Genomic DNA, 108874 nt, shown 5'->3' with positions numbered 1-108874 from the left:
TCCACATTTTCCACATCCACGTTTCGTAGAGACCTCCAGTTTTGACTCCTGGTCATTAAGTCTAGCCATAGATTTAAAAGGAGCCCTAAGCCACAGGATTTAAGTTAACATTCAAATTACTACGCTTTACATCCATCCTCCTCCAGACCTAAAATGTACACATATGGAGACACATTCTTTCTACATGTTAAAGAAAACAGCTGTGCCCAGTTTAGCTTTCATGCCCACCCAGTCTTTAGAAATCTTCTGCAACAAGCTGCTTTTTCCATCTGCCTTGTCCGTTCTTGTTTTTCTCCATGATGATTCTGTTTTCAGCGCAGCCAGATCACATCCACCTGCAGTCATGTTTCCGCCGTCCTTGTAGGACTTCAGAGCTGCCGGCTGAGCTTCTGTGCCTGCCTCTCCTTGGCATTAAAGGCATATTTTGTGTCCTGTAGCTGTTCTATAATCTCCTTGGCTTCCTTCATCTCCACCACGAGCTGGTTGTACTTCTCCACTAGCTCCTGGTTCTCTCTCCGGAGCTCCACCACCAGCTGGCTCAGCTCCTCGCTCTGCTTCCCGCAGTGAAGTTTCAGCTGCTCCATCTCTGAGAGCGTGTCCTCCATGCGCTTCACCAGGCTCTCCAGCTTGTCCTTAGACATCTTCTTTGGAGTGTTTAATTCACCTTTACAGAGTTTTCTTTGTTTTGTCTGAGGTTTGTCTCTTTTTTTCCTGCGTTGTTGAGTGTCTCCTCTTGTTTCTCGTCTAGAGCGATTACTGAAGTCTAATCCTCTATTCCTCACGTCTCACATGGAGCAGACATCTCTCCCTGCGCAGTAATCCCCTTAGCAGAGCTATCCTGGGAAATCTCTAACGCACATAGGTGTGACACACAGTCACAATGTCTCCAATCTATACAGAGGATGACAGTGATTCACTGTTACTCTCTAGTCTCATCCACTTGTCAGTAAATAAGCTTAAATGCCTACGGAGAAATGCGACGCCTAATTTAGCAAAACAGAAACAGAGGGTTCAAATTTCTTTCAATGGGAGTTTCTCATCACTGGGAAAAATCAAGTCTTATGGGTTAATCTTGTCTGGGAAAGAATGCCAAACAGTTTCAAGTGCATGGTGTAACGTAATCTGAACAGAGCAGGTGTCGGGAACCGATGCTAGAGAGGCCTCATGGCATTAACTCTGAAGTTGTTCACAAACCAAGCTACAGGTCTCACATGCCAGAATGAGGCCTCACCGAGGGCTTGTTAGGTAAGTCACAGTATGAGGCTAAACATTCTGGGTAAACTGCCATACTGTGTCACTATCCTGGCCACCGAGGCCAAACGGTCGCCATGGCGACAGCTAATGCATCCAGCGCTCCAGGCGACGTGCCAGCCGCACCCCGTCAGCCAGTTGGCATCGGGGGACGACGAGCGCGGGATGCCAGTCCCTCCGTGTGCCGAGGAATTTCCACAATGTTCCCACCGTCTGCGGAGATGCTGTGCATCAATTCCCTTGAGGACTTGCTTACTGGAAATCAGCGCGGATGAAGCATGAGACACAACAGCATTTTGTTCCAGTGTGAAAGAATTAAACCGGTCCAGGGGCACTGAGCTTGACCTATGACCTCTGAGTAGAAGGGCGCACATGAAAAGATAGTCTGTATAGTCTTATGACAATAAAAGTCACACAGCCTTATTTCACAGCAGTTAAATTGTCTCCAGGGGGTTAACTGTGCTCTCCTGCACCAGACACACCCATAGTATGATGGACAGTTTAACTCTGGCTGATAAGAAGCAAAAAAAAAAGCCAAAACACACACACACACACACAGTTACCACTTGGCATTAAAGACGCAACCAAAAAAATCAAAACCAAACTATTACCACTTTAAATGCTGTACTGTGGTCCACACTCGCTGCACAGTCTGATGACCAAACAAAAACGAGGCTATTTCAGTTTCATTATTTATTACAAAAGAACAAAATCTGAATTGAATAACCTTGCATAACACGCATGTGAAGGACAGAAAAAAAAGCCAGTCACCCAACATATTCTCTAAAAACCAAAGGGAAAAAAAACAGTCTTAAAACAAGTGTTATTATATTGTTCCCTCTTCATTTCTTTTGTCTTTAAGCATAAAACTCGAGTGCAACAACAAAGGAGCAATCAGTGCAGCTCATCTTTAGTCTACCACTCAGCATCATCTCATACATGAGGAAGCCACAGAGTCTGGGTTCATACACATCTCAGCGTTTCATGCCAGACCATTGTTTTCTTACCTTAATTTAGAATTTTTGGTTTGTTTTTAACTTTATGAAAATAGTTAATGTTTGATGACTAGAGATAATGCTTTCCAAAAATGTTCACAAATTCAAGTATCAAATTTAACTAGATCTACAACTCCCTCATTTACCAGGAAGTGTTTCTTACTTAATACCTGCACATGATAAGCTGTTTAAAGTTTGATTTGTTGTCACATTTTCCCAGATTTTCCCGATCTGTGTAGGAACCTGTTAACATTTACCCCCATGTTTCGAAAAGTACAAAGTTTCTCTTCTGCATATCTTGAAAAAAAATCACAACAACATCTGTGTGTAGATGAATCAATGTTTGATGTAGCATAGTTCAAGACAGCACCAGGCGAGCATCATGAGGGCAGCTATAGCCTAAAGGTTCAGAGTTTGTGACCAGATGATCACAGGTTACAATCCCTGGACAGGTTGGAAAAAAACAAACGTTCAATCTCGGTCAGGGAAGAGAATGAAAAGCACATTTCCGTCCCACAATGACAACAACAACAACATCTACTACTACTACTACTGAAATGCCCTTGAGCAAGGCACTGAACCTCCAACTGCTCCAGCAGAACTGCTCAGTGGCTGACAGCACATGGCTAACATGGCAGGCAAGTCTCAGGTGTTAGTGTGTGTGTGTGTGTGTGTGTGTGTGAACTCCCTCCCCGTCTGCAGGCTGTGAATTCAAATGTGATTAAAGGTAAAATTAAGGGCGGGAAAGATGGTGAAATCAGTCAGTGTCACAAAAACACTCATATCTTAAATTCTTCATATACATTTTCCACTTTTCCACATGCAAAAGATCCACATGTCCAAAACATCCTGTTTTGATGTGAATCAGTGTGAATCTTCCAGGGAGATAATCGCTCCAGCATCAGAGCTTTGGTTTCTGCGTCTGGTGGAAGTGGGGGGAAAAAAAGTTCTTAGCCATTCTTAACAGCGGTGAGGAAAGCACGCTCTGGTGACTGACAGCTCATACACGAGCAAACTACACATTTACCAATCTATAATCAATATCATCACAGAGTGTCCACTGGTTGGATGAAGGCTTTTTGAACCTTCAGTCAGGTTTGGGAGTGGTGGTAGCTCGCATGTCATGAAAACGGGCGTGTGACCGCAAAGGTGTTTGACTAAAGTCTTTGAGGGGAGATTCAATCAAACCATCTCCCTTAGCTCAACAGCTACCGACGAGGTGTCCATGAGCAAGGCACCTGCTGTAAAGCCCCAGTTGCAGAAGACTGTGGTTGTATGGGGCAGCTCCTAGATATGAATGTGTGCGGATGTGAAGCAGGGCGCTGCTGAAAAAGGAGCAGACGAGCTCTCGTGAAGCTTCCCTGGATGAATAAAGGTAAAATATTCTCACTAACTTCTTAGATTGTGCCTGAGACCGGTGATCGGCAAACAATTTGAAGATGAGGTCCCAAGTCGAGCAAGAAATGTCACCTCTTGGTTTAAAAGAGAAATAAAATATTTCAGAACAGCTGTTGTGGGGAATACCCTCTCTTGGCGCCAGAAAGAAAGGCAGAACAAAAACAACTTTTGTCCCATCATCATGAGTTCTTAGGAGGGGATGTGGGGGCGGGAGGGGCCCCTGCATTACCTTTTGTTCCCCGGCTGTGAAGGGACCGCTCTCGTGTTGTTGGCCAGAGAGCTATGTGGGTGAGGGTTATCAGGGCAGCGTCCTGCTAAATGTAGAACTGGTGTAGCGCTAGCTTGTCCATGAAGGGCCGTACCAAGTTGTCGGTGGCGAAGTAGAAGACCAGGCCGAAAAAAATGGAGATGGGCAGAGCGGGGAGCGCTTTCTTGAAGATGGCGAGGAGGAGCAGGGTCAGACACAGGCCCTGAGGGGGCAGAGACAGACAAAATAAAAAACAGAGGAAATAACACATTCGGCGATTGTGTACCAAACAAAATCAGCTCTGGAGGAGAAAAAAATGGCCTATTATACAATCAAGCGGTTCACATAAAGTGGGGTTAGATATTGTGCTGAGAGACAGAGATGAGGTTGTGGTGACTTCAGTCTGACACCAAAATAAGCAGCTGTGGTCACTCACGATGAGGATGGCTACAAAGCAGGCAAGTGTGGTGTTCCAGTCGCCGCTGGCTGCGGCCGAGGCCTTCCCCACCAGCATGCTGTAGAAGATGAAGTCGCCGAGCCCCAGCTTGACACCCCCTGAGAACACAGGGCGACACCGCATTCAGGGTGGAGTCAATTCAAACACAAGATTCCCTTCGGCCCCACACCCTCCAACCCTCATAGAAATCTTTTCTCGACTGTAATTACTGTACAAACAAGAGCTCCGACCCCATATTTACTGAAGCTTTAGGTTAGAAAGAGCGCAGGCCCCCAAATAGTACAGACATGAAACCTAGCAATTGCCATGAATAATCGCTTCCTAATCTGCTCTGACTAAAAACGGCCTGCAGCCTAACATGTAGTCGCATTCACATGCACACTCATTTCCAGAAAAGGGAGCACATAAAAACATTCCTAAAATGTTTTATGTGCTCAGAGAAGAGGGAACTGAAAGATGATGATTACACACTGAGGACGAGGCAGTCAGACAATCTGGGAATTCACGAGTTTGAATTACAGAGCTCGGCTTCATATTAGGTCTGGGAGGTAAATCGACAATGATACTAATCTAGTTTTACTCGTGCGTTTGATGGTGTAACATGATATTTATGATAACGGACAGTTAAGCAGGAATGAAACACGTTTCCATTTTCATTATGACGCTTAAAAATAATAAGAAATTAATTTTCTAACAAATTAAAGACAATGAATTAATTTGAATAATTAAGAAGGTGTTGTTAAAGGATATGATGTGGAGTAAAGTATTTAGTCCTGATTAAACACACACACATAAATATATATATATATGAATTTTTCGGAAAAACATGAATTCTTCATGGAATGTTGCTGCACAGGCCAGGACAGGCGCTGAGGCTTCACTGGCAACAATAACTTCAATGAATGACTAAAAAAAGACAGAAAAATTAAAAATACAAGCCTGTTGCTTCACTGCGTGTGTACAACCCCTGTTTTCAAGTATGTTTTTAAAAAATCCACATGGTTGAATACACAATGTGGTCCCTTAAAACACCAAACAACTTTGTTTGGATACAAATGTTGGCTAAAAGACAAGAATGTAAACCATTCTGCTGTCAGCACTAACTCTCTTCATCGTCATCTTCAACAGGAGGACGAGCAGAGGGCATTTCCTGGATCTCCCGCCTGGTCTCATCAGTGGACTGAAGAGGTCCCAGCTGGTGCTCCTGCTGACTGACCCAGGAAGGGGTGAAGCCTCCGTCGTCCTGTGACGGACTGGGGACGGCAGGAGGCGCCACGGCTGCAGACAAGCGATATCAGTCAGACTAAACAACAATCACACTGTGCAAAAGGTAACCACTGAGCCACGGGTTGGACCCTGCTCACATCATAAAGTCTTTAACAACACACTCACCTTCTTGAGTCTCTTGTTGAGGTGAAGCTGCTTCTGTGGAGTTTCTCTTTGGCCTGTCAGTGTCGGCCATGTTGACGAGCCACACCATTGTAGCTGGGGAAGAAGTGAGCGAGTTAAAATATAGAAAAGCTTCAAGGTGTGTGTTACAAGCAGAGTCGATGTGTAGTTTCAAGTTACTATGCTAAAAGTAACTGAAGTGTCAGTTGAAATGAAGAAGAGTTCCTTGAAATAATAAAGTCAAAGGAGTTTATCCAAGAACATTTTAGGGAAGTATTTGATTTACAAGCACTGAACGGAGTTTAAGAGTTGGCGTGTAAGCACTTTTAGTTTCTGTATTTTCTCTATGTTTAGCTTCCAGATGAATTTCATTGCCTCTATTGTTTAATTAAAATAAATCTGTCGTTAAATAATTTAGGTCCATAGACTGTGTCTATCTTACATGAATAGATAAGAGCTGGAAAGATGGGTTCATTCCTCTCCTGCGCCGTCTCCACCAGGATCCTCAGAGGCCCTTTGGGACAGAGCACTGCTAACAGATCTGTGAGAGGAGAGAAGACAGAGGCCAGACAAGTGATGTAAGCCACCAAACAAAGGACTCTTCCAGAGGCCAAAAAAACAGCAGCTCGACATGACATCTGTGATAACAAGAGGCCGGGACGTCAGTCAAAATACAGTTTCTGGCTCTGACTGAGTAGAGCAGTGGTCTACTTTCACTTGGTGCCTGCTGCCAGTTAAAGATTTCTGTGGAAAAATAAAAATGAAACAACAGGTCATATCATTTAGATGTCTTGATTATATTCTTTTGTTGGATTTTGTCAGACGCAGGAAAACGACCTGTTGACTGTGTCATCTTCATGACAGCTTCTGAAACTTTATGTTCATGTTGTACATTATGTTTCCTCACATTTCGTTAAAGCATTGGTGTAAAGGTTTTAGGTCTTCAGACATATCCTTCCTTTCAGCACACTAGTGATGACATCTGTCACTCCTTATTGCATATATACACTAGAGAGACAGATCCTTACATTAAATGAAAATATATATCAAAGCATAAAGTTTTATTCTGCAGTTTTACTTTGGTTCTAAAGTCATTGCTTTATATGATTTTTAAAAAGCTAAAAGTTGTAAAATGTTTTTCCTTTGGTGCATTTTTCCCCAATAAATAAATTCTGTACAGTGTTTTAGAAAGAAAGTAGGACTGCACAGTTTGAGTTTTCCCTTTCTCTTCGAACGCTAAGAGGAACCAGATGACTGAATACTGTGATGCACAAAAACATCTTCAAAGGTTGAGTAAAGGCTTTGTCTTTCTTTCTTAAAAGCACACAAAGGTCAAAGCAAAAAGGAAGAGGGGAGCAGAGGATTTACCATAGACTGATATGACAGCTAATATAAGCCAGGCGGTCCACTCTGGCAGGTACTTGATGAAAACCAGGGCCATGAGGGCGCTGATCATGATGAGGTAGGCCTGCTGAAGCCGCAGAGGTCCTTTCCAGTGAATACACATCATGCCCACCACTCCAAAGTTCCAAATTATTATTGCCAGGGTGAAGTAGTCCATGGCCACATTATAGGTCTTGAAAACCTCTCTGTTGGACAAAGCAGAGACATGATGGAAACACCTGGAAAGACTCCAAGACTGAGATGACTTGACATTTATGGGAATCTGTGGGAAGTTTGGATAATGAGATAAAATGTTCAGAGGTGTGGCTTACTTGAGGTAGATGTAGGAGAAGAAGAACAGCAGGAGGAGAGAGGAGAGGAAGAGCCAGCCTTGGATCACCTGTGAAGGCAAAGATCACTGTCATGGGATCTAACATATGAGACCGTTCCAACAAATCAATACTTGTAAATACTTGTTACCAGTGTTTGTGTTAAACGACCAGCCCCACCTGTCTGATTCTTTGGGTGTGTAACACATTTTGACCTCAGGATTTTACACTGTTTTTATGTAGCTGTGCTCATGAAGGAACAGCAGATAGATGCTGGTGGTGGATGATGAAATTTAAAGTAAATTTTGAAAGTAAAACGTGAGCTTTTTCTACTAAAGTCAAAAAGTCTACGGTGAAAAGGGTTTTTAAACCTAGTTTAAACAAAGAAAAAAAGTGTGAGACTGTACCTTGTAGCAGCGGTACTTGTATAACAGCACCAGCACCAAAGTCATAACGATGATCACAGTGATCATGATGGAGGCGTTCAGGATGGAGTTCAGGGCTCTCTGTGCTACTGTGTCTGTGTCTTCAGGGAACGGAGTGTAGATCCTGAAGGGAGACATTTAAAAGGACACGTTGCAATGACACATCTCAGTCAAACAGCAAAGAACAGAAAAAGTTCTTTATAAACACAACGATGAATTTATCAAGCTCATAATGATCTTGTACAATTAAAGTAATGTCTTGGTATTGAAATTATGGAGGAAAGATGCAGTTTACGTTGCATTACCTCCACCTAGAGGCACTGCAGCTGTATTGCATTTCACTCAAACACCAGAGCAGATGAGCTGTGAATCTGGCACAAGTCCCAAATTATTTCCCTATCTAGCACCATCCATCTGATAAGGGTCATAACACTTACAATCTCTGCCCGTCATTCTGGGTGTAGAAGCTGACGGACTTTATGGTTGCCACGACAACCACCATGCAGAGGGTGACGGGAACGAACAGCATGATGACGTGCTTGGCCCCGTATTTCAAGGTCAGCTCATCATCCTCGTCCTCCTCAGTCTCCACCACACGTGGAGGACGAGCAGCGGGAGGCTGTCCGTTCTGCTCTGGTCCACTCCCATTGCCACCGGCACTGCCTCCTCCTTCAGCTCCTGAGCTTCCCCTGGACCGCACTCTGGTCACCCCAGCCTCTTGTGGTTGCTGGGTGGGTTCAGGGGCCCCACTGGACTCCTGTTGGTCCTGTCGCTATGGGAGAACAATCACATTATTTTCTGTGTAAGCTCAGTGTCAGTATTTGTATGATACTGGCGTAGAGACAATTTAAAACTGGGTACACAAACAAAACAAAAATGTACTTGCAGATGTTTAAGCGATCATAAGAACAGTGTCAAACACAGCAGACTGGGTGTTGCAAAAACAACACCAGAGACTTCTCAGAATAAACAAGAGCATGCCTGCTGATCAAATCTTGCCTCTAGGCGTGGTCCAATACAGCCACATCAAGTGATAAACTACTGGGACGTCTGACTGGGCTAAGACATAATGTAAAACACAGTGCTAAAACTATGTGTGACAGTGCTCATTCCAACTCTGTGTACCTGATTCAGGCTTTGTCACTTGTCAGCTCTCTTTTTTTCTTCCCATGACTGCCTTCACACATTCACTGCAAGTTCCACTACTGAAAACAAACACCCTGCTTTGGGACCCATTCAGGAATATGGGCCTTGCAGGACAAATTTCCTCTCTATACATTCTATGTTTAAGGCTGTGTAAGCTTGAGAACCCGGACATTAGAAAAAATTGATTCCAGATTTTGCCACAGAAATTGAAACAGGACCATCATATAATTAAAATGCCTAGAAACATTACGGCAAACTCTTAAAGGGTCATTCGTGTATGCCTTTCAGAGCTAAACTTACACTACACCAGTTCCTCAAAGGATAACAACACTGATTCCCACCCACACCAAGGACTTGTTCCATCAGGAAAAATAAAGGAGAAATTCAAGGAGAGTTTGTGAACTAAAACTGTCAGGGCTGCCAGGCGGGTCCAGACATGCGGCAGCCCAGACATGAGGCAATTTCACCAGGTACACAGAAATGAAGACAGGAGCCATCTCCAGAGACTGATCTGAATAGTGAAAGCTGCCACAGCTTTTAAAACAGGCTGCAGTACATAATGACCTCACTGTGTGGTACGCCTCATTGTTTCTCAGTCCCTGGGAATAAGGCCAATGTTAGTACCAAGGACGCAAGAGATACAGACTACTCTGCTAAATTAGGCTTAACTTGACCACTTGTCGAGGGTAAGGATACTGCAATAGTAAATCAAAAAGTGTGTTAAATGCCCTTTATAGCCATATTGACCTCACCTCATAATGGTCTGAATGACCTCTTGACCAGAATATGCCATTCAGGACAGAAATGTAGACCCCAAAGACCGAAAAATATTGAAGTAGCGTACATGCACAACTGTTATGGGCTAAACAGAAAATTTGACGAGGCTGAGGATTGCTAAGCGGATTGTGACAGCAGGGGGGACTTGGATCGCTTGAATACTCTCTGGAGGCAACACCTCTATTTACAGTAACAGCAAAATGCAGAGAGCAAAGACAGCGTACTCACAATCATATTCCTTATGTTTCTACTTTAATCATTAAAATTCTAACAGCTTTCCTTATCAGAACAAAACTATGCATAATCATCATTTATTATATGAAAGACCAAATAAAACCAAAGTTATCAGAGTGAAACTCGCCCACGGGGTGTGGCGTCACAGGCTGTCTGAGAAACAGATGACTCTTTCATCACTGACGTGACACTGAAACACTCTATCAGCAGCGGCTAAAATGTTGGCTAATCATTACCCAACGTATTAACACAGGCAGATTTGGTGTTAGAGCAACTGTGACACATTCTTTTATACTCACCATATTGTTTTCAATATCCTCTGCATTGTTCGCCATTGTTGGCTCGGCAGACACTTGTCCTCACATGCAAACCAAATTCTTTTACCCTGATGAAAGAAAATTGGAGACAAAATTAAGTTTATGGCACCAGAAATAGATACCATTAAGCTGCATCAGTGGAAACAAATCGAATCAAGGGCGTAAACATAGAGGGTGTCATATTTTGTACAGGTTGTAAAACCCCGTGAGGCAAATCTGAGATCTGAAACTGATTTAACAGTGATTTCACACACACACACACACACACACAGAGAGAGAGAGAGAGAGAGAGAGAGAGAATATTATTCTTTTCCATTGTAGGAGCCATGTCATTATAATAAGAAATACTGATGTAAAAGAGCATTTTGACACAATAAAGGATGAGTTCACAGTCTATCGTAATTCCCAAGGATCCACTGATTTTTAAAAGAGTTAAATATCAGTGGTCAGGCCCCTGGAAAGGGTCATAGGATATATCTGGGTGACCGTGATATGATTAAAGAGGAAGGAAAGAAAGAAACAAAAAGTCCTGTTTTTCAGCTCGGTTTTTTAGGCCTCTCTGCTGTTATTTGTGAATTACTGGATAATTTAACCCCTCTGGGCCTTAAACAACTATTTAAATGAAACTATTTGAGAGGTTTAGAGAAGAAATGTCTCCCATAGATATCTGAGATTCGACTGAGCTTCCAGCTACACAGTGTTTTATTTAGGTACGTATTGTCTTTTATATGCTTATTTTATTCTGTTTTAGTATAAATGTCCATCTGCAATGTATCTAGTAACTACAGCTAACATGTAAAAGTGGTGCAGTAAAATGTACATGTCCCTCTGAAATGCAGTGGGGTAGAAGCAGAAAATGGAAAAACTCAAGTAAATAATCGGTACTTTCCACCACTTCATATGAGTGTTGTAGCAAGCTAGAACATGAACCTAGCATTGATAAAACATGATAGCAACTATGCTGATTGATTACCGATCAATGCGGTAGATGTAGACATCATTCGGTGGACATTAGTTTGACAAACGGTGATCAAAAATAAGATTTTTAACCATTAACAGCAAACTACTGGGGGAATGTAACGTTCATGTTACTGATTAAACGCCGGGAAATCATATTTATATTATCTGTTGAACTGTTGAAGGTTAGACATGACTTGTTGATAACGATGTTTGGTCATTGTTTAAAAGCTAAGTTAATAATTTAACTGTGATTATTACTCATAGAGGAAATTTTATCATTAGCGAGCTGCTAAAACGGCTAGTTAGCCAATAATGTCATAACGGCAGTGCAAGGCAGCGGCCGCGCTAGGTGGCTAACGCTACTCAACTTGCATAGCTCAAACAAAATCTTTTGTTCCTGAATAGCCGTCTTCAAAGAACGAAGCTTACCTACAAAGAACAGTGGATAACGTTCTTAATTTTGTGTTTCGAAGCAGGTTTAAAACCCGGGCGCGTTCCTCTCTTTGTTGTTCCTGTCTTCACACAGAACATCCGGCCGCTGGTGTAAACTAACGGCGCCTACTTCCTCCTGCTCTCACGGGTTGGGTGGCGTTCAAGATCAAAACGTCGTTTGTTTTTTAATTGTTATTTCGTTAACGTTAAAATAACAACGTTGATCCAGATATATCATGATCTTATTTATATGATTCCACCGACTCAGTGTTAGTTTTTAAAATAACAACAGACTGAAGTTAGCAACAGAAATCATAATTAGTAGAAACTTAAAAAGCCATGCGCCGTTCATGTCCTTTCAATCAAACCATAATTATGAGCAGCCGTGTGGGAAAAGTCGTTCACATCAGCCTCCGACTTGTAATTCTGAGCCGTGAATTTATGATGCCACTTGGGGAAAAGAATTACAGGCATATAAAATAAAAACTGTTGACACTATTGCCGTAAACGCACCACCGCTGTCAATTACACGAAAGTGAAATCTAATATTGACATTAATACAATTAATTTTATTCTATACACTGTTAGTGACAAACTGCTACAAATACATAAAAATAACACAGCATAAGTAGCTAATTTAGGTTAGCGCTAGGGTTAACCACCTAATAAATGCGTTAAGAATGGCTGTTTTCCCCATTCTGCCGGTATTTCCTGAATGCAGCGCCAGTGGTCAGTTCTTCTTCCTGCGACAAAGGTCAAGCTGGTAAGAAGAAGCAAGCACCCAAGAAAATCGACCGAAACCGACTAAAAAGCGACTTAAATCATGGTTAGTGCGCTGCGATCTAATGTTAACAGAACAGATTGTTTTGTGTGCGATCGTGTTAAGTCAAATTAGTGTGTCCGTTTTACCTCAGCAGAACAGGTGTTTGATAAAGACACAATCTCAGCTAACGTTAGCATGAGTGTGGGGGACGTTTGGCAGGGGAACAGCTGCAACAAAACCGCCACTCTGTTGCACAAATAAAGCCCAGATTTACTGCTTTAAAAAAAATAAAAAAGTACTTAGGTACAATTAAAAGCTCTGCATTCAAAACTTTACTTAAACAAACGTGCAAAGTATTAACCGGAAAATGTACTTACAGTGTAAGAACTAAAAATACTCGGTGCAGAAAAATGGCTAATGTGAGTTCCACACTAGTTTATCCTACATTATTATTATCAGTCTATTAATATTAAAACAATATTTAACCTAACTTTGTTGTTAGTTGCTGCATGGATCTACTGATTGTGTTCTTAATCCGTTCGATTTCACTACATGATATATTGATTATCACACCTGGGGCAGATTTATTTGGCCAAACCAGATTATTGTTTCAACAGGACATAGACGTTAATAGTTTAACCACAGTCTAACAACCTTTGTGTGGTTTTCCAGTCCCACACCATCCTGCTGGTGCAGCCCACCAAGAGGCCAGAGGGGAGGACGTACGCTGATTATGAATCTGTGAACGAGTGTATGGAAGGTAAGAAATATAATCGTAACTACAGATTGTTACGTTTGGGATCTAAATAGTGCTTGTTTTGGAATGAGCAGTTTTCTCTAATTTAATGTATATGATTTATAGTGAGAAACGTGATATACTGTACTTTCTGTCTCCTACACAGGTGTGTGCAAAATGTACGAGGAGCATTTAAAGAGAATGAACCCCAACAGTCCGTCGATAACATACGACATCAGCCAGCTGTTTGACTTCATCGATGACCTGGCTGACCTCAGCTGTTTGGTGTAAGTTTGACAAGGAAATCTGTCTCTAAATATATCTTGGAACATGCTGTCAAACACATTGATGGTATTATTGATCTTTAAAATGCTGGGTATCAAGGCTGCAATTCTGAATCTGAAGTGACTGTAATTCTAAAGCACTTAGATACAACTTAGACTCAGATTTACTGAAATAATGCTTACTAATTTGGAAATACTTGCATTTGCACACTGACAAACACACAGTGAGTATTCAGTCAGTATTCACAGTAACTACTTTTTCCTGCTCGTGGTGGAGGTTGACATGTGCGTCCCACACGCACAGTGAATATCCAGTGCATCGGGGCCAAAGGAAAAAAAAAACTTCATATAGTTTCTGGTTCTGCCTCAGGTATCGTGTCGACACACAGTCGTACCAGCCGTACAACAAGGACTGGATCAAAGAGAAGATCTACGTGCTGCTTCGCCGTCAGGCCCAGCAGGCAGCAAAGTGAAGCCTCTGAGGAGATGCATGGATGGGTGGAGAGGGAGGGTGGGGTTGGGGGTGAGGCGGGGTCAATGTTATTTTTACTATCTGTAACTTGTGTTCAAAAAGTTTGAGCTAACTTGTTTTGAGAAGTTTTTAAAAAGTTTTTTTTTCTTCATGGAGAGGAGGTGTATTTTGTATTTTAATGTTATGACTTATTAATAAAAACGTTCCTTTAAATAATAAATCCTGTCTTTTTTTCTTTCTGTCCCTACTTTTTCCCTCTTCCATTGTCTTTTTTTTTGGCTCCTTTCTCCGTTTGCTTTTTCCTTTACTCACAGTTTCCTCATTTCTTTTTAGATTTTGTATTTTTCCTACTGCTGATTTTTTTTTTCTCTCCTGCTTGAGCAGTTTCTTGTTGGACTGTACAAAAGTGCTTTCAATTATTAGAACTGACTTTGTAGTACTGCAAACGGTAACTTACCCCCACTGTCCCCTCTATTTGTCCTGTCTCTTTTGACCTTTTTTTCCTTCTTTCGGTCATTCTTGCCTTTCTTCTGTTTTATGTCTCTGTCTGAGGATGTCAGTTTGCTTTGCTGTATGAGCAGATGGCAATTTCCTCCTTTTTCACTCACTGCAGCAACAAATAGGAGCAAAAAAATATTGAAGGGTATTTACAATTTCCTGGACTTTCAAAGTAGAGGAGCCCTGTGGGAATAAGATTGTAAAAACAGAACATTTCCATCTTTCATTGCTTTTTGTCTGTCTTATCTCCTCTTCCTTTTGTCCTTCCTTACAGCCTCAACTTTTCTCTTTTCTTGCTATTGTTTTTTTTTTTTTTTTTCCTGTCTCTTTCTTTCTCTTGGACAGCATTCAGTTGGAAGTAGAGAAATGCAGTTTTACAGTAGTGTACATAGTTTTTCATCAGCCTGGGATAAATATTTAGTTTCCTGGACTTGACTGAAAATAGATGTTTCATAGGATTAAGATTAAAACAACATGTTTTTCTTCTTTTTGGTTCTGTCTGTGAAATCTTTTCTACTTTTGCTCTTTATTTTTCATTATTTTACTCCTTGTATATTTGTTTTCCCCATTTTTTTCCTTCTTCCTCTCTTTCTCCCTTTTGACCAGTTTGACTAAAAAAATGTTAAGGATGGCTGGTTTCTTTGAGCAGAGCATGTGGATATCATACATTTCAGAAATGTGGACATTTCCTCCTTTTTCCCTCAAACGCGTCTCGGAGTATTGATTTTTCATTAAACTGATGCTTGAATAAAAGAATAAAAAAAAGAAAATACAGCAGATGAAAAACATCTGTAACCAGGATGGAGCAGCTCTGCACTGAGGCGCGGGGACGTTTCATGCGTCTGCCGCCTGACGGGGCGCGGGAGGCGGACAGTCTCCTCTCCTGCAGTCGCGCTGCTGAAGCTGAATCCTCGCCTCCTCCTCTCAGTTGTATTTTTTTTTTCTCCACCTTTGTGTTGTGATCGGCTCTCCCAGTCTGTCTGTTTCTCACACCCACCCCGGTACCCCCCCTCTTCACCCCTCCTTCTCCTCCCCACCTCCATCCCACCCTACCCTACCCCATCCACCACCCCCTCCACCACCCCCTCTCCTCCTTTTAGCATCTGAAAAGACCACTGAGTGAGAATCGATGGCGCAGAGGCCCGCTTGACAGGACAATAAACCACAAAGAAGGGGTGAGTTTTTTTTTCCTCCTCTTGGTTGTTTTTTTTGAATTGCGGAATTACTCTAATGGCACAACGATAAGGGAATCGCTCGGGGCTGGCTGTGTGGAAATGATATTTAACACAAGGCATCTTTTGTTACCGCGATATGATTTACAGCAGGCGTCAGCTGCCGTGGTCCCACTCAGGGAAAAAATAAATAAAATTAAGAAAAAAGAAATCAGTAAAATACCACAAGGTACAACCGGCGGCTCCGCATCCTGCATCGTTTGGGACATTAATTTCACATGAACACACATTCACCTTACGTAACCTATAAATGCATCACCGTATCCCGGTCCTGTTATTGCAAGAGAATAGCATGCACTTGCAGCTGCAGATTTAGATGAGGGTCGTTTGCCTGGATTTCATTGGGCGATGCGGTACCTTGAGGGTGTTAATGCGGTTGTCGTGTTGTAAACAAAAATATGTCAGCGGGATCGAAGAGGGAGGTTTGTCTTGCTTTTTCTAAGGGACCTCCTCGGGAAATTGAGAGCAAGGCAGCGGGTAATGTTCTAATAAGGCTTGCGATGTGCCGAGCTTTTCCACATTGCTTCTGGTTTTTCTTTTTTCAGCCATGAGGAGAGGACAAGTCACATCCAAGGCGCAGGGGGAGCCGTCTATTTACAGCTGAGGCGCTCAGATCTGCCTCTCACGTCTGTGATAGCCACAACAATAGCTTCCATTTTCCTCATCAGCCCCAGGCATAATCAATACAAGTCAAAAAATATGATGCTATTATTGGTACAGATTTGGTCCGGTCAGCCCAGATGTCTGCAACCAAATCACAGCAGCACTGCCCGCAGCTGAGGAGAAACTGATGAATCATATATTGATCTTATGTCTTACTGGTGAGATGAGAATGTGTTTTGGCTTGTGGTAACCTCAAGTGACCTGACGGCATGTGGTGGTCTGTTTGTGTGTGTCCCTTTCTTCACCTCACATCCAGCCTCTCCACCGGCTTCCCGCACCGTGAGGACGCAGCGATGCCCCAGCAGAGGGAGGATCTGTCTCCGTCCCGCCGTCTCGGCCTGGCTTCCCCCCGCCTCCAGACACCGAAGCCCGGCCACGACTTCCCATGAGGCCACCACCAGAACTCAGCTTGACCGCTCTGTATGGGGCCTCTCACATATGAAGTAGGTTTATATGATGCTCTCTCCCCCCGTCTGGACTCATGGAAACCTCGGGATGCTTGATGTTTTTGGATGGCAGTGGGATTCCCAACCTGGAATCAAGAGAGACAGCAGACAGTTGTGTTACCCAAAATAATCATTATCAAAAATTCTTCTTCTTTTGCAATGAAGGGTCCTTTCATCTCCTCATGCCTCTAAAAATCCTTTAAAAGAAAATATCTGAGGGGAAAAATTCGGCCACAAACAGTAAAATATATACACACCCATGCTAAACCAAATACAAAAAGGTTTATAAACTGAAAGCAACAGGTTATCAGTGGAAGTTTCTATGGACCAGAATAATGTGGTCTGATTTTCCTGGATTGAACTCATGCAGCAGCTGTTTGAATGAGCTGGGTGTGGTTTTAGCAGGAAGACCCCAAAACATGGAGCTGCAGTAGTCCAGCCTCCTCACGTCAGAGGCATGTATAAGTTAATGAGAGTCAAAGTGGGACAGAAAGCTTCTTATTTTTTTTTAGATATTTCTTAAAGCGTGAGTAGGAACCTCAGTGATGCCGTAGATATGATTCTTAAAGCTGACTGTGCCATCCTTGATAACTCCTAGGTAAAAAGTTACCTAGAGATGAACTGATAAGTTTCTTTTCCCACACTGATTCATCATCCTCATTTAATCCCAGTAATATAAATATTGTTCACATGAATGCATTTGTCCTCCTCTTCCCCTCAGTTGACATGGAGGATGAAGATGGGACTTGTCTACTTGATGTTTTGTGGTGAGTTTGTCTGATTCTTCCAGGGACACAGCAGGAAAAAACATAAACCTAAAAGATAATCACAAAAAGCACCAATAAAATACACTGAAGGGGTTTGTTGTTTACATAATTTAGTTTCTTAAAATGTCATTTTGTTATCTTCTTCAAAGTCTTGTTGTTGCACCAAACATTAACCAAGATGTAACTGGGTTGTATTGTGATTATAATCTCCATCTCTTCCTCTTTGAAGTGACCCCCAAGCCCTGAACGACTTCCTTCATGGGACCAATGAGGTAACAAAAGTAGTTTTAAATAGACAAAGATTCAAAGTTAAAAAAAAAAAAAAAAAATCAATAGCGCAAATGATAAATTTGAGATGGAATTATTTCTTGGCACACGGTCTTGCGAGAAGCAAGTGTGGAGGAGGCCTGACAGTGTGAAAGAGAGTCATAATCTAATACTGCATACATGTGGTACGACTGTGCGAGCCCAACCCAAAATCGACTGATTTTATCCCACCAGCTGCAGACTGAAGACCTGCTCATTAACTCCTCCTCTGGGGAGCCCTCCCTCTTCACAGATGCCCCGGTGAGTGTCTGGATCCACAGCCAGCAGCGTCACAACAACTAGCATTTTCCCCAGGAGAATGATTTTTTTTTTCTCTCCTCCTGTGCCTGAAAGCGCTTCCTTCTAACTCGTGCTAATCACACAATTCTCCCCTCCTTTTCACTCTGCTTCCTCTCTCTTGTCATCTGCACCTCTCTTTCTATCTCCCACTGTTCCTTCCTCCAGAGCCCCGTGTCTCTGCTGGGAGACGGCAGGGATTCCCCAGACACGCCTCCACCTGGGTGTGTGGATCTGTCCTTCTTGGAGGAGGCCCTCCTGTCATCGCCAGAGGGCGGAGAAGACCCACAGGTGGTGCAGGGCGGGCCACCTGTGGAGGATGGATGTGAGGCAAAGAAGGGAGAAGTGCAGGAAGCGGAGGAGGCGGAGGTGGCATGTGATATCCTCCAGCAGAGCCTGCAGGAGGCTGAGATCACTGAGCAGACCATGGCACTGGAGGCAGGTCTGGCCCAGCCCGGGGACAATCTGTCCCTGTACTCACCTGCTCCTCTCCTCTCTCCTCCCACCATACCATTCATACCCAAGTCTGTGACCTTGCCCGTCACCCCAGCATTGCCCAGAGACACCCAGGCAGCAGTGGAGCCTCCCCAGCCCTCCCTCCTGGCTGTTGGGCCTGGCTGCCCTTCACTAAAACCCGCTGCCCCACCTCAGCTGATGGGGCTCCTGCCTGGAAATGTGTTCCCTGCTCCTTCTCCAGAGACCTCCTTCTCTCTGAGTCCTGCCCAGGGCTCCAGTATGATCATCCACAAGGCTGTTCCCAGTGTGACCACTCGTCCTCTTATCACTCCAACCCTGAGGGCAGCAGCAGCAGCTCCAGGAATCGTCCTGCAGAGGGCCCCTCTCCCCATCCAGCCCAAGCTCCCCATCAGCATTCAACCCAGACTGGTTCAAATTAGCCCCAAGCCTTCAGGGCAGAAACCCACTCCAAGTCTTACATTTGTCCCTGGGACAGCCTCACCAAACATTTTACTGTCCCAACCTCCAGGCCAGAAGCCCACAGCTCCACCACCACAGCCCACCCAGCAGCTCCCCAAACCAGTCAGCCTGCAGCTAGTCAACCAGGGCGGCTCCTTTGTGCTCCAACCTCAGGGACTCTTCCAAGGCCAAAACCAGTTCCTTCTTCCAGGCCAGTCCCCTGTTACAATCTCGCAGCCTGCCAATGCAGCTCGATCACTGCTGACTCCCAGTCACCAAGGCCCGTCGGTCCACAGCGTGACTACGTCCACCGGGCAGCTCGTGGACGGCTCTCAGATCCTAACTGTTCCCCAAAGACAGCTGAACTTCAGCCCTGTCTTCACCACTCCCACTGGGCAGCTAGCTCTCCGCCAGGCCACTGTGCTTTCAGGACCCTTGCATCTACAGACAGCACCCCCTACTGTCTTCCAGATGCCAGCACAGCTGGCTGGAACCTACACTCCAGGAGGGCAGGGGCACCGTGCCACCCTGGTCCACAGTCCTGCTCTTGGAAACCACATTACCTTGATCAACAGTTCAGGGGTGCTTCCCCCAGATCTCACTTCCATCTCGATCCTCAACGGCCCCTCTGTGGTTCAGGGGCTGCCTTTCGCTGCGCAGGCCCCGGCTCCTCAGGCAGGAGTGACAGAGGGACAGTTGAGCCTCCAGCAGGCGTCTGTGGTGCTGCTGCCTGAGAGAGCTGTTCAAGAAGAGAGGACCAGTTCAGAGGAGACTTTCCACCAACTACCACAGGTGAGCGGCCTCCTCTGCAGGGTCAGGACCTGCGGAGGGAGGTTATAAAGAGATTATAAAATCTCCCATAACTAATGTAGTGAGTGAGGTACCTGACAAATCAAGACACTGCATCACATTTATGTCCAGTGGCTGTAAATTAACTACTGCTCATTGACTTTGCTCATAATGACCTATTACAGCCAGAGATATTAAGAGCCCATCTCTCTCACCTGATCCAATTCTATCTCACGCTGATGGTTTCTCCTTCTGTAGCCCTACGGACACGTGCTCAGACACGTCTCGGTGCAGCCCACCTCTGCAGGACTGCAGGCCTCCTCTCCTCCCGTAGTTACCGTCCTGCAGCCGCCTCCTGAACCACCCCTGGCCCCGGAACCAGCTGTAGAGATGCCCAAACTTTTGATGCCCCCAGCAGACATGACCCAAGTAGTGGAAGAGGTGGCCCACTCGATGAGTCAGAACCAGGCGTTTATGCAACATCTGCAACAGGTCAGAGAGTCAGGTTGATTTTTACATAGAGATTTAGATTATGTGCTTTGTGTGATTGTAATTCACAGGTTTACAATAGTATTATTAACAGGGCTGGGTGATAATTCAGTGCTTTTGCTAACTGACTATCAGTGGAATTATAATTTTGTTTTGTCTTTAAGATCAATCCAACCCCACCTGTTAATTTTCTCTTCAACTCTACCACAGCAAGCACTTAGCTCTCCCATCGCATCTGAACTGCTGGTTGGAGCGCTGCCAGTGGTGCCAATGGAGTCTCTTGCCTCCCCCGTGGCCAGTGAGAGAGAGACCCAGCCTCAGACTCATGCAGACCCCGGTCAGGACGTCCACACTGGGATGTCTGACCAGTGCGTTGAGGCTTCTCCGCTTCACTCAGACCACGAGGACACGTCGCTGCTCTGCAACTCCCCTCTGATTCAGGACACCGGGAGAACAGCTCCGGCAACTTTCTCCCCTCCGGCTGGACCTCAGACTACACTGCCCGGACCTGAGAGTTCAGTCCCCCAGACCACAGCTCCCCAGCCCCTCATCGAGCCCCAAGTCCAGTACCAGGTCCCTCATCAGCTCCAGGTCTCCCAGGCCTTATTTGCCCAGAACCAGGTGCAGATCCAGTCATCTGTTAACCAGCCTCTGCCCCAGGTCCAGGTCCAGGTCCAGCCGTCTGTTTCCCAGCCTCTGCCCCAGGTCCAGGTCCAGCCGTCTGTTTCCCAGCCTCAGTCCTCGACCCATACTTCAGTCCACAGCAGCCCCTCCTCTCTGATTGTCAGTGTCTCGGTGCCTCAGCAGCAGCCTGATCCCACAGCTGCTAGTCTCTCCAAAGGAGGAGACGACTCCGCTGTCCAACAGCACACACAAACCAGTGAGTTTCCTCTGCTGCTTAATAAATCCAACTGTTACAGGGAGACAGCGTCAGAAGATTTTCTATGTGACTCTGACCATTATCACTTTCTCCTCCCTCATCATTGCTGTTCCCCTTCACCGTCGCTGTAATCACTGCCATCATTATCATGATCTTTAATCCAATCATCATCGTCATCACGACCTCTCTCGTCTTTGTCACTGTGTCCTTTATCAGAGCCAACAGCTGCCTTGGCCGTGGAGAGTAAAACGTTTACTCTCGATGTCCATCCACCCTCTCCTGCAGCCCAGGGTGTCCAGGTTCACGGGGCCCCAGCTCCCAGGGAGTGTGACTCCATCCAGACGAACCAGCAGACAGGCACCAAGGTGGGAAATTCACTTCTCGTCTAGTTAATTTAAGGAACACTTTACTTTTTGATTATTTGTAATTCTTTATTTGATAAATTAACGACTTAGCAAATATTCACATTTTAGAAGATGAAGCCTGTTTTTACTAAAAAGAAAAAAGTTACTAATGAATTTTCAGTTACTGATTAATTCTCTCTAATTACTTATATTATTTTGTCTCACACAGTAAAATTTCTGTAATGATTCAAAATAATTTCTTTTCTGGGTTCAGCTGAATCGGCTCCAGTCTCGAAACAGAGGCAGCAGCCTTCAAAAATGATGATTTGTTAAACGCAGCAAATTTATTATTAACGACTTCAAAATGCACCCCTGTCTCCGTCCTTTGATCTGATCCAAAATGTTATGTGTCTGCCAGCTGGCAGGTCCTCCGGAGCAGCAGAGAGAGGAGAGGCTCACACCAGCAATGCGCAGGCACAGGTAAGAGACTCAGAGCACTGACTCTGGTCCTGCTCTGCACCGATGAAAGTCACCATGAGACTGATAACCTCACTCAGATTTAGAGAGAAATATCAATTCTCAGACTAACTGTAACTGTTTTTTGAATGGATGTTGTGCATGTGGAATAATAGAAAATTGTCTGAAATTGAAACCTAAAATAAACCGATTAATCAAGATGCATCGGAGGTGACGGCAAAAAGAATCAATGGCAGTTTTATTTTTGTTGTATGCACAGTAAGAAAGGTGTGCCATCCTATTAAATGTGCATTTGGAGACACATCTCGTACGGATTTAAGTACTAACTGGTTACTGTTGCATTGCATCAGCAATCGGTAAAGAAACAATAAATCAGAAAACTGTTCGTATCAAATGACCATGTTATCGTACCAGACTGTTGTGAACAGCAGCTCGAGGCTGACGCGGCGTTTCCACTGCGTTCTTCAGGTTCCAGCAGCAGCTTTGCTTGGACCACGGAGCCGTCCAGCGCCCGTTTACCGGCCCGGCCTTTTCCACGCTGAAGGACGCTGTTCGACGCCTGCTGCCGTACCACACCTGTGCTGGTCACCTGCCAACTCAGAATGACTTCAGTTTAGGTTGGTGAGCTTTGGCTGATGAAAATGAACCATCTGCTGTAGACATTAAAACAATGCGACAGCAGCTGCTAACTTAAGTCTTTAGCTGGCAAAAAGGAAACACATGCAGAACAGCAGACTAACATAAATTGTGTGCTATGAATAAACCTGTTAACCTGAGTGAGACAGGAGAACTGGTGCCAAAGTGTTTATCTAATATATGATGGATAGTGTTGCATACCCAGGGTGGAGAAGAGGAACTGGAGACACAACACAACTAGAACAAATTAAAAGAAAGGACAAATTAGTGGATGAATCAACAAAACATTCATGGTATTCATTTGACTTTTTACAATAATAACATGGAGAAAATATGCTCCTCAAAGGTGGAGGGTGACAGGGTAAAGTGGCTGTGCCAAAATAAATGAAATCAAAAACGTTTTTTAGCGTTTCCAAGTTGTGTTTCAGAGGTTTTTTTCCCCCCACATTATCAACAATAAGATCCTGTGGACTTGTCAATACAAATAAGGAAATTAGCTTCAGGGTTATAGACATTACACAAAGCTTATCTTAGAATATACAACTCTATACTGATACCGAATGATGTTTCTCTTTCCACAGTGGACCAGGAGTTTGACACTGTGTCCGGTTTCCTGCTGAAACGCACCAAGGACATGGTCAACAAATACAGGCAGCTACTGGTTAGAGAGGCCCAGGTGAGACACAGTCCACTGCTCTCTTCCTCTTCACCTGTATTTATACATCTAAACCAAGTCTGGATATTAATTCACTTTCAGTTCAGAGAGTTGATTCTCTACATTATATCTAACAACAACATCATCAGATTAGTGAGTTATTACTGATAGCTTATCATTAAATTGCCAAACATCATTACCAGATAACTGTAGTTAACAAGCGACCTGTGAGGCCAGACAGCTTTTCTTTTTATAAGCCTCGCTTTGTGTGTAAATGGGCAGTGAGAACCTAAATGAACCAGATACAAACATTCAGCACAGTCGTCTGCTCAGTGCAGGTTTGGAACAGTCAGATGAAACTGTTTGTTTGATGGGAAATGAATTGGTTTCCACAGCAGGAGAGTCCATCAGCGGAGATGGTGATGCTGGAGCGTCTCTTCCTTCAGGCCGAGCGATACGCTTTAGCAGAGGACAGACGGAGGGCCCGGAGAGACCCAGGTCAGTGTCCCGGCAGGAGATAACAACCCTCATTACCACCTGCTGTATTATATGGAGGCTGTGTGTGTGTGTGTTTAACTATATTGTCTATTTTGCCAAGAAAGATGCTGTTTCAAACCCCAGGACTGAGACAGAAAATCCGTACGGGGGAAAACTGAATTAGTGACACTCTCTCTCTCTCTTTTTTTTTTAACAAACTAATTTAGCGGAGTCTCAGAGCACGGCACTTAACCTCCATATTTGCTCCAGAGCAGCTCCCAGGTGTGAATGTGTAATTAAGCTGTGTAAATGTGGAGCGAGGTCGTGCTGAGAAGGACTCAGCGTGATGACAAAAAAATTACATGTGAGGGGTTAAGAGCAAATTAAAGCAGGGTTGTTGTGTTAATTAAAAAGTTGGAAAAGGGGAAGGAAGCTCTTGAAAACTGTTAAATGTCAGACCTGGCTGCTGGTGGACCCCGGGACTTATGAATGAATAATAATCCAAAAATAGAACAGAGCCTCTTATTATACAGATCTCAAGTGATATATGATGCTCTCCAAAACAAAAGCATGAAGCCGAAATGTATTAATTATATTTTGCTTGCAGAGACGGTGCACATTAATAAACACTTTGGCTGTTTTTCCATCCATAATCCACACTAATAATGTTTATAAGAATAAATGCATGTGGATTAATGTTGGAAAAATCGCAGGATCTAACATCAAACACCTAAAAGAACGTGACGGGACTGAGTTAACAAACTGAGGAAACAAAAGTTTGATAAATACAGTCGTGAGCTGTGTTGATAATTAAGTGTTGATAATTATTAAGTTGAGGGAAGAAATCTCAGAGACCAGCATCTAAAATTGTGGCCAACTGAATCCAAAACTACCTGCATGGCTGGATAAAGTGGTTTGGGTACTTTGATAATCTGAATGAACTGATCTGAGTCTGACCTGAGACCAGGATGAGTGACACTGGTAAATCATATCCACTTCCCTTTGTTCCAGAGTCATTCATGATCTCCTTGGCCACATCAGCGTCTTCCCCTCATGGTGCCCACTCCTCTGGCCCCTCTCACCTCTACTCCTCCGGCAGCCCCTCCTCTCCACCAGCTTGGACCAGACTGTCCGACCGGCCTCCAGGACTGAAGACGTACCGCTCCAGCTCCCGCGGGGGTCTCAGGCTCACCATCAAGCAGGAGTCCGGCTCCCGTAAGGTGGTCCACAACTCGGCCTGTGACCCCGGACTCAAGAGGGACCACACGGGGCAGCTGACCAATGGCGGTGGAGCCGGGAACGAACGCCACTCTCAGGCACCCAACGGAGCACCCCAGCGTCCTCAGCGTGAAGAGGAGATCTCCAACGGAGCTCTGCCTGGAAACACTGCAGAGGAAGTCCCACAGACAGCAGCACCCAATTCCAAAATAAAAGCCCCAAACCCTCTTTCTATGCCAGAGCCACAGGCCGCTTGCTTCGAGTTGCCTCCCAGAGATGTCAGTGCCCCAAAACTGAAGTGTTACAGGCTGGATGCGTCGCCTCAGCCGGAGCCGCGTTTCAGCCCACCGCCTCCAGCCCTCCAAGAGGACAACATGCTCAGTGAACATCTACAGAGTGCCATTGACAGCATCCTGGAGCTCCAGCGCCTGCAGGGCCCCTCAGCAGCCCCAACCAGGGCCACGTCAGGCCCTTCACTGGACCAGGCTGTCACCAGCATCCTGGAGGGACACCTGTGAGGTAACCTGCCCTGACAGACATCCACACAGATACAGAAACACCTGTGTGAGGTGGGATGAAACAAAGGAAGGTGTACCTGACTTCTTATCTGTTCCCAGAACAAAAAGAGATTTTGTTTCTGGGTCTCAGATTTTACTTTAAAGGAACTGATTGTTTGAAAGAAGAGGGAGGAGGGGAAAAAAATTAAGAGGCACTATAAAGAGATGCATACCAGACAACAGCACTATCTATGGTCCGATAGATGTTAGATACTTCATTTCGATGTACGTTTGTGGAAAAAAAATCTATTTGAATAGGAGCTATATTGTTTCAGTGGTAGTTAAGTCATTCAGAGGTTTACGACACTGGTGTAACCTTCATCAGCATATAGTATATAAGTAATAGTGAGGATAACGAAAACGTGGAGTAGACTGAGATTATTCAATAGTTTTTTATAAGATTTCTTTCAAAAAAATGTGAAGTTTCTTTTGCATAGTGCCAAGCTTCCAGGGTATTTATTTTGATAATCTGTGCCAATTGTGTTTTCAGATGAGTTGCATTGAGAAAGGCAGCAACTGTGTGTGTGTGACGAGTGTTTGTGCGTGTGTGTGTGTGTTTTCATTTGGAAATAATTTGCGTGGATCTAAAGAGAGAGTGTGAAAACATTGCATCCTGCGGCGGGACGCTACATAAAAAATCCTGCAGGCTCCATCATCTCGGCTTAACGAATGAAACTCCAAAGAATTTGTGACTTGCTACATCCTGAATACACCAGCAAACGTCCATGTTGTGTCTCTTCCCACAAACTGGAGTCTGTCTTTGTTATAGCAGAAAGAACCCGAGGGGGCACAAAAAAAAAAATTAGGCAGAGTCATGCTTTTTTTTTTTTGGCTTTTTTTTGGACCCTTGTTGTCGCTCATGCTGGAGTCTGACTGTGAAATAGTTTTCTGTCTGTTTTCAGAGACGAGAATGGTCTCCCATACTGTATGTATTAACATGCAAGCAATAATGAGTTAGGGTTGTTAGGAGCAGTGGTGGTGCAGTTAGGAGGAAGAGGAGGAAGAGGAGGAGGGAGATCTTTGCCTGTTTTGCTTATAGTTGTCATTGGATTTTAAAAAAAAAAGCAAAACAAATTTTGTTTTTTATGAATGAAAGATTCTTATTTTGTCATCCAAGCCCGTGTAGTTTAGAAATTGTGTTTCTAACATGTTTCAAGGGCTTGAGGGTCACTTAACGGCATAAATGACCATGAAAAACGTCCAGTTTAAGAGAGAAAAACACCAAAACTGCAGTTGTTTTTCCACGACAGACACTGTACAGAAACTTGAGCCTCTCTGCATCATCAAGCAGCCTTTGACCAAAAACTAGAAGAATCACCCACTTCACATTTTCACATTTCGAAGTTGACGTCTCTTTATTTATTAAATTACTGGTCTGTAGCCCGCTGTACTAAGCCGAAGATTTATTTTCACGCAGCCATTTTGGAGCAATATGTAATTTTTGCAGCATCTTATGTTAATGTGACAATCTTATCGGTCTGAGTGAAAATGTGAATTCTGTTTGTAAGAAATTCGTAAGAGAGAGTTGAGGTCACTTGCCCCAGCTGGACGACTCTCCCTCATGAAATGTGTGCAAAATATTCTTTGTAGATGGATTTTACCTTGAAGGTCGAAATGTAAAATCTGCAAAATGTCAAAAAATTTTGTGATATAAATTGAAAATGAGCTTCAAAACTTTAGCTTTGGGAGATACCGTACGGGGTCAAAGTTTCACTTGCGAATTGGAAATGTTATGAAAATGCCTTTAATTCAGCGTACCTTTAAGGAAATGGAATCTGCAAAGAAAACATAATTAATGTGAAGTTTAAAATACTGTAACATCTGGTGTTCTGAAATGTGAAAGAAACCTGTCCCTACAAAAAGAAGACGAAGAAAAAAAAACAAGAAAAAGAGAGTTGGGGCTGAATCAAACAGGACTTCTCATTTCTTAAATTGCAGTCATTTCTTTTCTATGTAAAATTGTCTTTTGTTGGAATGAACAAAAGGAGTTATAATATGCAGTAATTTAGTGTTGAAACTCTCTGCAGTAGTTCGGGTAGACACACACCAGAGGATTTATAAAGGAATGGTTTGTTTTTTTGGGAAATTCAGTGATGCCTTCTTGCTGAGAGAAGATTGATATCACTCACGTCTGTGATTGGACACAGGGGGAAGCAGCTAGCCTCGCTCTGTCCAGAGGTCACAGAATCCTCCTACCAGCTCCTCTAAAGCTCACTGATTAAAACGTTTTAAAAACCTGATTGTAAAAATAACATGTTGAAGCACATTTCTGGATAATGTGAGAGGGGTAAGAGTCTTGGGAAATATATCCTGACGTACACAGGAGCATGTGTACGTCAGCATGTGACCCAAACGTTCACTGAAGCTATAGCTTCATATTTACAGTACAGACATTAGAGTGGTTTCAGTCTTCTCATCTCTCTCAGTAACAAACGACGTTTTTGTCCATTCCTCTAACAGATTTCGTCCCAAAATAAAAATCTTAGAATTTAAAAACGGATTAAATCTTCAGGTGTGTTTCCACCCTCGCAGAGGTTTCGCTGTAATGCAGTAAAGATGTCAGAGTGTCTTTCGAAACACAGGATTGCACTCCTTGTCACCGCTAAACTTCTTAAAAGGGGAATTCCACCAAAATTTACTTATGTTTTTATTTTTTTAAGAAGCACTTCAAAAAAAAAATTGCCAAACTTTCTTCTCTTTAACAGTTAAAGGACACTCAAAATGAAAGAAAAATAAATTCTCAAGTCAACTTTGATGGAATCCCCTTCAGCGAAGCAGCCTCATGTGCCATTGTTATTGTTGCATTATGTCTGCAGTGTCAAACACTGACCGTTAGAAATATGCTTAGTTTTGTCAGCGTTTTTAGGACAAAGGGATTACATCTGCATGTTGAGCCATTTTGTTATTTATTTGTAAATGTGTTTTAATTTTTCTGACTGAACTGTGAAACCAGGGGAGCTCATAACTCTTACACTAATTCAACTTCAGATACAAAACATTTGACTGACAGATTGTTCTGATGCCAAAATCAAGAGGCCTTAATTCAGCAAAACTAGATTGTAAAAAAAAATGTCATTCCTGACAAAAAAAAAATCCAACTAAAGACTCCTTTGACCTGAAAGTCATGAGTGATTCATATATGAAATGTTAAGAAAACCGCTTTTGTACTCATTTTTACAGACTATTTATTAAACTGTGATTTTGTAAGAAATAAAAAAAAAAAAAAAAAAAAAAAGTGAATGTGGCCGTGTCGTTTTTTTTAAAGGGCTGTATGTGAAGATGTGGTCACCAGGAAAAACAAGTCACAGAGGATTAATACAAACATGACTTTTATTTATTCTTTAACATTCATAATTTAGGAAAAGCAAAACAGCTTCAGGGCTTTACATCCAGGAAAATACGAAGAAAGACAAAGCAGCTGTTTCCATAATAACTTACAGTTTCATATATTGCAAATAAATTCATCACTCTCAGACAAAAAAATCTGCCTTGCAAAGGGGGGGTGGTTTTAAGGTAATTTTCTTAAATCACATCAACGTTGGCACTTTTTCCTCACTGTGCATTTTGGATTCTGTAAAACGACGTCGTAGTGAAACTGCTGTAAACTGAAACGAGGTCATGTCCTGAGGCTGTGACGAGTCTCCGGTCAGGTTTGGGGATTAAGAGGCACATTAAAACATGAGCCATGGAGATGTCCCAACCATCGGGAGAATCAGCAGCAGGACATGGACATCATGAGTTTAAATGATCAACTAAACGAGCCAACGTTTCTCTGTCTGCTAGCGCTCGTCTCCTCCTGCAAAAAAAAAAAACCTAAACACCGGGATGGAACACATTCAGGCTTAAAGGCACCTCGAGACCAAACTCATCTTTTAAAAAAGCAAAATGGCCAAAGATGAAATTTGATCTCAAGCTGCTTCTGGGAAACTCATCCTTCATCTATTGGCTTAAAACAGACAACAGACTGAAACAGAAGCAGGGTGGAGCCAGATAATTTAAGGTCATATTAAAATGACCCTCTCTCTACAAAGCAAATCATTTATTCTCTCTAACAGAGGTAATAAGCTGCTAACCTGCAGGGGGGATGTGGGGGGTTAATTCAATTTAAGGGGCAAGTAAGAGCAGGCTGCAGCTTTTTCTAAAAATCTGTTCATAAATTTCAATATCTTAACCATTTTCATAAATAATTATTCATTTCCCATAGTAAAAAAAAAAAAGTGTCCATACGCAGTTACATCATGTCCACCATAGTGTTGCAAAGTGTTCTTCTGGTTCAGTGCTGGCGTTCCTCTCCACAGGGAGAGTCTCTGCTGAAGTCCACTCAGGGTCCACATGGCAGCCGAGCAGCGTCCCACTGGCACAAAAGAGTGAAACGTCGTCCACCGTCCATCACAGATCGAGCGCGTTCACTCACACACTCATCACGAACGGGAACTCGACAGCCGCCACATGCTGGTAGCGTTTTGGTCCGGGGTGGTTGATCAGTGCATTCGTCTGCTCGCTACAAAGCTTGGCTTGTAAAATTGACAGTGTGGCTGCGGAAGTTTCAATTTCACCTGGCACTCTGAGCAGCAGGTGAGTCTGTGGCTGCTTTGTGGAGGCTGACGGTCAGTTGAGCTTGATGGGCAGGTCCTCTCCGTACTTGCGGAGGAACTTGCTGTGGTTGTGGTCGACGGACCAGAGAGGAGGGAGGTGACGAGGCTGCATGGTGGTGAGGAAGTGCTGCCTCCAGCGGCGCTCCAGGTCCATCAGGCCCCGCAGGCCCTTCTCAGCGTGAGCTCGCACCACCTTCAGGCCGTGAGGCACGTACGCCTCGTTGAATATCCTTCAGGGGAGAGAGGGGCGGTAAGAGGATGAGTGCAGAGTCTGTATCATGCACTCACTGTCTGGAAGACACACTGATACAGCTCTGTTAAGAATGGAGAGAATATCAGCGTAACTACGGTCTTCCACAGAGAGCGCTGAATTATGGGATGTTTTGCTGCCACAGAGGAAATAAAATCATGACGACTGAAAATGAGTTCAAAGCCAAAAATGGTTTGAGTGTCCGACAGGAGAGAGTGTGACTGTGACTTTGAATGTAAATAGTAAACAACAGTAAACAACTGACTGGAGTCCAGTGCAAAACGTTAACCATACCAATGGTTAGAAAAACTAAACCCCAAATGTTTACAGTAGTAAAAGCAGCGATCAGCGAACCTTTACTGATGTGAGCCATTCATTTTGTTTCCTTACACGGAGGCGGACTGATGTTTGTCCCGTGTTTATTATCAGTTTTATTGTTTGGCTGAAGTGAAGTCAGTTAGTGCAGTTACCAGGACTTCAGGGTCTGTGGTAGATGCTGTGCGCAGAACTTCTTTTTCCCCCAGTATAAACAGTTTTAGTATTTTCATCATGATTGAAGTTAGCTGCAGCACTCAGGGACATTTCAAATTTTAGTTTTACACCCATCTATGTTTTGCACCACTGTAGTTTTAAGTCATACTGCAGTGCTGACATGGTTCTAAATACTTAAAAACCATGGCTAACATAAAGTGGGAAACACAGCTAAACTAGATTTTGTTTGGGACCAAAATAAATGAAATTAATTTTGTTAGACTGTGAATCACACAGCCAGAGTCTGAACTCACCTCGTCTCCAAACCGGCAGCCTGCTGCAGCACCTCGTTCGTCAGCTCCTGCCTCTCGTTCGTGTTGAGGAAACTCTTGATCAAAGCCTCCAGCTCCTCCCGTCGCTGCTCCGGCAGTCCGTCCCCAGCTGTGAGCAGAGCCCGAGCTGCTGAACGCACCCGCCGTCGGTCCGAGTCCTCCAGCAGGCGAACTCCCTCCTCGCAGCCCTGAGGGGCGGCGAACTCTTCGGCCAGATGCTGCTTCAGGAAGCTGTCGTGCACGTTGGAGGCGGCGTGGCAGCTGGTGCAGAGCAGCAGGATGTCGTGGGAATTGTGGTCCTTCATCTCTGTGGGAAAATGTCGTCTGTACTCATGTGGCACGATATTTTTCCTGTGGGACCAAAAAAAAATGTTGAATTAACCACTTCTGCAAAGTAATTAAGAGTCTTTGCAAAATGAAATATTCACCATTAGAAAACTAAACGGCTCAGTGCAGGAAGGTTGTTGTTTTTTTTTTTTTTTTCATGTCACTAAAAATTGAATACAAACGAATGCAAACAAGCAAAATGATTTATAGGGTAAGTAAAGCACATCGCACCTGATGTAGGAATCTGCTTTGCCGCAGACCACACACAGATTCTCCTTGGCAGTGAGATAATAGTCCTGCTGGGAGTCAGGACGTCCTGATGGCTCAAACAGCAGCCTCACAACAAAAGGATCTTCACTCTGAAGCACTGGGTCAGAAACAGATCTTATTTTAAGGCCATTTTCTGAATCTCCTCCTCAGCAACTAACACTACAAATACAGGGAAAAAGATTCCTGGCTTGTCCAGTGGAGAAATTATAAATTAACACTTCTACTTACCATCACAGTCGTTTAACTGAAAGTAAGTTTAAAGCTACAAAATGCAACTTTTAATCAAAATTATTAATCTTATTGAGTCAATTAGACTTTTCCTGTCACTTTTCATCTTCCAGGGGAGATCGCCTGAATATGAGCACTGTATCAGGTATCAGTATCCCATAGAGGCCACAGTCAAAGTAACGTGTTGGAAAAATTAATGTAAACAAGAAGAAGAATCTTAACACACTGAGGTGTACCTCCTATTCCTTTATCTAGGTACCATTTGGCTTTCTTCTTGTCACAGGTACACAGAGGCTGGCCATCAGGAGCATGGAGGAAGCAGTTATCATAAAGGGGAGACTTCCTGTAACAGGGACAGTGGCTTAATGGTTCTATTAAAACATGTATGAAACAGAAGAAGAAAAGACATGAGTATGGAACCAACATCTTGCATCTGCAGTTTTCATGCTGCTGCCCAGTCGATGCCCCAAACTCATGTGTCACAGTGATGAAATTTTTTTTATAAAGATTTAATAAAAACTGGTTAATCATAAGCAGTTGTGCCAAACTGTTTCTTGGTTTCTGTGTAAACTCCCCACACCTGGCAGAATATCCCACACCCAGCGGTTTCCTCTTGTTATTCTTTCGAGGGTCTGGGACTTGCTGATCTCCAGACTCTGGGCTTTCATAAGTGGGCGGTTTCCGTGTCCTTCGCCTCCTCTCTCCATCAGCGGCCCTGTCGTCTCCGTCCCCTCGGCCCCTGAAGGGCACGTCCACCAGGCCCTGGCAGCGGGCGGCCAAATCAGAGTAGGAGCTCCCGCTGGAAGAGGCGGGTCCGGCTTCAGAGCGGAGGCCAAGGAGATGGAGGAAGAGAGCGATGGAAACTTGGGCATCTCTGGCAGCGTAAGTCATCTAGAGTTAGCAGACAACAAAGATTTAGCGGAAAACAGGAACAGTATAGGGAAGTGGGTGGAGGCAAGTATTTTTCCCCTCTCTGAATTCACATCTCAAAGTTTCCTTTTAATGATCTCCTCAGTGTTACTCAACATAGAAACACAGGTTTCCTGTATAATGTAGTGACAGTATAGGCTTATGCTGTGGCTGCCAGCTGGTAATTATTTTACCCCGGTTTCTGAAAAATCATGTTGGGAGTTTAAAATACTTTGTCAAAGCAGTTGTGAACAAAACATGGTGTTGCAGGGTCCAAATTTAACCAAAATTGATCCCGAATCCATAAGTGAAATATATTTAAGCTTCAGATTGTGAAATCAGTTTTCTGATTTTATCCAAGCTGTGGAAGAACTCCAGCTGTGAGTCATATAACACTGTCTACAGAGAAAAAGAAAATTAATTAGATTTCTGGAACCAGGGACACCCAGAATAACTCCTCCCATTAGACACCAACGTTAAATTGTTGATTTATTTATTAGATTTGAAAAATGAGTCGTATGAAAAATGTGAAGAGTGTGGTAATACAATGAATCACTACCTGCTCCAGCGTCAGTTGATCCGCCTCCCAGTCACTGCAGCGCAGCTCCAGAGATTTATCTAGAGACACATTCAACAGATCTGCTGCCAGAGACTTCAGACTGAGGCCATTATTCACTGTAGCTTGCCTGAAAATGGAGATAGAAATGAAAACAATCTTCTTCAATTTACATAACACAAAGTGACTCACAACAAACAAGAACAAAAAGTCTCTGTTTGCTCAGAAGAAAACGGCTTCAAACACCAAGAACCAAACTCTACCTTTGTCTCAAGGCAAGATAGCGCAGGTCGACAGTACACGTCAGGGACAGACCGTAGTCACGCGTCAGACGCTTCCCATCTTCATAGCAACCAACACCAACTTTCAGAATGTGCGGGTCTCGGAGGACGTCCATTAAGCTGAGCGGGAATGGCTGCTGACCCCTGCGAAAGGGCAGCAGCCTCACCAGGACACACAGACCTGAATATGAAGCCATCTGTAACAGGGAGACCGCAGAGGCTTGGCCCTTCACCGAGACCTGCAACAGGAAACAGCAGCCTGGTCAGAGAATGTGAGCCGCCTCAAATGGTAAAGGACAATGTTTAAAGGAAAATTCCACCCTTCTGATAACTTCACATTGGTACAGATTGCCTGTAGCTTGCTTTTTGTACCAGGTTTAGTGATTTACTTTGGGGTGAGCTGCTTTCTGATCTGTCTGGGCAGCCCTGGTCTGACTCCCTTTTCTAAAACCCAACGTGACACCCGTTCGAATTATGGATGAAACTATCATTTTTATTACTGATTAAAGTGCCTGTTATTTTCCCAGTAAATCAGTCTACAAAATTAAAAAGTGATAACATATCCATCACAACTTCTCAGATCCTGTGCTCTCTTCAAACTGCATCTTCTATCTAACCATCACAACAAATACCAAATATATTCAATTTATTATTGTAAATGGGAAAGTAAAGCAGAAACAGTCACATTTAAGAGGCTAAAACCAGAGAATGTTAAGCATTTTCTCTGTAGTTTTGTTAATGAGCCAACTATACAAAACCTACTGATCGACTATCAGCTCAAACTGTCAAACTCCACTCGAGAATACTCATGTGATTTTGTCTGCGTGTGGCCAGTCACCCACAGGAATAACCAAAGAACAGTCCAAACACAGGGTACAGTGCTCAATCAGTCGGGGTGGATTTTTCCCTCTCTGTATTTTAAAACATGCAAAAGGTATTTCTTACGCCTTTAGTCTTTACCCATTCACAGTCAAGCCCCAGCACAGGGAAGACTGACAGCTCCTTCTGCATCAGTGGCCACAGCTGCTGCCATTCCTCCTCAGAGCTCACCATCACTGGTTTCACCCCCAGCAGCTGCTCAGAGGAAGGTATCCGTGCAGGAGCGGGCAGTTGTGTGGTCTGACACTCCACAGCCTTGAATTCCTTCTCTGGAAGGTTTTGCGGTTGGATGTACTGACACTCCACAGCAGTGAACTCCTTTTCCACAGGCTGTGGAGCCTCCACAGGATCAGCCACCTTCTGGATGGAAGGCAGCCTCTTCCTTTTCGTTCGGTAAACTCGCCATATCAGCAGCCCTCCCAAGGTTGCCCCTAGTACTGTTGTTATGACAGCAGTTAAAGGTCCTCGATGAGACATGCTGACTTGTAGTGATTTTAAACAGCCTGAAAAGCGCAAACCTAGAGTCAAAAAACAGAAGCATATTTTGTCTTCAGTGACCAGATCTGAGTGTCCCAAGCTGTTTGTTTGTTAATAAAAAGGTAAGATGTTATACCCCTCCTATGTCAGTGGGATCCCATGTAAACCTGGCTCTGTTTCTGTAGTCTGGACTGGCACTGCATCGCTGTGGAACAAAAAAAGCGAACACAGTTCTGTTCATAAACAAGTAGTAGCATTCAGCACATACAACTGATACTTTGCCAGGTGTACCTCATAACCAGAGGTCGGCCTAATGTGGCCAGGTGAAGTGTTACGGCTCTGCAGACCTTTAAACTACAGTTTCTGCTATCACAGGTGCTACCAAAATATAAAAAGTCTGATCAAGTTAGCTACCGGCTAGCTAGCTAGCTAACGTGGGTCAAGCAGACGCTAACTAGATAAAGACAGAAGCTGGGCTGAAACGTTATACTAATACAAGCAACAAGTTCAACCCCAAGTCTCAGCTGTTGTAGGACTATATTGTGGGGGCAAACAGTTCATATACAAAACCAAACTATCCGGTGTTGTCATTCAACCGTTAAAGTTGAGCTGTCACTTAGCAGCTAGCAGTTAGTATAACTTCTGCTAACACTGACCGGCTCCAGGATCAACGACTAAACCGGGTTACGTTTCTTCTTCTCGTGGAAGTTTGTTTTAAACGTGAGACTGCCCAATATTATTTTCTGCCATGATTCTGATCAGTTTCTTCGTTAAGGCAAAGTTACACAAACGTTAGCCTGGTTAGCCGCTATCGCTAGCCGGGTAGCTTGCTAATTCGTTTAATTCTGAGGCTCGTAAAACCCCGGCGACACTGGACTGAACTAATACGTGACTGAAAAACAGCAGAGCAGCGCTTTATGCGATAATAAGTGGATTTCTGGACCTTACCTTCACGTTATTAACCAACACGCCACCGGTTTCGCACACATGTACACTTGTTTTCCTTTGCTGAACTGGCCTATGTCTTCCGGGCTGCATTTATAATAACGCTGCAGCACCGGGACCCAGCTCTCCGGCCAGCGCCGCCTGGTGGAAGGATGGACCAACATCACAAAGCAGTAAAGTTGAAGCTCTGATTTTATAATTTAATTTCCTCTGAAAATAGTCTGATATAACTGCATCTTACATGTTTAAGTTCGAACTCGTGAACTGTTTCACGACAATCCACTCACCTTTTTACACTGATATTTATTCAATACTTTTAAGGTTTAGTATTAAATGTATGTTCGTTATCATGAAAAGCAATAAACCCGAACCCAGGGGGATGTCATCAAATTGTTTTTTTTCTGACAACTGGACCCAAATCCACAAATATTCAATTTGCAATGACATACAACAGGAAAAAACAGTAAATTCTTACATTTGAGAAGCAGGAACCAGTTAATGTTGGTCAATTTTGTTTAATAAATAAACAAAAATAGATGATGAACATTTTCTTTCTCAGTTTTAGCTTGTGCCCGGGGAATGGCACTCATTTCCTCATCAGCATTTAAGGATTTTACTGTACATTGTATATGTTCAAAACAACAGAAGTCAGGAACACAGACCACTTTTTCCTCTACCACCATCAATTTATTCAATCTTTTAGCTTCATTGTTTCTCCAAAGAAGTGGAATAAAGTAATGAAATAATTACAAAATGGAAAAATAGATCAGAGAATAGATCATATTCACAGGTTTGATTAAAAAAAATAAAATAATAAAAACATGACAGAGAGAAATCAGACAGTGAGAGATGAAACCGTTTTATCTCCCTGTAGTTTTCTGCTGACCGTCAGAACCACAGCAGGCTAACGGAGGTCAGGGTAGGTCAGCATGCAGCTTCTCAGCAACTGCAGCACCACAACTGACTAACCCATGTTGATCAAGGTCACCTGTGAGGTCAAATCATCTATTTTAGTGCTTGTGCAAAATAAAAATTTAGAAATGAATTGCTAAAAAAAAAAAGAAGGGTGAAGAAACAGGAAATGACACAGCCTACTGTGTTAAATAAAAAAAAAAACAAAAGATCGTTACCACACAAAAGAATGACAATGAAGACAGAAGCAGTAAAATGTTAAGTACTGATGTGTACTAAACTACTAAAAACGGAGCACAGGTAAGAGAGGCAACCAGTTGGGCACCACCACCATTGCTAGGTCCACATTGATTGTTGCTGCAATGATACCGTATTTACAGTGAGACGCTTCACATCCCAATCACAGGATGCAGTTGACGGCAATAAAGAGATTTTTCTTCAAAAATAAAACAGTAAAACACAAAAGTAAAGCAGCTGTCCCTTCACAAAATCTCTTTACATCACATTAAAAATTAGCACTGCTGTGAGCTGTGTGTACAGTATAGATTCTTTATAGATATATATATATATATTTATGTATAATATATAGGGTCATTTCTTGTATACACGAACATAAACTTGTCTCATTGTAGCTAGCCTGTGCCTTTGGCAAGATTACTTACAACTCTTCTGTTAGATTCCAAAGCTATTTAAAATATACTTAATGCATAAAAATAAAGATTTTGGCATTGTCTTACTCCATTCTTCTGATTGGGAAGTTATTAATGAGAACTTCTCATATGGAAGCCGAGTTCTCTCAGTGCTGCAGTTCCTCTGCCAGGTGATGGAGGTCTCGTCCTGTCAACGGGTGGCGCTGGGAGCTGGACTAAGCGAAGGAGGGCACGGGATGGGAGCCACCACACTTGGGTGGGTGGGAGAGGGCCGACAGGGGGCTGGGTGTGGCTCGGCACAGATATTCCACAGGGTAATGAGGACCTTGCGCTCCACAGCACAAACAAAACAAAACAGACAATGCTAATGAAATGCCTGGGGAGCTGCACCCTTGTTAACAGCAACCAGTTCTGTTCTCCTTCTCCCCAGGCAGAGTTCTGCTCCCTGTTGAGTCACCCGTTGTTCTCCACTGTTTGCCAGTCCTTTTCAGCCCTGCTGAGCTTGTCCACTGAAACTGAGATGAAGAGAAGCAGGAGGACAATCCCTTCTCCTCTGTAGTCAGTTACCCACCTGCTCAATCAACTCCTTATGATCCAGTGCTTTCTCATCTCAAGCACAGGCTTCAGAGCTGGATCTCAAAGGTCTTGTGCAGCTCCGTGGAGAAGGGATTCGTCGGGGAGGGTGTGGTGCGCTGGCGCGAGCGGCTCTCCAAGGCTGCCCACTGGGCCTCAAAGGCATCTTCCTGCGGCTGTGGGGGCGGCAGGGTGGCAGGGGAGGATGGAGCGAGTTGGGATGGAGCAGCCCAGCTGTCTGCCCCGTTAAAGGTCACACTGCCATTGGATGGCTGGAGGTGAACAGGGTTCATGGCAGTGGGCTGTGGGGGTTTGATGAACGGGCTGACGCTGCCCACAGCTTGGACATCCTGCTGTGGTGTCGTAGAGGCCGGGACGGGGAACGGCTGGGGTTGCGTGGCTGAGCCGAACACATTAGCCACCATCTGTGAAGGAGTGATGCCGACCACAGGCACGCTGGGCTGAGGAAACGGCAGTCCGTTGGACATTGGGTAGGAGGCTGGAGCCTGAGCGTGGAAGGCAGGCTGACGAGGGGGCAACATGGGCACGGCGGGGGGCAAAGAGGACATAAAGGGAACAGAGGGAACGGATGCCACAGGTATCGGCACAGGGGCAGTGAAGGGCTGGGTGGGAGGCGATGCTGCTGCCATGATTGGATTAGGCTGCGGAGCTCGGACAGACTTGGACACTTCATCTAACCACCGGTCTGCTTCTGATGGTGTGCGTTTGTGAGAGGACATGGCTGGGGAGGATGAGGGGGGAACCACTATCACTGCAGCAGGGGACGACCAGTCACTTCCTGTTGTCAGAAAGCACACAGAAAAGTAAGTGGATAAACCAAACATTTAAAAGGGAGACTGACAGACACTGGAAGAAGTTACAGCTGAAAAAAGCCACATGGAAATTTTTGGCAAACTGGTACCATTGTAAGTATGCCGAATTAAGTATAAGCAGTTCCTGTTTTCCAATCTAGCCATGGAAATACAAACAATTACAGGATTACTCCAATACTTAAGAAATCTTAAAAAAACGTGTAGTTTCTCAGTAAAGTTCTTGAGTTATGAAAAGCTTAACTCCAGAACTTTGTTCATATGATGGACATCAGAGATACAGATATCCTTGGAAAGTGTAAGTAACAATGAATCTAAAAATACAGTATGTGTATCGTCTCTGTGTGTTGGGATTTGACTGAGTTATGACTCTGAGGAGCACAGAATAGTCTCTCCCTCTGCTTCACAGTTTGAAAGCGTCTGTTTTAAGTGATTCTGGCTCTGACTCATTAAAATTTCTGATGTAAAATGAAAGTAAACATGTCTTGGGTGGGATCAATAATTATGATTATAATCCTAATGATAATAGAAACTTTTTCCTTTGCAGTGACTCCAACAGGACACTCTAAGGCCCATTGTACTGTTCTCATCTCATACTTATCATTACAGTATCACACTCAGTGGAGCTGCTTACCTGGCTGCGCCGAGGCCGGGGCCCCCGATGGGGTCTTAGCCCAGGGGTTAGTTTCTCGAGCAGGCAGAGCAGGGGGCAGAACTGGGGGGTTAGCAGTAGCAGCAGGAGCAGCAACAGAGAAGGCGGGAGCTGTGCCGTTCACTACAGCAGATAAAGAACAGATGCTAGTACAAAGCAAGCTTGCGTGTTGGTGTCATGGACTAATCTTCTGTTAGACATGCACAATGTTACCGTGCAGTTAATTAGCAGTCTCAACAAGCGCTAATTACACACGTAAAATAAATGTTATGAGTTCTGTTATGACAAAGTGAGCGGGCACACATTCTCTGACAGCAAATTTAAACTGCGTCTATTCATTTCCTGTGGTGCCAAATTACCTGGGAAATTAAGCCAAAATGTGGGCAATGAATGAGACTGTTGCCCAGAAACGCTGGCCACAGACAACTTTTGGCTGTCATCTGCGGAGAACAACCCATCTATCAGTGTGTGCTTCCTCATTTCCCTACTGAACGTGGCAGTTTTGCCTGGCATGTGCAAAATGGCCGATAAGTCAACTACACTTATCCTAAGCTTCCCAGGTTTCTGGACTTTTGTCAAACTGTACGACATCCGCTCATCCTCTCATCCTCTCATCTTCACACTTCACTGTTGTGCACTGCAGCGTCAAGTATGAAGTTCTTTGGATGATGCTCTCGAAACAGCGCAAGCTGGAGTAACGCAGGCCAAGCCATCGGTCCCTACCAACAGGCGTCGCGCTATTTTCAATAATTACAGGAAGCTAAGAAACTGCTGTTGCTACATAATAAGCGCTCCCCTGCCGGCAAAGTGAACTAATTTAAAGTAACCTTATGACGGTTAAAAACAGAGCAGCAATAACACGTAACTTCTCTACTCAAATGCAGTCAGAGCCTCTCATGCAACACACAGCTGATGCAAACACATTAACCAATCAAATGAGTTGCTATGGCGCAGGTTCCCAGTTACATGTGTTAGATATTGAAGACTATGAGAAGAGGTGTTACCTGGTGCTACAGGAGACTGTGGGGATGACGCTGGCTTGGGCATTGGTGCTGAGGAGAAGGGGTCCTCCGGGGGTCCACTGAATGCTGTTGTGATCTGAGTACACAGCGAGCTGATGCTGTCACCTTCACCTTCTACCTCAGGGACTAGAGGAGGATACCAGAGAAAAGTTGACCAGAGTTAAAATCAGGGAAGACAGCACTAAAATACATAAAATTAAGAACATCAATCCATAAAAAAAGAAAAGTTTTTGTTCTGGGCACTAATACAAAAAAAAAATCAGAACCTTTTATTCTGATGCTCTTTACAACTTATGGTGGATCCTACCAAGTAATCCCAACAGTGTATTTGAAGGTTATGAGTGAACTGTGTGGAACAACAAAGGAGCTGCGGGCACAGAGAGTTGGTCAGCATCCCAGACCCACCTGTGTTTTTGATGGGGAAGTCTGACTTCCGCTGCATGGTGGAGGGTAGCTCATTCATGCGCAGTGACAGCTGTCGTTTGAAGGGAGACGTCTTCTGACTGAGGGCCGGGAAGCCCCTGAAGGAGCCCTGCCTGGCAAGAGCCTCGGCCGGTGCGTGCCTGCGGGGTATCGCCTGAGGTCCCAGGGTGGGCACAGAGAGAGGCGGGGAGGACGAGGGGGATGGTGAACCTCCCGTCTGATGTGATGAGGAGTTTGTCACACTGGTGGCCGAGTTCCCAGAGACCTTCACATCTGTCTCTGCTGAGGGAGCAAAATTTTACTAATGTGTTTTTAGGATAATGCTCCTTTCTTCAGTAGCAGCACTTTTTTTTACTGGCATGAATTTTACAGTGGTGTGTATCTATTTTTAATAGTAGGTGTTATTTGGACATTCCTCAAATGGCAGACCTCTATTTTCTGCTCCACATGAGGCATAAGCAGAACAAATATAGCAACAACATTAGCTGGAAGTGGGAGTACACAGAAAAAGACCTTGCTTAAACTGTCCGACCATTTTCCCAGGTCAGGGAATAACCCAACAAATACAGACCTTTTTTAGCATCCTGTAGCTGCCTCATGACTTCCTCCCGCTCTGCCGCCTCTGTTGCCGTAGTAACGCGAAATGAGCCCTCGCGGGTGAAAGTGGTTCTGTTGGCATCAAAGGTTGCCGTGACCCCACACTCCTTCTCCCGTTTCTGTTTTCGCTCCAGACACGCAGCGAATGCACAACCCACAGCATGACTGAGACGCTCTCCCTGAAAAGAGACAAACACAAAAAAAAAAAAAAAATTCTTAAGGTCTGCAGCTATCCGGGGTTTTCTCTTGTGCTCATTCAGCAGTGGTGTAACACTACAGAGGAACACTACAATCACCAAATCACATGACAATGGGACATGGACATGGGAAACACTGAGGATTGTATAGGACCATGCCTTTTAAGGGCAAGATCTAAATAGCAAGTGAAGGCAGCCTAACATTCAAAGGACAGTTACTACAACATTTGACAATTATAGCTATCAATATAAATTAAGATCAATATCAATAACAAATTGGTAATGTAGAAAATATAATAATACTATGTTAAAAGTCTTTAATTAAATGTACCTCCTGCATCAATTAATTTCTAAATAGTTTTCCTCATCTCTCACTTCTCATACAGCATGAACTAGTGAGGAGGTTTCAGATTTCTCACTGAGTCTTTGATGGCCATAAAACAATGGCAGATCCAGCGTCGCGTGGTGCCGTCCCTGCAGATGTAAGAAAACGCCCTCTCAAAGTTCCGGTCCGGAGCACAGAACGACACCTTCTCTATTGTCTGGTCCAGAATCAGGTCCTGCAAAAACAACAACCATTACAACATTATCACAAGCTTAGAAACCATGTTCAGGGTTAAGTGACTCTTCAAAATGTGGGATGAACGAATGACTGCACAGTGAACAGCACTTCAGTGACAAGGTCTATTTACTACGGTGCTCAGATAAGACTGAACTACTGTCAGCTCCAGAAGCACCAGTCTGCGCTGGACCACAACCATAACCCTCAATGTCTCACTCATGAAGGAATCCTGAATCCTGGACTTAATTTTACTGCGTTTAATAGAAGATGAATACAACAAAATAAATAGAATAAAATAAAATAAAATAACAGAGCAGGAAATACAGGATCCCGGACTTCTTAACAGTATCTTTGCACAAACTACAGCACACTTGCTCAAAAAGGTGAGATGTCATTATATTTCAGATCTAATATTCCTAAAAAAAACTTAAATAATTGTAGATTAAGATCACGATCACGGTTCAATGCACTACCAGCCCTTTCCAGCAGGTGTCAACGTAACCTTCAATGTGGTACTGTTTGCTCAACTCTGCAGGTGCAATGAGCACATATTTCCAAAGGCAGCCTTTCCGAGGTCACTAGACCAGACGTATAGTAGCTTCACAACCATTATTAACTGCTGCAGCTCAGCAGCTTCCACCTTTTAAGCTGCCTAAAGCCATGTGTACTTCCTCTGGCAGCTCCTTCTTTTTGATCAAGCCTGTGATGGAGGACTGAAGGGACTTATTACCTTTGTTTTGTCATCTACAACGCGGAGACCATCTGCCGACACCCACAACACAGCGCGCACTGGCTTCTTCCCGGCCTGCAAACACACACAACAGGAACAGGAACAAGTTAAGAAACAAATAAACTTTTCCAGTCTTTCCATATCCCCCAAGATTACTTCCACGTGTACCAGTCGCTGGTACCTATTCAACACACACACAAAGCACACCTGCAAATAAAGAGAAAGGCCCAGGTAAGAAACAAAACAGAAGACACAAGTCAGGAGTTGTTTTTCTGAGTGCTGTGTCATTCACTCGTACTCGGAATTTTATAAAACAACCAAGAAGACTGGTATGAGATTTGGTGCACAGATGCAGTCGACAGTGGTGGCCCCATTGGTTAGAAAAACAACACTAAAATATCTGTGTGTGCACAAAAAGGAAACGTTCATTCACACAAGCTGTTCACTGTTCCATTCTTGGTTCATAGAAGAAGGGCTGAAAGGAAAGAAGGCACTTCTGTTAATACAAAAAAAAAAAAAAAACACACACACAGACACACACTAAAACACAAAAAAGTGCCCCACCCCAGCCTAAACCACCCCACCTGCTCACGGACACATGCATCGCTGTGTGTGTCTCTCTGCAGACAGATATCTCCCCTGTGTAAAAGTGTGTGTGTGTGTGTTTCTTCCAGCCCTCAGACACGATCAAAGGGTGAAGTGTTATGTGAGAGGAGGAAAAATAATAATAATGCTAACAATAAAGAAAATCACACTCAGACACACAAGGCAATAACTTACTTTTGCAAAGAATCCTTTGAAGAATTTCCTGTCCTGGAGGGTGGGTGAGAGGGGTGGAGGAGACGGAGGGAGGAACAAGGCATGAAAATGTTACCTAGGAAGTCTAAAAATTGTCTGGAGCCCAAAGGAAGGGATTTGATTTGGGGTTTTCTTTTTGTTCAAAGTGAAACTGGGTTATGAGTGAGTGAGTGAGTGAGTGAGTGAGGCAATGGATCAGGTAGCTCCAAATGATTCAATACTGATAGAAGTTTTATTGGGTGATACTGTGGTTGTTATTGTCTTTATGATGATCACTGTTAGTACTACCACACTGGAAACCAGTAAACCACATTACTGTTTCCGCCAGATCCCCCCGACAGCAGGAAATGACACACCTAAGTTCTTTTGTGACTGAAAAAAAAAACAAAAAAAAAACTACAACAGTACCACAGCTAAGACAGCATTCCAAGCTGCCCAGGCAGAAGAGATAAAGATGGCAGACCTTCAGGTGTGTGTCTGTGGAGGGGATAATCCCAAATCCCTTTTTATTCTTTCCCCTCTGATTCCTAGACCAAGACATGGTCCTTCCATGGTTGTTCAGCAGACAGAAACAGATTCTCACAGACGGCGGTGGTTTGACCCCTGAGTCAAGCCTGTGACTGTTCACTGGTCAGCCAGAGTCAGGGGTCAAGTTCAGGCCGCTGCAACCACATCAAGACACCACAGCCAGACCCGGCCCCACCTAGTCTTAATCCTCCCTTCTTCCCCCGCTTCCTGAGAGTTCTTCTCCTCCCCATAAGCTGTGAAAAGTAGTGCCACTCTGCTCCTGTTACACAGCCATGGTGGAGACAGCACCCTGAGCACCATGTTAATGCATGATTTAACGTGTTAACCAGCACTGGAGATTCATTTGGAATGAGCTAAGCGTTTGTTAGTATGTGTGTGTGTGAGATCATGTGTGTGTGTTTCTCAGAACCACACGGACATGCAGATGATGGCAGAGTCAGCACAGCTAGTATTAGTAAGCTTGGTGGTTAGGGGAAAAAAATATCTATAGGGTTAAGATAACTACTATATGAGGGCAGCGTGAAGGGAGGGGGATTTGGAGGCATTTCTCTGCAATAAAAACCTGCTTAAAAAGACAAAAAAAATGTATAACACCAACAAAAAGGTAATACAATATTCAGGTATTCAACGTGTGAATTGTGATGAAACTACAGTAGGGGGAAAAAGGCTTTCTGGGCAGAAAGGATAGCTGAGTTTTGAAAGATCAAGGTGAAGCCGACAAGGCAAAAATAAAACACCTAAAGCAGGAAACTTCCTTTGTAGCCAAAGCTGTGCATATCTGACCTCATTAACGGGCAACCTTACCGCCCACAGTCAAACCCTTTCCATGGTGCTACGAGCGGGTGACTCACAGAAATTCTGGCCCCAAAAACAACACTAACCACCAGCGGGATGTGCAACAACGAATCACACATCTTGGGTAACACCTGACACAGGCCTACTTTGTGCAACAAGTGACAGTTTAAAACGTTTGCTACAAACATGGCAGATATCTCTACACCAACACGGAGTGTACGTCGTCCTGTCACTTTACCTGACAGGTTGTCAGGGAATCTAAAACCACCACCCAGCAGGGCATCTCTCAAAATGAGCTCAGAGTCAAGGGATGAGTTTGTTTTATTGTTTGGTGTTTACTCAAGAAATACCAGCTGACGTACACACCATCTGATGGACTAGAAGACATTCTCAATGATGCACCCTAAGGCCACGGGGTGTCGGTGTACAAATATAATTGAAATTCTTTTAGCATGTCAAAATCTCTGCTCCACCCAGTCCACACAGAAGAAACATTCCTGGTCACTGTGAGCTCCTGAGCAACAGCTAAAACATTCCCACCGTAAGAACGTAGAATACACCTCCAACCCTGGGCCACTCGCCAGCAGCAACAGCAGGAAGTGACGTCATGATGAGAACGTAAGAGGGCAGCTTGGAGGTTAACGGTGCCGCAATGCAGCCGCCTCCTCCTCCCGCCTTCATCCTCCCCTCTGAGTCACAGGTTGCAGAGCTGCGAGAAAACTCTCATTACCGTCCCAAAGGCTGCTGGGAAACACAATGGAGTCGGCTCAGAGCTGTAGCTGTCACACACGCAAACACACACTGTCTGACAGCTAGACCGCCAACACGCACCCACCCGCACAGAGCACATACAGGGACATCTGAGCACATTTATTTCTATGTTTTTCCTTCTTATGCATCAGAAAGCATCTGCTCGCTGTTGTTCTTCATCTGTCTTGGCCGCCCCAAGGCCTTAAGTGCTGATGTTGCCATTCTGTGCTGGTGTTGTGGCTGCTGCCCGGCTGCTGTTAGCTGATTCTCGGGAAACAACATCCTCTCCATCAGCCCACATCAGATATCAAGTCCCTACAGGTGTGGGCCTGGTTCCTGACCAATTTAGTTATTAGTTCCTGGAAACAGAGTTTGCTGCTGAGTAATATTAACTCACATTCCCTCAACTGGTGGGGATTGTATTTGTTGCCTGGCAACAGTTAGCTAATTAAAGAGTCAGTGAGGATGAGCAGGGATCTATCAGAGCCTCGCTAAATGTACATCTGTTTAAAGGAGGATGGTTCTGGTCTGGTCTGGACAATCCAGCTCTGACATGGACAACTGGCATCAAGGTTAGTCGTACTGTTTGCCAGCAAGTTCTTCTAAGCTGCATGAGGCAGAGTCAGCCTTCCTGCCAGTTTCCCTCCCTTGTAAACCGCCATTATAAGAAAAGATGTCTGTAAAAATGTTCACAGAGCCTTCACGTAGCATTAGGGCTGCTCTATGAATGCCAGTGATACAAATCAGCAGTCGAGAATCCCTGATTAAAACCTCAGTGCGTCCGTCCAAATCACTTCATTATTCTTGTTAAGATGACTGCAGACAGGGCGACACAGGACGACAGCATGGCAAACTCTAAACTTCACAATCCTACTCTTGTTTGAAAATCATTTAACTACAAAACTAATTGTAATGGAAAGATAATTAGAGCGATGGAAATTAATTGCAGAGAGACGCAATGCAGCACAACTGCTCTGTTGCTCCGCTGCTCTCAGATCTGGTGCTGAATGTTAGTGAATATTAATTTTCTTGTATTATGAATTTTTAAATAGTGAAGATTTAGTATTTGAAAAACTCTGGCAAAGCCTAGAAATGCTATCTTCTCTGTGTTATGACATCTCAGTGTAAAGTGTGTGGGATAAGGCAGCAGACTTAATGAAGGCGACAACAACGCTCATGAGTAGGGGAGCACACAACAAGGAAACAAACCTGGCAGAGAAAATAAAATCTGCAGTGTGTTAGAGCCTTTCACTGGAATGAATGGACACCACCTTAGAGATCCCAACAGCGATTGTTTTCTGGCATTTCCTGTAAGACGAACCCTTCAGGCACACGGGTAAACTGCTACGTCAATGCCAGGACTCAACTGGATGAAGGCCACTTAGCAGGAAAGATTATGTGTGGAAGAGGAGCATGAAATGATGCCAGCCTGACTCATATTTTGAAGGAGGCGAAAGTTAATTTCCCAACCCGCTTATAAACGCAGATCAATAAAGTCATGCCTGTGCTAGCCAACAAATACAGTCTGTGGGTAGTGAGGAAGCGAGGGAGTAAAATGTCAGAGGACACAGAGGAGGAAATGTCATTAGGCTGCGAAGGGTCAGATAGCGGCGGGCCACGGGAGGACGGGAGGCAGAACCACCCGCCTCTCCTACTGAGTTGGCTCCATTTTGTCCACCTTGTTAAAATGAGCGTAACTCAATAAGACCTCGCAGCCTCAGGCTCTGTGTACACCATGTGACCTCATCAAGCACCAGTATGTACTCACTATGGGAGTATGCGTGTTTGTACGTGTGTATGTGTGTACAGTATGTCTGGGTACACTTCATCCTGTGTGCGCGTTTCCATGTGAGCTAATTATTTGCCTATGAGCCCGATCTGAGTGTGTGTTTTAGTTGTGTGCATGTTCTGCTTCTGTGTGCAACAAATCTGCACTGTAGCACTGCGTGGGGTTCACACACACACACACACACACACACACACACACACACTGCTACGGGTGTCTACAAGTGTGTGTATATTTGTGAGTAAATATAAGCATTATATGAAAACATGGTGCCGTATGAGCGCGCGCGTGTGTTGTGTGGTACTCTATTTCGCACAAGTGACGTGTGTACTGGTGTTTTTGTGTCTAATAAAAATGTGTTGTACATGTGAGCGTGTTGTGTACCAGAATGTGTGAAGAGGTGTGCGTCTATGTGAACATAAAACTCTGCATGTGTGTAGTGTGTATGTTCTCCCGTGTGCCTTATATGGCTTCTGTTTTATTTTATTGTTCTATTTTAAATGGTATGAAAATGTAAGTGCTTTACTGTCCATAAAATCTGAAATGACTCTCAAGCATGTTCTCCATAGTAACAAATGGCTCTCAGTAGCTTTAGTAGGCTTCATCAGCTTGGTAGTTTAGAACATGCAACATGACTAAAACAAAATTTTATGAAGAGGGAAGAATTGGTATCAATAACAAAGGAAACAGGGTGTGAATCTCAATTAGTCTGAGTCACCTTAAATTGAAAGTGAAAGCTATTCACACATGCAAAAGAGTTTCGTAACCTTTGTTGGCACAGACTTCAAACTTTGTGCCAAGACATGACGTGCCGATCCTTTCATACAGAGACAGACCCCAGAAGCAGACCTGTCGACTCAGGTTTGGCCCTGGCTTCAGAGAATCAGCCTCATTTACCCACAGGACTTAATAACCTGGGTGGAGCCTTGGCAAACAACTGACAACATGGAAAAGCAGTTGCTCCATAGTTTCCCCCATCTCCTCCCCTCCTCCCCAAACTGGAATTTGTTCATTTTACGCAACTCTGCCGGAATCCACTGCAGCAGGAAGTACACGCCGGCCTATCTGCCCTGGCTGAGAGAGTGTACGCGGAGAGGAAGAGGCATTCACAGCAGACCCCGATAACCCTGGAGGTTGTCTGAAGGTCATGTTGGGCGGAGACCCTCACTGACAAATGGTAGCAATCAGCCACACTCGGGCCTCTGTATACAGAGAAAACGAGGCCGGAATAAACAGTGATGAAACACTGAGAAGAACAAAACTGCATACTGACGAGAAGGAGAAGGGCTGCCATGACATATATGTTAGAAAAAAGTCAGTAGGATGCTGGTATCATAGAGAAGGAAATGAATGGAGAAAGAGATAAGAGAAAGGACAGATAAAAAAGGAGGTCGGATGTCTGGTATTTAGCAGCCTCGTTCCTGAAAGTACAGAGGGGTTTTCTAGAGAAACCTACCGTCTTCAGCCGCTTCACTGCATCCTCACAGATGTGCATCCCCCTGGACTCTTCCACCTCCACATGTCCCAGGTACTGCAGGGTAGAGAGAGACAGAGTGAGTGAGTGAGTGAGCCGTGACAAACCTTCCCTGTGGCTATCTCTACTGTAGTTTAAGTAAGGCTACAATAATAAACTGGTAATAGACTCGGAATTTAAATGAGTCCAGATTGTCTAATGCCCCCTGGTATGCTGGCACTGGTGATTTATACAGCTAATTAATTACCATTTTGAGGTCAATCGCAGTTCAATTGCTCCCAATTTTGTCATGTCAATTTCGTCCGTGGAGAAAACACTGAACCGTTGCTGAGAAATATAAATGGGCAAGTGAGCGATTCTATGAGGAAGGGATCATGTGAGGAAAACAAAATAAATCATGAGGGCGCAAAAAGAAGCTACTCTTTCATCAAACACTGAGACTGGTCGACGTTCAGCCACCTCCTGTGTGTTCATGTGGACTTAATTTGAAACCCAACCTGGATCAGACGTTTTGTTTTGGCTCATCACACACAAGACAATTAAGATCAGGCAGTGTAACGCTGTTAGCCACGGGAAGCTGACTTTCAAAAATCTCCAGCAATTGTTTGATCTTTCTAGAATGAACTGTACGTCTGTGAGCAACAAGTCCAACCTAATCGACTAATTACTGCAGTCCTATGAAAAGGGCTGCTGTTGCTTTGACCTTTTTAGACTATTTCCCCTTCTCCGTGCTTTTAAAAAAGATACGGTCTGATGTTAACCTTCACGGAAAAAGAGCAGAGGCATTACATCACCATATATGTCACGTATTTAATGACTGAGGTAATTGTTAAAAAACCCCTTGTACGAAGCAATTAATCAAAAAACAAGGTGTGTCAGGATTTGTCAGACGCAACTCAGGAACTTGCAGTGAATGATTGATAACACCATACTTTTACTCAAATTACCACCTTCCTTGGGGGAAAGCCGGTGTTCCAAACACATTACAGCCTAAATCGGGAATTATGTTGAAATCCTACGTGAGTGAGTTTGACTACAACTGAATGAACGGAAAAAGCTGCCTCCTCCAGCTCGACCCTTCCTCCCTCCCTCCCTCCTCCTTGACCTGAAGCAGCATCATACCCTGCTGTGTGTCACTCCAGACTCACAAGCCTGACTGGCCCAGAAGCCATTGTGTATGTGGGGCCGGAGAGGAAGTCCTTACCCTTCCCTTATAGATACACACACACACACACACACACACACACAGCACGCCTGTCACCCCCACCCCCTAGCCCTGCTATTTTAAGAGTGTGACGCCACAACTGTGAGTCACACTGTTGGGAGTTTTAGAATACACATGCGTATACACCTAACGCATGTAAACACACAGAGATGAGCACCGAAACGCATGTGTGTTAAAGACAACTGATGTGAGGCGGCAGCTGTGGGTAGTGAGGACAATGAAAGAAGCAGCGCCACTAATAGGGGATCTGCCAGGAGACGTGGCTGAGGTGAGATGAGTAAATGCAGGGGAGGCTTGAAGTGTCACAACAGATGCTTCATTGTGGCATCTTACTCCGTCCTGTTAGTGACTGGCTGGCACCAACAATCTGGGGGCTGAAACATCCACATTTAATACATGTGCTCAACCAAAACAACTTGAAAAAATTGAAATTAATATCTCCTGGACAGAGCGTTGTACATGTGTAGGGTAATTCGGTTCTGAAACCCTGGTTTGTTTGTGGGCCGACACCAGGATTAGTTCCACTTGGCACTAATCCTACTGTGGGCTGGGATTAGATGCAGTATCATGATATTTTTATTACTGTGCTGTTGCTGCAACTACAGTTTTGGTGTCTGCTGAGGAAGAACTTAAGATGAGGCATCTTGTTTATATTTTTCTGTCCCTGGGCAGGATTTTCCAGGTGTAAAGGGCCAGACGAGGGCCAAAGTGCAGCATTCAGACAGTTAAAAAAAAACCACAGCCATATTTGAATATTCAGGTGTTATCTTAAAGGAATATGTAAACATTCATTCGCTTTCTTGCTGTGAGTTAGATGACACTCCCGTCAGTTAGCTTAGTTCATCAATAAAGACTAGAAACGGGGGAAACAGCTAGCCTGGCTCAGTCCAAAGGTAACAAAATCCTCCTACCACCTCTAGCTCAGATGATTTGAGGATGGTATAGGCACAAGGTGGCATTTCACATACACTTAAGCACTAAACCATATCAATATCAATAGGGTGGAGTTGACATTGTTGGTGTAAATCCTCTGGATGTAATCCAGGTGGATTCCAAGAATTAATTGAGGATATGGGCCATAAATCAATTTCAGTGAAAAATTCAGTCAGATTCAATAGAAAGTCCACACCGTAGACAGCCTCACAAACTCCTTCTTTCCAACTTGTGAATAACTGCAGAAAACAATCTCACAGAGAAGCACGCACATTCATTTCTATACACATAAATCTACATAGTCTGAACCTACCAAGGGCATAATACATTTCCTTCTCATCTGTTTTAGTTGGTAAGCAAGACACACAAGCAATTTAATCTAATCTCACATCCATCTCCAGCCTTCAGCAGTCTCATAGGACTGACATTTCCACGCAAAAAAATAGCAAGTCTACATTTTCACCTTCAATCTTGCATAACTGTCTGTCTAGACGACTTCTCTTTGAAAACAACATACACACGCACACATGTGCATACAAATACGTGCTGCTTAATATGACATTCTAATACTGTGGCTGTACATGGTCAAAGGTAAAAACTCAAAAATGATTATCAGTGGAGAACCGGGCTTACACTGTGCTTGTTAAAGATGCTATTGTAAAGGGGGAAAGCCCCAAGCCACAGCATTAAAACCTAATATCCCATCTTAACACCATCACCAGCCCAGACCCCCTCCCAACACTACTTTGAAACAGACTCCTCTCTCTCTTCTTCTTCTTCATGTCCTCTTAACTCCTCGATTCGTTACTCTGTGGAGCGGCAGTCAATGATAATTCCACTGCAACTATTCCAGCCCACACACAACTGGCCTCCTCTGAGACACCTAGAGCAGGAGACAGGGAGCGGTAGGAGGGGGGAGGAGGGAAACAGAGGAGTAGCATGGTAGGTTGAACTGGCACGGTGAAAACCAGTGTAGAGAAAAAAAAAATGCTGTTGGAGAAGTGTGTGTGTGGGGCTGCACAAGTATTCAGAAAAATCTAAACAATCTAAAGGTAAGCTTTTTCTTCATTACTCCACTCTGGAGGACAAATTCTGCAATTCACTGAGTGCTTTAACAACTTTAACAGTTTATCATAAGAATGGTCAGTTACCCGAGGTTAAAATATGGCAAGGCATGTCTACTGAATGGTTACAGAGCCTGCTTTATGCTGGAGGAGCATTTTTAAGGAAAGAAAATAAAAGTGCAGTACTTCAATTAAACTTCTTTCCTTGGTGACAATTCGTAAAAAATCTCTTTAAAGATAAAAAAAACAATGTGCACACTCGAAGAAAGTGGTAAATTAAAACTAAATGTGAGAACATCTAGTTCAATTACACCTTTAAAGAAGTGTGAAGAAAGAGCAGAGTAGTTGCTAACAGACAAATCTAGCTTTGAGTACAGCGATGAGAGACAATCTATGGGGAGCAGATGGGGGAGGGAAGGTGTGTATGAACATGTGTGTTGGGGGACATTTGGAAGACAGCTTAGAGGAAGTCTTGAATCTAGGGCAGTTAACACACAGGCTGAAATGCGTGCATGTGTGACCTCAGGACGTGTACCAACGCACCCATTCCACATCAATTTTCTATTTTACTTCATAACTCCCTCAACTTTCTTCAGTCTCTTTCATATCACCGTCCACCGTCATATCACCTCCCTCTGCTCTTTCAATTCCTGTTTCATACTCACATTAAATAGGATTATGCAAAGACACAGGTAGCAAAAAAAAAAAACAAAACCTCTACACTTGCTAATGTGCAACCCACATCCACAGAGTCGATCTGCTCTGTGGAAAACCTTTTCTCAACGCTCAGGTTTTCAATTCCCCTTTAACCTGGGTGAGGTGAACATTTGGACCCATGTGATGAGAGGAAGCGTTCCATTGCGCTTCTGTTTGCAAAAGTGGAAGGTTTTGTTGCCACAATAAAGCAAACTCTCCACTTCAGTTGCAGCACCACAGGCCCAGTTGGTCCATTCTTGACACACTGAAGACTGAATGTGGAAAGATACTGTAAATCCTACTGTGTGTGTGATTTGCGTTTCACCAATTCACTGCCCCCAAGTTATTTCTCAGGTATAACTGAAATATTTTTTTATGTTTAACATATATTTTACCTGATGATTCAAGTGGTTCTGAAAAATCTTGGAGGCCAGAAATCAATTGTGCGCACACATCCCACAGGTTTGGAAAGCTACAGCAGATAATCCTGCAACCTAGATAAAAGCTGTGCTCACACTCTCTGAATGCTTATGATTAATCACCACCAGCGTCCTTGGGGAGCTAGGCGACATGCAAGTTTCTCAGAAGTATGAGTGTGCCACAGTAAAGTCAGCACTGAACTGTGTGTGAGTGAGTTTGTGAGATTTTGTGTATGCAGGTGTGTTTATGTGTGAGGGAAAGCGGGGAGGGTCACCTTGACTGCGAAGCTGCATTTGCCGCTGCGGACCGCCTCTTCGTCTGTCTGCCACTGGTGTGGCCGACTGGACTCCGGCACGTAGATGTCTTTCTTCCGGCGGAAGCTCTGCCGTAGCTTATTCATCACTGAGCTCCCTGTGAGTGGTGAGAGACACTTTATTAAACCCAGGGTGAAAATTTCACAAGCAAAAAAAAAAATAAAGGGTGTCACTGCCAGGAAAGCTGGAGAAATAACAAAAAAGCAACAGTTAAAGAAAACTGCAAAACATATTGAGTAATAAGTTTTCAAATCTGGGGATTGTACCAGTTCACATGCTGTCAATAGTGCAAGTCAACACAGAAATTAGCCAACTTCCTGTGTTTGATAATGGATAAGAAGCTGGTGGTTATTGAGAACTAAAGTGCTAGAGCACAGAGCTAGACTACCACTAACGCGCCCTGTTTAGTGTCTGTAAATAGTAATACTTTAAACACAGACGTCAGTGCACACCACAGTAAGGTACTGTCTCTCACAAGGAGGAACAAAAGAGTTGGGAGTCTGAGTCTCTGCAGCATTAGGAGTCAAGGCAGCCCAAATAAAAAGGAACAGAGCACACTGAGGGAAGTCCGCTGAGAATTTTCTAACTGCTGATTGCACCAGGGTAACACGTCTACAGAGAGATTGCAATCCAGATAATTTTCGATTTCCACATTTTTAATTTTCAATTTTAACTCAAAAGTCACAGAGTATATAGCACACTTCACCAAGCATGGGATCAGGACAGCTAATGATCTGTACATGTAAATTCTCCAGGATTTCGGACTTGAGAAAAGGTGCTTACTTCCTGCTTCAACTTTGAGCTACCACATTTGTCGGTTTGCCTGTACAATGGAGGATTACTTGCAACATTACGAGCACATTTACTTTTACATTAACCTCCAAATAAAGTGGTAGCTAATGTGGGAATACTCCCATGACTCCCATGATCAGGATAAATGCACTTCTTTAAGCAGTACATGTATGTCTTCTTGGCTTCAGGAGGGATTGGGAGGCAAAACCAAAAAAAAAACAGAGACCCAATTAAAAGTTGCTGATCCAAACAAGAACTGAGAGGTGCATCCATCATAGAAAGCCTGGCTCGTGTCTCCAGGAGCAACTCATAACTGGGGACCAAGAGTCATTCAGCCATGCAGCTCTGACTTTTTAACACATGAGCAAAGAACAAACTCCTTCACTAACAAGTTGTGGCCACTAACTGAGCTGATGAGGATCTGGCGGGATTAAAGGTCTTTAATCCACAAGGAAAGACTGTCCGCAACCATACACACACAAGAACAAGCAGCAACATAGCAGTGTACACTCACACATGCACACTCAAAGCAATCGCACACATATGCACCTACTTAAACAAACACACACACACACATGCTCACTCACTCACAGGACTGAGCTGTCTGTTTGCATAATGAAACCTGTCCTGGGAGCCGGAAATGGCCGGGGGTAGAAAGTGTGTTTGAGGTGAGGCTGTCTTATCTGTCCGTGCCAGGCTCCTGCTCAGTGGTCAACACACAATGAAGCTTTGAGTCCTGACCAGGCCACCGAAACACACATAAACACATCAGACTTCCTACTGTCACTTAAAGGGAGACCGACAGTGGACCATGGACTTCTGAAGAGCCTGAATCTGCTGTGTGCAGTAGTTTTAGTTTTAGCCTGAGTGCAGCTACGAAAGACACAAAACTTGCTGCTTGGGCTATTCCACAAGCCAACTTCATTTTATGAACTAAATATGACTTTTAAATGACGGCTAGTCACTTGGCCAAATGAGTGCTAGCATGGCCAAGCTTGCAAGCCAGAAGCCAAATTCAAGTAGAGATTTTGGCTGCAGTTGGTGGATTTTTGTCGCCCGTTTTCCACATGTTCTGTAATGGAAACTATTGTGTGGCACAGCCAACACCTCTCTTGTCTACTGTCTGTTGTTCACAGCATCATTCACGGAAAGACAATCACGATCCCGGAGCCCTATTGTAGGTAGAGATACAAATACACAAGGTGAGCTGTGTGAAAATGGGCCAGAAACAATGTCTAACAAGTGCTTAGATGTGTGCAAGTACCTGCGTAATAAGAAAAAAAAAAATCCTTTTTCAGGTGCCATGATGTAAATACACCCAGTCAGACGCTAGTGTGTATGTGCTCCTATGCATTTGACTTTGCACATAAGCACACAAACGTTGTAGCCTGCAGTGGAGTGAAGTGTTTGAAAACAAGACGGCTGAGTGAGAGGGAAAAAAATATTGCTTCATCCCTCACTCCTGCTCTCTCTCCTAACACACTCGTTTATTTAGGTCATATCATGTTTGGGCTCACTGCAGTGCCAGTGACAGGCTGCATGCTTCCAGCCTGCAGAGTGAAGAGGAGGAGCAGGAGGAAAACAGATTTGCCTGCTCCTGAGCGCCTCGTCTTTGGTGCAACAAATAACAGCATTTGTTTCCAACCTGCTATGCGCACATTTTGAGTAAATATTGTCACCATGAATTTACTTGTCATATTGTCACCAGACACAAGACACCACTCAGTGATGTTTTTCAACATATTTTTTTATCTTTAACAAAAGCAGTATATTTGTGATACTGTGGAAAGACACTGTACTTTTAGGTAGATAGGTTTTTATAAAACAGACATCTCTTTTTTTTTCTAATCTTTTTACAGTCTGAAACAGCTGTGTTTTGGCTCTGGCTAACACGTTTGCCAATTTGACAACCACACATTTTGTGCAGATAACTACCAGATGGAGGTTAGCTTTAAAACGACGGGGGGGGATTATTTATTGATTCATCTGTTGATTTGTCAATATATTAAGACTAAAAACGACTGACCATCATTATTTTGGCTTGAAAAACACTGAAAGTGTCGTTGTTATTTTTCTGCTGATTGACTAATCAAGTAATCGACTAATTATTTCAGCTCTAATCGTTTTTGTAGTTTGTGTTATTTTTTATCTTCACAAAGTTTTAGAGATACGGGCTTGCTAAAGGATAGTTGCTGGTAAATTTTGGGATGAAGCAGCTACCAACTCCAGCTCAAGTACAGAAAAAAGGACTTTTTCTGCCTGAAGATCTTAACTTGAAGAGTCTCTTTGAATTTAGCCTGGGGACAGACGGAGGTAAAACACTATTAGTCTGAAAAACAGTCTGATAGGTTGATGTAGGCCCATTAATGCCCCACAGTTTTTAGCTCATCTCACAGCACCTTACTAAACTCACCTTCTAAATCACTTAACACTTATGATACTGCCAGATTACAACCCACACACCTTCTCTCCTGACTACTGCAATATCTAAGAGAGACAAATAAGGAGGCAGCGGGGATGTAAGTGATAGCACATATATTCATGTGCGTGGGAAAGAGAGCGTACATTTGCTGTGTTTGTGTATATCTGGTGTAATGTTAGTGCTCAGCCAAGCATATGCACCTGAGGAGCGTAGAACATGTGTAACCATTAGCAGGAATGTGATGTGAGTAGTGTTGCCAAAATGTGAGATGTTTGGAATGAGAACCTCCTGACAAAATATAGCTATTTTCAGCTGTAAATGGACTACATCAAACCCATGGCTCCTGCTGAAGGTTTTCATCCTTTTGATCTCTTATACTGCGACCAGACGGACGTAACACCCCAGAATAAATACACACTCAGCGATTTGAACCAATTCTTCACCACACTCCTTTGGCTACCTTCATCATTCATGATCGATCTGAACCACTGCAGCACAGATCTGACTTTACCCCTCAATCTTGCTTTAGTTTTGGGATTAACCCTGGTCTGACACTGCTTGTTTTGCTATGAAAGGCTTCAATAATAATTGCAGACTTTATAAATTGTACCCTCATGTTCAGGGGTGAGATTATTTTGTCAAACTCTCATGTTGATTCCAAGTGTAAAAACTGCAGCAAAACCCTGCGAAGAACGGATCGAGGCAAATACTTTGTTCAGCAAATATACAGTATTTATACTATGTTAATGTAAAATATCTTACAGCAATGTGCACTGAACTACAGTTGCAGAGGGAGGCCTGTGTTGACATAGACAACCAGGGATTAACCTGCAAAAGCAGATTGGTAGGTCAAAAGCAGGTTGAGCACATGCTCGTTATCCCATGTCAAACATGGAGTTTGTGTATGAAATCTGCATTACAACCAGCATTAGGTAACTCTATTGTGTGTGTGTGTGTGTGGTTGGCAGGAAGGTGAGCAGTGATAGGGATGGAGGCCAGAGGGAGCACAGCACAGAATGAGCAGTGAGGGGGAAAGTCTGGCTGCGTTCGCCTGGTGCAGAGTGTTGGGGTGGTGGGTGGAGGGGGTGTGGGTCATGTGAGGTGGGTTTAGCTCCTTGTTTGGCCTCGATCCAAAAGGAGGAAGGCAAGAAGGGAGGGAAGGTGGGAAACCAAGATGGAGCTGCAAATTCAGAGAGGTGAGGAGAAGGTACAGGAAGGGGAAAGCCAAGATGAGTGGCAGGAGGGACAGAGGGACGTAAAATAATTAGGATGGAAAAGAGTATGAGGTTAAGACAAAGTGAGAGAGCAGCGCAGCTGCAGAAGCTGAAAGATAGGTTGGAGAAGGCAGCAGTAAAAAAAAAATGAATTAGCACAGTTTCCCTTAGGTGTGGTTTTTATTCCAGACTCAGTGCAACGGCATGCCTTCACCCAACAACCTTCTGAACTTACAGAAGTGACTCCAGCCTGCAGTAAAACAGACAGTAATAGCTCCTGGCTCTGGCAAATACATCACGGAGATTATTATCTTTGTAGGCATTAATGGCACTAGAGAAAAGAATCACACTGATGTTGTATTAAATTTAAAGTGGTATGACTTCTACATTTTGCAGTTTATACATCTACAAAGAAATAATAAAGCCACAGCAGAACACCATTTTCCAACTGAGGAAAAAAAAAGAGTGGCACATGTTTTGTTTTTGCCATGCATGTGGTCTGTTGAAGTTACTGTGTTTGGATTTATTTATTTCCTCTTGCTATTCTCAGACAGCAAGGTCTACCTAAAGCTGATTTTCAAGTTATTCAAAGGTAAAACTTATCCCATCATACCATAAGTACAGATATGTTTGGTCAGTTACACACCGAAACATGTTTGTCAACATCATGTCAAGAAGAAACGACAAGTATAAGGGCCAGCTTTTACAGCATCAAAAATAAAACAATGCTTGGGCAGGTTGCTAAACTAAAAAGGGAGTGAATGGAGGACAGAGGGGCATGGAGGGGGATTGGAAAAGGGAGGGGGGCGGAGAGAAAAGGCATGTGGGCTTTGGTGTAGGAAAGCAGGATCTGAACCCTGTTGGAGCTGTCACAGCTCCTATAGTCTGGTGCCGTGAGGATCTCTGGCTGTTCTCCTACCAGCACTAATGAGGACAATTACACAAGGACCGTTTATACTCCCTGTGTGTTCATATACACAGTAACAAGCAACAGTGAAGGACAAAAGGCATGGAGCTCTCTGAAGACGAACATGCAATGTTATCAACACGTTCACTGGACAATTACGCACATAAGGACACACACAGACACACTGTCCATGGTGGTAAAGACGGAAACACACAGAGGAGGAGAGATACACAGGAAAAAACAGAGAACAAAACCACAGCAATAGAGGAAAACAGAGAGAACGCACAGGACTTTTCCCTCAGTCAGTGCTGTGCTGCTGCCCGGGAAGGAGGGAGGGAGGGAGGGAGAACTGCTGCTGCTGCTGGCTGTAGATGTAACAGTATTTGAATAATCTCTCCAGGAATGGAAAACTGATTAATCCTTGCAGAAGGATCCTAGGGATGAGTACAGTGGTTGGGTTTCAAAGAAGAGATGGAGGGAGGGAGAGGCTGGGAGAGCAAGAGAGAGAGAGAGAGTGTGAGAGAAAGAAAGAGAGAGAATAGGCAGCAATTCAAGACAAAAAGGCCCCACAGTCTCCTTTCATGACTTGCCCCACCACTGTGCCAGCCGATACTGTTCATCCTATTTTATACTGCTCTGTTCAGGGAATTCCATGTCATCTGTGTTCGGACTGATTTTATAGTTTGGAGAGCAACAATGAGATAGGACGGCCTCAATCAATAAGGTCAGCCACCCGTAATGCAAAGCATGCCTGGCCGGCATATCTGCTGAGCTCTGTTATCAGGGAGCCGGCCGACTTGAGGTGATAGCGCCTCTGTTCTGCTCCCAAACGGCCATATGAAGAGAAAATTTGAAAAATGCTGTTACCGTGGTAATCCAATTTTCCGGGCCCCGGTCTGTGGCTTGGCATGCTTATGTAAAAAGAGGGGCAAGAAAAAAAAAAAAAAAACACAGCACAAGGAGAAAATCTGGATGAAAATGTGCAGTGCATCAAAAGGAAAGGAAAGCAAGGCTCGGCACACAAGTGAAGAGCTGAGAAAACCAAAATAAAAGGATAAACTGTGGCTCTGTGATGGGGTCAAAGGTCATGACCATCTGTTTGCTGGCGTTCTAGTTGGTGAGCTTATGGTGATGACAGAAGGAAATGAGTTTGGAAACTCATTTCTCGCCACTTTTACCACCAATAACTGCACAATAAAATCAATAAAACAACTGCAATTGGTAAAGTCACAACTAACACGTTATGCTACTGCTCAGGCTGCAATTGATTTAATTACAGTTGAATATTGACATTCAATATTCAAGTACAAGAGAACAACGTGAGATGTGGTGTCCTGCAGCTCCCTCCACTAATGCTAACCTCTAAATGTGATATCTAGGGTCACATGCATCAGCACGGAATTAATTACTGTGTCACACTTTGGTCCAAATGGAATTAATTCACTGTCAGTATTTAAATATATTCCGTACTCGCAGAAAATTGAGATGTGCAGACTGTTTTCCTCTACCAAAATGTATTTCTGTGGCACTAACATATCTGTGCCGAGTTAATAGCCAAAAATAGAGATAGGTTTGTCTTTCTCTGGAGAGCCACATTTGGTCCAGGTGCCTCATAGGTGTCGTGACTGCCTGGCACAGTTAACATGGCTAATGCGAGAGATCACTAAGCAGTGTTGTTTGAATAAAATGATCCGTTTCTGTGCTACACAAACAACAAGCTGCCAGCACACAATAAGTGAAGCAACACTCCATAATTTGTTTTAGGTTATGCGTTATGCATTATGTTAAATTATCTTTTTTATTTGCCTCTTCTGAAGGTTCACAATCACGACACTTTTTAATGAATGCAATGGCATTTAAAGGGTTTCACATAATCCAAGTCTTATGTAATGTTTTTTTAACCTGGCAAGACAGAGTTTTGGTACAGCTGTCACCCCAAAGCTAGGATAACACCTGCCTTCATCATAGTCAATTATTATAATTGACTTCAGAAGGCTGAACATAAAATAACAAGCACAGAAAGAAAAAGAAACAATTCCCCAATAAAACAGCAGCAGTCACAGCCTGTCCTGGCTGGTGGAAAGAGGCACTGTCAGTGTAACTCATCACCAGCTGCTCTGGCTGAACATGCCACTCTCTGCTTCAAAGATTTGTACACTTTGCACTATCAATGTCCCCAAAATAGTCAGAATCACCTTATTTCACAGGTACAGCGTGTGTCTGTACAGAGATCCACAGACATAACCTGACCCCCCATGATGGAAAGATGGAGGCAGAACCAAGGGCCAAAGAAATGATGATCAGAAGGCTTTAATGTCTTGACCTGCAACTTAACCCATTAACAGCTATGAACGTCACATCAGCAGGACAATGACTTATTATTTTTACTATTCCTGAAAAGCATCTATTTTAGGAGGGTTGAAAAGCTTTAGGGATAGAACAAGAGCCAGAAGGAGAGAGAGCCCGGACTCAGTACAAATGGGTGGTACTCCACAAAGGAAGGAAGTGATGGGAATAGGAGTGCCGGCTACTGTTTGCACGGCTCTGCCCTGTCTGTCATTGAGTCCTTCAATCTGTTCCCTGCCCCCAACAAGACATGATGACCCCCGTTTCCTGAGCACACATGACTGACCAGGGTTAGGATTGAGACAGAGGAAGAAAATAGGGCCCCAGACTGCTGCACAGGGGATATTGAGTTGCTCATTACTCCAGCCACTTCTAACTGTGTGTGTACATCACTGTATCTGGCTTTTCGTGTGGGGTTAAGCTTGTGTTTGTGTGTCTGTGTGTATCTACGAGCGGCCAGGCGTGGTATTAACGGGTCCCGTACCAACAGCAAGTCCACCAGCCAGCAGGCCATTCAACACCGAGAGCCACACATCACTTTGGGCAACAGCTGAGGCCACATTTAAACAGCCAGGGCAGTGCTCTGGCACCAGGGAGTGGCAAATCACTGTCACTGTATTGTCTCCCCTCAGACGTGCCCCGGCAGTGATTCACGGCCTGAATCAATAGGCAGGGCCTGGCCTGATTTCCACCACAGGGCCACAGGGGGCATTGAGAAGGCATCCTTAAAATTTATGTTCCTTACATTTGCCCCAAAACAGCATTTTTGTGATTGTTTTTCAAAAAATCTTGCCAGAGGAGATTGTAAGCCAAATGGAGTGGACTTTCAATTAAATGAATTGAGCTGTAAACACTAGAGCCATGCTGTGGAGAGGGGCTGCTGACTGAAAGCACTGGCCAGCTAGGAGGGGTTTGATGTAGTGTGCCCCAACACCATCAATCCAGGTCCCTCTTTACGGCAGACTGCGGCTGAGAACACAATAGGTACCCACTCATGTGGCGGCCATAAGAAGATGTCTTTATAAAGTGGCTGTGACTTTGTACACCGGCTGACCTAAACCAGCCAAGTGTTCCCTTCTCTTCGATTGAGGAGAGCCACTATCTTCCTTCCTTGTTGGGAAGTGCAACATCAGTGTCGTGCAAAATGTAGGACAGAAGCTTAACCTCCTCACAGGCCACTCAGACTGAACAACAATACATTGTTCCTGACTCTAGAAGTGAACTGTGCATGGAAACTCTGAGTAAACCTTGGAGCAAAAGAGCTACTCATGGAAACCATGTTTACTTTTTCCCCTTGACATCACTTGCATTACACACAGACACACACGCAGTGCAGCAGAAGTAGCAGCAGCACAGAGAATACACAAGCCAAAGTGGATACACACTTCCATAAACACACACCTGCTATACACCCACAAGCATAAACACAGTACACAATCTCACAAGCAATACGCAAAACTCACACACACACACACACAAGTGAGACAGATGACTACAAGACAAGGCCCCAGAGTCAAAATGGCTCCATTAATAAGTTTGCTGTTGTAAAGAGAAGTAAAGTGCCATTAGAAGAGCTGCAGCAAGGTGGAAAAAACAGGCCAGATACTACACACAGAGTATTCTCCCCAAACACAGCAGTGACCGGAGGAAACACAGCTGATGTTACACATTTACCAGGCCTCAGCAAAGTGCTGTTAATACATGATCTATAAATTCTACTTACAACAAAAAAGCAAGCATTAGCATATTTATAGAGTCTCAGAGGAAGAACGCTGATCTGAGATTGCAGTTTATATCCCCATGCTGTGAATATACTCATGTATAACAGTAAAGTAATCCAGGGGAGCCCCTGCTGACTAAAACAGATAGCTGACCATTTGTGAACTGGTGAACTTTGTGAACCGGAGCCTATAGCGTCTACGTGGATTAGCGAGTGGGTGGAGAAAAACTGAGAACTTTGGTTAAAGTCCCGTGTGTCAACATTCACTTTACGACAGACCACAAAAAAAAATGTTAAGCTATACCACAACCCTGTTGTGGTCAAGTTAAGACAAGGATTTAACCACAAAGTTACAGGCCATTTCCTCTGGCTTGGGCTGTGTTACAGCATATCCAACAGAGACAGACACACTGTTTCTGTCAAGTTAAACAGGTCTGGTTGTCACAGTGTGAGCCAGTTAGCATCCAGGGCAGAGACATGAAAACAGGCAGGCACCAGAGTGCACTTCCTGCGGAGCTGCTTTTTCTGAAGAGAAAAATAAAATACCAGAGATAAATGTTATCAGTAGGTGAGTGATGTGTTGAAGGCCGTCCGAGGCAAATTGCGTGTGCAGTTGTGTGTTTAGGGCTAAGATTAGAAGTCAAAGATCTCCTAGTTAACGCTCAACACATCCTCTGCACCGGCAGCACCTTCACTTCTGATTTAAGCACAGCAGGGCAATTGACAGTCCATAGCTGTGCCTTTGAAACGCAGTCATTCTTCCTGAAACACATAGTAATTCTTCCTAAACATGGTGACTGTTACATGATCACAAATTCAAAAAGAAAGCGAGTCAATTTAGGCATCAAAGAAAAACTAAAAAGGAGGAAAAATGATCCACTGATCAGAGCCAATTAGCTTGCCCCCCAAATGAGCTTCCAGGAGGGATTAAACTGCATGGGGATAATTTTTCTGTCCTATGCGTGGTGCTAATGCAGAAAGGGAAAGTTAAATTGTGCTGTCAGTGGTGGTTAGCAGACCCTTCAGAATATGCTTTTATGTGGCGGTTATCCTGGCAACTTTTTGGAATGAGTAAAAGCTGACTGGTTTTGTAATTTTCATCATTACTACCCCATCTCTAGGTAAACAGAGATTATAAAGCAGACAGAAACATTTTACAGTAGCATTACGTTAACCACAGTGCCACTACATAGGATGCAAATGAGCCTTTGTCTGTGGGTCAACATAAAAACAAAGCAGAGGGAAAAAAAAAGGCTTCCTCCTTTAATCATGAAGATTAATAATTATTACTTTCAGTCCCATGTTACTGAATAATCAGAATAATTTCAGCAATGTTCACAGGAGAAGATGCTATGTTAAACATTTCACACACATCATCAGTAATGGCTTGTAACTAGATAGATAGATAGATAGAACTTTATTGTCACTTGCACAGAAGTACAGGCAAAAATAATTAAGGAGTATAGCCGCCGGGCCGCAGCAGAATATTTGCGCCGCCACACGCTTTCCTGAAAGACTAGTGGGCATTACCTCAAAAAACCAAAAACAACCTCAACAGTTTGTTTCAGTTTTATTTATGTGGCCAAAATGATCCTTTAGGCAGGCTATCTGAGAGCCTTACAGGCGAGGAAAGCCCCGCAGTGAGGAGCTGTGTCAGTTTGTGTGTTCACTGTGTTCACTGAGTGATGAGGGCCTGTCACTCTTCACTGCTCTCCCCATCATAATCCAGAGATGGCTGCGGGGGAAACGTATTCTGCTGGGGCTTTAAACACTGCACGGCTGGCTCCTGACACTCACACACACTTTTGACACTTTGCGATGCATCACGTACACACTCGAGAACATGTGTGTCACTCTGATATGCTCAGGCGCAGACACACAAGGGACTGAGGCTGAGAGGGCAACACACACAAGCGACAGAGAGTTAAAGGCAGGCAGACAGACAGAGATATACAAAAGTGGTGACAGTGTGAAAAGGATTTAAAAGAGGGTGAATCAAATCCTGCATGAGAATGAGAGAGGGAAATGAGAGAGGAGGACAGGGAGAGACAAAGAAAACAGATTAAATGGAAAAATACTCGCAGAAGAATCAATATCACACAGGGAACCCACTACATGGCTCCAACTGCTGAGTCAATAATACAGCTTTTCATCCCAACAACACTATGGGTAAATAGCAACGCAGTGCCACTGGTCAGCGGCACTTACAGTGTGTGTGTGTGTGTGTGTGTGTGTGTGTGTCATTAGAAGTATTTGTCTAGCAGCAGGAGTGATGAGAAGATGGAGTGGAACAGGAACTTCCTGCTGAGTGAACAGACATGCAGTCGCTGCACTGCCCCTCTGACCAGGCCAAGACACACAGGCACACGTACACATAGAGCACGTCCACTCACAGACAGACAGACACAGACAGACACAGACACACACACACAAATCATTTTCTTTACACCTCATCTGCCCTCCATGAATTATGCTGAATTATGAAAAAAATAAGGATAAAAACATATTACTTATAATATATATTTTTACATAATATACTTATAATTCAGTTTCAACGTGAAAAAGTAAACTGAGTTAAACAGTAATAGGAGTCCACATGACGCAAGGTGGGTTGCGCTGACATCAGGAGTCAGGCTACCAGACTGGTCTTGTGAGCATGAATGTAAATGGCGCCGTAGTAACTGCTGAACTGCTCGCTCATTTCAGGAATTCTTTCCACGTACCTGAGCTTCGCTCTTTGTATCCTGGTTGTGCTATTTGTCTGCCTGAGAATGACTGTGGAATACCAAGTTAAGCAACAGATTAGGCCAAACTCCTGGTGCTACCTGGCTATTTATGCAGCAGATTTATGGTGCAGCTCAGGCAGGGGAGGAGCAGGACTTCATTTCTAGAAAATTACATGGAGGAGGTCCACAGCTTGTTTAAACCAATGAGTATATGTTTGTGTATTTTACTTTCTGAGACCTTGCTGTGTTCCTTAGACATACTGGCTTAAGTCTTAATGGCTGGAATTGTGTTAGCTGTGTGCTTAGATTAGATTAGTGACCAGAGCACTGTCTCTAGAAGGACAGGGAAGGTCTCAGTCTTTGCCAATTTTATAGCTGTAGGGAAATAATTCTAGAAATGGCTTCATGTTGGAGGTTATTTCTGGTAAACTAGAATGAAAAGCACACACGAAGGTGTGAGGCTGAACTATGAACTCACAGAACAGAACAGTCAATAAGAATGAGATTAAATCAATGCAAGTTTCACTCCAAAACTGCAATTCTAACCTCACGAGAGTCTAATGTTTATGTAAGCAATGGTCGCTAAATGGAAAGCAGCTAATTCCATGATGCACTTTTATTTCAGCGCCAGGAATGATTCAGCAGTCAGGGTAGACGCCTTCTTTTCCCAAAAATGTTGGACAACTCTCCAAAGTAGAAGGATGTAATATGAACACACGAAGTGATTTCACCATGTCCATTCGCACAGCCAAGCTGCCGGGTAATCAAGCTCTTTCTCTGCAGCCAAAGATGGAACTAAGGCAGGCGAAAAAAAAAGCCATTTTATCTTGGGCAACCTTTAACACGCACGTTTGTAAGGCAGTATAGTATAATCATGCTTGATGGGTTAGAATAGGGGTTACTGTCTACAAGCTTATATTCCAACTAAGGACTAAATCAGCTAATGTCAATGACCTTCAAGCAGACAACAAACTAATCAGTAAAATCAGCCAGTGCAGAGATCAGCTGACGTGAAATTCTGCATGGCACATGACTGAGGCGTAGGTGTCTTGTTCTAGGAATCTCTGCCAAGTCCACACGGCTGCTGGACACACTGGCTCCAGGCTTGAACTTGTGCCCTTACCTATCCATCTATTAATTTTGAAAATCTGAGTTCTAACCCTGTTTCCAGATCATTTATAATCTTGATTTAACAAGATGTGTGTTTTTTTTTTTTTGAAAGGCCAAGGAAAGGACAGCCCAGCCCTGTCATCTCTTATGAGAAAAGCAGAAATAATAAAGCCGACAGACGTCAAGCCCTTCCCTCCGCGGCCAAAGATGGGGTCTGAGCTGGCAGGAAGACAGACAAACAGGCGAGTAGGCAAGGACTGCAGAGCATCAGAGAATGGAAAATTACCAGGGCTCCACAATCAGCTGGGCACCTTTGATCAGCCAGAGCCCAGGCACCAATTACTGTGGGATAATCGGTAGCCCTCAGAGGCCTGACGAGCTGCAGGCACTGTGGGCACAACGGGTCAGTGACCAGCAGGCAAAGGCCTGGTCAACAAGGCTTGCAGAGCCAAAAGCCGACGGTGCCCCTCGCTGAAATGCTGCATGAAGGCGGCCAAACAGACAAGCAGCACAGTGAAGCCATTGTTCCCCTCCTGTCGACTCAGCACAGTGGCACTCTCACAAGCCAGACATCCTCTCCGCAGACCGCTTGGCGGTGGAGGAATGGTGCAATGGTGTGGGGTGTGTGAACCTGCTACTGCACATGCTTCTGGCTTTTCACACACTTTTCCTTGCCTCTACAAGTCAACGTACACAACATACGCAGAACAAATGTGCACACACATGCTGCTCATACACCTGCCCCTGTAATTCTGTGGTAAACAAAAAGCTGCAGCGCTCAAGGCAGTACTTGCTGCACAGTGATGCAACACACAGGAAACACGTTCCTCGCCGCCCTCTCGCCCTCTTCACTGATAACCCTTTCCTACTCAGGAATAAGGCTTTAACTACCTGTTCCTGTCTCGTTATCTGAGAGGAATGTGGATTGACAAAGCAAAGTAAGTCAAACTGTGTGCCAGCGCCAGTGTTAAAGTTTTTCCCCGACAGTCTGGTGTCTCACACAAATGCAAGCAAGCAGCAAAGATTTATAAACAAAAACTTAGCCTCTCTACTTGAGGCAGAACATGATATGCAGCTCATTAATAATTGACATCTTTCTTGTGCTGGGGAACGCTCATCATCGATTAGGCCAGGCTACAGCGTTGGCTGCTGTGCTGCTCCTCCCTCCATTGTCAACAATTCAGTGACACAAAACAGTTCGTGGACTGCTACAAGAATAACTCTTTAGTCACTGCTGCAATAAGGAAATAACACAATTACACCAGCAAACCTAACTGTCTTGTAACTGAATCTTTTGCCTACTCATATCATGTAGTTATCTAACAAAAACACAGAAGCCAGTGGACTTTGGATCAGGCACACTGCAGTTACACAACAGCCAGTGCCGGTCCAAGTAAACCCATATGGGCCAGAAGGAGCTTCCCTGTACACCACGAGTCAGCAGAAGTGCCTGATCTCAAAGCAGTGAGAGAGATGAGAGATGCTACACTATTTTTTGAGGGCATTTTGATTAAAGACATATATCTGTGACATCTTTTCTAAATGTTCATCCTGGTCTTCATACCAAAGCTGTGCTTCATTTGATACATGATTTTGCTGAGTGTTAACAGATTTCTACAAACACACTTCTGTCAGACCACCAGAAAGTGCAATCATAATTACAAGAAACAGCCTGTGTGGGTTGACAATTCTGATTTTTAAGAGTTTGATGCTACTGCACAAAGGTTATGTAGCTGTGAGCCATTGCTATAATTTCACAAAACTAATTATTACATATATGAAAAACAAAACAATGAAGCCACGTCACTTTGTATAGTTATACTTCTATACTTCACTTTTACTCACAAGCCAAACTCCTCAAATCCCCAAAAAAGCAACCACTGCCACTTACCAAAAAATGACTAGTACAAAGACCTGATTCCCTGTTTTATAGTTGTGTCTTTCGAATAAATCTGATTGCTTTGTTTTATAAATAAATGTGTCTTTGTGAGGTGAAAAACACACCTCAGCCAAAAGGCTTACGCATCTAGCACTCTGACTGGCACCAGTAGCTGGTACAAAGAGTTCCCACCCTGTGAGATACACCACCGGTCTCTCCGTCCTGGGTCACTCGTAATTAAAGCAGAGATCAGAGGGCTGAATAAAGCATGAGCTTTTCCAGCCTAGGAGGCTCAAGTATCACTCTATACAGGGGCCCAGTGAGACAAAAGGAGTCCCAGAGCCCCATACCATACCCAGGGAGCAGTGATACAGACACAAACCTGAAAGACAACTCCTTGCATACAGTGACACCCCCAACCCCCTCCCCCTCCCCTCCCAGTTCTAATCCACAGTTTAAACAACCAGGGCAAAATGAGGAGCTCAATGCCCCTTGGACCTAATTAACAGCTAAAGATATTGTCCCAAATGGGGACACTCGCGGAACTGTGTTCAAAGAAGTAAAACACCACATAACACCAAGTCGTTTTTCATATTTTTAACGAGTGCTGACACAGCCAAATACTGCATGCTTTGTATAAAAGCGGGATAGTAAATGCAGTGTAGTAGCATAACCATTGTTCACAAACAGCAGAGGCATGATTTCAAAAACAATTTAAATGCAAAACTGTGTCTTTTATCAGGTGAACAGACCGATAATAATCTGGTTAATAATCAGATACATTATGTTCTGGAGAAATGCAAACTCTTGTCAGTGCGCCACAGTCATGCAGAAAAAAATGTTATACAGCTGCTATGGCTATGGCTGACGGTGGTTGCTAATACTGTGAGCTGCAAGTGAAGGGAAACATCTTTTTACCCTCTTCTACTGAACTGTCATCACATATGGTTCACATCTAATCACAACAGTGCGCCGATAAATGATGAGATCTGTTTTTGAGTTTATTGGGGACAACTTGTCGTACTTAGCAAAAGACGATGGAAACTGGGGTTTAAGAGCTGTTATGACAATGCAGTGGAAATAAATATGTTGTCTGGCTTCCTAACTTAACCTGACTGGTATGTATGTGTGCAACCACAGTGAAAAATGCTCCTAAGTCTTAAACTTTTGTATAATTTGATTTGCTGTCAATCAGTTTGAGGAACACATCTTCCAAATTTACTGATCTATGTGAGAAAGTCAAACAATTTTCCACTGTGACAGAGGATAACACTCTCATACGACTTACCAACAAAGACATCAAAGACACAAGCTCCAACCAACTTTGCAGCTCCACAGAACCTATTTTAGGCTACTTCTGTTGAAACGGGGTCAGCTGCACATTTGAGATCCTGATAGTAAAACCTGCCCTCTAGTTGAATCTTCTCAGAGTGTCTCTGCTGGATCCAGTCCCAATCAGCTCAGAATATGGAGCTGTGTGTGTGGATCTAACCAGTGCAGATAGTATGCTATCTTTGTATTCATGCAAAGGTACCAGATGCCACGTGGACCTACATGTTAATGATGCTCACAACAACATTAGTCCTCTGAAGGGATCATTAGAATAATTTTCCCATGTCCCTTGGGTGCCATCCCTCTTACAGGTCATTTCCTCTACACACAACCGTAGCAGAAAAGTTTATTTTGGTGCATTTTTGTTCACAATCCATCTTGAGTCACACCGTCCAATTATTAAGTGCACCAGGGGTTGTTAGCAAAAATGTCTCCTGACTGTATAGAGCTCTTTTACCTAACAGTGTTTCGCCAACCCACCATCCTACAAGGTAAGTTCACTCCTTCTGCAAGTATGTCAGCAAATAACTGCCTTGTTTGCCTTCCTTGTCATAATCTCTGACATTCATGCCATCACAAACACACTCAGTCTTAATGAACGATTTCCCGCTTAGAAGAGAGCTGAATTTTCAGGCATCTCAGTTCACCTGAGTTTAAATGTCCTTATTCTCACCTTGCCACACAAATCAAACGGAATAAAAGAACATTTTTCTTCATCATTCAAAATATGCTTGGTGTGCCCATACTTCTAAAGCCGTCTTGTTGATGACTAAAAGCACAGGTTCGAGGTGACACCATCAGCCAGTACATTCAATGGTCCACATCTCAACCGCAAGCACAACTAAGGACTAACATGACAAATGAATAGCACAGGTGAGCGGTCACAGACAAATTGTCCCGATCCAGACCGTTTGATGCTGAAAAAGAGGAACAGAAAACCCGGGGTATATCTCCCATTCCTGTCATCTCATATCGATTCAGTTACCACTGCACTGAAAGCTAAGCTGACACTGACACTCACTCTGCTTTCACCATACGCGGCAAGAAGCTTGACTATCTCCCTGCTATCAGGGGACAAAAGTGAAGCCCTTTGATTGCGTCGTCATCGCACAGCAAGCTTATCTTCCCGGTGTTGCATCACTACTCAGCATTCACATGTACAGCTCACTGCCAAGAAAAGGCCTCTCCTTTGAGAACAGGGCGAACTGCTGAGAGTAATGCTAGTTTCTCCCACAGAGTGAATCACAAAGCTTTGGACAGAGACTTGCTCTTGTGTTCTCCCCCTCTCTCAAACAGCTGCCAGACTTGCACAGTGGGTTTGGTGGCAGAAAGCCAATCATACCTCCCTTGTTCTATGAGATAAGCTAAACTTTCGAAATCTAGAAAAAAAAATTCACAAATCACTCTTTTCTCTTTGTATGGGAGGGATCATCAAATTCCTTTCCAAGAGACAAATAAAATATCCAAATTGTTAGAAACCCCTTGTACAATCACCATTAAAAGAGTGTCACATTAGAGCTAAAGTAATAAATCACTTAATCAATTAGAGGATAAAAATATTAGTCTGCATTATTCAGCGTTTCAGTGATTTTTCAAGTAAAAAGGCCAAACATTTGTGGGGTTCTCAAATCTGTGGATTTGATACCCTCTTTGTTGTACTTGGTAGTAAATTGAATATATTTGTGTTTTAGACTGAGGATTGGATAAAATAAGCAATATGTTAACATCATATTGGGCTGTGGGACAATATAGTGGGCATGTTTTACAACTTTTGAATATTTTATAGCCCAAACACGGTTAATATTATGTATGACATACAAGTAACATAAGTTTTAGAGAGACTAAATTACAAAATAGTAGCATTTATCAGTGCTTCCCCGAGCCAATGCCGAAAACAAGATACGCAATATCTCAGCTTGCATTGACTCAAGTCAGAAATCTAATCAACAAAACAATAGTTTAAAAATTATGGCTAATGAGGGCATGCAAACGTGGTTGCTGTGAAATAAACAGGATGTTTCAGCCAAATGGGTGTGCTGCTGTGGCTATCATACAATCTATCATGGAGCTATCTTTGTAAAGTCTGCATGTGGAAGGTAATCTGACCACTGATGTTTATCAGATCAGGGATAGCAGACCAGAATGGAAATCTTTTGCTCAGTGGTTGCTCCAAGGAGTAAACTCGCATACAAGCTAAAGGTCTAGCAAGTGATATCGTTACCGTATGAGAGAATCTAGGGCATATTATCACACTTCACAAAAATTCAGAGTGTTAAGACTATGAGTCACCGTTTATTTATCTTCGGGGTGATCAACCTGCCTGATGACTGGGCGCTGAATGTCTGAGTTGAGCAGCTGTCTTGTGTTTTAATCATTTACGATTTTAGGTGGACACATTTTTACAAACTTGCCAAGTCACTAAACTAACCTGCTGATCAACACAGCCCCTTGACGACAGTACACAATTGTCACGATTACACACAAGGGATATGTCTTACAACCCAGAAGAATTATATGACAAATTATGTGTTAAATCATAGCTATCCCACGATTTTAAGCCCAGTTTGGGTTCATTCATTTGCTGAGTAACGTCCATTTCTTAAAGTTAACCAGGTAAGTTGAGTATCGCTAGCTTCTTAACTAACGTTAGCAAGCTAACCAACCTCTTAGCTCATTCGGGAGGGCAGAGACAGACCTTTTCCAACATCCGTGAGAGGTGGCAGACAGCTTCACACCTACATTTGGCCCATTCTGTTATCTAGTTTTGTTAGCAAGCGAGCTAAATGCCATGTAATTGGGTCCGAGCTAAGAGCCGCGGAGCTAGCACAGCTGCGTGTGCCGCATTCAAAAAAAAAAAAAAAAAACACAAGCTAGTGCTGCTTAGCCTGGTGAGCTAACAAGCTCCACCGGGCAGGCTAATTAAAATACCCCTCACACATTTCTCAGCCTACCTGTGATCACCGCTGCGACCCAGAAGACGCCCCGCTAATGCCGTCACCTATGTATCACGAACCGTGCCGAGCCAAAATAATTCAAATTCCACAGAAAGTGCAGGGAGAGACACTCGCAGTCCAATCGCCTCAGTCACCGCCGCTGAATGGCTGCTACGCGGAGACTCAACCAAACTTCCTCCTTAGCAACGGACCGCCTCCACGGGACCTCATTGGCCGGTGAGCGCAGATCGGAGGTGATCGATAGACGATAATGCAACCTGGATCAAAACCGGTCTTTCCCTGCTTGTCTTACAAATCATCCACAGCAGCAAAGGTTAAAGCACTCTGTAAGGTTTATCACTGCAAGGGAGTGACCAGCTGCCACGCCGGGCTCTCTCCCCATCAGACAGATATTTCTGAGGCTGCAGCTAACAGTTCGTTTCATTATCAATTAATCTGCATGTTACTTTCTGGATTGTTTTGTCTTTTGAACATCAGAAATTATTGAAAATTCTCAATAATATTTCCCATGGCCCAAGGTGATGTCCTCAAATGTCCTTTTTTCTGTCTGACCAATCCTATAAAATCCAAAGGTACTCACTTTATGATAAAGAAAAGCTGCAAATCACGATGACTGAGAGGCTGGAACCATTTAAAAAAAAATAATAATAATTTTGTGTGCGTGTGTGTGTGTGTGTGTGGCTCTTTTGCTAATTTACTGTTAATTAATTTACTGTTATGGTTCTAAATATTTCAAATTAAATCACTCAAATTATTGTACTGTGGCCTGTGGAGATATAAAAGTAAAAATACTTCCCTTTCACTCCTACTTATAAGAATAAATAATATTTATTATTATTCATAGCATTATTCTTGGTTCATCAAAAGGGATCCTTGAATGTGTAAGTAGCAAGTTACATTTGTATTTGTATTTTAATAGTTTATAGATAGTTTAGTCTAAAACAGAGCATCAAATTTTATGTTTATTTTGACATTTAATGTCAAATCCTAAAATCATGATGCAAAGCGAGGTTGTACCAAAAACTGACATAATGTATGACGTGACATATAATGGCACTGCTTAAGTAAACTACAAGCATGTGAAAAGTGTACTTAAGTGCAGTGTTCAACTAAATGTACTTGATTACATGTCTCTACTGGTGTCTGGTATCTGTCAATCACCTGACTGACACTTCATTATAAGTCCTGTATGAGGCTGATATGCAAATAAACCCAGCCACTGAAGGAACTCATAAAACCACATCGTTTAAAAACCCATTTGGATGACACCACAGTCTTAATGCTCTTCCTGTTTTCACAGACAGATCTTTTATTTCTTTCATTATACCATTTGTCAAATGTTGGACTGTGGCCATGGAAGACATGGTTTCATGACTAACTTCTGCCATGTTCACCCCCACTCCATCTCCCCCTGGTAATGAAACCTTGGCCCCTTTAAAAGGCCAGAAGTTTATCAGCATTAAGTTGCATTCCTCGCATAGCTTTGAAGTCCACTAATCTGCAATGTGACATGTTTTGTGGCCTAGTAGGTTACAAAACCAATGAAGGGGAAAAAAAGCTTTAGTTAACAAAGTTGTCGAGCCTGTTATGCTGATCATTGTTATGCCAATGTCTTTCTTTGTACCAGCTGTGAGTCTCTCGTCTCTCGCCTCTCTCACTCGCACACATACAAACATTGTCTCTTCCTCCTTTTCACAGCCACTCTCCTTTTATTCTTAATTATCTTAAACCCAATCTTCTTTATGACTCCCTTTTTGCAACAGGCACTCATCCATCAACCTGTCAAGGTCATAAAATCTTGCTGGTGAACTTCTCACTCATCTGTTATGATATTCTGCCCCCTTGTGGTCACTATGTATAAGTCCAATGATGTGACATTATCATGAAGCCCCCCACCCCACTTCATTATAAGTTCAACATTTAAAACTGGCTTTCAACAGAAAACACTTGTAATTATCTAGCTGTCACTCATATTTGTGGTGAATAAACATGTGGCAAAGAAAACAATATTTCAAGATGTTTCCTCTGTAAACATGTATTTCCAATACAAAATGAAGCTATTATACCAAAAGCTTCCTTGTAGTGTACAGGCTGTGACAGACTGACACATCACTCTCCTGATAGTTTTATTACTTGTTATAGTTGTTAGAACAGTATAACTTTAACCATATCATTTTCAACATCATGATTTTCGATGTCCACAGACAACACCACTGTCCCAATCTAACCGGAGCAGAGGCCTGATCAGCCAGACTAATTAAAAACACCTGTTTGGATGTGCAGAGCCATAATTAAGACATAACAGGAATAAAGTCTGGCTCCAGGAGGCTGCAATGCTCATTACACCAGGAAACAAAACACTCAGTGTCCACTTATGAAGTGCACCAGTGCAGTCTAATGAAAAACAACTGCTCTGCCATAAGGTCTGATTTCATGACATGACATTTAGGATGTAAGATTGAGCATAGCATTTTAATGTTAGCATGATGATGTGCTCTGTTTAGTATGTAACATCAGAGCATGTTATGGTCTACATTTAGTATGGTAACCTGTCTACACTCAGTACATTGTATGGCATGTTAGCATACTATCAGCATTCATCTCAAAGTACTGCTGAGGCTGACACATTTAGTAATTGGTTTTAGAGTTATCCTGCCATGAATAAAAAGTCAGGGATTAACCTAAGTCATTAGTATTCAGAGACCATCAATGTTCGTGCCAAATTCCATGGCAATTAATCTAAAACATGTTGAAATATTTCATTCTGGAATGAATAGTAGGAATAACCTATTGACACTACCAGCATTTGAACTTTACTGCTATAATACTTACAGTGCTTCATTACTTGTTTGAAGTATTTTTGAATAGATGTCTCATAATAGATCCACTAAATATTTAGCTGCCAGTCATATTCATGAGGAATTAGAAACTCAGTTTCTACTGTAAATGTGTATTTTCAACATTTATTATTATTTACAAAATGACATTCTGGCAAAAGTGTCTATGCTGTTTAAATAACAAAATTATGAATGATTTGATCATCATTACTACAGATCAAAATCACAGTAAAGACCAAACAGCCCATAATTACAACGTAGACAACACCAATAATAACTTTGTTACGACATTTTATTTTTCAAACAACATATAGAGTACTTTACACAAAAACCAAGCCATTATCTGCTTCAAATATTTACATAAAACGTTGTAGAGAGACAGAAAATAAAACATTCTTTGGGTCTGACCATGCAAAACAATAAATAATGTTCCTGACAGCGCTTTGCATGGTGTTTTCAGCAATAAAAAAAGCTCAGATTTTAGTTGGCTTTTCATAAAGCTGCCCTGGTCCATACAGTCAACAGACATGCCTCAACCTAAGACTAGGCAACAGGACAAGCAGTGACTTTGACTCAGAGTAGGCCGGGTGCACCTCAACACATTTGCTACAGTACAGTTTGCACTCATTCGTTTTGAGGCTATCCACACTATTCCAATTTTAAGCAAATTGTTGACCAGGATAGATACAGAAATTAAAAAGTGAGATGTGCAACAGTTTTCAGTGAAAAGCTTAGATTACGTAGAACTGCAGCATCCTCAAAGGATGAAGCACTGTACACAAAAGACCCCTGATGTTCTGCTCAGCAAGGCCTTGAAATGTTGTCAGTGACGCCCTCGTCACCAAGACACAACGAGCAGGAGCTTGAAGTTGACATCGCCGAAGTACAGTTCTCACTCCTTTCATCCCTCACCCAGGCGACGGACCGTGTGCAGATGTGATCCCCTGAGTCCCTCTGAAGGCCAGGTGCAGAACCTGCTCCTCTCCCCCTCTCCCCTTCTCCCCGTCAGCTGTGGCTCAGGTGATAACTTGTGGCTCCCAGGATTGGCTGGCCATCTGGGGGCGACACTGGGCAATGATTAGAGGACCTGTCGGGGTCTGACTGTCCAGGCAGAGGCCGCTGACCATGTGCTGCAGAGCTGTGCCTTTTGGCTTCCACTTCTGCAGAGAAAGAAAGAAAGAAAAAAAGGGGGAAAACATCAATTCATCTCAGTCAGTTAGTTCTTATTGAAAGTTATAAACTTCCTTATGCATTCTGTGGTTTGTGATATTCCCTGCACAGATGATGTGTATCAGCACAGGAGGTTCATGTTAGTAGTGAGTAATGGACTGAGTCAGACCTGGATTACAGTAATCACATGAATGATTGACCTCCTGAACTCACAGTGGAAAAAATCTTAGTACAGCAAGCTGCAGTGCACGGCAGGCTGCCGTCCCACAGGAGAAGAAACAATTTGTTTCTGAGGATAAGATGTCTTGTGTGTGCTCCATTTTTTACTCAGTGCAGCACTGATGGAATGTAACTCGGTACTTGTACTTTACTTGGTCATTTTTCTTTTTCAACCAATGCAAGATTTTTAAGGAAAACACCGATATTGACGCAGGATAAGGTGGATTCAGACGTGTAATTTCAGTTTTTGATTACCAACACATTTTTTTTTCTTGCGTTGTGATGTTTTTCCACTGAGTAACAAGTCGGCTAGATTTTTTTTTGATTCTCCATAAATCAAGTATTCCTTTTCACAGAGATTCCCCCGGTGTCTAGTCGCTGTGACAGCGTGTGTTCCTCATAAACAGGCCGTCTATAAATCTCCAGATATGTCGTTTATTTATTAGCTTGCTGAACTCAGAGCCACAGCAGAGCATGAGAGTGCCACGTACAGATTTCCTGCCTTATGGAGGCTTATCAAGGTGTGACGGTAGATGAGGGGTTAATCTTAAAATCCTGGAGGAGGGAGAAGGTGAAAACATATATTGTTACGTGTGTGATGTATCTGTGCATGTTTGTGTAACAAAGAGAAGAAGGAAATGAAATGTGAGTGAAAATTTAATAGCTTAGTAACTGTTTTTGAAGATTAATATAGACACAAATATATTTATTATAAAACTGCTGACAGCAAACACCTAGAGCCAATTTCTGTCTTGAAATACAGCTAATTCAGGCCAAAGAATTTCCGAGTATTTCATTATGTTTATTCTTTTTGGACAAGTTTCTAAAAAAGTGATTAGACCAGGATTGGACAAAATATCATGAGTAAAACCCAAACTAATGAAATTCTTCCAGGATTAAATTAAGAAAACATTTATACCAAAATCAATAAAAAAATGTTACGCGAAAAAAAAAAATATAATATGATGTTGCAAAATTGTTTTAAAGACTTTTTATGCAGAGGATCAGGGAAAACCCTCACACTGGTAACAAATGTCTTGACTGAAAAGAATTCAATACTTAATAAAAGCCAAAAATCTAAATTCTGTCAATAAACTGTAGCTTTGGTTTCTGGTCAAAATATGCCACGTTAAAAAACACAGCACCACCAATCACTTGTTGCTCAAACTCCTCAGTGCTCTTTCATTTAAAGTCAGAAACACAAGTAACTTTTTCCTTTCGAGGAGATTAAACACTCAGGACAAAGAGGCCAAATGCCTCCCACAGTTAAAACTGGCTGCTTGTTAATTGGCAATATCCCAGTGGAGTCTCAAAGGATTGCAATGGGCCTGTAGAGAGATGAGAGGATGGTCTGGCGAGAGTCCTACACACTCAGACACATGGTTCGAGTTAATAACTCCCTCTTCGATGTCATGAATCAACTGAGAGGCCAACACGGGTCCATATGGGATGTGAGTGTTCAACATTCACAAAGGGGAAGAACGAGGAAGGAACAGGGTGGGGTCTGAAGTTATGGGAGCGCTTGTTCTACGGCATCCATAAAATCGACTTCTCTTCCTTTGGCAGGAGCTGCATCAATAAGGCCACTCAGATCATCTCAGCCTCCTGGCATCAGGCAGGCTGCTTAGCATCTGTCCTGGAACCACCTCTTGCCTCCAAATCGTTCAAGTGTCTGAGTTCAACACTGTGAGTGGCACCTCAAGGACAAACAAGCAGTCTGATTCCAAAATGAAACAACCATTTGGAAAAAGTAAGACCAACTGACTGATAGTGGAAGATTAAACCCCAAAGTCCTGTTTCCTTTGTTCACCCTTCGTTAGTTAGTTTTTTTTAATGTGTTGTGAAACTTTGAACTCATGTGCAGACTTATATTTTATGGAACTGAAACATATTTTGAAAGACTAACACTATTTCCTTCATACCTGTCTGGGCTCTTTTGTATTGCAGGATTCCATCTTGACCTTTGACCCTGCTGTGAAGGCTGAAATGGCCAAGCAGAGGTCCTGCTGTCGGATCAGTGGCTCTATGAGCTCCCATCTCTGGAAAACACAGGAAAAAAGAAAAATGTGGTGACTGCTATCATCTCCACTAACACACTGAAAACTTTGAAAAATGTATCTGAACCGTACTGCTGTATGCATCATGATTAATATCGTTGTAAAATCGTTGACTTAATTTGTCATAGAAATATAAAACATTCATACAAAATCATTGCATAAGTCATGCTGTCATCAAATTTTTAACACATCCAAGGACCCATGTATTTGCTCACATTTGACATTGTCCTTGTGCTTTGTACATACAAATATTAGTGCATTAATTGTGAGTATGTCCTTACATCAGTGTCATCAGTTCTAATTCCAACACATTTATTGTGTTTTATAGCAATAACTCAGACTTTTAGTGCATGACCCAGAGTCTCCTGAGAGTCCTGACCTGTGATTGTGGCCTGCTGGCTCCGATGCCCCTGCACTCTGCCAGGCCCAGGACGTCGGTCCCACGGGTCTCCAGACACAAAGCGCCTTGTTTCAGCACACTGGACACCGCTTCTTGCTCAGGGACCCTGAGGGAACCATTTACAGAGAGGAGAGAGGTCAGCGAAAGGTCTTATTACAACAGTAAACAACAGATGGATTGAATTGACTAGTCACTTATTGAGTAATGTAATTGAATTGCACCAGTAAATAATCTGCCCTATTACAACACTTTTATAAAAAATATACAATTACAATGCAAGACACCACAGTTATTTGGAAAGCAGCCGTGGAGTAAATGCAGCCAGCCAACTCAGATTCCCATCCAGATCAGATGTATTTAGATTATTGCTTTTGAACTTGGGGGTCATGACACCCCCAACAAAATTCTTCATGATTGCTGCTGCTTGGTTTCGTGTCGCACCTCAGCTCAGGATAGACGTTCTCCATGTACCAGCGGAAAGGTTTGCAGTTCAGCTTCCGCCGCAGTGTCACACGGTCGGCAATGCTACAGGAACAAAACATATGACGCAGAGACAAAGAGAGTTAAAAGTAGAGAAAAGGAACATGAAAAAGAACTGGATGCAGAGAGCAGCTTGGTGAAGAAAACTCAGCTACAAACTTAGCTAAAGGGGATTTTATCAAGAATGTTAAACCAGCATTAACTCATTTCTGCTAATCAGACTGTTATCAACTGTTATGGGAAAAATCAGAAGGTTGGAACAAGTTTTTTTTACCACATGGGTTTCCTGACTGGAACAGTATAACATTTGTGCAAAGTATGGTGTCAGAGACATGCAATAAAATAATGAAACCTGTATCTGAGCTGCTGTCACTGCAATACACTGAGAGAAGAGGATGACAGGATAATAGACAGACCTCCCAAAGGCCTTGCCCTGGGCCGACGGCCTTGCAGAGTAGTAGTACTGTTTATACTCGTCCATCCACACCTCAGCAGCCCGCCGGGTGTTCCTGCGTGGACACAGACACAACACCTGCTCAGACACAGTAATGACAGTGCTGCTGGCATTCCTGCAGCCAACTCTAATGACAGTGTCACACACAGGAGGCTTCAGACACCAAAAAAAAAAAAATCTTTATCATCGTCCTTAAATTCTAGGTGTGAAGACAAATGGGGTGATGAGATAGTTTGAATTCTTTCAGCGTAGACGTCTCGTTTAAAGAATTTGACAGTGGAAGCATCTTTCAGCCAAAATATTTAATACAAAAGCACAGCCATATTTTCTGCATAAATTGAGGTGAATGTATACTGGTGGTAAATCTGTGTTTTGGAAGTAATGAAATGAAATTAACACTTTCCAACAGCACAAAACCTCTAATCCAGCTAATCCAACTCTTTTTTGCACCACATTGACAATGTCAGTGTGGACAGTACAAAAACTTTATTCAAATTATTCTAATTTAATATAGATAGACCATTCTGCAGTACTTAGGTAGTGGCCTCACACAGGATTCATATACTAATGCTTGTAAGTGATTGAGTAACAATAATATAGTGACTGCTATATTATTGTTAGGAGCACGACAGGGAGTCGTGAGGAAACATGCACTACAGACTGCACCGAGCTCAAGGAAAATACAGTAAATTAACACATAAATCCAATAAAGCTAAGCTGTTACTGTTAAACTTTTGTTGATGAATCATATAATTTCCTATAAATGTTTCATGGCCCACTACTGCTCTGCTGCTGGGGTCTGTTACACTCTGCTCTAGTCCATCCAGAGAAACTTAGATCTTTGTCAACATTTTCAAACCTCCTGGACATCAGGAGGACGATTCTTGAGTTTGAGCCATTTGCTGTTTTTACGTTAGAGGTCTAGGACTTTTCAAAATCAGGTTACTTACTTACACATCTTTCGGTGCCACTTGGGTCAAAATGTGCGAATAGTGTGAAATTTGCCCAGTGAAGCACTTAACTTCACACTGAGCTGTGCTGAAACATGCGACACTTAAGATTTCAAAGCTGAAAAAGACCGACCTTCTTTGCAGTTGGTAAATTGTTATGTGGTGTAATAACACTGTACGGCAGACAGGATGTCAGGTTTCTAACAGATCAGCCCACTCACTTAATGTAGGTGAGAGCGTTGCCTTCTGGGAAGTCATACGGGTGTCGTTTCCTGAACACGTGACCCACGCGGCTGCAGGGAAGAATCTCCAGGCTTCCTCCGCACATCCACACCCGGAATGAAAGCTCTGCAGGGGGACAGTCGCAGAGGGTGAGGCCAAGAGTGCAGACACATAGTTATCTGTCTGTCTGTCTCTGAATTACAGAGTTTAATTTGCACCATGTCTCAGCCCGGCCATGTTCACCTGCTACATTTTTCATGCAGCAGATGGCTGTAATATGTAAATCAATAGAATGAAAGCTGTTGTCGCGGATAAGTTAACGCTCTGCTGCTTTGCAAATTCCAAGGACACATTTGGCATTATGGAGGCACAGGCTGCTGGGACCTCTGCAGCATCCACAAGCATCTGCAGTTGTCCAGAGCCAGGCAGGCCGCAACACGACTAAATACAGGGAATTAAGACATCAACATGTCCTCTTTTGTTACTTAATTTAAACACTTCATTGTTAATTATGTATTTAACTTCAGTTGACTCTCTAGTCCTCTGAAACAGTGTTTGTGTTTGAAGTTCACATATGAAAATTTAATGTAAAAGTCATTTAGAAAATATCGCAGTATAAATTATGAAAAGAAACCCTACTTGTATTAAATCATTTGAAGGAGCATTTATCTTTATTAGACACGACCAAATATTTACAGCCTACGTCTGAACTTTGCCATCAGAGCAGAGTGAAGCCTTGTTTTCTGTACTAAAGACATCTGAGCAGGATGATCAATAAAAAGTCATTATTCTCATTCAGGTAAAAGCTTAAAATCATCAGTCAGCTCACCAAAGTTCTCCCCTCCCCAGATGTCCATGTGGGTGTCATACTGGCCCAGGTGGTTGAACCAGCTCTTGTCCATGACAAAGATCCCACCAGCGATGACGGGCGTCCTGCAGAGAGGAGAGGAGTCATTCACATTCTCTCCACTTTTTACAAGCATGACGATTACACGGCTGTCAGTTTCAGCTTGGAAAAGGAGTGATGATAAGGGCTGTAGACACACCTGATTGGCTGCGTGGGGTCACTTCTCGCCATTTTCTGCTCAATGGGAATCTGCTCCCATTTGAAATGGAGACTCCAGTCAAATCCTGACAAAAAAAAAAACCAGAACATGAGCGAGACAAAAAGTCAAATCCAGCAGTTAAATTTACAACCACTTTGTCTGGACATAAGTCAGCCAGTAAGACAGTTACGAGTATCCGGCTGATTTTGGCTGAAGTTTTGTGATTTCACCGTATAAAAGGGCCCACTGTTCATACCAATCAGTGCAAAAAGCTCTTGCATAAAATCTTCGTTTCTAATTCCCTGCTGTTTCTATCTTCACAAACGTCCAGAGAGACTTAAATCCATTTTTGAATTTCTATCATGGGTTTTGAGTTGATATGGCGAAGCTTGTGATGTCATATATAACAATGGTTTGTGAAACCGGGGTTTTCCTTGACTGCAGCTGTGTGTTATCAGCTGTCTCTGTGCATGATCTGTGTTTTGTGTTCTGACCTCCTCTCAAGTCCGCAGAGGCTGCCAAGTAGGCAAAGTTATCCAGGCTGATGACGTCAATGATGGGGCTGACCACTCGCGTATGGTCCTGCATGGGCAGAGAAGGACAGACGGACACATCGATTATATATTCATACATTTTTGATTAATGCCACTGATGAACTGTCTTTGTCAATATCTTGGCAAATTTTGCTGCAGACGTTCGTGTTTCCTAATGGACATTAACATAGCAAACAGCAGCATGCTAACACTGTGACTGTGAACATGTCACCATGACAATCATCACTCTACCAACCACTACCATCTTTAAATTTCAAATATAAATGAAAATCACCTATTTTACATCACTGATTTTGTCTTTGGTGGATTTAATACTGAGTGAAAAACAAACTTTTTCAGTTTAATTCTGTATCTTTAAACAGAGATACAGAATTCGGATTTTTACTTTAGAAATTTGACTTGCGACAGAGTTAAAAGGATAATATGATAAGACAGACAAGAGTCCAACACAGAGCATTTTATCAAACTGATCAGACAAAACTCTTTGTCAGGATGTAAAAGTTCAGCAGATTAATTAAGTTGTGTCCGTGCCAAGAGAGTAAATCAATGAGTATTGATGATGATATTAAACATTGCACCACTCTCTGTGGGCGATGAATTAGTCTCCCAGTGGAACATGTGAGTAAAGACAGGTTTGATGATTAACTGCCTGTTTGGATCTTATGGTTTTGATAAGCAGAGATGATTGCTGGTAACAGCCCAGCTCCGTGTTTCGGGTGAACTGTATTAACTTTTGTATTCTCAAAGGGAATACATATTTTTTGTTAACCTGAGGAAAATTAGAATAAAAAATCAAAACAGTAAAATGAAATAAATGCACCAATTATTTGTGCAGAATGTAAGGGGATATGTGTGTGTGTGTGCGTGCGTGCGTGCGTGTGCGTGTGTGTGTGTGTGTGTGTGCCAAACGTCCCCATTTTTCCCACAGTTCATTACGGATGTAAATTCATGAGAAATGAACTCTGAACCGTTAAACTATGTCCTGCTGCAGAAGTAACACGACACACAAAAATAAACACAGCAGAGGGAAGAACTATTGACCGCTCGTAGTTTGTGTGTGAGTGTTGCCTGCATCTGTCTGTGAATGTGTGCCTGTGCCAACACTGCTGTTTGCCCATAAGGCAGCTGTGCATGCGTGCGTGTGTGTGTGTCTGTGTGTAGTCAGACAGCTTAGCATCGGGACGCTGCAAATGACTGTTTCCAATTAGAGCAGTCCCTCTCTTTGCTCAGAATCTGAACCCATCCTGAACTTTGTGCTCATTGCACCAAAAAGTGCGGGGGAAGAGGGAGTGTGAAATGCCACTCTGCCAGAGAGCAATTTGAAAAGTGATGCTCTCAACAGCTTTAAGCAATAGACATTTATTGGGCTTTTAATGAGCCTCTGTGATTTGGTAATGCATGAAGAGGCTGCACTTCCAAAATGGATGTCACTGATGGTCTCTCAATATCTCCACTCTTTTTCCCTCTTTTGTTTTCTTCTGCGTCTGAGTGTCTAACGATGTCAGATTTTGTCTCTTACATCCAGCTGCTATTAATGTCACTCACGCAGAAATCTAAGCTGATTTTTCTACTGCAAAATACAATGTTTAGCTCTGGAAAAGAATCAGTTTACTAAGAAGTGAAAAGTGGAATTAAAAAAAAAAAACAAAAAACAAGGAAACAGTACAAAATGAACAGTTAACTCCAGAATAGAACAAAAAGCTTTACCCACGACTGGACATTTGCCTTGTGCACTCTGAATTTCACAGTCTCCACATGCCATTTGATATGTGGAGATCTCTATTTGTTTGCTTCATCACCCAGAAATGTCACATCAGTGTCTGAGTAAGAGACCAACAGTGGACAGGCTGTCCAGCTGGGCCAAAAGGTCAAGAGCCAGACTGCTGATTTTCTGCCTCGAATCTGCTTGTTACGTGCACACAATGTGAAGATATTGTGTTGTTTGTGGTAGATAAACATGAGAGGGCTATAGTGTTGCAAGATGATTAACAGGATAAGAAAGAAGAAAAAAAAAATTTCTGTTATGCTTTTCTCAGGCTTTCCTATAATCTGTGTTTGATCTGTTGATAGCCGGTGATGACAAGTCAGAAGCTGCTTCAGTTTAAGGGTTTAAAGGTTGAGGCCCGCTTCATTAGCTGCCATCAGAGAGAAAACAAGACAAAGAGAAGGAGAGGGGCATCATACGACCACTGATGATATATCATTAGGTACTGTTCTTTTTGAGTGTATAACCGCTGCAGCAAATTACCTTCGGCACATTACGGTTATTCTCCACAGTCTACAAAGGGAAATTCATTTAAAGAAATAAAGTCGCCCGAGAGACCTAGTCAGAAAATGACCACACCGTAGAGAGTGCATATCATAGGCTTTTCCTTTCATTGAACTTCAGCTCTAATCCCCAACATTTGTGAGCTGAGAGTTCATTATTGGTACTTGATTACTAATTAAATTATAATTTTTTTTCAGTTGTTGTACTGAATCAACAAAACATCATTACCTTGCATTAAAGAATACACTGGACAGTGACGCCCTCATCAGAATTCCTGCTCTCAAAGGCCTTTATGAATGCAGGCCCATGGTCTCAGGAAGATTAATGAAGCCAAGGCCAGGTGCAGCCGGACCGAGGAGCTGGAGCATTATCATTGCACTCTCATGAATGCCAGACTAAAAGACTGTAATACAAGCCGGATGATTCAGAGCTGCCCAGAGCCGAGGATGAGCGTACGGAAACACAGTGTGCATACACTCGCAATGTGTAGAGTCCTCTGAATAAAACATTGAGAGGTTTTGCACGGTAGAGACTTCTGAATATGTGGTTTGAATATGAGTTGTTTTTTTTTTTTTTGCATGCAGGGTTTTTGAATGAATTCAGGTTATTGTCTGGGGCACTTTCCGAACAAACTGCAGACTCTTGTCCTTCAGAAGAGCGACTGCTCACTTTTTATACTTTGAATAAAAGAAAGTCTTTAAGGAAAGACATTCTGAGTCACTTGTTTTCTTGCCGAGAGTTAGGTGAGAAAATAGACTGAGACGGCTCTTACGTCTGTATGGTAAACGTGAAGCTACACAGACGAAAAAGGCTGTATCTGAGGGGAAGGAAGTCATCTACCAGTGCCTCTAAAGCTCACTAATTATCACATCTGTGCATAAATCGAGTCCAACACATAAACCTGTGTAAAACAGGAAATTGTCTTTTTTTGCTCCTTGTGTAAGAATGAGACTACAGCTACGCATAAATCCTACCGTCCTAACACTCAGCAAAAACAGGAACAAAATGTATTATCCAAAACTTTAAACTGTTTCTTTAATTAAAGGGCGGCGTTGTATTTAGTCTTTTCTGTACACTGACAGGACCAAAGAAGTATTTGGAGCTTGTGCATAAAGTTGTGTTTTGGTTTTTGAGACTTCTGAATAAGCAGTAGAGTGAATCGAGGCAGCTGAGACAGATGCAGCGATTCCTTAAAACCAGGAGGGAAAAGGGAGTGGACGAAGTTTTGGATCATCGGCTCAGTCTGAGAGTCAGACTTTAGTGGGAGAGGAGAAGTGATGACTGAGAGAAATATGAAAAGAAACGTTCCTGCTGCAGAGTCAGTGGGAATGTTTGCCCGTGACGAGGGCTGGCAGCCGATCTGGGGAGCAGCTGTGCTGGTTAGAGCCCAGTCACAGGTTAGTAATGTCAGGGGAGGGAGGAGGCAGCCAACAACAGACTATCACTCATTAGTGAGTGATTAAGGTCACTTTCCACTGCTACATCTTTCTTTATCAGAACACCAGACAGCCATGTCTCAGTAAGTGCACGAACTCATCTCTGCAGACGCTTATGAGACTGTGAACACTTCACTTCTCTTTTTTTTTGTTAAACTGATGCAGAAAAGCAGACTAGGAATGAAACAGTGAGGGCCCACAGTCAAAACGCTCTCAAAGGTTCACATGAAAATTAAAAATGACAGAGCAGAAGTGGATGGTTTTGCATTTCATCCTGTTCACATTTTGGTTCTGAAATTGCCAAACATTCAAGCATGGATGTGATGGCAGCTTCCCTGGTGGGCTGCCTAATTTAATTTGTAGGATGTGGTAAATGGGGAGAATCTTCCCACTGGATTAAAAATCAGAAAAGAGCCCAGCACACAGCCAGAAGCAAGAGTTAATGCTGTCACCATGCACAACACACACCGCTGCTGCAACACAAAACAGACCAACTAATACTCCAGAATCAAGTGGATGGCAAAATGGCAGCATACTCTTTCCAGCAGTGGCAAAGTGGAGTGTGACATCTGGTCTACAATGACTTCAATCTTAGCTGAACAAATTGAGTGTTTATATGCAGCGCCAGTGTATTACATCACAGCCAATAATATCCGCCCTGAAAAGGAGCAAAATCCCCTGAAGCATTAAATCACAGGAGCAAAAAAAAAAGTGTTCTACCTCCAAAATATGTGTGTGAGCTTTAAGCGTCTAATTGGAGGGTGTGAATGACGGCAGACCGTGCGCCTGTGGGTCTGTACCTCCTTGACTCGCTGGATCATCGGCTGCAGCCAGTCTGTGTTGACCTCGCAGTGGCTGTCCAAGAAGGTCAAGATGGAGGCCGAGGCCGTGTTGGCTCCTCGCACGCGTGATCGGATCAGACCTGAGGGAAACACAGGTTAGAAATGACACTCGAGTGTGACACTGGTCAGATCTGATTCAATACTGCTTTAAAAAAGAGATGTCAACATTTCCTGTCACCTGATGTTGCTACTTGTATTTATAATTTGTGTTTAATTGGTTTTTACTCTTCTTAAACTGGTACTTTATGTCTGCCGCTTTATCTTTTTTATTGTGAAGCACTTTGTGACATTATGCTCTTGAATGGTGCTCTATAAATAAACCTACTGCTACATTAACTGAATCATTTCATCTTCGACATGGAGACTACAAATGTACGACAAAAGGCCTTCATTTAAAATTATCTGCAAGAGAGTAGACATGTGGCGCCTCACAAAGACACTATCAGGGTCTTATTAAAAGACATGCTGATTCAGCATTACACTTCTATAACATTGTCAGACGTATGATGGACAGTTTTAAAAAAAAAGAAGCAGGGATGCCATCTTTTTTATTCCACATATTCTTTATAAAACCAACCCTTGCAGCTTTGTAGAAGTCCAACTGTAAATTGCTGGAAAACTTCTTTAAAAGAAAAACACTTTTATATGATTAAGTGTTGATTGATGTTCCCACTTTCTGTGCCTCACTTTGTCTCGTGCTAAATTTATTTTTATTTCCTAAAGATTCCTGCAGTTTCCCTCAACAGCTGCATGTGAACAGGTTTGAACCTGTTGCTTCAGGTATGAACTGTATGTATAGGAGGAGAGAATGACTGTAAAAGTGAAGTTTTTCCACATGGCTACATTGCATTCTGGTGCACTGAGGCAACTGCTGACAGAAAAATTGGCCTTTCCACCTTTTCTACAATAGATTTCTCTTTGTTTCATTGCTGAACATCACTATAAAAAAGAAAGAAGCTGTTGATATTTGATCTTGAGAGACTGACGTCATGTTCAGAGATGATGTCTTTCTACTGTCAAACTCTATTCAAACTGCATTCAAAAGGTCAGCACAGGTCACACTGTCCCTGTTTTATCAGTTATCTGTCTTCAGGAATTAGAAATATACACGACAGAACAATGCAATGAAAAGTCAATCTACAGTTCATTTTTATCCTGAACAATTTGAAGACCTGTCTCATTAAAGTTCTTCATTTGTTGAGAGGGGAATCATCTGTATATTTACATTTGACTTCAGCTGGCAAAGCAACTGCAGAACAAACAGCCTTTAGAAATGAAACCAATTAACTGGATTAGTCTGAAGTAGATATCACAATGTGTTTCACTTTTTGCCCTGGAAGCCACTTTAAAATGCTTGTTAAAAAAAGAAAAGGTGCCAAGAATTTACTTTAAAGGAGGTCAAATTTAGAAAAGAATCGTTACAAACAAGTGAGTGATGGCAGTAAAGGTGTTTTCCTTTATCAGAAGTGCATCTACAAAGAACACAGGGACCCGTGGAGGAGGTTAATTGTGTTTTTACTTTTGTTTTCTGCAGCATCTACAGTTAATTAAACAGATGCGTCTCATCATCTGAGGAGTTTCGTTCCAAAGTCAAAGATCATTAAAATAACACAAACTTGTGAAACTGTTTTTTTTTTTTAAAGATTACAAAAAGCAGCCGTGAAGTCTAACAGGATTATTCTCACCTGTTATACAGAAACATGAGTCATACAGAAAAGAGCGATCGTCCACAGGGATGCTCAAAACAAAACAAAACACTTCTATCTTTGAGCTCATTGAACAAAGTGTAAATGTTAAACTGGTCTAGCAGACACTTTTATGAAGAAGCTTAGCTCAGTGGTGCTCAGTTTGGTAGTAAAGCAGTGTCTTATTTATACAAACACAAAAGGGCTTGATAAATCACCAGCTGTACAAAACAATGCACTTTATCCTACTTGAAAAATCTTCCTATATCACTGTGTCAAAGTGCCTTTTTTAACTACTGTTTAACTGGGACATGAGCCTGAGTCGCTTCCATGTTTTCACTTCAGTATCACACCTGGGTGACACCTGTAGATCGGCCCTCATGTCCCAAAGGTACATCTTTCAGGTCACATTAACCCTAATTGCACCTCATGTGTGGAAATAATAAGAACTGTATTTATAAACTATAATTTATACATAAGATACAGCTAAAGAAACGTGTTATATACGTGTTTGTTTTCCACCAAAATATTTGATCTGATGAAGGCAGACCCAGTCTGCAGTCACTGTGAACTTTCTGCAGACTCAGGTTTCCAGCCACCTCAGCTGATTTCATTCTAGTTTTATTTGATAATTGTTTTTTTAATGTCATTCTGATGCTTTTCTTTGCCAGTGTAAAGCACTCTGAATTACCTCTGTGTTTGAACTGCACTTCATAAATGAAGCTGCTTTGCCACCTGGAGAACACAAGCCCATTGTTCACGCTCCTGTGGCTCTGTTTTTGGTCTCTACCAGTTCCTGAGGGAAATACCTGGCTCTTTAGCTGCTAAATGCTCCGCTATGCTCACCAGCTGATCTCTGACTGTGTCTGTCTGCCGCTTGCTGCTGAGCAGGTAGTGCACAGAGGGGTTTTATTTTTTTGCTGAAAAGGAAAACGCTTCACAGAGCTGAGAGGAAGTGCAGACAGGTTACAGGTCAGATATTTATTGGCAGGCTGTTCCACCCATCTATGGTTTTTTCATCTGTAACAACAAAAGCTCGCCTCCTCATGCGTGTTTGTTGATAACTGTGGGTACATTTAATGCTCCAGTGCTTGATGACCCCAGGCAGCAGTTTGATGCATTAAAGGAGAGAAAGTCAATGAGGCCTGATGGTGTGAACCCATTAGGAGCTGTGTAATGTAGGAATAAAATCTTAAACTCAGTCATGGGGACAGGGACTGTTCTCCTACACTTGTTCTGGTAAAATCACTGGCAGCTGAATTTGGTGCTGAAAACTCTACAAGCGCCATTCTTAACAATCTTCATTGTCTGTAGTTTATAAAAGCTGTTTATTTGATGATGTGGTTTTTACACTGAACACTATTTTATGGGCAAACTTGAGCTTGCTCCTGGCTCATGTAACTCGGCTGCCAGTCGGGAACCGCTGGCCTAAATCCAACATGCTCGTGTTTTGTCAGCATGTGGTTCATAAGCCTAAACAGAGCCTTTGGTCTGAAGTGAGAGCAGCAACACAGGCATCAACCTGATGTAAAATAGGCTGCTGCCTCTTATTTCCCCCTGAGTAAGAGGGTTTATTATTAGGCATCCAAACAAATCAGTAACCATGGTTCTTTTGGCCTTTAGTTTGGCTGAGCTTTCTTGTTTTGTAGGTTGGATTTAATCTATTTCAGAGATTCAATTCAAATTCAATTCAGAAACCTGTGGGTGAGTGATGACTCAAACAATACTGGCATGGCTTTTAATGATGATGCTGCAGTGGAAACAACTATATCTGTGTGTTTCGCTGTGACTGTGAAAACAAGACAATCTATCTACTACTTAGATTTTGGTAGTTTTGTCTTGGTTGAGGTTGTGATACACAGGCTGTATACAGCTGAGCTGAGTTATGGTTTTGTCACTGTTAGTGCTCAGATGATAAGCTGATTAATCAGCTGACAGAAAAAAAATATAAATCAATTTTAAATCATTTAGCAAGACAGAACACAAAACATTCTCTGGTTCCAGCTTCTTTAAAGTGAGGATTTACTGCTATTTTCTTATTTATTTCATTCCTTTCATGTGAAATTGAATATTTGCTACTTGAAGAAATCACTTTGTGCTCTCAGAACTTGTTTATTGCTGATTTATCACATTTTACTGACTAAACAACTTACTTACTGATTGAAAAAATGAAAATTTAGTTAGTTGCAGCCCTGGTTTTCTCTGGGATGATTTATAATTATTTACTCTGTTGTGTGATTCTGTCTATTATTTCATTTATTTAGTCTCTGTTTAGTTTACTTTTATTGGCTTTATTTTCCTCTTCTTGTTTTTGAACATTGTTCTAATGCATTTCTTTGCCTTATGAAAACCTTTATAAATTGTCTCAGTTTAAATAAAAAATAAACTTTTCTTGCATTAATCTTTTTTTGCCTAATTTTTTTCTTTATTATGGGATACCATGTGACATAATGCGTCACATAATTGCTTAAGAAACACACCACATCCTGCACCTTTAAGCCCTGCCATTAAGCCAATTTGTCTGCTCCCTATCTTCCCCAAGTCCCCCCACCCCCGTCCCTCCACTCACCCTCTCTCCTGCCGTTCCTCAGGCAGCGCACTTTGGGGATCTGAGAGAGCAGCTGGCAGTCCTCAGCTGGAGGAGGAGAGCAGAGGAGATGGGATGTTATGGTGGAAGCGGAACACACACTGAGAAAAACATTTCTCTCCTTCGCCTTGTGTCACACTCTGTTACTCACACAAACCCACAAACACACCGCACTCCCACACTTACATAGATTTAGTGCACTTAAACGCACATAAACACAGCCACACAAGTACACAGTTATGCAGGTACACACCCACGGTAAAGTCCGCTCACACCACAGCACCAAATGACCTAAACACATCACATTCAAACAGAACATCCATCAGGGCTCCATCACAGTCCTGTAAATAGTCAGAAACACAAACACAAAAAAGTGCAGAGTTCAGAGTGACTGAGTGCTCAAACAAAAGCGCTTCATTTCACTGCATAATTAAATTCAAAATCCTTTTCCCATAAACAAATCCAGCTAGCAGCCTGTTCCCTCATCCCCTCCCTTTCTCTGCATTAGTGATATCTGGCACAGACCTTTTGTTGATGTATGCGGACGGACATCATCAGACAGCGCGTAAACACAGGTACACAGACACACACACACACACACACACACACACACACACACACCCTTGAGAGGATTAGCATTAGCAGCAGAGAGTGAGTTTGATCTTGCTAAGGGATTGTGGGTAGATCAAGCAGACCCCCTCCCCAGCAGCGACACGGCCGTATGTTGACAGAAACAGGCATGACAAGTTGTAATCCTGTTTGATTAAATTTGCTGTGTGCACAAACCTGTTTGTTTGCATTTAAGCTGTCGTGTAAGGGAGAGCAGGAGTGCTCCTACAGAGGAGGACAGCTGGTGTGGGTGTGTGTGTGTGTCTCTGTGTGTGTGAATGTGTGTATACGTGTGTATGTATGTGTGTAGTAAAGTGAGGGGGGGGGGGGGGGGCTTTATCCACTCAGGGAAGAAAAGCAGAAAGTCATAGATCACACCGACTGAGCAGATGTTGTATACTTCTATCCAGATTGTGTGTCCATCTGTGTATGTGTGTGTGTGTGCATATATAAGTGCACACCTACTTTATACCTGCGTCTACATGCTGTGCATGTTTTGAATATAAAGCATGTTCACACAGGAAAGAAATGAAATATAATCTTAAAATGCAAGACTACATATAAAAATTTAAAAATTTAAGTTTTTTGTTGTCCAGAGATTGTGTGGAAATATATGTGCTACTCCCAGCCGATGAAAATCTAAAAATAGCTATGTAAACAACTCATCGACTAACAAATAAAAGAAATACAAACATGGATGAATGAATTTTAGGTGTGAACTTATTAAATCTAAAATTACCCGAGGGTGGAGTTTGGTGGATGTAATTCAGGCCACACCTTGTATAACTTCCTACTGTTTACATTTAGTACACGGTGTTTGCTGTGATGTATTCGTGCCTTAAAACTATTGGAGTCACAAGCTGCGTCTGGACTCGCAGTAAAGATCGCTGTCCTTGATTGAGGACGGTGTCCTTATGATTAAGGCAAGCCTTAACAGGATTACACTCGGGCAGGACGATCCCTCCTCCTCCTCCTGCTGCTGACCAACATCCCCCACCACCTCCACTGGCTGTCTGCCTGCCAGGTCACATCTACTGGCCAATCGGCTCACACTCTCACTCCCCGTCTGAACTTCGCCTGCACTTTGGACGCAGTCGCTCTGTCGTAAACATTAGACAGAGCTGTGAAATCTCTGTCGTTGTCACATAAAAAAAAAACAAAGCTGGCAAACCCACTTTGTCTGATTCTGCTTGATTATTATGAAAATATGGGCACAAAAGACAAAAACTCAAACTGCCTCTTGAGGGACAAATCAAGTGTTGAATGGTGAATTGAATTAAATCAAACAAACATCTGAATGGTTTCATACGATTAGAGATAAATAGAAGAAAAGTATTTCTTTATGTTTGATTGTTTTATTTTGTTTGGTTTTGTGTGTATATTTTGGTGAATAGCAGTCGAACGGTGGGAAACACTGTCTGAGAGTTCTGCATAAGGATGATAAATGATTTAAAAAGCAGCCAAAATAAATGTGATCTTTGTCTACTTTTTCAAAAATCACCACAACCAGAGGTTAGAGTATTTGGTTTTAGCAGTGATTTGTAAATCCCATTTGTGATTGGCCAACTTTGCATTGTGTTTGCATGTTCATTTAACAACATGTTGTGGTTTGGATTTTAGAGAACGTGCTCGAAATCCTGCCTTTAAACCACAACTTAAACAGCAGTTTTATTTTACTTTTCTTAGTTGGGGAGCAGTGAGACTTTTAATAAAACACAGCATTAGAAAGTGGCACCGCAGGGAGACAACAGAGAAGAGCTGGGGGAAACAGAAAAGTGGGTTAATGGGAAGCTTAGTGGTTCCCAAACTAACTAACAGCCACAGACGGGAACCAAAGTGTGCTGGAAACAGCTTCACACGATAATTAATGCTGAAAATCTGAAATCTGAAAGAGAAAGGAAGTTAAAAGCCTTGCTCAAGGACACTTTGGCAGATTCAGAAAAACTGAAACCCTGTTGGTGCTGCCAGTTCATCGTGGGTACAGGAGGACTGGCAGCAGCAGAGGGAGAATAAACGAGGCATTAGTGAGCTAATAGAGCTCCTGCTGCTGCTGCCGCTGAGACGCTACTGTTTAGATGTCTGGCCAGCTCTGACACCTTTGAGCGTATGTGTGTGTGTGTGTGGGCGTGTGTGTGTCAGTGCCTGAGTACACAGTGAATGTAGGTTGCTGTGCTGTTCCCACAGACAGAAGATGCATGTGGTGGTAATTACAGAAAGCGCTGCGAACAGTGAGAAGCACGAGCTCTTGTAATTCTTCCGCCTGCCGCTGACAAAGGGGAATAATTACTAAAACGCTATTTTCCTATAATTCCACAGTCCCGGTCAGTTGCATAAAAACATGAATCTTCTCTTTATGGCGCAATTAAACCGATTCAACTCCTCATTTTCTTAATGTCAGGGTCAATTAGACTTAGGCTAATTTGTTTTCACATAAAAAGTGAGCAGTTTTTCATGGTGGTAGCAGCTCCAGCTCCTTTCTGCTCTGTTGTTTACATCCCTCAGCAGCATCACTGACCAGTTACATAAAGAGCGAGCAGATCCTCCGGATGCTCTGATTGTCTGTGATATTAGCAGCTCCTGTCTCTTGACATTATCCTCCCCCTACATCTCACTATTATTGGGCCCTTCTCTTCTGCAGGAATATTCCTTTGACATTTGCATCACACGAATTCACCTGGCACCCAGAGCTAAAGCCAGGATTTTAGAATTACAGGCTGCAAGCCCAAATTCCTTCACAGTGCCGTCCCACCTTCCTAAGAAAAGAAAACAGGTGTAAAATTCTGATTAATTTCACATTTTGTGCATTCATTTATATCGTCTGATGATCTGAAAGCTGTTTCAAAGCTTTCTCCACACTGCCAGTAAAATAAATCCCTTTTCCTAAATATAGATATCCATTAAAGCCACTTTAATAATCCTAGTCCTATAAAAACTCCTTCATACAGTGGATGAAGCCCCACTGTGCTCAGTGACACTTTCACCAGCTGTTTAAAAAAAAAAAAAAGGAAAAATCAATGAATAAAAAAAAAAAAGACACTCACGGTCAGAGCTGAAGTCATCTATCAGGATTATTTCTTGAATCAGAGATGGAGGACTTCGCATCAAGACACTGAGCAGGAGAAGAAGAGCAATGAGGGAAGGAGATCAGAAAACAAAAACATGAATCAGAGTCGTTGATCGTGTGTAATCAGGCCATTTATGTTGGACCTCGTTACCTTTTGATGGTGCGGAGGAGAGTGGAGCGAGCCTCGTTGTGGAAAGTGATGATGATACTCGTGGAGGGAAGGTCAGTGTCATAACTCAGAGAGGCACACCTACAGAGGGACGGACGTAAACACTGAGCGTGAGCAAGTTTAACTTCACTCTCTTTGGAAATCTCACGTACGTGTTAAGTTTTTTCAGACATCTCAGACACACGCTGGCAGAAACCAGTCACTGAACACCCTCGTGCTGGGCAGGGTTTTGGGCAGCTGTGATTAGCGGCGGTACGCTGTGGAGTTGCCACAGCATTGTTGCTGTAGTGACATGAAAATAGCTGGTTGCCAGGCAACAGTTGCACAGATTTCTCAATTACAATCTTAAGGTTTTCCCATTTTCTCTTTTTTAAATTTCTTAACACAGAACTAGCAGAACAATAACAATAAAATATAAAAAAAGACAATAAAAAATATAAAAAACAAAAGAAAAATGGGGGGGGGGGGGGGGGGGTTCACCCATCGAGATGTAGAACAGTCAATGAACCAAAATGTTTTAAGAGGGAACCCCATTTTTGGTTCAACTTTCCAGCCGTGCCCCTCATGGACGTAGTAATTTTCTCCACTTTGATAAATGAAAAAGGGTGTCTGTGTGGGTGTGTACCTGCAAGTGAATGATAGCAAACCTGAGTGTGTCGGGTCGTGTACCTGGGAGCCAACTGGGAGCCAACTGGGAGCCCGAACACGAATGTATCATGGAAAAATTGTAGGTCTTCACAATAAAATCATCCTACTTGACACTTAAACTACCTGTAGGTGTTGAGACAGATTTTTCTAAACAACTCCAAATCCATTCACAGCCTAAGCTCAAGATAAGCCCCTGATCTGCTTGTGCAGATCAAAGCAGACAGACAGCACCTGGGCTGAGTTTCTAACCCTGCTCACCTGTAGTGCCGGGTGTCTCTGATGGCTCGCTCGCTGCCCAGCCGGTCGCTCTCCTGCAGGTTGAAGGCGTGCTCCCTGTACGGGTCGTCCCCAGGCTTCAGCGGCTTCCCGGCCAGGTAGGCCTTCTCATCGAAGCCGCCCAGCAGCTGGCCCTGCTGCTCGGCCCGCGGGGGCTGGGTCACCTGCGGCAGAAACAACGAGGTGTGTTTAAATGCTCACGCCAGCCAGAAAAACAGGGACAATGTGAACAGTAGAGACTCAAAAGCAGAAATGAAGAATGCTGTGACATTCAAACACAAATCCTCTCTCTGTCACTCATGTACACACAAAAAGGGGCAAACAAATCAGCACGGGTTGTTTTTTTTTTTTTTTTACTTCCACCACCTCTGCCAATAAACTGTTGCTCTGCCACATCTATTATTACTGTGAAATGTCTGAAGGCCACATGCATCATCCTCACATTTTCACTGTCTGTGCTAATGAGTTGAAAAAGAGGCAGCGTTTTGTTTCTTTTTTAAATCCCACTGTTGGACAGGAATGCATTTCACGAGACTTCAGGCCACAAATCTTTTCTCAGCGCACAAAAGACCAACCAGACCTCTGACTGAAGTGGAAACTTGAAAGCCATGTGCGACGCCTCCTCTGCTGTGGTGCTGCACTGCAATCCTGCTGCAACCCTGCTCAGAATCACAGTCTTCTAGAGCACTAGCCTCTAAAGCAGACTGACGAGAAGTATCGGCCAAATGATTAAAAATTAAACACTATTTTCCTCTTCAGGTCACCGTGTCAGTGCTAACAGAGCAAAATGAGATGGGTGCTCATCAAATCAGAATACACAGTCCACAAATCCTCAGTAATTAATGGATTTTCCCCGCAAGGAGGTTTAATACTCACTGGCAGCCTGGGACGGGTGAGAGCGAGGTTAAAACAGCTGATGAATACATTGAGGCTGATGAGAGTCGGCCTCATCAAAGAGAAACAGCAGCAAGATGGACAGATGGAAGAATGGAAGAAGAAAAGAAAGAAAGAAAGGCAGAGGCTTTGTTCTGTGCCGCTTCATTAAAGGTCAGCGTAGACAGAGGATTAAGACGAAGCTCCTGACCAGGTTCAGGTGAGTGTGATCTCACTTTCGGGCCCTCCAGAGGAGCAGCATGACCCTGAACGTTTCAGAGGTTCACACACACACACAGACAAGTCTGTGGTGCTCAGCTGACACAAAGACAGACGGGATTCATTTTGATATCACTGTATTAACTTCACAGACTACAGCTCAGCACCAAAGACCAGACAGACACAGTTAGAGACCAGCTTTTGAACAGCGGAGAGCATTTAAATTCCTTCAGGAATTGGTAGAGACCAAAAACAGAGCTAAAAGGAGGGTGAGTAGGATGCCACAAACATGGCATATATCATAGAGGGAGAGGACCCACATGCAGACACCCAAGGTGGACAGATAGAGAGTGTCTTTTATTTAACTAAAGAATCACTGACATAACGTCCACGAAGGACAACAGGAAACAAAATTCAAGCAACTAAAAATCATCCAAGGAGAAGAAAAACTCAGAAACACAAACTCAAAAGTCCTTACTGGTGGGGCAAACCAGGCACAGAGGTAAAGCCAAAGGGGAAACACAGGGATCAACACTGGAGACAAAACCAGGAGGCAAACACAGGCAGGATGAAAGGTACAGAGCTCAGGGACAAGCACGGGGAGGACAACAGATACAGAGTCAGACAAGACAACTGACAAAGAGAGTAACGAGACTTATATACACTGGGGTAAATTGGCAACAGGTGATTCACATCAGGGCGGGGCAGACAATCAACAAAGATGGAAACAAGACGATGACAGGAAGTAGAAAAATTCAGAAAATTCACAAGCTACCCAGCAGAATGTAAAGTAATCAACAGCTGCAACATTAAAGTGATGTACACATTAAAGCATCAATACAATCCAATAACATAATGTACATTATACTGAAATGAGTCGTTCTAATTAATAAGTACTTTTACTTTTGATTCTTGTACTTCTGTACTTTTACAGAAGAAGGACAGAGTATTTCTACACTGTGGTATTTGTATATTTACTTAAGTAAAGATCTGAGTCCTTCTTCCACCACTGATTTTACGTTCGGCCATTTCCTTCAATTCTTCTCTGTTTGATGTTATTGAATTTTACGTGCACCCATCAAGCACCTTGTAACTCTGGTTTTGAAATAAAGTTTATTTACTCGCTCACTTACACCCTGTGCCAACCAAATTAGCAGCAGCTGCTTGTTCTAACACTGAAGGTCTGACTGTGAATTAGGAATTCAATACATAAAGGAGAGTTACTCTGCAGTAATTCAATTTACTTTTTGAAACAAGCCTTCTGTGGGTATCAGGGTGTTTCATGATGTATTGTAAAACACTTTTTAATCTTGTTTCAGAGAAGGTTGTACATCTAAAATTATATTTTCATGCAATTTATGTTATTGTATTCACTTAACTTTATCTAGTTTTATATAATAGAAAAATCAAACAGTAGCAGCACAGTTGCTAATGTTCCTGAGCAGATTTGGTTGAATTAACCAGAGCGTTAATGATTCTGTTCTCTGCCTCTTCCAGTGCGTACATGCATTTATACATAAGGCTCATTATCACTGTCTAATATGTGGGTGATGAACATATGATTTGCAGTATAAGATCTTGGCACAAATTATGACATCTTCATGGCATCATTATATGTCTGACTGTTAGCCTCTGTGCGCTGCAAAGAGTTAGAACCATGTTGACCTGAGAGTATAATTTTTAACAGTGTTCATCAAATCATCTGTAGGGTGATAACCGAGAGCATCTCCATTAAAGTAAAAAAAAAAAAAAAGAAATAACATTTTCTTTCCTCTCCACATCTAATCACTGACTACGTACATGCAGAGACATGTCTAATAATACTGCTCCTCTGCCAGCAAAAAATGATTAATTACCAGAAACTCATTTATCATTTCACGAGCATTTTACTGATTACACAAGTTAAACAAGTATGGAGATAACATCTAACACAACAACACCCTAAATCTAACTGTATGATCTGATAGACAAACCAGGTCACAGGCATCCAGAGCGGATCTTCAGGTCCTGCTTTTAAAGCCAAAGTTACTATCATTAGTGAAGATAAACAATCCACTGATACTCTCCAAATCACCTTGGAGAGGACACCAGCAGGGCCACGTGCCTATATTTATCACTACTGTTAATTTTAGCCGTTTTATCTTTTCGGACAGAACCGAGTGCACTAAGATGACAGAGTCAGGCCATGAACTAGAAAGCCAGGAAAACAAATGGAGAAAGAGTGGAACACGAGTTTGAAGAGTTTAGTTTACATTTTCAGCTGTTATGTGACTGGTTAATCTCATCCAGCTTCTCTTGATTAACAATAGCAAATACTTTTAAACAAGTCCATTTCACTTCCATTGAATCCTAAATTTCATCCGATTCACTTACAGGTAATACTACCTATATAAAGTCTTTTCCCCTTCACAGTTAAAACTTCTTTCCAAAATCTTGTATCCTCGGTAATCCGCAAGTATCATCATGACGAGATACAAAAAATTGTACTGCGAGGATAATAAGACAAAAATAACAGAAGGCACTTTGTGGCTCGGTCCACTGAATTAAATATGAATCTCGTCTGGAAGATGAACGCGTGTCTTCTGGCTCTTTCGTGCCGACTTAAAAGACTCAACAAATCACGTACAAGTAAAATCTGCCTGATTGGCTGGAGATGAAGCAGCGCTGTGGCTCTGAGGCTGTGATGACAGACGATGAAGTCCCACTGAGGACACACAGCACATCAGATCATGTGGTGGGGTTTGAGTCCTATCTATGATCTGTTTACATGTCATCCAGTCAAGAATTTCTGCTCCCTTTTCATCCAAACTGGGGATTAATTTCCCCTAAGAAATATATTTTGGTATTTTATGACGTGCCATTTGTTTCCTGTTTGGCAAACCAAACAGCCAACAGGGATTCATGTCACACAAATGCAGAAAAAAAGTTAAATTACATATTATATGTATATGTTATATTATATGAACCTGAGCTGCCAGTGACTCACAAACTCATGCTGTACAGCTACATTTTGTTGAAACCTGCCAAACTTTATTTTTCATTTCTAGTGCAGATCCCAAAGTTTTCAAAGAAACACATGATACTGAATTTGGGAGAAATGTGCATAAAAAGAGACAAAATATATCTAGATAACTTCCACTCAGAGCTGTGGTTTTAAATATTTCACTCACTGTGAACATAAAAAAAACTTAAAGCTACTAAAGTAGGAAAAAATGGGGAAAAAAAGCTGTTAAGGGGCCAGATTCAGAGGATTTCATTGTACCTTCAATCTATTAAACTTCAATATATAATAGAAACTAAACAGTCAGATAATGACATTACAGAAGTCAGATAAGACTGTGATATTTTAAAAACTGTAAGAGTAATTTCTCATCCTACATGCTACATGTCACCTGTTCTGCCTCTACCTGTGTGTCGCTGCTGCCACTACATGTTCAACTGGAATCAGACCGACGCCTCCAAACTTAGCTGCTTTCTCCTGCATGTTTTCACGCTCACTATGTTCTGTAATGCTGCAGAAATGTGTCTTACTGTGCAGACTGTGGTTAAACCCCTCCTTTAACAGTTCAGGCCTGAACAGATAAAACATTACAGCATTTCACAATAAAAAGGTAAACAGAGAAAAAAACAACTGATAACCCACTTGAAGTTGGTCTCAACCAAAAGATTTTTTTGTCTGAATATCTCAGCAGAAAATCTCAAAATCTTTAGTGGGCAGCTGAGCTGTGAGCTAAAGATAAGTTGATTACAGTTTGGTAGTGATCTGGATCTGATATTTCCAAGGAAGAATATGACTTTCGACTGGATTGCATGTTAGTACCACTGAGAAGAAACGTCCCCTTCCACTACACTTCCTCTTCTTCTTCTACTCATTTAAATGACCTCTGTTGTTACAGGTTATATATAAAACACTGGATTTCTTTAGAAAATATGATCATTTGTTATAACTACAGTATGTCAGTCTAAAAGCTGCCATTTGGTCCCGTTTCTGTTACGTAAACTAACAGACACAAAGACAATTTTCTGCCCAAGTTAGAAGAGTTTGATTTCACACTGTATTTGCTCTTCTTTCTCATTTGAACTGGGTCCAGCTTAGTTGGAAAAGGTGATGTCATGTGTTTGGGCTAAGCAGGATTTAACAGCATTTAAATTGGGGTTGTTTCGCTGTGCGATTGTGCCAATGTCAATCAAATAAAACACCCACAAAGATGAAACAGATTAGCTGAGGTTGGTGTTAATCTCTTAATAAATAATCAAAATGGGTGTGTTTTTCAGTTTTTCAGAACTTGGATTGTTGAACATTTTCTAAAGTTTATTAATGTTACAAACTCGTGTTTTCAGGGGCTTTAAAAGACAAAAAGCGATGATGTGTTTGGGAAGCGAAAGTTGCCAAACCGTTCAGGGCTGGTGGAGGTTTGTACTCTTACAGTGTCGTCAAGTTTTGTGTGCACTACTGTAATGGAAAATCTGGCTAATCCCAGCTCAGACAAGACTGTTAACAGCACATTTAACCCAGTTCTTTTACAAACTGTCTGATCACATGATTAATCAAAAAATTGTGGCCGGGTTAGTCCGAAGAAATGTACCTAAAGGAAAAGACTGAAGTATTAAAGAAAGAAAGAAAGAAAGAAAGAAAGAAAGACAAAACAAACAAATTAAACAACAGAAGGAAAGAAAGGGGCAGGATAAATGAACTGAAGTAAAAAGAAAGGATGGAAATATAAATGAAAGACAACACGTAGAGAAAGAAGGAGGTTTGCAAGAAGCCAGCAGCCTGAGCCGAGGACGAGCACTGACAACTACTCAATATCAAATAATCGATTAAAAATGTGGCAATAACGTTTCTCATTATCTCCTGGTTTGAATCTGTCCTTAAAAAATTTGGCCACACATATGAAAACACGTGTGACCCGTGATAGCAAGTGAAAACTGAGGATAAAGACAAACTGACTGACAAGATGTGGATCTGTGGTCAGATGTTCACAGCATGTCCACTGCTGGTGTTGATTACAGCTGATGTGAACGTTAAAACAGAATCAGACAGAGAGCAGCGTTCACACACTGTTACTGTTGAAAGAGACTGAGAAGTGGTGCTGGGAAATTAGACCACTCAGCAGAGGAAATGAGGGGAGAGAAAGTGGAGCCAGTGAAAACAGATTTCACAGATGATGTCATTATTGAATCAAATGCTGCTAATGAACAAACGAACGTATGGGGAGAGAAAGAGAGGGGCGGAGCGATACAAGGAAAGGAATGAAGGGAGGAGGAGAAGTGAAGAAAGAAAGAGTGAAAGGAGAGGACGTAGGAAAGAATAAAGATATGAGAAGAACAGAAGAAGAATATAGGAAGGAGGGAAAGAAAAAGTAAAGGGAGGTGAAGGAAGGAAGGGTAGGAAGGAGGGAAGAGGAAAAAGAAGGAAGGGAGATGGAGGAGGAGTAAAGGAAAAAATAAAGCATTAAAGAAAGAAAAAGAAAGAAAGAAACAATGGAAGGAGGAGGGAAAGGAGAACACGTGCAAGGACAGAGGGATAAAGAAAGAATGAAAGAGAGAAAGAAGGAAGGAAGGGAAAAAGCAAAAAAATTAAGAGGGGAGGATGGACAGAAGTAAACAGAAAGGGCAGCAACATAAAAGGCAGAAAGGATAGAAAAAGAAAGGGTAGCAAAGGGAATGAAGAAAGAAAGAAAGGCCTTCTTTCAGCCTGGTCTCGTTGAGCTGTTGGACCCTGTTGTGCAGAGCTGGCAGCCTCTGAGCCTCAGGTCAGATTACCAGAACAAACTACAGTGAGGAAATCTCAGTTTGGTGACAAAGGTGAACGACCCTGCCGCCGAGCAAATCAAAGATCACAAAAGAGAAAAAGCTCGACGTGGAAACGCTCATTTTCAAAGGATACGGTTCAAAGGCCGATCTGATTAGAGGCGATGTCTGCTCGTGGTTCAGCAGCAGTTTGTGGCTTCAGCCTCTGACCTGTCCTGGAGGGATGAAACATCCTCTCTTTTCACGACAATCACACACACTCTGATTATTCAGAGTGGTTTTATACTTGTTTGCGAGCGTCTTCCGAACATCAGAACATACTCCTGACCTGTGCTCACACGCTGGTGCAGGCCACAGTTTCCTCTTTTCTTACACATGAGGGGACTGCTTAAGTAGCATAAATGCCACTACAGCTCCACGGTTTGGAATTTGCCCTTGAATTATTTAATCCTGTAAACAGCGTTGTGGTGATTCTGCTGCTGTTGCTGGAGTGAAGCATCCTGACATGTTGGCACACATCCTCGGCCACAACTGAGACACTTCTATTGGTCTGGTAAATTGTGAAAGACTGTGCTGTATTTCCTCAACAGCCCCTGTCTCCTAAAAATACAACTGGATATACGTAACTAATTGATTTGTCTGTCAGCCTGGATTTGGAGTGGCAGTAGCAGTGAGCAGGTGCAGAGGGAAAGGAGAGAACTAAATTGTGTTCTTTCCCTCAAAATCTCATATTCTCTGAGAAGCTGAGTCAGTGTCAGTGAATCTCACAGATGTTTATCAGGCTCAAAAGTTGGGCACGCTGGATTTAAATAGTAAAATAAGTCGGGTTTATTCTAGAGCTGCAACAATTAGTTGATTGGTTGATTGATAGAATATAAATTGGCAACTATTCTAGCAATCAGACAAATGTTTTCCTATCATTTCTGAAGCAAAAACACCAAATACACTCTGCTTCCATCTTCTTTGATGGTTTGATGGCAGACAAACCAACAGTCAAATTTATTCTAAGGCTCCAACTAACCTAAGTATTATTATCATTGTCAGTTATTCTGTGGATTATTTTCCATTTAACAGTTGATCATTCAGTCTAGAAAATGTCAAAGAACCTGAAAATGCTGATCACAAGTTTCCAAGGTTCAAGGTGACATCTCGCAGAATGTTTGCTCTGTCTCACCAGCAGCCCAAAATCCCAAAGTTTTTCAGTTTACAGAGATGTAAAGCGGCAGAAAAGCAAATTTTTTAAATGTCAAATTTCTTCATTTAAATCAGAATAAAACCCAGCTTTTCAAGATTTCTGTAGGGTCAAAATGAACATTAAAAATGCAGATACAATCACTGATTTATTTTTTTTCTCTTTGTCAGTGGCCTAATCCTGCCAAACCTCCCTCAGCACCTCAGTCCTCCTCACTTTGCATCACTAATGCAACACAAACCCCTGAAACCCCTGAAGTAAACCAGGTCCCCTAATCTGAGCTGGCGTGGACCCAGTGACAGTCCCAGCGTACTCTGTTCACACCGTGTGGAGAGGTTACTGCAAGCCAAGCCTGACGACCACCACACCTACAGCCTCACCAGAGGTTATTTTCACTCCGTCCTGGCGCAGGCAGCGACAGACGAACACAGACCTGACCTGACCGAAACAGGCCTTTAATGACAGACTGTAGAGCAGAGGCGATAGAACGGAGATGTCTGTTCTTGCTCTGAAAGCCCGTGTTTTTCACCTCACATGTGCAATCCAAGGCAGGTCTCAGCATAATATGGTTTTACGATGCGTTTGCGCACGACGCACAGGACTTATGGAAAGCCTCTTACGGGTACTTGAGGTTCTCTCAGGCTCGGGGAGGACACGGAAAGGCAGGGAAACACCGATAAACAAGAGGTGTAAGCAGGCTGCTGATTACTACAGCATGTAGAATAACTGTACGACTGCACGGGAGGAGGTCGAGGACGCTGCTGAAAGCAATGCATGTCCGTCAAAGCAACACATTCCCGCTGAGACGATCAGCTGTGCACCATCACCATCACCACCACCACTCCACCTCCATCCTCATCATCCCAGGTTTCACACACATGCACATCAACATGCAGCACACACTCTCCTGCAGCTCGGCGCCTTCAGCGACGGCGCCGTGCGCAGCGCCGCGCCGCTCTCCTTCCCCCTTTCTCTTTATCCCCAACAGCCGCGCTCACTCACTATCAGCGGGATGGTCCTGTCGTCCCGGTGGATCTCCAGCCGTCCGGGGACCACCTTCTGCCCATGGCCCCTGCCGCGGGTCTGCGACGCCGACGACGACGGCGACGACTGGGGCTTGTTGTCCTGCCACAGGTAATAAAACGTCCCCAGGATCCACGCAACGGTCAGAATCGCGATGGCGTTGGCCCGTATCCTGCGCATGGTGAGCCCATATGGAGGGCTCCGGAGGCGAGCCCGGCTGGTTCAGGTCCGTCCGCGGCAGAAGGTGCAGCCTCCCCGCCGGTGATGGGTTGAATCGCAGCGCAGACAGACAACCTCTATCTCTCGGCGAACAAGCTCTTCTGCCGGAGCTCTGCCTCTCTGCTGGGATTTGCGCACTGACAGAGCCAAGGTCCTAGCGCCGAGTCATATCATCCTACGTATACAAAACACACGCACACACACACACATCACACATCGTCCATCCCCCGGCTACACTGAGGAGCGGATGTCCAATCTGCATCCAGCAGCAGCTGAGATCGTAATTTCAGACACACACACAGACTGGGTGCAGATGAGGGAGATGAGGAGATGATACGAGTTTAACTTCTCCTCTTTTTAACCTTTGATGCACATTATCCTTTTTTTTTTTTTTACTCCCTCTGCGTGTCACTGAAATCCGACTCAACACTGTGGCTGTCTTTACTTGCAGGATCATATCTTTCCCTTTAAAACACAAAGCCCTTCCCCTTGTTTAAATCACCTTGTGTAACGTGTGAGGTAGATTTTACTCGAGTACATCAGTTTTCCGATACTTTACACTTCTGCTTCATTACATCTGAGGGAGGAAGGTACTTGTTGGTTAATAATGACTTCACAAATTAAGATTTTACACACAACACGATCAGAGGCAGATTAAACTTAATTATACAGAGCAGTAGAAATTAGCTCCACCTCGACCAGCTACAACATTTAAGTACTTCTTGCGTGTTATTGCAATAATAACAGTTAAATAATAGAATAATATTAAACTGACATGGACCTTTAGTATTAGATTGAGTATTTTTACTGCATTACTTCTTTTACTTAAGTGTCTTAGTACATCTTTTGTTGTCAGACATGCAGAAGAATTGAGATGAATGTGGCTGCAGTTGATGAATTTTTTTGTCATTGATCAGTCAAATTATTTTCAGAAAACAATCAGGAAATGGTGAAAAAAAATGTCCATCACAGTTTTTCAGAGTCCAACACAATGTCTTCAAATGTCTTGTTTTTTACAGTGACATAAAGCAGAAAAACACTGGGTTTCCAAACAGCCAAAAACAGAAATCTGAGGCTGCCGTGGGCACAAGCAGCAAACTCTGTAAAGATATATTTTTTTTTTAATATTTTTATTTTGTTTGTCCACTTTCTGAGACATCTGCTGCTGGAGGTTCTGCCTCCATCTTCACACAGTGGATGTGAATAGAATTTGATTTGTGGAGCCCAGAGCATCTGAAAATGACAATTAAAAATTTCAACAGCAGCATCTCTTTCCAGAAACAGTATAATATGTTTGAATTAGCCACAGACCTCACTGTCAACAGTTTTCACAGGGAGTATTTCTTCTGTACAAAGTAGTTTCACTGAAAACTGAAATTAAAACCTAGACAAATGAAACTAAAACAATCTGTATGGCTGGAAACCACAACATAAATGAGAAAATATGTTAATTTGAGCGAACAGACCCTTTAAATTCTTCCATACTGCTCCCCCACGGGCCCGAATCCAAATGAAATCTCCACATTTACTGCAACATATTTATTCAAACTATATAAGAGGACTCATTATTCTGCCGATGCATTTTAAATTATGCATTTAAATCAAGAGCCTCCAGCTCACACAGAGCAAATTAAGCAATGCAGCTGAATTGATCACGAAGAAAAAAGAAGTCTTTGCAGTCTTTGAATCCCACCTCCATGAATATTCAACTCCTCCTGAGTTAATTCTGGATTTGCATAGATGACCTCGGCGACTATGACTTATGCAGTGTAGGAATAAATCAGAGGCGTTAAAAAAAAAAAAAAAAAAAAAAAGGCAGAATACATTAGACTGAGAGGACCCCTCTCCAAAAATCCATAACGGCCTTTAAACGGCTGCACAGACCAGCAAAGAAATCAGAGCAGAGCAATAACACCCCAGAGGCATAACAGAGCTGAGGAGGCTGAAAAATTTCATCTTATTCCTTCTCTCCGAGAAGAAACATGAAAACAGTCCACAGCATGAGCTCATCCAGCCCCACCTAACAGCAATATACTGTGTGTGTGTGTGAGGCATCCACACAGCTGGGCCCACCACTACAACATCAGGAAAGAGGAATGCCAAGTTTTCCCTCATCAGGAACATGA

At 42.9% G+C, this 108874-nt stretch overlaps 6 protein-coding genes and 1 long non-coding RNA gene across 18 annotated transcripts; 2 read left to right on the top strand and 5 right to left on the bottom strand.

The window, feature by feature from the left end:
- Positions 1-1935: 1935 nt before the first annotated feature.
- psen1 (presenilin 1) lies at positions 1936-11846 on the bottom strand. Of its 2 annotated transcripts, none has more exons than XM_041061156.1 (11): positions 11738-11846; positions 10331-10416; positions 8312-8646; positions 7857-7998; positions 7453-7520; positions 7106-7326; positions 6180-6278; positions 5741-5833; positions 5453-5626; positions 4328-4446; positions 1936-4114 (listed from the first exon to the last, which is right to left on the bottom strand). In XM_041061156.1, the coding sequence occupies exons 2-11, from the start codon at positions 10364-10366 to the stop codon at positions 3959-3961; spliced, it is 1443 nt and encodes a 480-aa protein (XP_040917090.1). In that variant the 5' UTR covers positions 10367-10416; positions 11738-11846; the 3' UTR covers positions 1936-3958. The 2 variants fall into 2 exon arrangements, with proteins under 2 accessions (XP_040917090.1, XP_040917091.1); XM_041061157.1 differs by having other exon boundaries at positions 11742-11844.
- Positions 11847-12445: 599 nt separating this feature from the next.
- On the top strand, positions 12446-14209 carry LOC121197296 (enhancer of rudimentary homolog). Its single transcript, XM_041060846.1, has 4 exons — positions 12446-12566; positions 13176-13263; positions 13406-13526; positions 13894-14209. Exons 1-4 carry the CDS (start codon positions 12564-12566, stop codon positions 13994-13996), a joined length of 315 nt encoding a protein of 104 aa, XP_040916780.1. The 5' UTR covers positions 12446-12563; the 3' UTR covers positions 13997-14209.
- Positions 14210-15709: 1500 nt separating this feature from the next.
- Positions 15710-20870, bottom strand: LOC121197323. Its single transcript, XR_005896237.1, has 4 exons — positions 20578-20870; positions 20124-20391; positions 19683-19940; positions 15710-16920 (listed from the first exon to the last, which is right to left on the bottom strand). It is a non-coding gene; the product is annotated as an uncharacterized LOC121197323 (long non-coding RNA).
- On the top strand, positions 17561-25602 carry si:ch211-168d23.3 (BRD4-interacting chromatin-remodeling complex-associated protein). Its single transcript, XM_041060887.1, has 12 exons — positions 17561-17601; positions 17831-17873; positions 18103-18168; positions 18373-19911; positions 20167-20400; positions 20608-21277; positions 21494-21642; positions 22040-22101; positions 22567-22715; positions 23316-23410; positions 23785-23887; positions 24878-25602. Exons 1-12 carry the CDS (start codon positions 17561-17563, stop codon positions 25600-25602), a joined length of 3876 nt encoding a protein of 1291 aa, XP_040916821.1.
- A 3357-nt stretch (positions 25603-28959) lies between these two features.
- exd2 (exonuclease 3'-5' domain containing 2) lies at positions 28960-36245 on the bottom strand. 6 transcript variants are annotated; one of them, XM_041061349.1, is made up of 10 exons: positions 36165-36245; positions 35353-35421; positions 34806-35257; positions 33843-34099; positions 33583-33709; positions 32351-33005; positions 31848-31983; positions 31272-31640; positions 30219-30466; positions 28960-30152 (listed from the first exon to the last, which is right to left on the bottom strand). In XM_041061349.1, exons 3-9 carry the CDS (start codon positions 35214-35216, stop codon positions 30250-30252), a joined length of 2172 nt encoding a protein of 723 aa, XP_040917283.1. In that variant the 5' UTR covers positions 35217-35257; positions 35353-35421; positions 36165-36245; the 3' UTR covers positions 28960-30152; positions 30219-30249. The 6 variants fall into 6 exon arrangements, with proteins under 6 accessions (XP_040917283.1, XP_040917286.1, XP_040917287.1 ...); XM_041061352.1 differs by having other exon boundaries at positions 28960-30466; positions 32351-32457; positions 32695-33005; XM_041061353.1 differs by having other exon boundaries at positions 28960-30466; positions 32351-32457; positions 32695-33005; positions 34821-35257.
- A 415-nt stretch (positions 36246-36660) lies between these two features.
- numb (NUMB endocytic adaptor protein) lies at positions 36661-73624 on the bottom strand. Of its 6 annotated transcripts, none has more exons than XM_041060436.1 (11): positions 73492-73624; positions 54053-54189; positions 49423-49497; positions 44090-44122; positions 43310-43384; positions 42437-42577; positions 41795-41999; positions 41206-41505; positions 40783-40926; positions 39761-39901; positions 36661-39095 (listed from the first exon to the last, which is right to left on the bottom strand). In XM_041060436.1, the coding sequence occupies exons 2-11, from the start codon at positions 54176-54178 to the stop codon at positions 38347-38349; spliced, it is 1989 nt and encodes a 662-aa protein (XP_040916370.1). In that variant the 5' UTR covers positions 54179-54189; positions 73492-73624; the 3' UTR covers positions 36661-38346. The 6 variants fall into 6 exon arrangements, with proteins under 6 accessions (XP_040916370.1, XP_040916371.1, XP_040916375.1 ...); XM_041060437.1 differs by having other exon boundaries at positions 41206-41502; XM_041060441.1 differs by lacking the exon at positions 39761-39901.
- Positions 73625-76578: 2954 nt separating this feature from the next.
- On the bottom strand, positions 76579-106877 carry galnt16 (UDP-N-acetyl-alpha-D-galactosamine:polypeptide N-acetylgalactosaminyltransferase 16). Its single transcript, XM_041061382.1, has 15 exons — positions 106509-106877; positions 97451-97632; positions 96527-96625; positions 96353-96420; positions 92685-92750; positions 88389-88510; positions 83824-83911; positions 83330-83414; positions 83113-83216; positions 82283-82409; positions 81074-81166; positions 80619-80702; positions 80157-80283; positions 79643-79759; positions 76579-77491 (listed from the first exon to the last, which is right to left on the bottom strand). The coding sequence occupies exons 1-15, from the start codon at positions 106707-106709 to the stop codon at positions 77348-77350; spliced, it is 1707 nt and encodes a 568-aa protein (XP_040917316.1). The 5' UTR covers positions 106710-106877; the 3' UTR covers positions 76579-77347.
- Positions 106878-108874: the final 1997 nt, after the last annotated feature.

The sequence above is a fragment of the Toxotes jaculatrix genome, chromosome 17 (genome assembly GCF_017976425.1).
Source record: "Toxotes jaculatrix isolate fToxJac2 chromosome 17, fToxJac2.pri, whole genome shotgun sequence".
Lineage (NCBI taxonomy): Eukaryota > Metazoa > Chordata > Actinopteri > Toxotidae > Toxotes > Toxotes jaculatrix.
The sequence above is the reverse complement of the archived record's forward strand: the minus strand, read 5'-3'. Positions and strand labels throughout refer to the sequence as shown.

Coding starts and splice junctions, on each gene's coding strand:
- si:ch211-168d23.3 (XM_041060887.1), top strand. CDS start 17,561: ATGGAGGATGAAGATGGGACTTGTCTACTTGATGTTTTGTG. Junction 17,874..18,102: donor TCCTTCATGGGACCAATGAG/GTAACAAAAGTA, acceptor TTATCCCACCAG/CTGCAGACTGAAGACCTGCT. Junction 23,888..24,877: donor GAGGGCCCGGAGAGACCCAG/GTCAGTGTCCCG, acceptor CCTTTGTTCCAG/AGTCATTCATGATCTCCTTG.
- exd2 (XM_041061348.1), bottom strand. CDS start 35,216: ATGTCTCATCGAGGACCTTTAACTGCTGTCATAACAACAGTACTAGGG. Junction 31,641..31,847: donor AAAGCAGATTCCTACATCAG/GTGCGATGTGCT, acceptor TTGGTCCCACAG/GAAAAATATCGTGCCACATG. Junction 30,467..31,271: donor GCTGCCGGTTTGGAGACGAG/GTGAGTTCAGAC, acceptor TCTCCCCTGAAG/GATATTCAACGAGGCGTACG.
- LOC121197296 (XM_041060846.1), top strand. Junction 13,264..13,405: donor TGTGAACGAGTGTATGGAAG/GTAAGAAATATA, acceptor TCTCCTACACAG/GTGTGTGCAAAATGTACGAG. Junction 13,527..13,893: donor GCTGACCTCAGCTGTTTGGT/GTAAGTTTGACA, acceptor GTTCTGCCTCAG/GTATCGTGTCGACACACAGT.
- psen1 (XM_041061156.1), bottom strand. CDS start 10,366: ATGGCGAACAATGCAGAGGATATTGAAAACAATATG. Junction 7,521..7,856: donor ACAAGTACCGCTGCTACAAG/GTACAGTCTCAC, acceptor TTGCCTTCACAG/GTGATCCAAGGCTGGCTCTT. Junction 6,279..7,105: donor AGCTGTCATATCAGTCTATG/GTAAATCCTCTG, acceptor CTCCTCTCACAG/ATCTGTTAGCAGTGCTCTGT.
- galnt16 (XM_041061382.1), bottom strand. CDS start 106,709: ATGCGCAGGATACGGGCCAACGCCATCGCGATTCTGACCGTTGCGTGG. Junction 81,167..82,282: donor AACGCTCTCACCTACATTAA/GTGAGTGGGCTG, acceptor GTGTCCACGCAG/GAACACCCGGCGGGCTGCTG. Junction 77,492..79,642: donor ATACAAAAGAGCCCAGACAG/GTATGAAGGAAA, acceptor CTTTCTCTGCAG/AAGTGGAAGCCAAAAGGCAC.
- numb (XM_041060436.1), bottom strand. CDS start 54,178: ATGAATAAGCTACGGCAGAGCTTCCGCCGGAAGAAAGACATCTACGTG. Junction 42,000..42,436: donor TTATGGCCATCAAAGACTCA/GTGAGAAATCTG, acceptor GTCTCTTTTCAG/GGAGAGCGTCTCAGTCATGC. Junction 39,902..40,782: donor ACAGTCTCCTGTAGCACCAG/GTAACACCTCTT, acceptor TATCTGCTGTAG/TGAACGGCACAGCTCCCGCC.